This window comes from Phascolarctos cinereus, unplaced genomic scaffold (assembly GCF_003287225.1).
Source record: "Phascolarctos cinereus isolate Bilbo 61053 unplaced genomic scaffold, phaCin_HiC Scaffold_3;HRSCAF=262, whole genome shotgun sequence".
In the NCBI taxonomy this organism is placed as follows: Eukaryota; Metazoa; Chordata; class Mammalia; order Diprotodontia; family Phascolarctidae; genus Phascolarctos; species Phascolarctos cinereus.
The window spans coordinates 174,599,577-174,743,755 of record NW_027555736.1 but is presented as its reverse complement, the minus strand read 5'-3'; the positions used below and the strand labels follow the sequence as shown (position 1 = coordinate 174,743,755).

At 37.4% G+C, this 144,179-nt stretch overlaps 10 protein-coding genes and 1 pseudogene across 10 annotated transcripts; all 11 read left to right on the top strand.

Annotated features, from left to right (window-relative positions):
• The first annotated feature begins 2,305 nt into the window (after positions 1 to 2,305).
• Positions 2,306 to 3,268, top strand: LOC110205205 (olfactory receptor 11G2-like). Its single transcript, XM_020981592.1, has one exon. The coding sequence runs from the start codon at positions 2,318 to 2,320 to the stop codon at positions 3,266 to 3,268; it is 951 nt and encodes a 316-aa protein (XP_020837251.1). The 5' UTR covers positions 2,306 to 2,317.
• Positions 3,269 to 16,360: 13,092 nt separating this feature from the next.
• LOC110205494 (olfactory receptor 11H6-like) lies at positions 16,361 to 17,304 on the top strand. Its single transcript, XM_020982114.1, is given in 2 exon segments — positions 16,361 to 16,415; positions 16,418 to 17,304. Coding segments are annotated over 2 exon segments (942 nt in total).
• A 15,842-nt stretch (positions 17,305 to 33,146) lies between these two features.
• On the top strand, positions 33,147 to 34,127 carry LOC110204936 (olfactory receptor 11G2-like). The gene has a single exon (XM_020981223.1). It carries the CDS (start codon positions 33,147 to 33,149, stop codon positions 34,125 to 34,127), a length of 981 nt encoding a protein of 326 aa, XP_020836882.1.
• A 691-nt stretch (positions 34,128 to 34,818) lies between these two features.
• Positions 34,819 to 35,847, top strand: LOC110205654 (olfactory receptor 11G2-like; annotated as a pseudogene).
• Positions 35,848 to 44,268: 8,421 nt separating this feature from the next.
• LOC110204998 (olfactory receptor 11G2-like) lies at positions 44,269 to 45,249 on the top strand. Its single transcript, XM_020981339.1, has one exon. It carries the CDS (start codon positions 44,269 to 44,271, stop codon positions 45,247 to 45,249), a length of 981 nt encoding a protein of 326 aa, XP_020836998.1.
• Positions 45,250 to 63,202: 17,953 nt separating this feature from the next.
• On the top strand, positions 63,203 to 64,183 carry LOC110205083 (olfactory receptor 11G2-like). The gene has a single exon (XM_020981406.1). The coding sequence runs from the start codon at positions 63,203 to 63,205 to the stop codon at positions 64,181 to 64,183; it is 981 nt and encodes a 326-aa protein (XP_020837065.1).
• An 11,066-nt stretch (positions 64,184 to 75,249) lies between these two features.
• On the top strand, positions 75,250 to 76,250 carry LOC110206102 (olfactory receptor 11G2-like). The gene is given in 2 exon segments (XM_020983164.1): positions 75,250 to 75,400; positions 75,403 to 76,250. Coding segments are annotated over 2 exon segments (999 nt in total).
• An 11,271-nt stretch (positions 76,251 to 87,521) lies between these two features.
• On the top strand, positions 87,522 to 88,457 carry LOC110206551 (olfactory receptor 11G2-like). The gene has a single exon (XM_020984023.1). It carries the CDS (start codon positions 87,522 to 87,524, stop codon positions 88,455 to 88,457), a length of 936 nt encoding a protein of 311 aa, XP_020839682.1.
• Positions 88,458 to 97,842: 9,385 nt separating this feature from the next.
• LOC110205160 (olfactory receptor 11G2-like) lies at positions 97,843 to 98,782 on the top strand. The gene is given in 2 exon segments (XM_020981523.1): positions 97,843 to 97,938; positions 97,940 to 98,782. Coding segments are annotated over 2 exon segments (936 nt in total). The 5' UTR covers positions 97,843 to 97,845.
• Positions 98,783 to 115,966: 17,184 nt separating this feature from the next.
• LOC110206560 (olfactory receptor 11H4-like) lies at positions 115,967 to 116,926 on the top strand. The gene has a single exon (XM_020984034.1). It carries the CDS (start codon positions 115,967 to 115,969, stop codon positions 116,924 to 116,926), a length of 960 nt encoding a protein of 319 aa, XP_020839693.1.
• Positions 116,927 to 136,174: 19,248 nt separating this feature from the next.
• Positions 136,175 to 137,104, top strand: LOC110206563 (olfactory receptor 11H4-like). Its single transcript, XM_020984049.2, is given in 3 exon segments — positions 136,175 to 136,188; positions 136,190 to 136,545; positions 136,548 to 137,104. Coding segments are annotated over 3 exon segments (927 nt in total).
• Positions 137,105 to 144,179: the final 7,075 nt, after the last annotated feature.

The following is a 144,179-nucleotide window of genomic DNA, read 5'->3' as shown; positions in this document are numbered from 1 at the left end:
GTGTCTCTAGGGTTATGCTTTTCAAAGCAAAAGCATCTTTCCACATATTTGACAGCAGGATCTCAGGAGGTAAGTGATAGCAATCCTCGAATGGAGATTGCTCTCAGAACACCATTCTGATGATGGTATGAAACATTCTGGAATCCTTTTCTCTGCCTCAGAAAGAAATAAAGGCTTGCTTTGAGGGTGCACAGAGTAATAGGATCACAAATTTGAAGCTGGAAAGGATCTTAAACATCAATGAGTCAGATCTTCTCATTTTACAGATGAAGAAAATGAAACAGAAAGATTTAAGGTTCTTGTCCAAAATTACACATTAAATGTCTGAGGTGGGATCTGTCTCCAAATTAAGTGCTCTTTCTCTTTACTATATTTCTATATTAACCAACAAAAACCGCATGCATAATGTATTTAGGAAATTTGTCAAAAAAACGTGATAAAACAACTCAACTCTTACTGAATCTGGCTGGTTCTGTTTGTTCTTCTCAGGTAATAACAACAATGGCTGACAACAAAAATAACTTGCATTCGTATGACATTTCTAGGTTTGCAAAGCACTTTATACATTTTATCTCATTTGATCCCTACAATATCCCTGTGAGGTAGGTGTTATCATTATTCCCATTTCAGAAAGGAAGAAACTGAGGCCTATTGTGTATATATGGTAACAGATGCAAAACTGAAACTCAAGATTCTACTTACTCTGTCTTACATTCTTTCCTGCATTTGAAGGTCCTTGTACTTGTCTCACTCAGAAAAATCACCTTTATATAAAAGATTTTTAGACAAAGAGAATGTAAAATGGCCCAAGAATGTGGAAAACATCAGTTTAATAAGAAGTATAAGGTCCTGTATATCATGAAGGTAGAAAAGAGCATAGGATGCATCTTGCACTGGCCACAAAAGGTTCCCTTGGAACTCTAGAGTAAGAGAAGTACTTCTAATTGGTATTTAAAGAAGGCAAATTATGGGAAGAGACCTAACATATCTAGTACCTAGTACCCAGATATAGGACCTTTAAAGGGTCCATATCTGGCAGTGATATATGTAGTAAGAGTAAGATGAATAATTGCAGGGCAAGAAATATTTGAGGTGAGAAAGTGTAGCATAATTGCATTGGCCCCTCACACTTGGCCTTTTTGTGCAATTGCTGGATACATAGGGAGGTTCACAGGTGACTGTGCTGAGCTGAGTTCTTGGTTCCTGCTGTTCCGGAGCACATACCCAGCATGCATCAGAATGGTGGGATGAATGAAAGTTTGATCACATACAGACTACCATTGCATGTCTGAATTACGCCAGCTCAGCATTCTCCATATCTGCCATCAGTCAATTAGCATGAATTAAGCGCCTAATATGTGCCAAGACCTGTGCTAAATTCTGTACCTGAGGGCACTGGGACTTCGTTTCAGTAAACATGGTTTTATTCCATCAGAACAGTCCAAATTAAGTGAATATAGAGGTGAAGTAAAATTATGTTGCCACTGCTTTTGATTTTGGGAAAATCTGCAGCTTATAACAAGAAGAGAGTTAAATTTATAATAATAACAATTCAATGTAAAGATTAGGAAGAGGAGTCATTGAAATGTCACTTATGTCATTATGTCAAATCAAATGTCAAATGTCATAATATGTCACAATAGTATCACTGGTGATGCTATTCAAATAAAAAAAAAAGAGTTTAGGCAAACTTTTCCCCCAACTTTCAGGAGATGGAGCTCTATAGCTTCTCATATAAAATCAATAACTGATGTTCATACAGGTTGTCCTGAAAGTCTTAGTGCTGTTTTAAGCTTTAATGCTTGAAAATTGCATTGAGTTTGGGGCATCCTGTTTAGAATTTGAAGCTTGAAAAGTACTTCAGGGGCAGCTAGGTGGCACAGTGGATAGAGCACTGGCCCTGAAGTCAGGAAGACCTGAGTTCAAATCTGGCCTCAGACCAAACACTTGACACTTACTAGCTGTGTGACCCTGGGCAAGTCACTTAACCCCAACTACCTTAAAAAAAAAAGTACTCCATATGTATTATTTCATTGGACCTCCCAACAACCCTGAGACTAAAGTTATTATTATCCCCATCTTACCAATGAGTGTACTGAGGCTCAGAAAAGCTAAATGATTTGCCCATGGCCACACAGCTAGCAAGTGTCAGAGGAGGAATCCAAATCCGTATCTTCTAATATGCTACAGACTATAACACATTGCCTCTATAGAGATTGAAACTTCCCTCCCAATCTACTAATCTATTTATCAGTAAACCCTTTTACTTATCAATAAAACAAATTTTGTGTCTTGTTTTGTTTTAGTTTATGGGCAAATGAATATTTATAGCATCCACAACACCTCCAAAAACATTGCTGGTTTCATCCTCCTTGGGTTCCCTTGTCACAGAGAGAACCAGCTCCTCTTCTTCTCACTGTTATTAATCATCTATATTCTAACTCTTTTGGGAAATGGAGCCATCATCTGTGCAGTAGTCTGGGATCAGAAACTCCAAACACCAATGTATATACTCCTGGCCAACTTCTCATTCTTGGAGATTTGGTATGTTACTACCATCATCCCTAACATGTTGGTCAACTTCCTCTCTGAGACCAAGGTCATCTCCTTCTCTGGCTGCTTCCTCCAATTCTACTTTTTCTTCTCTTTGGGTATCACAGAATGCTTTTTTCTAGCAATTATGGCCTTGGACAGATACTTAGCCATCTGCTGGCCTCTGCATTATCCAACCATCATGACAAGACGTCTCTACATCAACCTGATGATCAGTTGCTGGGTGCTTGGCTTCCTCTGGTATCTGGTTCCCATCATTATCATTTCTCAGATGTCCTTCTGTGATCCTAAGATTATTGACCACTTTGTCTGTGACTCTGGGCCACTGTTAGCTCTCACATGCACCCGACTCCCTATGATGGAACTCACTTGTTCCACCTTGAGTTCTTTGAACCTCTTTGTCCCTTTTGGGTTCATCATGGGGACTTATGCCCTTGTCCTGAGAGCTGTACTGAGAGTCCCTTCTGTAGCAGGTCGGCAAAAAGCCTTCTCCACCTGTGGTTCCCACTTAGCTGTGGTGTCACTGTTCTACGGATCTGTGATGATGATGTATGTGAAGCCAGCTTCAGGGCATGATTCTGGGACCCAGAAGATTGTGACCCTCTTTTATTCTGTTGTCACCCCATTCTTAAACCCTATGATCTACAGCCTTAGGAATAGGGAAATGAAGGAAGCCCTGAGGAAAGTTCTGGGAAAAGGAGAATTCAAATCTTAATGTAAGAGACCCTTCAGGGACAACCTATGTCTTTAACATTCTCCTCAAGTGAAAGAGCAAGAACAATTGATTTCTTTGCATACCCAGTTACTAATCTCATTACTTTTCTAACCATGATATAACTTGCCCAGGATTACATAATAAGTCTATCTCAGAAGAGGGACATGAATCCAGGTCTTCATGGCCTTGAGGCCAGGTCATTGTCCATTAAACCATCTTTTCTCTCAGTCTTCTGACTACAGCAGTCAATTGTGTTTCTGGGGCTAAAGAAGACATAAAACACTAAGTATTTTCAGCAAAAGTATAGTGTGTCCAAATCAGTATGTAATGTGTAATTGTGCTCTCCATAATTTAAAAAATTGTATAATATCTGAGAATATAATGTAAAATGATCCAAAATGATTAAGGGAAAGAAATGATGAGAGGGGAGAAGGAGTTGCTAAATGGGGACAAATTTAATATTCAAATTATAGTCATAAAAGACAAAGTTTAAGAGACATATATCTAAATAAGTTAAAATGTACTTTTTAAAATAAATTTTATGCCAATTTACATCAACCAAAGCAGATATGTAAAATTAAAAAGACAAGGAAAGAAAATAAGAAAAATAAGCATATTCGATCAATGAAAACAAAAATCAAAAGATTACAAATTGTGTACAAATAAATTCTCTAAATCATGTTATTTTCCCACATACTAACCCTGCCCTAAAATATACAAATACTGAGGGGCTGACCTTTGAATTCTAACGTATAAGAACTAAAGACTGAAAGGACAGAATTATAGTCAACGCAGTAACCAATGATGACTTCAGAACACTGGTGGTTAAGTATATCTCTCATCAGAAAGATGCAAAATGAGACATAAATTATCTAATTTAGATGGGCCACTAATTATTCATTATGTCAAACAGCTAGTAAATATCTAAAACGAGATTTGAAAACCAGTCCTCCTGACTATAAGTCCAGGACCCTATCCACTACACAAGGCTACTTCTCACAAAGGAGCCACAGAAAAACAGGCCAGCTATGTGATTAATGGAGAAGCCCAACCAAGCCCATGAACAGAGGGAACCTTAGAGACCAAAGTAATCCTAATGGCAAGCGGAGTGGGGAATCACCTATGTTGGTTGACATGGGATATGCTCAATAGTCTCTCCAGCTAAAATATGTCCCTAATCCAAATGTTGCAATATATTAAATTCTAGAAGTAGAGTTTTATTCTTTTGGAACAATTCTTACCCTTAAAGTCCTCTTTAAAAATGTGAATATTTCTAGAAAGGTTACCATGTTATAGTAATTCACACTTAGGTGCCAGTGGTGGAGATCAGGGAGCAAAATATAATGGAAAGATCTCCAAAGTCCAGAAGATCTGGGTTTGAGATCAAGCTCTGAAACTTAGGCAAGTCATCTTATCTCTCTGGGCTTTGGTTTCCTCATCCATAAGAAGAAAAGAATGAATTAGATGGTCTCTAATGTGCTTTGCAGTTGCAAATTTTATGATCTTATAAAAAATAATAAAAAACAAGAGATTTTATGTAGCAATGTGCTTTTAAAATCTCTCATTCAATTCTCACAACAACCGCAGGAGGTAGATGTTATTGTTGTTCCCATTTTACAGATAAGGAAACTGAGGCAGACAGAGATGAAGTGATCTGCTTAGCTGGGAAGTCTCAGGATTTGAGCTCAGGTCTTTCTAACTCCAGATCTAGCATTCTATCTACTGTGGCACCTAGCTTATGATAGAGTAGCTTCAGAGCCTCCCCTCAGCAAAATGAACAGTATATCAATCAATTAACTTGCATGTAACATCATTAATTGTGATTATGTAATCTGCACTCTATCCCCTATATGATCTGAACTTCATCTTCTACATGTTCTCATTCCATGCAATTCTCAATCCTAGACATTACATAAACCCCTCACAGGAGCTATCCAGCACTCTGAAGCCTCCCTCTACTCAATATTTGCTGCATAGTAGCATAGCACACAAGCAGTTCCCGTATTATCAGTTACTTTTACTATATGACCATCAGTCATGGAGTTTTAGAGTGAGTTCTGGACCTAGAGCCAGAGAGATCAGCTTCAAAGTGTACCTCTGATACATACTAGCTGTGTGGCCATAGACAAATCACTTTATTTCCATGAGCCTTATTTTCTTCATCTATAAAATGGAGGTAATAATACTGGAGAACCTACTTCACAGAGTTATTGTGAAACTCAAATGAGATTACACATGTTTTCTGCAAAAAAACCTCTAAGCACTTACTAAATGTCAATTATCATCTTCCTTTTCTAAGCATATATGTGCATGATGACATCTTTTATGTCACTCCTCCCCCCAAGTAATCACTAGTAATAATCTCTCTTCTGCCTTCATCCACCAAGTGTCTTTCCACAGCCCTGGAGTCACTTACAATCTTCTTTCCTTTGAAAGTTATAGTGTTCTGTGATTCACAGGAATATAGTAATACAGAGAAAAAATGACATCAAAGAAGTAAACTTTAGTAGCATCAAGCAGATTGGGACTGTTGAAAGTACTATTCAGTTGACCAATTCCATGACAGTGATTGGATTAAGCTCCCTTTCACACAGGACCCTAAGAAAATTGGGCAGGCAAGGAAGGAGAGGTTGGCTTGTTTGGGAGGGGAAAGGAGTTGGGGAAAGCAGGGTGAAATAATAATAGTTCACATTCATTTAACACTTTAAAGTCTATAAAGCACCTTTTTCCTACCTCCCATCGGCAAACCCCCACTCCCACCCCCACTCCACACCAATAACAACTCTGTGAGCTAGGTAACAAAAGTATTATTAATTCTATCTTATAAGTCTCAGAAATTTGCCAAGGATTAAAGAGCTACTAAACATAACAGCTGATATAAAATGCCAACTTTTTCTGAAGACCTTTTCTGAAATGACTTTCTGGGCATTTCTTCAAATGACATTGTGACTATGCATCTGGAAGCTGAGTTTGAATTCACCTCAGAATTATGAATTTGCAAGGAACAAACATAAATTTTCATCATTTTGTCCTCATAACAGCCCTATCATGTGCTGTTATTATCCCAGTTTAATAGTTTCTGACAATTAAAGAGCCATACAACTAGTATCTGAGGCAGAATTCAAATTCAAGTCTTTCTAACTCCAAGCCCAGCACACTATTTTTTTTTTAGTCAGTCAATGGGGTTAAGTGACTTACCCTGTGTCACACAGCTAGTAAGTGTTATGTGCCTGAGGTCAGATTTGAACTCAGGTCCTCCTGAATCCAGGGCAGTATTCTATCTATTGTGCCACCTAGCTACCCCACCAGCACCCTATTCTTGATGACTCCTAACTACTGTAATGTGAACCAGTCTATGGGATCCAAAGTTTGACAAATCAGTCCACTACACTGTTAGAGGGTGAGCACCCTGGAAAGATGCTGGCAAACTAGGGTCAGTAGAAAAAGGGAAACAAAAGAGAGAGGCAGTTGAGACAGCAGTGATGGTGCCTCATTACCTAGTATTTTCTCTTACACAGAAGGAAATGAAAAGATTAGCATTTTCCAGATAAGGCTCTGGGGGAACTTGCAGACTAAAATAGAGGGGAAAAGATACAATTTTCCTCTAGCCACTGTAAATCAATTCATGTTCTAATTTTGACCCATTTCATGAAAGTGTTAAGAACTGCACAAATGAATGGAGACTCTTACCAATTTTTTTCTGGGCCCATTTCTGAACTAACATAAAAGATGTTCCTTGAAATGATAGGAGAAATGTCATTACCATGTGGGTAAAGTGCTAAAAATGAATACTGAGTTCTGCTTTAGATATGTACTAGTTGTGTGGTCTAGGCAAGTCACTTAACCTCTCTCAGCCCCAGTTTCCTCATCTGTGAAACTGGAACAATAATAGAGTTTTAATTACAGAATTTTTCTCAGGATCAGATTAAATAATGTGTCTAAAGTTCTTTGTAACCCTTAAAACTCTAAAACATTTGCACAAACTAATTAATACATTTAAGATAAGAAGAGAAACAATTGAATAGGAAGAAATCTTCGCATCAAAGTTATCGGATGAAGGTTGGTATCTAACAGCAATAATAGAAATATATGATCTAAAGTCATTTTCCAATAAATACATAAGTGGTCAGAACACATAAACAAATAGTTCTCAAAAGAAGAATCCCAAGCTATTAACAACCATATGGAAGAATGCTCCAAATCATGAAACGTAAGAGAAATACAAATCAAACAACCCTGAGGTATCACCTCACACCCAGCAAATTACAAAGATAAGAAAAAATGGGAATAGACAACGCTGGTAAGGCTAAAGGCAAGCATAATGATACAGTGTGGGGGTTAGTGAATTAGTACAGCTATTTTGGGAAACAATTTTGGCAATATGTAAATAAACATAACTCAAACATAACATTACTACCTTAATCCAGAGATTCCATGACTAGGCAAATACCAGAAAGAACATCATTGATTTAACAAAATGTCCCATATACACCAAAATACTTACAGCAGCATTTTTGTGCAAGCAAAGAATTGAACAAAAGCAGATAACTATTAATTGGAGAAGGGGAAGCAATATAATGAGTAGGAAGAGAATTGCCTAGTAATATTAGAGAGTATTCATTTAAAAAAATGGTTTATTGCTATGTTAAATATTAAAAGCTCCTAGAACAACACCATTTATCCAACTAATAGTTAATATATGTTTTGTTCATTATTGTGATTATATCATTACTTCTCTCCTAATTATTTCTTATTGACACATAGTTGTTTATCCTCTCTTTTCAATTTCAGTTCAATTGAAGAATCTATTACACAAATACTGTAGTCAAGAGCACTATACTGTGTCTTGGAAGAGATACAAAGTATAGCTACAATATAGCCCCTACTACTATGGAATTTGTAGACTAGTAGAGTTATATAGTATATATACAAATAAACATTTTTAGCAATGAAAGAGATGTTACATCCTCAGAATTTAAAGATATCTCCAAAGTCATCTGACCCAATCCAAGCTTGAATAGAAATATATTCAATAAGAAATAATTCACTTCAATATCTTCAGTTATTAGGAATTCATTACCTCCAATGGCAACCCATTCCATTTTATTTGGTCTAATTTTAGTAATATTCCCTTATTACACTATTGCCCCTTTTATGAACCTGTTTATATAAATATGTGTGTGTATGTGTGTACATATGTACATATGTGTATATACATATATATATGAACAGGTTGCTAAAAGTGGAAGAAAAAGATTTAAGTAAGGAAAAATGATAAAATCATCTGGGAAGAAACTCTGGTATTTTCACAAGGGAAGCAGCTAGCTGGGAAGTAGTTTTACCCTTTGCAGATTATTCCTAAAATGATGAAGAACATCAGAGCCTGTAGCCCAGAGTTATGAGCTGCTCTGGTCACATGGGTTTCCCCACCCTATACCTCTCTGATAAGTTTCAGCAAGTATGTGCCCACCCTCACCATGGACACTGCATGCATTGGTAGGAGAGTGAGACCCAAGTTTGGATTTGTACAAGCAGATTGTGTTTTTGCTTATTTCTGCTTTTTTTCCCCCTCCTATTGAGTAACTGTAATGTTTAATTATTCTTGCTTTTTCCTTTTGTTGAGCAAATTTTGTAATGATTTTTAATTTTGCATAATTTCATAAACTTTATATTTGAGAATTATTGGTATTGTAAATGCAAACACAATGGTGGTGACTCAGGAACAACATTCACAAGCAGCAAGACTGTATCACAATATCACACTATACCACACACGCACATACACACATGCACACGCACACACGTGCGCTAGAGTTACTCCTCAGCCCCTGAGAGAAAGTTTATGAATTGTAGCTGTGTGGTTGTGGCCATGGCTGGTCCCCCTCTAGGAAAAACACCAAACCTCCCGGTGTGAGGGGAAGTAGGGTGCATGAGCTAACCCAGAGGGAAAGAAGAATGTGACATCATCTCCATGTGCTGGTGCTGCATCAAACACCACATCCATGAATACTATTGCCCTAGAAGAAGCGCAATTCCACGCTCAGACTATACATATATGAAGCAAATTTCCACTTATCACTCCTGGTTCTGCACTCCTTGTTCAAATAAAAGAGGTAGATTTCTACCAGTAGGAAAGAGTCAAGGCATAGGGAATAGCTAAAGCAAAGTGAAGAAATCAGAGAAGCAATATTGGAGAGTCCAGTGTGATTGGATTACATTTTGTTTAAAAAAAGATGGAAAGGTAGAATAACACTGGATTATGAGGTACCTGCAAATCAAGCTATTATGTCTGACTTTCACTTATTAGTGAATAGGGAACCATAAAAGCATTTTAACAGAAAAGTGACATGCAATACACCTAAGGTATGAATGAAGATAGTTAGCCTTAAAGTGTTATTGAGCAGTTTGGAGGAGAAAGCAAGAACATGGAAACTGATTTTTTTCAGACTCTGAAAATCATGAAGAACGTCTACTGAGGTACACAGAAGTTGTGGTTTTTATCAATGGAAGAAGTAGCCACAATGCGGAAATCACAGATCTTGGGAAGATTTTGTGTCTAAATAAAGATTCACATCTTTGCATTTCATTTAGTTTCCTGATCCACAAAAAATAAACATGAGGTAGAGTGGTAGGGGATAGTTTGGTGAAATGGCAAGTCTCATAGTGGAATATTCACCAACATTGGTAATGTTCCTAATGAAAACTCCATTAACCTTATGAACTATTAAATCCTCAGGTTCTCAAATCATTAAGGGGGCTATTAACAATAAAAAGTTCCTCAGGATAAATTCCACTAATATAGAAGATGTGATCTAGGTGGTAAAGAGCTTGGGTAAGTGTTGGATTAGATACAATGACTCACTCAACATTTATTGCTTCCCATTGTGAGTGACAATTGTGAGTGAATTATGCCTTTGATTTCTCTTTGGTATCAAGTGATCATTTTTCACAATTCAGGATATTTTCTTTAAAATCCTCACATCATCTCCATAATTAAAGGTACACAAATTATCCCAGCACCGCTAGGGGGGGACAGGGATAATGGCACTAAATTGGTAACTAGGAAACTTGGGTCTAGTACTGTCTCCATCATTAACTATCTATGTGACCTAATTTGTAATTCATTTAACTTCCATGGGCCTCAATATTTTTCAGTGATAAAATAAGATAGTTGAGCTGTATAATTTTTAATTCTAACATATCCAAAGAGGTAATTATTATAAGGGAATACTTCTCAATTGTAATCTTCTCCAAACCTCACCATTTCAAATAAGATATTTTCAACAATTTACTCTCCTGTAGTTATGATGTTGTCTTCTTTCTGTGTCTATAAGAGGACTGTGCATCTCTGCATAAAGATTGCCATTGATTGAGAATGGTGTTGTATAGAATAAATAATAAGAAATATTATTTAACACAGCTCACAGTTGGCTTTTGGAACTCAATTGAGGAAGTGCTCTAGGCTGAAAATATAATTAGCATCAAAATGAGTCTAGATACATTCATAATCAAGACATATAAAGGGGTTATAAATTGGATATTTTGGGATTTTTTTTAGGATATTCCTAACTTTTTAGGATGATATGATAAAGCTCAAATTGTGACCATTTTCCTTATTTTAAAATTTTCCTTATAGACTCATGATGGAAAATGCTATCCATATCTAGAGAAAAAAACAAGGGAGCCTAAATGCATATCAAAGCATACTATTTTTATTTTCTTTATTTTTTTCTTTCACAAAGTGTAATTTTTTGCAAACTGTTTCTTCTCTCACAACATGACTAATGTGGAAATAGGTTTTACATGATTGCACATATATAAGCTATATAAAATTGCTTACAGTCTTAGGGAAAAAGGGAAGAAGGGAAGAAATTTGGAACTTAAAATTTTATTAAAAATGAATGTTAAAGTTGCCTTTATGATGAACTTAACAAATATCAACAAACATGGATATTTCTATATACAAAAAAGAAAAATAGAATTATATATGAAACCATAAGTCTCTATTACATATAGTTTTTAAGCTGAATATTAAACTTAACACAATAATACCAACACTATTTTGCTTGTCTATGTCTCCTTCTGAACTTCCTTCTGCTCTCATGTACTTTTAATTGTTTCATTGTCACTTTTTTATTTCTTTTCTCCTTCCTTTTTTTCTTTTTTTTTTTTATATTGCTATCATTACCCACTGGCTTCCTCTACCACCAAAAGGTGAAACAGTCCCTTGTAACAAATAAGTACAGTCAAGCAAACCAAATTCATATATATTGACCATGTCCAAAAATAGAAGTCTCATTCTTTCTATGTAGACCATCATCCCTCTGACAAGAACTGAACAGTACGTCTCATCTTTAGTCCTTTGGAACCCATGATCAGCCATTGAATTGATCACAGTGATTAAGTCTCACACAGTTAGAATTCTTTCCATTACCAATAAATTGTTCTGTTGGTTTTGCTCATATCATTCAATCCAGTTCATACACAGCTTTCCTGGTGTGTGTGAATCTGTCCTTTTCATTGTTCCTTTAATTATATTACATTACATCAACATAGCATGACTTGTTCAACCATTCCCTAACTGGTGGGCACCTGCTTTGTTTCCAGTCCTTTATTACAACAAAAAGTGCTAATATAAACATTTTGTACCCTCCAGTGAAGGTATAATTTGCATGCCATTTGTGATACCTGCTCTAAATACAGAAATGCCTAATAAGACTCCTCCTATCTGCCTTATTAAGAACCATGAACTACTTTTTCAGATACTTTTTTTTAATTCCAAGAATAGTATGAGAATACTTGCACTAATCATTCAAGACACTAGGTCCTAAAAGTCAGTTGGTTCCTGAAGAAAGGAAATAACTGAATATGATTTACATTCTCTAACTTTCAGATGAAGTGAGAGAAGTCAAGTTCTTTCCCATGATTCTTCCAGATAACACATCTTAAGTTTCAGTCTTGTAGCAAACCCTCCAGTGACTCCAGATGATCTCTTCAGCTCCTGCTACCAGTTGCCCAGGACATCATATGCTCTCACATTCAATGAGTTTCTCAATCCAGACCCCTGGGAGTCTGGAGGCCTGCCTTTTCCAAGTGTAAGAGATGGCTTCAAAACACATAAGGGACCCAGAGCATGTCAAAGTGTGGGTCCCAATTTCATCTCTTCTTTCTGCATCCTTCTCTCTGTGGAAGTGAAAAAAAAATGTGTGAGCAGTGACTTACCCTTTGGTGATTCCAAAGAGACTAACCTTGCAGAGCAAAGTGAAAAGGCTTGTGAGAGTTAGGAGGAAGGGGTGAGTAAGTTAAAAGACCAAGAGCCTATACATTTTATTTATTTAGAGATTCCTCCAAGTAGAAGAAATGGTCCTTTATTGAAGGAAACAAATGATAAAGATATGGCCTCTGAGAAAGACTTAAGAAAACTGTTATAAGGACTGAAATTCTAAGGAACTGTAAGCCAGGCTACTTCTTAGGGACAACTGCCTCCATGACTGAAGAGTGGGCAAATCACACAATAAGAACAGTATCCAAATCATCAAAGACCACAACTTGGTGAGTACCACCTACTTAATTAAAAAAAAACTAGTCTGTTTTCTTAGCATTTAATATTGCTTACATAGAGGGAGAGACGGGAGGACCTGGCTCATATGTGTAATTTTATCAGTGTAGGAAACTTCCATTGAGAAAACTCCCTCTACCTCTGTTTCACTTCATAGGGGACACTGAGAGCTGATAAAAACCTGCTCAGGATAACACAATTAGTAAATGGAACTCAAACCCAGGTGTTCCTGGTTCCAAGAGCAGCTCTCTATCCACTATATCGATACATCATCACTATCTCCCTCATTTATAATTTTTTTCTCCATCTCTCTTCATTCTTCCTTTGGATTTTTCTTTCCTTTCAGGAGCCCCGAGCCCCATTTACCTGTCTCTTGTTGTTCAGTCATTTCAGTCATGTCTGACTCTTCATGACCCCATTTGGGGTTTTCTTGGCAAAGATACTGGAGTGGTTTGCAATTTCCTTCTCCAGTTCACTTTACAGAGAAGAAAATGAGGCAAATAGGGTGATGTGATTTGCCCAGGGTCACACAGCCAGTAAGTGAGGCAGCATTTGAACTCAGGCCCAGCATACTATCCATGGCACCAGCTAACTGCCCTAGTCTATCTCTATCAACCCCCCAAATTCCTACAGATTATTGTAGAGGTCTGAGTTGACACTGCCTATACAATTTAAAAGTAACCTAGTAATTAGAGGGATTTGAGAAGCCCTATATGCCCTCCTAAGTCCCCAAATAACCAGAACCAATCCTGGTTGTCAGGATTTCCCAGCACTGAATACCATTCATATAATGTAATAATGTATATGAATTGGGCGTTATGCAGGGGCAGAGGGAGGTGGGAAGGCTAGAAAAGATAGATGGGGGCAGTTTATGAAAGATTCAACATGCCAAACAGAGAGGTGTATATTTTATGCTCTGTATCACCAGCTGCCTCTGGGACATTTCAAACCTATGCCCTGGAGATATCTAAAATTTAGAATCTCCAAAATACAACTCATTAATAACTTCACCCCAAATTTCCTCTCTAAACTTCCTGATTTCTGTTGAGACATCACTATGTTTTTTTTTCCTGTTACTCAAGTTCACAACTTCAGTGTCATCCTCAATTCCCTCACTCTCACTCATACAACTCTTATCATTTCTGTCTCACAACATCCCACTCATCTGTCCTCTTGCCTCCATTCACACAGCCACCACCCTCTGTCAGTACCTTATCATCTCTCATTTGGACTATTGGAATGACTTTCTAAATAGTGTCTCCACCTTAAGCATCTCCTCACTTTCATTGATCCTCCATTCAGGTGCCAAAGTGATTTTCCTAAAGCACAAGTCTGATTATATCTGTCCTGTAATAATAAATGAAATCTAGTTTCTAATAGTTAATAATTTTGTTTATAATATAGTTTATAATAAATTCTATTTTATAATAATACATAAATTATATTCCTCTAGTACAAAATAAACTCTGGCATTATCTCATTTGACCCAGACAGTCTTCTGATACTAAAGGGACTATAGATATATACCCATTTTGCAGGTGAGAAACAATAGTCATTCAACTTATCAATATCAGTGATAGGATCCAAAATCATGCTGCTGGAAGTAGGGCAAGGAGTATTCCAACTCCAACAACATGACCAATGAATGGGGGACTGTAGGGTGGGATATGAGGGAAGGTAAAACCAGAATTGGAAAGGGTGGCCAGGAATGTTGTATCATCAGGAGGGAACCAGGTCTCAGCAAGTTTCAGAAGATAGAAAGATTGAGAGAGGAAAAGATTTAGGATGAGAAGAAGTTTTTTAACTATAGAGCAGAGTGGAAAGGGTCAGTAGATCTAGATTAGGACATTGTAGGGGGAGGGACCTGGTTGAGAGGAATGAAAGTTAAGGGAGCAGTCAGGGGAAGGGGAAACAGATTGTACATTGGCAGCTGGAGTATCAGAATCACTGGAATGGGGATAGTACAGTGTGGAACATGATAATCAATGACAATTGAGTCCAGGTAGAATACCAAGACAAGTTAAGAACTTATTAAGTATTATGTTCCAGGCACTGTGCTAAACTCTGTATTGTCTGGGAAAAGATCTTTCTGAGGTAAGGTTATTAGATTGTTTGAGTCAAAATCCAGACTTATGGCAGTATGTAATTTTGTGTCTGAGGTCCAGTGAGATCTGACTCACAGTAGACAAAAAGAGGGGAATGTATGGCCTGGGGGCATACGGTCAGTGGCAGTTTTGTCAGGGCCACCTGAAGAAATTGGGATAGGGGAGGCAGAATTTTATGACAGGATGGCTTCCAAAGCCCCAGAGAATGCCTTAAGATGAAAACAGAAGCCAAGAGACTGATGCCTGGAATGTGGAACACAGAATTTGAACAATTTGCCCAAGATCATTCAGTTAGAAAGGTCAGATATGTTGTTTGAACTCAGTTCTTCCTGACACAAAGCCCAGCACTCTACTGGCTATTCGCATTTCCTTCCTTATTGTCAATTAATCAACAAGAATATATTAAATGGCTACTATGTGCCAACCTCTGCTCTCACAGTCTCTGCCTTCTAGGAACGTATATTCTATCAAAGAAGACAACACGTACAAGTAAGATTAGATAAAAAAATAAATATCATGTAATTTCGGGGAGGGAGGCACTAGGAAATCAGGGAGATCAGGAGAGATCTCAGGTAAGAGGTAGGATTTCAGTTAAACTTTGAAGTAAGCTAGCAATTCTGAAGGGTGAATATGAAGAGGGAATGTATGCCAGGCACAGAGGACAGCCACTGTAAAGATAAGGAGAAAAAAATGGAATATTATATGTGAGCAACAGCACAAATGTCTCTTATTATTAGAGATACATCATGGCATGGTGGATATTGAGTAAGACATGTAGTCATTGAGGCTTGAGTTCAAATCTTACATCAGACATTTACTTGCTATGTGACCCTGGAAAACTCACATGGTGGTTATATATATTGCCCTAAAAATAAGACAATGTATGTAAAGCACTTTGCAAACCTTTTAAGTGAAATATAAATTTGAATAATGCTGTACTCTTCCCTATCAAAAACAGGATGTTTCATGTCAGAATTTGTTAACATTTTTGGCTATTGATGTTAATTTTATAATAAAAACATTAACAAAAAGAAACAATGGAAGGAAATTTCAGTTGGAGGTACTGACAGAGATTTGAGGAAAGAAGTGGAATAACATAATACTTCGTTTGGGGATAAAGTAGAGTCTACTTTGATAGTACCGTCAGCATGAGATTCGACTGGAATGGGAAACAGAAGCTAGGTTGTGGAAATCAATTATCTCAGTTCTCTATAATAACTGATTGTACATCTGAATAATTGAAAAATGTTCCCATAGAATTTTTTTTAATCAAAACATCTGCATTCAACTATATGAAACCATAGTCATAAGAGTTTTAGAAATGAGAGAGGCCTTAGTAATTCTTCAAAATTGGGGGATCCGTGAGAGACAAGGAATAAGGCAATCTATGTCATGGTCGTTTCTGTCTTTTCAATAGGGTCAGGAGCCATGAACATATCACGAGGAAACAGAGTGACTGAGTTCATCCTCCTGAGTTTTCCCTGCCCCAAGAGATGCAGATCCTCCTCTTTGCAGTCTTCTCTTTGACCTATGTCCTGACCCTGATGGGGAATGGGTCCATCATCTGGGCAACGAGATTGGATTACCAGCTCTACACCCCGATGTACATCCTGCTGGCCAACTTCTCCTTCTTGGAAATCTGCTACATTAACACCACAGTTCCTAACATGTTGGCCAACTTCCTCTCTGAGTCCAAGACCATCTCCTTCACTGCCTGCTTTCTCCAGTTCTACTTCTTCTTTTCCACAGGTGCCACTGAGACCTTCTTCCTATCCCTCATGGCTTTTGATAGGTACCTGGCCATTTGTCAGCCTCTACACTACCCCACAATCATGACAGGACATTTTTGCATCAAACTAGTGTTCCTCTGCTGGGTGAGTGGCTTCCTCTACTTTTCAGTCCCTATTTGCTTCATGACTCAATTACCTTTCTGTGGTCCAAACATTATTGATCACTTTGTCTGTGACCCAGGACCCCTGCTGGCTCTGTCTTGTGCCCCTACCCAAGGGATTGAACTTTCCTATTCTATCCTCAATTGTCTTCTCATCTTTGTCACCTTCCCTTTTATCCTTGGATCCTACACTCTAGTATTCAGAGCTGTCCTCAAAGTTCCTTCAGCAGCTGGCCGGAAGAAGGCTTTCTCTACATGTGGCTCCCACCTGATTGTGGTCTCTCTGTTCTATGGGACCCTCATGGTCATGTACATCAGCCCCAATTCTGGAAACACAGCTGGTTCACAGAAAATTTTCACTTTATTTTACTCAGTAGTGACTCCACTGGTGAATCCCTTAATCTACAGCCTACGTAATAAGAAAATGAAGACTGCTCTAAGAAAAGTCCAGATGAGAGTACAAACCATCCATAGAAATTAACAGATCTTTAGTCGATTTCTCTAGAGTCGTTACTTGACCTCTTGTCCTGTCCTCAATCACCTGCTACCATTTCATTCCACACAGCTGTGAACTCAAGATTTAGTCCTCCATAGGATCTGTCTCTGTCCCATGAGGTTAGGGAGTATAGTGGATAAATGGATAGTGGATAATGAACTGGACTTAAGAGTAAGGAATACCTAAATTTAAATCATACTTCTAAAACTTACTAGCTATGGGACCCTTGGAAAGTCTTTTAACTTTCCTGGACCTCAGGTTCTTCATATGTAAAAATGAATGACACCCTTTATGACACCTAAGTTCCCTTCCAATTCAAAATCAATTATCCTAAGTCAAGGCAGACTGGGTCAGAATTAGATTCATGTTATTGTACTGCGACTATTATCTCTATTCTTAGCTATCTCTCTGACTTTATTTACCTGCCCTGACTTCTGATAATTTGCTGTTGTTTAGTTGTTTTTCAGTTATGTGTGACTCTTTGTGACCCCTTTTGGAGTTTTTTTTTCAAGGATACTAGAATGATTTGCTATTTCCTTCTCCAGATTATTTTACAGATAAGGAAACTGAGTCAAACAGGACTAAGTGACTTTCCCAGGGTCCCACAGCTAGTAAGTATCTGAGGCGAGATCTGAACTCAAGAAAATGAGACTTCCTGATTGCAGGCCTAGCACTCCGTCCACTATGCCACCTAGTTACCTGTACCTTAAGCTGTTCCTGGACTTTCTGAATTACTACCCCCACCTGCTCCTGATGTCCTTTTTTTTTTTGAAGTCAAGTACAAAAGTACAAGTACAAAAAACTGGAGTTGCATTGCACACCAAAATTCAATGGTTCTGTATTATTCCCTTCCTCTCAGTGTTTAATGTTGACAGATTCCCAAAGGGTCAAATCAAGAATACACAAGCAAAGCATTGCATTGCATCTCTAGGCACTGGCTTGAGGCTAAGTTCTATGTGTGAAAAATGTTGGCACACTGCCAATGTAAAAAAATCATACTTGTGCCATTCCAAGGTTCCACCACACTGTTCTCTCTCTTAAGTTAACAATAATTGACCCAATGCCTGAATCTCCTTAATGTAAGTTGTAATTAATAAGATTGATTGATATAAAGGTATTATGGCATAGTGGACAGAGAGTTGGTCTTGAAGGCAGGAAGACCTGGGTTCTAGTCCTGCCTCTGATTCATACTGTCTGCAAGACCCTGGGCAAGTCATTTAATCTCCCAGTGACCTAGGAAACTCTCTATGACTATAAGTGGCAGAAAAGGTGCCAACCTGCAACTGCAGAAAGTTTCCTCACCAAAAGTTCCCTATACCAATGAAATCACAGATCTAGGATGTATACCTACATTAGATAAGCTTCTAGATCATATATAGTATGCTTATAGTCTGTCCAGAATCCAGAAGGCCACATTTTTGTTTCTTCCCTGGCTGATTACATACATATACATATACATATATATATATATATATACATATATATATAAATATATATATATACATATATATATTATATATACACATATGTATACATATTATATATTATACGTTATATATATATTATACGTATATATTATATATATATATATGTATATTTCAAATAGCAATCCAATTTTCTCCCTTCCATCTTCTCCTCATGAGAAATGAAAAAAAGAAAACCAAAACCTTTAAGATAAATACACGCATTCAAGCAAAACTAATTCCCACTTTGGTCATATCAAAAAAATTAGATATTTGATTTTGTACCCTCCATCCATCACCCCTCTGTTAGGAGGTAGGTAGAATACCTCATCATTGGTCCTCCGAAATTTTAGATAATCAATAAGAGTCTTTAAGTCTTTCAAATTTGTTTGTTGCTACCACGTTCTGTTATTAATTGCTATACTGTTTCTTCTCACTTCACTCTGAATCAGCTCATATAAGTCTTCTGAAGTTTCTCTAAAACCATGTCATTCATCATTTCTTACAACACCATGTATTCCATTACATGAATATACCACAATTTATTCAGCCATTCCCTAATAATGGGCACCAACAACTTTTCAAAAAGAGCTACTATAAATATTTTGTGCATGTGGATCTTTTCCCCTCTTTGTTTGATAGGATGTATACAGCTTAGTTACCTCTTGGGCATAGTTCCAAATTTTGTGGATTTGGTGATTTGCAATGTTGCACTATGATTTAATGAAAGCTATTTCTTTGCTTGGGAGTCTGAAATCGTGATTTTAGTAGGGAGAAGGTAGAGAACTCCAGTTGAGAAGAAAACTGGGGGAGAGCGTTAAATTCAAAAGAGATGAAGTGCACCAAAAATAAACTTCATCCGCTTTACAGTTTCTCAGAAGGCACCCAGAGTAAACTCTTCCTTTGTTTTGTCATTACTATTCAAGCCTGATATAAGATAAAACAATCTTATAAAAGAATCATAGATTCATATAGAACCAAGTCAGTACTTGCCTTTACCTACTCAATAAAACAGAATCATCATCATCATCATCATCATCACCACCGCCACCACCACCAGATATTTATTAGAGGTCATGAGTATATGACTATAAAAATGGATTTAAAAACAAACATATATTCTACATTCTAGATAGCACACTCTAGAAAATAATAATGTCCAATATTCTCTCAGACAAACCGTAGTAGCAGTAAAACCTCTTCAATACATCCCTATCTTCCATGGAGCTCATGTAACGCAATGGTACAAAGGTAGTTTAGAAAATAGGGAACCATCACAATAGAAATCTTTAAATTGATATTTATGATTGTTAGGCTATTTAAAAGCCTTCCTTGATGGTCATTGCACCCCAGAACCACAAAGAAATTAGTCAGAATCTGGAAATCAAAAATTTTTTAAATTATTAAAATTGTTTTTTACATGTAGAGATAAGAAAAATATTAATGAAAAATAAAACCTTAAAACAACAACAACAACAACAAAGAAACTACTTAGATACTTCAGGGTACCTATGATATCTCTAATCAAATGAGGTATTTATAAAGTACTTAGCACAATGCCTGAAACATAGTACATGGATATAAATCTGTTTTCCCTTCACCTTCCCCTTTTCTTTATCTAGTGATGCAGATCATGACTTAGCCACGCCCTCTCCTCTTATGTGATTCTTATCCAAGTTCTCTGCAGGGGGTCTACTCAATAATCTAGGGACCTTCCTTAGTTTTCCTGACATGTCCCAGCATATAAGAAGTCCAATCTATGTTTTCATCATACATCACTCTGATGGCATACCTTACACTACTTCTTTGTGAAATGCTTATTTGGTAAAGGATTTTGTCTAACTTAATTGAAGTGACCCTCAATTTTTATTCTTCAGAGGTTATGATATTTCATGATTTATACCTATGTAGTACAGTCAGTCTAAAAGTATTTATTAAGCACTTAGTATGTGCTATGTACTATGTAAAGTGCTGGGAATATAAAGACAAAACAAAGTGCCTGTCTTCAAGCAACTTGCCCTCTAATGGGGAAACAACGTGTAAATAAATATAGATGATAACCTTAGTGGGGAGGCTCTAGCAACTGAAGAGACTAGAAGACATATACTTCCTGCAGAAGTTGCTCTTTTAGCTGAGTTTCAGAGGAAGTAGGAGATTCTGGCTTCAAACAAAAAGGTAACGAGTTAAGAGCATTTCTAATATGTGGCAAGGGCAGGAAGAGGGGGTCAGTCAGTGCAAACATATGAAGATAAGAGTTAGAGAATAATGTACTAGGAATGCCAAGTAGGTTGATGATTTTTAAGGGGGGGGGGACTTTGATTCCTATGAGAAGCTTGGAATCATTAAAAGCATTACACAATTTCCCAGAAGTTGTCCAGTTTTTTCTCTTTGGCCATTAAGTCCTTGATCTTGCTCATTGTCCGGTTAATATCTGCCCAAGTTATATGTCCCAATGAACCAATTCTATAGGGTTACTCATCCAACTGACCAAATATAAAAAAGAAAATATATCATCAGTGCTATCTGATGTCTTTTCTTTCTTCATCTTACTTCCATCATTAAATTACAAATCTTCATGTATGTTTTCAGTGACTTAGAAAGGAAAGAGGAAGGGCAGCTAGGTGGCACAGTGGACAGAGCACCGGCTCTGGATTCAGGAGGACAGGAGTGTTCAAATCCAGCCTCAGACACATAACACTTACTAGCTGTGTGACCCTGGGCAAGTCATTTAACCCCATTGCCTAGCTAAAACAAAACAAAACAAAACAAAACAAAACAAAAAGTAGAAGGAAAGAGGAGCTAATCGCAGAAGGAGGAGGAAGAACATGGCCTACCAGAGAATATGAACTCACAAACAATGGTTCAATTCATTTATTTAACTAGAGTACCTAAAACAACGCTTAGCTCCCAGTGAAAGCATATTTTACCTTCTTGATAATGATGTTGTTACTTCTATTTTTAACTCTTTCTTAATAATAAATAGCAATATATTCCTTCAATTTCAACAAAATTTACCAAGCACTTATTAAACACCTATTACGTGAACAAGAGAAGCATACAAGGTACTAATAGAGGGACAGATAAAATACAGTCCCTATTCCCACATAGCTTGTAGACTAGTAGGGAAGCATGATATATACAAAAATAAATGCTTATGATGGCATATTATCAGAGTTGAAAGGTATTCCAGAGGTAATTTACTCCAGTACACACTGAAATAGGAATAAACTTAATAGTATCCTTGACAGCCTTGGGATAAAACCATTCCACTTTTGTATAGTTCTAATTATTGGAAAGTTGATGTTTTTTTTTCCTTTAGGACTCAAGTCTAAAGGGAAGAAACTTCCCAACAATTAGAGCTGGAATGGGTTTCATTTTGAAACCTGTTGAATTAACCACTAGTGCCTCATCAAGGATAATGTAGAGAAGATTCCTTAGAGGGGATTCCTGCTCAATTTAATGAGTTACACAATAAATGTGATGGCATTGTATAGAGTATAAATCTTTGTTTGGAGACATCTGAGGGGCACTTCTCCATGGAAATTGTGGGCATGAATACACATTACAGCAATAGCTCCTTTGCTGAGAAGATAGAGAGTCATTGATTGTTTTTTCAATGCCCAGTACTCTCTCCAATACTACTGGCTTTCTGGGACTGAAAGAATTGACCTTTGTTCAAAGATCCATACCTTTCTGGTGTAAGTAAAAAGGAATTGCCAGATGAGTCTGGTTCTCTGTTGTATGTTCTTTTTGCCTACCCCCCTGCAGAAGACAGGCCAACATAGCAAACCGGACTGGTTTAGGAGACGAAGGCAAGAAAGTCTGTGCAGTCACAATCCCTTCCTTTCCAGAATTGAAAATGGCTGCTGCCTTGAGGCAATATGACATTTGTGCTTGCAAGTGAGCTGAGAAGAGAGGTTGTAAAAGTGAAATTTCCTAGCCTCAAAATGTCAGGAACACTGGCACTGATAGATTTTCTGCAAAACATGGCAGAGGCAAACATGTATATGCCTATTAAAACCAAAATGATAATTCATAGGCAATTTCATGAATCCCAAACCACTGTGGGTGTTTAAAAGGGTGGTATTTACAGTTCCTTAACTTAATATTATTCCAGAATCTAGTCTTTTAGAAAGACAAAGGAGATTTCCTGAGCAGCACCAGCTTTGCAGTTTACCTTATGGGTAACCCTAAGTTTGAGAGTTCCCAAACTTGAGAGTTTAGGGATCTGATATTTTAGAGAAAAAAATAATTTCATTATTCAGCATGCTTTTTGGAGACAGAAAAATATCATTCACATTATTCCTAAACAGTGATCTCATCCTAAAGATGCATCCACCCAGAAGTCATTCCTCTGAATTGTGTTTCAGACCAGCATCCAAGCCTAGATAATCCATGCTCTCTGATGGCTCCACTTCTGAATCTCTAGAACTTTTCCATTATGCTACCATGTGGATACCTAGAAATGTTTGTATAACTCATTAGAAAGTAGGCTTTTTGAGGACAGTCATTTTTTGCATATATTTCTATTCTCAGGGATTAGCAAGTACCTGATACACAGTACACATTTAAAAAAATTTTATCTATATGCCTACCAGGAGAGCAAAGCCAATAATCCTAATCAGTGGGATGTAAGGGGGAGAGTAGTGTTTCCATCAGGAAAAAAGTCACTTGAGACATTCTGCAAAAAAAAAAAAGTAGAAGTGAGCAGAATATTACACTTGGAAACACTTCAGAAAAAAGAAACACAAGTAAGGTAAATAAGTAAAATGATGAAGAAAAGATGAAGTAGAGAGAACATCAAAGTTGGGAAGAGAGAAAGCAAAGTCAGGTAAATATATGGGATTTTGGTTCCCTGGGGGAGAATTGTACATAGCCACATGATTTGGGAACCTTAAATAGTCAAGGAGTTGAATAACTAAGTAGGAGTGGGAGCAAAGGAGCAACAAGCAGTTATAATTTCCAGCAACAAACCAGGATTTTTCCCTTTACTAATTCTGTGATTCATGTATACCATGCAGATCTGGGGGGAGAGCTTAACTCTAGTAAAGCTAAGTGCTTTCCCTTTTAAATTTAAATAAGGAAGGTAGTATAATTCTGAAGTGCTACTTAGGTCCCTTGGACATGGAGTTCATCAAAAGGGTAGGTTACTTGATTTTCTAACATTCCTGAGCACTTTACCATTGCAAAAGAGCTTCAACCTCATATTATTACCGTTAAGTCTGAAGAATTATAGAAGTCCCTGGGGTAAATGGCCCTTATTGGAGGGAAGCTTTCTTGACTTCAAAAATCATGAGAATTTTCTGTTGTGGGATTTGGGATAGGACTTCAGATACAGAGAAATCTAAAATATTATGTAGGTCTTTAGGAGGCACAAGCCCACTAGCGAGGATATGTTCACTATTCATGTGCTCAGATGCAAGTTTTCTGTGATTTGTTTTTGTTGTTATTATTGCTGTTTTCTGGCCAAATAAAACCTATCTTATTTTTTAAAAAAAAAGTAATGAAATCAAATCTCTCGTGTTTATAGACTATTGTTTGAAATGAAATATTAAACTGAAGATTAAAATAATGCATACATACACACACACAAAAAAAAGAAGTGAAAGACCTGAATGGACTTCTGGAAAATTAGATTATCATGGATCTCTGGAGAATATTGGATGGGAATAGAAAGGAATAAGGTGAGTTTATCTCTTTCACAATCACTACTATGATTGTTAAATTGTATTTCCCTCCATCCTATACTTTCTCTTTTTTTCCCATCTTGTCTTTAAGTTTGTTTTGTTTCTGCCTAAACTGTCCTTTAATCAATCCTTTCTTTTATTTCCTCCCTTTCAGTTAGCCCCTTTCTCTCTTGTTTCCCCATTGATTGAAATGCATTTGTATAATGAACTGTAAGAGTGTGTGTGTGTGTGTGTATTTGTGCATGTGTGCTCTGTCATTTGACCAGTTTAGATAAGCATGAAGTCCTAGTGCTGCTTATTCCCCAACTCAATCCTCCCTGTTATATAGACTTACACAACTTATTTATATGAGATGATTTTCCCATTCTTCCTCTCCATTCTCCCCTTCTAGCATATTCATCTTTCTCTCACTTTCCATTCTTCTTTTAAAATCAGCAAATACAACAGAATCACTTCCAGGCCCTCTGTCTAATTAGACTCCCTCTATCAGCAGTGATGATGATAGAGTTCTAGGGGAATACACACACACACACACACACACACACACACACACACACATACATATATATATACATATATATATATATATATATAATCTCCCCCATATTAGAATGTAAACAATTTATCCTTGTTTAATCATTTATGGTTGCTTGCTCATGTTTACCTTCTTGTGATTCTCTTTACTCTTGTGTTTGTATGTCAAATTTTCTACTCAGCTCAGGTCTTTTCATCAGGAATGCTTAGAAGTTCTTCATTCATTAAAAATCCATTTCTTCCCCTCAAGGACAATATTAATTTTTTAGGTGTGTTGTTCTTTGCTGTAAATTCTATATCTTTTGACTTCTGGAATCTACTACAAGTTCTTTGCTTTTTTATGATAATGACTGCTAAATCTTACGTGATTGTGACTATGGTTCTTCAGTACTTGAATTCTTTGTGTTGGGCTGCTTACATTAATTTTCTTTGACTTGCCAGTTCTGGATTTTGGCTCTAATATTCCTGAGAATTTTCATTTGGGTTTTTTTTTCAAGAGGTGATTGATGGATTTTTCAATTTCTACTTTTCCCTTTGATTCTAAAAGATGCAGGCAGTTTTATTTTATGATTTCTTGAAATCATAATGTCTAAGCTTTTTGTGGTAATGGCTTTCAGGCAGTACAATGATTTTTAAATTATCTCTCCTGGATTTGTTTTGTAAGTCAGGTGTTTTTACTATGAGATACCTCATATTTTCTTCTATTATTTCTTTTTATTTTGTTTTAATATTTGTTAATGTCTCACAGTCATTAACTTCTATTTGGTCAATTCTAAATTCTAAATTAATGTTTGTATTATAAAATTAAAGGAAGTTGTTTTCTTGGGTAAAGTTTTTTACTCCTTGTTCCAAAGATGCTAATTCTTTTTTCATACATTTCTTTCAAAGCTCTCATTTCTTTGCCCATTTTGTCCCTCTACCATCCTCATTTGGTTTGTAAAATCATTTTTAGCTCTTTTTGTAAATCTTGCTGTGTCTCTTTTAGGAATTCTGGTTGTATTTGTACCCAAGCTGAGTTTTTTTTATAAGGTTTTGTTTGCCAATGTTTTGAAATTATTCTCTTCTTCTAGCCTTCTGTCTTAAGCTTCCCTGTCACATAACAGGCAACTAGATGGGGCAGTGAATAGAGGGCTGGGGTCAGGAAGACCTGAGTTCAAATTGTCTTTCAAGCCCTTACTAGTTGTGTGATCCTGGAAAAGTAATTTAACCTCTGTCTACCTCAGTTTCCTCAACTGTAAAATGAAGACGATAAAAGCACCTGCCTCCTAGGGTTACTGGGAGGATCAAATGAGATTATATTTGTAAAGTGCTTAGTACAGTGCCTGTAATATAATAGGCACTATATAATTGCTAGTTATAATAGCTCTTTATGGTGGTATTCTTTTATTTCTTCATTTGGGAATGTCTAGGGCAAGCTCTGTCATCCTTCTGCTGCTCTCACAGCTCAGGATGAGGACCCATAAGTTTTCAATGTCCCCAAATTGATGCTATCCAGGGCAAAATGTGCTTATTGGCCTCCTAGTCTGAGCTCTGCAATTTCTTGTGCCACTCTTGTGTCTGGTCGATTGTTCCTGGCTAGAAGTTTCAGTAGACTGCTCCTGGATTAAGCTGCTATTAACCTGCTAGATGACTTTACAATTTCAGAGCAACTGAACCTCAGTCTTCCCTTTTCTATGAGATTCCTGGCCTAGTTATTCCACTGAGGGCTTCCATGCTGATGGGCTAGAGGCTAGAATTGAGAATGTTTTCTGCTTCTGGAATCAGAGGCATGTATCTAATCTTTGTCTCTGAACTTATTCTTCACTCAATAAACAGCTAGGTTACATGGCAACCACCCCTCTCCTATACCCCTAGGTACAAGTGTTCTCTTCATTCTTCTTGGATCTCTGCCCCAAAACTGAGGAGTGGGTGACAGAGCTGACAGGTGGCATCGGTTCTATACCCCCACAGTTCCAGGATCCTTTGGGATCTCTTCCTGTCCAGGAGCTTCCTCACACACAGTGCTCACTTTCAGCCATCTTTCACTCTTGGGCACTACAATAGTCTTCCTGTGGCACACTCCTGGCCAGACTCCATCTCCAGGGTCAACAGAATTCTCTGTCTATCTTCCTAGATCAACTTGGGCTGGGGAAATGACCCACTGTAATTTTTTTTCTTGTATTTCCCAATCAAAATTCAGTCTGACATGTTTTCTAGATCTTTGTGGTGATACATGGCGATGGATCAAGTTTGTTCTTCTTCAGGCTACTCTGCCAACTTGACTCTGCCTTACACATCCTTATTGTACAATCCCAGGAGAATATACACTCCTTCAGTACATGAGACTGTTTCCTTTTATCTTTCCTTTTCCATATCTTATTGTTACCATAGTGACTTGCACCTGCTTTGTGCTTCTCAAGTGCTTCTTGAATTAGACTTGATGTGGGGAGAGTATAGGCATTATGCATGAATCCTAAAAGTTGAACTAGCCAAATAAACCTGTATCTAGAAACTAGACTTGAATTATGCTATAACAAATCACTTACATTTTCAAAACATTATTTGTTCCTTAGCTTAAAGGCTATAACTATGGCTTCCTTCTATTTGTCCCCAGTCAGCATTCTCTTGCCTAGGAATTATTTCCCTAGTTTTTTCAACTGATCCTCACATGGAATGAACTCAAGGTCCTTCACCATTCTGGGTGCTCTATTCTGGATGCTTTTCAGCTTATGAATGACTTTTCTAAAATGGTATGACAAATACTCCCAAAGTGGGCAGAACAGGTCAGAATACAATGACACTTGTCCCCTCTTTATTTCTCTAAATTATGCTTATCAGGGGCTTAAGGTGATTGGCAAGTTACCTGAATACAGAAAAGGAGACAATTCAATTCAATAAGCATTTATTGAGCAACTAATATATACCAGGTAAAGAGGGTGGGCTGGGAATACAAAGATAAAAATGAAACAGTCACTGCCTTCAAGGAGCTCACATTCTACTTTATACACCACACAGCTTTGTGAACTCCTCAGCTCAATACATGAAAAAGGCTCAAAATATAATCAGCACCAAAACAAATTCATATAAATTTATATGCAGGCAGAGTTACTTAGTGGAAAGATGACTGGATTTTAAATAAGAGAGTTTCAGGTAACACCCTATTTCTACTATTTATTACTAGATTACCATGGACAAATTTTTAAATATTGCTGGGCTTCAGTTTTTTTGGGTAAAAAATGAAGGGGTTGAACATGATCTCTAATGTCCATTTAATTCTAAATCTATGAATATAAAAAGATCCAAAATGGATGATGAAACTAGAACATTCAGTGGATATTCTCAACCTTGGAACACGAAGAAATAAAAGCAATCATGATGCTCCAGAGTATGCCAATGTCAGATCCTGGTCCACAGAGAAAGGAAGTGATTTTACCAAAGCCTCACAGGGAAATTATTCAAAAAAGAATAATATGGATACCAATAATAATGATAATGATACTAATAATAATAACTAGCATGTGGTTTCAAAAGCAATTTTCATATCATGTTTGATTTCATAAAATACCCCATATTCCAGGGGAGGAAACTGAGGGCCAGAGAAATTAAGCGCCTTGATAAGAGGAACATAGTGTCTGAGGCAAGATGTGAACTCAGTCAGAGATTCCTGATTTCAAGTCCAACCTTCTATCTACTATGCCATCTGCCTGCTAACAACTGGATTTTATAACCCTCAGAGGCACCTTTGTGGCACAATAGATCAAGCCCTAGACATAGATTCAGGAAGAACTGAGTTCAAATACAGCTTTGCACACTTAATAGAATAGTTGTCTGCTCCTGGATAAGTCACTTAATATCTGTCTGCCTCATTTTCCTTATTTTTTTAATATCTCTTGGTGTTTTATGGAGTTATTGGTTTCTATTTGGCCCATTCTATTTTTCAGGGAGTTTGTTGGTCAGACAAGGTTTTTTTTTCCTTTCTTTTTTGGCAAGGCAATTGGGGTTAATTGACTTGTCCAGAGTTACACAGCTAGTAAGTGTTATGTTTATGAGGCCAGATTTGAACTCAGGTCCTCCTGACTCCAGGGCCAGTGCACTGAGCCACCTAGCTGTCCCCATTTTCCTCATTTTTAAATGGGTATAATAATAGCATTTGAATTTCATGATTATTGAGAGTAAAAAATAAGATAATGTTTGCATCATTGTTGTTCAGTCACGATTCTCTGTGACCCTATGGATCATATCACTCCAATACCGTCCATGAAGTTTTCCTAGCAAAGATACTGGAGAGGTTTGCCATTTCCTTCTCCAAAGGATTAAGGCAGACAGAGGGTAAGTGACTTGCCCAGGGTCACATAGCTAGGAAATGTTTGAGGACAAATTTGAATTCAGGCCTTCCTGACTCCAGGCCCAGAATTCTATCCACTGAGCCACCTAGCTGCCTAATGCTTGCATAGTTCTTTGCAAATATTGAAGCCCTAAGCAGATGGTACGTATTTTTAACACTTTACAGACATTATTGCATTTAAGTTTCATGACAATCTTATGAGGTAGGTAATAATGCTATTATTATCCCCATTTCAAAAGTGAGAAAATGGGGCTGGAGAACATAAGTGACTCACTCATAGTCACAAAACTAACCAATAACAGTCAGAGGTGGGATTTCAATCCAAGTCACTGGTCTCATAGCTCAAAGAAAAGGGAAAAAAAAGCACAGGTTTTTACACAATTTTAAGTGTACAAAGTACTATATTAAAGTTATTTAATTTAAATTCAGTAACACTTCAAGGTAAAGTCACCTCACACTCCATCTTCAGAGATAAGGAAAATAAAGGCAGAGAGTAATAAGGTGGCTTGCCTAGTTTTATCTAACCCACAAGCCTCCAAGAGAGGATCAAAACCTTAGGTCTTCCTAATTACAAGAACTGCTCCATTCCTACTGTGACACAATGATTCTCACTTTCCAGGATATTATCATGGAGCCATAATGACGGATTCAAACCTAGAACCCTAGAGTCCAAAGAAAGAGAAGACATGTGAATGAGAGAAAAGAAGGGAAAGAAAAGATTGGGACTTCTCCTCAGCTGACCAAGCCAAACCACCTACATATTCTAAGAGCAGTAAGATGCATTTTCTACTAAGTCTGAACATATTTTGCTCTGAGATTTGCAAGAAAATCAGAGAATTTGGCTAATTAATTAGCTCCCAAGAGAAGGAAAAAAATGAATATAACTAATACAGTCAAGCTTGTAGACTTTAGGAGAGAATTTTAATGTTTCCCAGGGCTATTCTGCCCTTGCCTGACTTCCATAATAAGTCTTAGTCCTACGGCACTCAATTCAGTGACCCCTGAGACAATCACTGAATCTCTTACCATCCCTCTCCCTAACTGTTGGCTGCCTAGGACATCATATGCTCTCAGTCCCATCTGCCACTCAATACACACCCCAGAACATCTGCAGAGGTGCCTTCCCTACCTGGATCTGAGAAAAGAGGGACATAAAACACAGAAGACCTTAAGTGGGGTTGTAAGGTTTGTCTCTTGCCTCTACCTCTACCTCTCCACTGTGGTGAATCTAAAAAGTCTCATCTTTGCTATAAAAAAAAGTAAAAGGGACCATAGGAATTAGAGGGGGAGAAATGAATAATGTAGAATTTTTAGATTTCAGGGGTCTTGTTAACTAGACATCCTAAAGGCTCCCTCAGATAGGATAATTGATCAATTCTTTATTGAAAATACAGATTTAGAAAGTACCTATAAGAAAAAGTAATTAGATCTGGGGTTCTAAAGCAATGAAGCCCTACCGCTTATTTGGATCAACCAATTCCATGGCAGAAGAGTGGGTAAACCACTCCATCAGAGGAGGCTGCCCAGATCCTCAAAAACTATCTCTGGGTAAGTAAAACTGCAAGTTATTTTGGAAATCAGTCTCTGATATCAACAATTTTCATTGGTATTTTTCCCAACACCTTTTTTTTCTTTCTTTCTGCTTTGTTATTCGACCTCATGCTTGGTCTAACTCCTCTGGATCCCATTTACTCCCACTTCTGAGGTAAAAATTTTGACAACCTACCCATTCTACTTATCTGGGCCAACATTGCCCAGACATTAAAAGGAAAACCTAGTCAGTGGTAAGATTTAAGAGCCCCTGAAAATCTCCCCTAAGCAAAATTATCCTGAACCAGATACTGGGTTCTGAAATTTCCTGTAGATCACTGAGTGCACTGAGAGCACTCCTTACAGGTGATAATTTGATGTAGTCTGAAAGAATCATCGCACTGCCATGTGGTAGAAAAAAAGAACACTGGACTTGGAGTCAAAAGATGTGAGTTGAAATCCCAAATCTGACATTTACTTAATTATATGACATTGGACAAGTTACTTTACTTATCTAAGACTCAGTTTCTCATTGGTAAAAATGGATGAATACTTTCTGCTCTGACTCCCTTCTAGAGGAGTTCTGAGGAAAATACATTATAAAAATTAAGACCCAATAGAAATAAGAGACATTTTTACATTCAATACTTTAACAGAGATTCTTTGCATCACTAGTTGAAATTCCAAGAATATTTCCTAAAAATGATTTGTTAAAGTAGTGTCCTACGTATCATGGTATATATCTTAAGAATAATTATGAATAAAATAAACTTTCATGGGCTGGGATGAGAGCAGGCTCACATTTCCGAAAGTGTCTATGGGGAAATGCAAGTTTAGTTCTAAGCAACCATCATCATTATAATCATTATTGCACTGAGATAGTGCATTACAGTTTGCAAAGTGCTTTACACAATAACTTTTAATCCTAATAACAATTCTGTAAAGGAAGTGCTATTATTCTTTCCATTTTACTATGGAGGAAACTGAGGCTGAGAAAGGTTAAGTGACAGGATGACACAGCTCCTCAGTGTCTGAGTCAGGACTTGAACTTGGGTATTCCTGATTCTACATCCAGTGTTCTATGTACTATGCCACCTGGATGACCAAGAAAAAGTGTGACCTATTAGTTGTTGAGAAGTTAGGAATGTTTGTACTGCTACTGTTGGTTATCTTTTTCAGGTGTTTATGTCATAACATGCACAGTATTGTGAGATTCAAGGCTGTGAACGGGATTTATGTCTTAAACTGTGTTATATCCCCTTTCATAGCACATCTTCAATAATTACTTTTTTAACATTATCATTAAGAAGAAATGTATATATCAAGTTAACATTCACATGGAATGTTAAAATTTTCTGATGTGAATGTTTCTTCATTTGAGTCACTCAGATATCTTATGAAACACATTGAATGAATGAATGAATGAATGAAGAATTTATTAAGTGACTCCCATAAGCAAAAGAGTGTGCTAAGTGTTGGGGATACAAAGAGAAAAGTAAGTTTTTGCACTCCAGAGCTCACATTCTAATGGGAAGTCAACACATGCAAAAGAGGGATGAATTGTCTGATTTAACAGAGGAGAGAATAAAGCTGAGAGATTAAGTGATTTCTTCTTTCCTACCTGATTAAAAATAAAATCACTTCTTAAAGCACTTACACGTTTATAAAATTATAAATATGGATTTATATCTATTCCATATACATGTATCTAATTTGGTCCTCACAGCTAACCAGTGAGTCAAAAACTACAAATAAGGTTTAGAAAAGTTGAATGACTTAATTGTGATGTGACAGAAAGAAGACTTCATGGAATGACTGGAATATGAACTCGATATTGAAATAGGGAGAGATTATTATTATTCATAATATATAGGAATGATGTGAGCAAAGGCACAGAAATGGGACAATACAGTAATTATCTAACAATAGTGAGTGACTTACTTTGAGTGGAATATCTTCCACAATAGAATGTGAGATTCTTGATATCAAAAACTGTTTTTACCTTTCTTTGTATGCCAGGTGTTCAGCACACTGCTTGACACAAAAAAGCACCCAATAAATGTTTGTTGTTGATGATTATGAAAAGGCTGGACACTAGAGCCAAATTGCAAAACTGCATATTTCAGTTCTTATGTAATTAACAATTTAGAATCAGGAGAAGTTCTGTTGCTAACAGCTCTAAATTGGTATACACAAAACCACAGAATCAGAGAATTTTAGAGTAAAGAGTATCTTTAGAGATTCCTTAAATTGGAGAAAGATGAGAAATAGGAAATAAAGTAACCTATCATGGTCCCGTCTGTCCTCTCCACAGGTCTAGCAGTCTTGAACATATCAGAAGGAAACAGAGTGACTGAATTCATCCTCCTAAGCTTCCCATGCCCCAGAGAGATGCGGATCCTCCTCTTTGCAGTCTTCTCTCTGACCTATGTCCTGACCCTGATGGGGAATGGGTCCATCATCTGGGCAGTGAGGTTGGATCAGCGGCTCCACACCCCCATGTACATCCTGCTAGCCAACTTCTCCTTCTTGGAAATCTGCTACACTAACACCACAGTTCCTAACATGTTGGCCAACTTCCTCTCTGAGTCCAAGACCATCTCCTTCACTGCCTGCTTTCTCCAATTCTACTTCTTCTTTTCCACAGGTGGCACTGAGATATTCTTTCTATCCCTCATGGCTTTTGATAGGTACCTGGCCATTTGTCAACCTCTGCACTACCCCACAATCATGACTGGACGCTTCTGTATCAAGCTAGTCCTCTTATGCTGGGTGACAGGCTTTCTCTGCTTTCCAATCCCCATCTACTTTATGTCTCAATTGCCCTTCTGTGGCCCAAATGTCATTGATCACTTTATCTGTGATCCAGGACCCCTCATGGCTTTGACATGCATCCATGCATCAGGAATTGAGCTTTCTTTTTCTATTATACCCTCTCTTGCCATCTTCCTCACTTTCCCTTTCATTCTTGGATCCTATACCCTGGTGTTCAGAGCTGTATTAAGAGTCCCTTCAGCATCTGGCAGGAAGAAGGCTTTCTCCACTTGTGGGTCCCACCTGACTGTGGTCTCTCTGTTCTTTGGAAGTGTCTTGGTCATGTATATCACCCCAACATCAGGACATACAGCTACAACACAAAAGATTATCACCTTGTTTTATTCAGTGTTTACCCCACTTGTGAATCCCCTAATCTACAGCCTTAGGAACAAAGAGATGAAGAATGCCCTAAGAAAAGTACAGATGAGCATGAAAATTCTTCCAAATAAATGAGATATTTGGAGGCTTAAACTGCCTTCTTCTCTTGCCCCTAATCACTCCATTGTTAGATGCAGCCTACATCCTGACCCATACCCCCAAGGCATCATCCACTCCCTGAAATTATTCTCTTCCTCATCATGGAAAGGTGAAACCAGACTTTGGCTCCCAATCAGATTCACAAACTTGTATTCTGACTGCTGGCCCCTTGACTTGACATATATACCTGAGATGAAGAAAGCAAGATGAAGAGAAGCTAAATGATATTCCAATGGCAGTTCAATAGGAAGAATGCTGGATGTGAACACAAACACGTGGGTTTGAATCCTGACTTTAACATTTCCTGTGAAAACTTGGGAAATTCACCTCTCTGTCTCTCAGTTTCTTTATTTGTAAATTGAAGGACTTATAAAAAAAATCATGTGGTCTGAGATTTAGATGTGAAAAAGACTTCAGAGGTCATGTCCAAAACCTTATTTTATAGGTGATGAAACTGAGACCCACAGAGACTAAGTGATTAGCCTCAGGTGATACAAGTAGAACATATATGGCACAGAGAACATTTGAACTGAGGCCGTCTGACTCCATATTGCACTGTTGTAATATACCATATTGTAATATACCAAAGAATCAAGAGATTTTATGTTTGTTCAAATTTTCAAAGACCTTCCTCAATAACCAGTCCATGGTCAAGTAATAACGTTTGATGCTTTGTGTAGTTTACAGGCAAGTGAATTTCTCCAACCCCTACAACAGCTCCAATAGTGTTACTGGTTTCATCCTCCTAAGGTTCACCTATACTGGAGAGATTCAGAAACTTCTCTTCATGCTACTATTGACAATTTACATTCTGACCCTCATGGGGAATGGATCTATCATTTGCTCTGTAGGCTGAGATGAGCAAATTCATACCCCCATGTATGTATGTACATGTATGTATGGAGTATGCACATACTGGCCAACTTTTCCTTCCTGGAGATCTGCTATGTCACTACTACAGCACCCAGTATGTTGGCCAACTTCTTCTCTGAGACCAAGGTCATCTCCTGCTCTGGATACTTCCTCCAGTTCTATTTATTCTTCTCCTTAGGTGCACTAGAATTTTTTTTTCTGGCCATCATAACTTTTGATTGGTTATCTTGCCATCTGCCGGCCTCTGCACTACTACATCATCATGACAAGATGTCTCCAAACCACTCTGGTTGTCAATTGCTGGGTAATTAGCTCCCTCTGGTTCCCTGTTCCCATTATCATCATCTCCCTGTTGTCCTTTTGTGGCCCCAAGATCACTGATCACATTCTATGTGACCCATCCCCAATTCTAGTACTCGCCTGTACACCAGCGCCTATGATGGAATTTACTTGTTCCTTCTTGAGTTCTATGATTCTGGTTGTCTCCTTCATCTTTATCATAGGGACCTATGCTCTGGTCCTGAAAGCTGTACTGAAGATACCTTCAAGAAGAGATAGAAGAAAGGCCTTCTCTACCTGTGGTTGCCATCTTGTTGTAATATCCCTCTTTTATGGATCTGCAATGGTGATCTATATGAGGCCAAGATCTGGGCATGAAGCAGAGACCCAGAAGGTTGTGATTCTCTTTTATTCCATGGTGACCCCATTCTTGAACCCTGTCATCTGTAGCCTTAGGAATAAAGAGATGAAGGATGCCCTGAGGAAAGTGCTAGGACATGAAAATGAAAGTCTTTGTAAAAGATATCCTTTGAGATCCATCTAGACTTTTAACATTCTCCAGAGGTCAAGATCCAAGAACAACTATGTATATGTATGTGTATATATATGTGTGTGTATATATATATGTATATGTATATGTACATGTAGATGTAAATGTGTATGTATGTGTATATTGTATGTATGTGTATATGTACATGCATGTGTACATGTGTATGTGTATAGGTATATGTACATGTATGTGTATATGTATATGTATATGTATATGTATATGTATAAAGAAACTTGGTCATCCTATTACCCAACTCCACAGACCTATGGAGTCCTTTGGCTTTCCTCACATTGTCAATACTTATAAGTTCAAAACTTTTACTTATCAGTAGTTTTTTTGACATTCAAATAAAGGAAAATTGATAGAATCATCCTGAGAAGAAACTCTAGTAACTATCAGAAGGGAAGCAGCTAGCTGGGAAGTAGTTAAACACTTTGTAGATTATTCCTAAAATGATGAAGAACATCAGAGCCTGTAGCTCAGAGTTATGAGTTGCTCTGGTCACATGGGTTTCCTCACTCTATACCTCTTTGATAAATTTCTACAAGTATGTGCCCAACCCGCACCATAAACACTGCATGCGTTGGTGGGAGAGTGAGATCCAAGTTTGTGTTTGTACAAGCAGATTGTGTTTTTCCTTATTTCTGCTTTTTTTTCTCCTATCGAGTAACTGTTATGTTTGATTATCCCTGCTTTTTCCTTCTGTTGAGTAAATTTTATGATGATTATTAATTTGGCATGGTTTCATTAATTGTTTATACTTGAGAATTATTGGTATCTTGGTGACTGATTTTGTACAAATGCAAACATAATGGTGGTGACTCAGGAACTACATTCATAAGTAGCAAGACTGTGTCACAGTATCACATTATAACACACACACACACACACACACACACACACACACACACACACATGCACTAGAGTTACTCCTAGGCCCCTGAGAGAAAATTTATGAATTGTAGCTGTGTGGTTGTGGCCATGGTTGGTCCCCCTCTAGGAAAAACTCTAGACCTCCCTGTGTGAGGGAAGTAGGGTGCATGAGCTAACCCAGAGGGAAAGAAGAATGTGACATCATCTCCATGTGCTGGTGCTGCATCAGACACCACACCCATGAATAACACTGCCCTAGAAGGAGTGCAATTCCACACTCAGACTGTACATATATGAAGCAAATTTCCATTTATCACTCCAGGTTCTGCACTCCTTGTTCAAATAAAAGAGGAAGATTTCTACCAGTAGGAAAGAGTCAAGGCATAGGGAATAGCTAAAGCAAAGTGAAGAAATTAGAGAAGCAAAGGATCTATATTGGCAATATTGGAAAGTCCAGTGGGATTGAATTTTATTTTGGTTAAAAAAAAAGATGGAAAGGTAAAATAACACTGGACTAAGAGGTACCTACAAATCAAGCTATTATGTCTGACTTTCACTTATTAGTGAATAGGGAACCATAAAAGCATTTTAACAGAAAAGTGACATGAATACACCTAAGGTATGAATGAAGATGATTATTCTTAAAGTGTTATTGACCAGTTCAGAGGAGAAAGCAAGAACATGGAAACTGATTTTTTTTCAGACTCTGAAAATCATGAAGAACGTCTATTGAGGTATACAGAAGTTGTGGTTTTTATCAATGGAAGAAGTAGCCACAATGCGGAAATCACAGATCTTGGGAAGATTTTGTGTCTAAATAAAGATTCACATCTTTGCATTTCATTTAGTTTCCTGATCCACAAAAAATAAACATGAGGTAGAGTGGTAAGGGATAGTTTGGTGAAATGACAATCTCATACAGGAATATTCATCAACATTGGTAACGTTCCCAATTAAAACTCCACTAACCTTATGAACTATTAAATCCTCAGATTCTCAAATCATTAAGGGGGCTATTAACAATAAAAAGTTCCTCAGGATAAATTCCACTAATATAGAAGCTGTGATCTAGGTGGTAAAGAGCTTGGGTAAGTGTTAGATTAGATACAGTGACTCACTCAACATTTATTGCTTCCCATTGTGAGTGATACATAATGTTTGAACTACTTGATTTTCTTTTGATTTGATTTTCTTTGATTTTTCTTTGTTTGGTATCAAGTGATCATTTTTCACAACCAGGAAATTTTCTTTTAAAATCCTCACATCATCTTCATAATTAAGGGGACAAAAATTATCCCAGCACCACTAGAGATGGAAAGGGATAAGGGCACTAAACTGGTGAATAGGAAACTTGTGTCTAGTACTGCCTATATCATTAACTATCTATGTGAACTAATTTGTAATTCATTTCACTTCCATGGGCCTCAATACTTTTCAGTTATAAAATAAGGTAGTTAAACTGTATAATTTTTAATTCTAACATATCCAAAGAGGTAATTATTCTATGGGAATACTTCTCAATTATAATATTTTCCAAACTCCACCACTTCAAATGAGATATTATCAACAATTTCCTCTCCTGTAGTCATGGTGTTGTCTTCTTTGTGTGTCTATAAGAGGACTGTGAGTCTGTGGTTGATTGATCATGTTTACTGTCTTATGTTTCTCTTAACTCTTGTGTTTGTATGTCAAATTTTCTACTCGGCTCTGGGCTTTTCATCAGGAATGCTTAGAAGTCCTTTATTTCAATAAAAATCCATTTCCTCCCCTAGAGGACTATATTCAGTTTTGCTAGGTAAGTTGTTCTTAGCTGTAAACCTGTATCTTTTGACTTTTGGAATATACTACAAGCTCTTTGCTTTTTTTATTATAGTGAGTGCAAAATCCTGGGTGATTGTGACTATGGTTCTTCAGCACTTAAATCTTTATTTTTGGCTTCTTGTGGTATTTTTCTTTGACTTGGCAGTTTTGGATTTGGGCTCTAATATTCCTGAGAATTTTCATTTGGGGTTTTTGTCAAGAGGTGACTGATGGATTTTTTTCAATTTCTACTTTACCCTTTGATTCTAAAAGATGTAGGCAATTTTATTTTACGATTTCTTGAAACATAATGTCTAAGCTTTTTTTTTTGGTAATGACTTTCACGGAGTCCAATGATTTTTAAATTATCTCACCTTGATTTGTTTAATAGGTCAGGTGTTTTACTATGAGATACTCATATTTTCTTCAATTATTTCTTTTGATTTTATTTTAATATTTGTTAATGTCTCACAAAGTCATTAACTTCTACTTGATCAACTATAAATTCTAAATTAATGATTTTATTATAAAATAAAAGGAAGTTTTATAATATATAGACTTTCCTAAAATGGTGCGACTAATGCTCCCAAAGTGGGCAGAACAGGTCACAAACAATGATACCTGCCACCTCTTTATTTCTCTAAATTATGCTTATCAGGGGCTTAAGGTGATTGGCAAACTACCTAGAATAAATAAAAGGAGACAATTTAATACAATAAGTATTTATTGAGCACCTAATACATACCAGGTATAGAGGGTGGGGGGAATACAAAGATAAAAACGAAAGAGTCACTGCCTTCAAGGAGCTCACATTCTACTTTATACAACACATGGTTTTGTGGAATTCCTCAGCCGAATACAGGAGAAAGACTGAAAGCAAATTTATATGAATTTATATGCAGGCAGAGTAGTTTAGTGGCAAGATGGCTGGATTTTAAATAAAAGGGTCTCAGTTAACATCCTATTTCTACTACTAGGTTACCATGGACAAATTTTTAAATGTTGCTGGGCGTCAGTTTCTTCATGTGTAAAATGAAGGGGTTGAACATGACCTCTTTGTCCAATTTAACTCTAAATCTACGAATATAAAGAAATGCAAAATGGATGATGAAACTAGAATGATCAGTGGGTATTCCTAACATTGAAACACAGAGAAATAAAGAGCAATCATGATGCTCCACAGTATACCACTGTCAGACTCTGGCGCACAGAAAAAGGAAGTGATTGGTCCAAAGTCTCACGGGGAAATTCTTGAAAAGAGAATAATACGGATACTAATAATAATGACAATTATACTACTAATAATGACTAGCATGTGGTTTCAAAAGCAATTTTCCTATCACATTTGATGTCATAAAGTATCCCACATTCCAGGAGAGGAAACGAAATGCCTTGCTCAGGGGAACATCTTGAGGCAAGATGTGACTTCAGTCAGAGAGTCCCGGTTTCAAGTCCAGCCTGCTATGCACTATGCCATGTGCCTGCTAGCAACTGGGACTTCATAGCACTTAGAAGGACCTCAGTGACACAATAAATCAGCCCTAGCCCCAGATTCAGGAAGAACTGAGTTCACATACAGCCATGCCCACTTAATAACTACTCGTCTGCTCCTGGATAAGTCACTTAATATTTGTCTGCCTCATTTTCCTCATTTTTAAAATGGGTATAACAACACCATCTGCATTTCATGATTGTGAGTATAAAACAAGTTAATATTTGCATCATTGTCATTCAGTCACGATTCTCTGTGACCCTATGGACAATATCACTCCAATACTGTCCATGAAGTTTTCCGGGCAAAGATACTGAAGTGCTTTGCCACTTCCTTCTCCAGGGGATTAAGGCAGACAGAGGTTAAGTGCCTTGCCCAGGGTCATATAGTTAGGAAGTGTTTGAGGACAGATTTGAACTCAGGCCTTCCTGACTCCAGGCCCAGAATTCTATCCACTAGGCCACCTAGCAAACTAATGTTTGCATGGTTCTTTGCAAATATTGAAGCCATAGGTAGATGGTACATATTTTTAACATTTTACAGACATTATTGCACTTAAGCTTCATGACAATCCTCTGAGGTAGGTACTAATGTTATTATTATCGCCATTTGCCAGGTGAGGAAACGGGGTTGGAGAACCTAAGCAACTCACTCATAGTCACAAAACTAACCAATAACCATCAGAGGTGGGATTTTAACTAAAGTCATTGGTCTCATAGCTAAAATAAAAGAAAAAATAACACTTTTTTACACAATTTTAGGTGTACAAAGTGCTATATTAAAGTTATTTAATTTAAATTTAATAACACTGCAAGGTAAAGTCACCTCACATTCCCTTTTCAGAGATGAGGAAACCAAGGCAGAGAGCAATAAAGTGGCTTGCCTAGTTTCATCAAGCCCATAAGGGTCCAAGGGAGGGTCAAAAACCTAGCTCTTCCTAATTACAAGAACTGCTGCATTGCTACTGTGACACAATGCTTCTCACTTTCCATAATGATGGATCCAAACCTAGAACCCTGGAGTCCAGACAAAAAGATGACATGTGAGTGAGAGAAAAGAAGGGAAAGAAAAGATTGGGACTTCTCCTCAGCTGACCAAGCCAAACCACCTACATATTCTAAGAGCAGTAAGATGCATTTTCTACTAAGTCTAAACATATTCTGCTCTGAAAATTGCAAGAAAATCAGAGAATTTGGCTAATTAATTAGCTCCCAAGAGAAGGAAAAAATGAATATAACTAATACAGTCAAGCTTGTAGACTTTAGGAGAGAATTTTAATGTTTCCCAGGGCTATTCTGCCCTTGCCTGACTTCCATAATAAGTCTTAGTCCTACGGCACTCAATTCAGTGACCCCTGAGACAATCACTGAATCTCTTACCATCCCTCTCCCTAACTGCTGGTTGCCTAGGACATCATATGCTCTCAGGTCCCATCTGCCTCTCAATGCACACCCCAGAACATCTGCAGAGGTGCCTTCCCTACCTGGATCTGAGAATAGAGGGATATAAAACACAGAGGACCTTGAATGGGGTTATGAGGTTTGTCTCTTACCTCTACCTCTGCCTCTCTCCACTGTGTGACTGTGAATAACAATGATGAGAAATGACCCAAACTTTGGTGGATCTAAAAAGGCTTATCATTGCTATAAAGGAAAAGAAAAGGGACCACGGGAATTAGAGGGAGAGAAAGGGATAATGTAAAATGCTTAGATTTGATGGGTCTTCTTTCCCCTACACATTGTAAAGGCTCCTCCAGATAAGGTAATTGATAAATTCTTTATTGAAAAAACAGATTTAGAAAGTACATAATAAGAAAAAGTAATTAGATCTGGGGTTCTAAAGTGATGGATCCCTACCACTCACTTGGATCTACCAACTCCATGGCAGAGGAATGGGCAAACCACTCCATCAGAGGAGGCTGCCCAGATCCTCAAAAACTATCTCTGGGTAAGTAAAACTGCAAGTTATTTTGGAAATCAGTCTCTGATACGAACAGTTTTCATTGTTATTTTTCCCAATACCTTTTTTTTCTTTTTGCTTTGTTATTCGACGTCATGCTTGGTCTAACCTCTCTGGGTCCCATTTACTCACCTTTCTGAGGTAAAAATTTTTACAGCCTACCTATTCTACTTATCTGGGCCAACATTGCCCAGACATTAAAAGGAAAACCTTTTAATGGTAAAATTTAAGTGGTAAAATTTAAGAGCCCCTGAAAATCTCCCCTAAGCAAAATTATCCTGAACCAGATACTGGGTTCTGAAATTTCCTGTAGATCACTGAGTGCGCTGGGAGCACTCCTTAGAGGTGATAATTTGATGTAGTCTGAAAGAATCATCACACTGCCATGTGGTGTAGAAAAGAAGAACACTGGACTTGGAGTCAAAAGATGTGAGTTGAAATCCCAAATCTGACATTTACTTAATTATATGACATTGGACAAATTACTTTACTTATCTGAGACTCAGTTTCTCATTGGTGAAAACAGATGAATACTTTCTGCTCTGACTCCCTTCTAGAGGAGTTCTGAGGAAAATACATTATAAAAATTAACACCCAATACAAATGAGACATTTTTACATTCAATTCTTTAACAGAGATTTTCATCACTAGTTAAAATTCCAAGTATATTTCCTAATAAAGACATCAGTGATTAGTTGAAGTAGTGTCTTAAGTATCATGTTATTTATCTTAAGGATAATTATGAATAAAATAGGCCTTAATGGGCTGAGATGAGAGGAGATTCACATCTCCAAAAGTGTTTATGGGGAAATGCAAGTTTAATTCTAAGCAACATCATCATCATCATTGCATTGAGATAGGGCATTAAAGTTTGCAAAGTGCTTTACACAAAAATCACATAATCCTAATAACAATTCTGTAAAGGAAGTGCTATTATTCTTTCCATTTTACAAATGAGGAAACTGAGGCTGAGAAAGATTAAGTGATAGGATGACACAGCTCCTCAGTGTCTGAGTCAAGATTTGAACTTGGGTTTTCCTGATTCTACATCCAGTGTTCTATGTACTATGCCACCTGGATGACTAAGAAAAAATGTGAGAAGTTAGGAATGTTTGTACTGCTACTATTGGTTATGTTTTTTCAGGTGTTTCTGTCATATCATTCGTAATATTGTGAGATCCAAGGCTGTGAGTGGGTTTCATTCCTTAGACTATCTTGTACCCCCTCTCAAAGCATCAAGTACTGCACATAGCACACCTTCGATAATTACTTTTTTAATGTTATCATTAAGAATAAATTTATATATAAAGTTAACATTTATATAGAAGGTTAAAATCTTACGGACATGAATGTTTCCTCATTTGAGTCACTCTGATTTCTTATGAAACACACTGAATGAATGAATGAATGAAACATTAATTAAGTGATTACTGTAAACAAAACAGTGTGCTAAGTTCTGAGGATACAAATACAAACACATGTTTTTGCACTCCAGAGCTCACATTCTAATGGGAAGCCAACACATGCAAAAGCAGATGAATTATCTGATTCACAGAGGAGAGAATAAAGCTGAGAGACTAAATGATTTCTTCTTTCCTACATGATTAAAAATAACATGACTTTTTAAAGCACTTAAATGTTTATATAATTATAAATATATGTTTATATATATTCCCTATACATACATCTAATTTGGTTCTCACAGCTAACCAGTGAGTCAAAAACTACAGGCATCTTATCCCTATTTTACAAGTAAGGTTTAGAAAAGTTGAATGACTTAATTATGATGTGACAGAAAGAAGACTTCATGGAATGACTAGGAATATGAACTCGATATTGAAATAGGGAGAGATTATTATTATTCATAATATATAGGAATGATGTGAGCAAAGGCACAGAAATGGGACAATACAGTAGTTGTCTAACAATAGTGAGTGACTTACTTTGAGTGGAATATCTTCCACAACAGAATGTGAGATCCTTGATGTCAGAAACTGTTTGTACCTTTCTTTGTATGCCAGGTGTTCAGCACACTGCTTGACACAAAAAAGCACCCAATAAATGTTTGTTGTTGATGATTATGAAAAGGCTGGACACTAGAGCCAAATTGCAAAACTACATATTTCAGTTCTTATGTAATTAACAATTTAGAATCAGGAGAAGTTCTGTTGCTAACAGCTCTAAATTGGTATACACAAAACCACAGAATCAGAGAATTTTAGAGTAAAGATTATCTTTAGAGATTCCTTAAATTGGAGAAAGATGAGAAATAGGAAATAAAGCAGCCTATCATGGTCCCTTCTGTCCTCTCCACAGGTCTAGCAGTCTTGAACATATCAGAAGGAAACAGAGTGACTGAATTCATCCTCCTAAGCTTCCCATGCCCCAGAGAGATGCAGATCCTCCTCTTTGCAGTCTTCTCTCTGACCTATGTCCTGACCCTGATGGGGAATGGGTCCATCATCTGGGCAGTGAGGTTGGATCAGCGGCTCCACACCCCCATGTACATCCTGCTAGCCAACTTCTCCTTCTTGGAAATCTGCTACACTAACACCACAGTTCCTAACATGTTGGCCAACTTCCTCTCTGAGTCCAAGACCATCTCCTTCACTGCCTGCTTTCTCCAATTCTACTTCTTCTTTTCCACAGGTATCACTGAGCCATTCTTTCTATCTCTCATGGCTTTTGATAGATACCTGGCCATTTGTCAACCTCTGCACTACCCCACAATCATGACTGGACACTTCTGTATCAAGCTAGTCCTCTTATGCTGGGTGACAGGCTTTCTCTGCTTTCCAATCCCCATCTATTTTATGTCTCAATTGCCCTTCTGTGGCCCAAATGTCATTGATCACTTTATCTGTGATCCAGGACCCCTCATGGCTTTGACATGCATCCATGCACCAGGAATTGAGTTTTCTTTTTCTATTATACCCTCTCTTGCCATTTTCCTCACTTTCCCTTTCATTCTTGGATCCTATACCCTGGTGTTCAGAGCTGTATTAAGAGTCCCTTCAGCATCTGGCAGGAAGAAGGCTTTCTCCACTTGTGGGTCCCACCTGACTGTGGTCTCTCTGTTCTTTGGAAGTGTCTTGGTCATGTATATCACCCCAACATCAGGACATATAACTACAACACAAAAGATTATCACCTTGTTTTATTCAGTGTTTACCCCACTTGTGAATCCCCTAATCTACAGCCTTAGGAACAAAGAGATGAAGAATGCCCTAAGAAAAGTACAGATGAGCATGAAAATTCTTCCAAATAAATGAGATATTTGGAGGCTTAAACTGCCTTCTTCTCTTGCCCCTAATCACTCCATTGTTAGATGCAGCCTACATCCTGACCCATACCCCCAAGGCATCATCCATTTCCTGAAATTATTCTCTTCCTCATCATGGAAAGGTGAAACCAGACTTTGGCTCCCAATCAGATTCACAAACTTGTATTCTGACTGCTGGCCCTTGACTTGACATATATACCTGAGATGAAGAAAGCAAGATGAAGAGAAGCTAAATGATATTCCAATGGCAGTTCAATAGGAAGAATGCTGGATGTGAACACAAACACGTGGGTTTGAATCCTGACTTTAACATTTCCTGTGAAAACTTGGGAAATTCACCTCTCTGTCTCTCAGTTTCTTTATTTGTAAATTGAAGGACTTATAAAAAAAATCATGTGGTCTGAGATTTAGATGTGAAAAAGACTTCAGAGGTCATGTCCAAAAACCTCATTTTATAGATGATGAAACTGAGACCCACAGAGACAAAGTGATTTGCCAAGGTGGTACAGGTAGAATACATGGTACAGACATGAGTTGAACTGAGGCCGTCTGACTCCAAGACCAGAGCTTTTTCTACAAAGCATGCTGCCTCTAAATTATCTTCCAAATCTAAATTTATCATCCTTTGACCTTTATCTACTCCATGGCAGCTAAGTGACAGACACAGTGGTTAGAGCACTGGCCCTGGAGTCAAGAGGACCTGAGTTCAAATACAGCCTTAGTTACTAAACATGTGCCTCTGGGCAAGTCACTTAATCCCAATTGCTTAAAAAAAAAAAGACTTTACCTTCTTTCACTTTAGAAACATACCTATATCTAAGATTGAGATTTGTCTTCCTGAATTCTCCACTGTGTACCTCCTCTGATTATCTGGTAACCTCATGCTCCTTCACACTAATCTCAAGGACTTGTATTCCTTTGCTCCTAATAAAGACATGCCCCAATGATCATGATGTACTCCTTAATTCTATGACAATTTAACAGTATTTGAAATTTTGTTAAAGAATGCTATTAATTCGCTCTTTTTTTCTTCTGTTTTGTTTTCTTTCCTCTTTCTTGTTTTCCTTCTATTGGTTCTAATTCTTCCTTACAATATGACTAATGTGAAAATATGTTTAAAAAGAATGTATATGTATACCCTATGTCAGATTGCATGCTGTCTTGGGGAGGGAGGCACAGAGGGAGGGGGAGAGAAATTTAAAACTCAAAAGCTTATGGAAATGATTGTTGATAAATCAAAATCAATTAATTAATAAAAAAGCAGTTAGTTCTACTGGAACAATTTTTATGCCAATGCAATATGGTAACAGTCAGCAGACCAAAAGAAATGATTCCTCACTAGGACTCAAAGGTAAATTCAGATTATTGCCAACCACCTAGTTTTGATTTCTGATGATTGGTAACTGTAGAGTTGTATTAGAGTACAGGATAATAGGACATAAGACTGTAAATAGGAAAGCCCAATAATCTGTTGCAATCTTAATCTACATTACAAAGGTATCCAGTGTCCGGGACTATGAAGGTCATAAACCCACTATATTCTGCGCTGATCATACTCCATCTGGAGTATGAAGCTCAGATCTGGGTTCCACACTTTAGAAATACTAATAATATGCTAGAGAACATCCCTAAGAAAGGGTTTTATAAGAATAAATTGAAAAACTGAAGAAATTAATACCAGGTTTGGGGGGTGACAAGGAGATAAAAGCAATGCTTGGGAAAACATAGGAGAAAATCCTAACTTTCCTTGAGTTCTTGAAGCATGATGATGTAATAATGAGAGATTAGATTTGTTCTACATGCTTCCAGAGGGCAGAACTACAAGCAATAAATGAACAGTGCAAAAAGGCAGTTTAGACTCAGTAATAGGAAAAAAATCCTTAATGATTAAAATTTCCCAAATTAAAATATGCTATTTAAGGAAATAGAGGGTTTGATCTTATTAGAGTTCTTCAAGAAGAAGTTAAATAAACCCTTGTCAGGAACATGTCACTAGAGATCTTCCAAATCAAACAGCACCTTATTTGCTTCAGTTGGGTCTCACTGTTCAGCCAGTTCTGAATTGACCTAATTGTGCCATCATCAAACCAAATTTATCCATCTTCTGAAAAATAGCATGACAGTTTGCTAAATGTTTTGCTAAAAGCACCATTCCTATAAGGTACCAATTCAATAAGTCTTTTAGAAAGGGAAGTGATTTAGTCTAGAATTATCTGTCTTTGATAAGAAAGAGTTGGCATTATTTTGTTGATAAACATTGTACTTATTTCATTAACATTTCAATTTAATTAATGTTGTATAATAAATAATTTAATTGGGTAATAATAATTTAATGAATATTATAATTGTTGTAATGAATAAATCTCCTTTTTATTAAATAATAGCAGCTCAGAGAGGTTGTGTGACTTGACTGAGGTCACATAGAAGGTTATACGCTCTTTAGTGTCAGAACTAAAAATGTTAATAATTTTTGTGTAATTTTGATGTTTAAAACTTATTTTAGGTTTCATTACAGGTAAATAAATGCTTTTTCAAATGATACATGAAAGACACATGTGTGTGTATATATGTGTGTGAGTATGACTGGCTGCCTATTGTTCCATTTCTCTATTTTTTCCCTACATCAGATAGCTTTGATGATAACCACTTTGCAATGTTTTAAAGTATTGGAGAACAAGATCATCTTCACATGCTTTCTTATAGTTTTGCCTTTTCATTTCTCTTCCATATAGATTTCATTACAATTCTAACCAGTTTGTTTCATCTATTTTACCTTGGTAACTTTCATATTCATCCTTTCCTCTGCATTCACACAATCACTAGCTTCATTAACTTTTTCAAGTCAAATCAATAAATATTTATTACTCATCTTCCATGTGCCATGCCCTTTGCTAGCCACCTCCAGAGAGGGAGGTAATAGAATCAGAGTGCAAACTGAAGCACATTTTCTTTTCTTTCTTTCTTTTACGTTTTTCTTATCTTTTTTTCAGACATGGCTAATGCAGGGATTTGTTTTTGCATGACTACATACAATTGTAATAAGTTTTGTTTTTCTTACCTTCTCAGTGGTGGGAATGGATGGAGGGAACATAATTTTTGTCAAGAATTTGTTATTCATGTTTCCATTTCTAAAAGTTATTTGTATCCTTTGGTGATTTATACATTAAAGACCAGAGCTTACATTTTTAAACTTTTAACTGTTTCTTCTGTGTTTTAGTTGTCGAGGCCTTTATCACTTAGCCATAAATATTTTCTAAATATTGTATTTTGTTATCTGTATTTTATCTTCTTTATTTTTGTTTTAACATAATCAAGCATATCTACTGTTGCCTTAATTATCTATACCCTCTGTTTAGTAGAAAAACTCCCCTGGACAATGGAGGTAAACATGACATTTTCCTACCTTCTTTAAGGGTAGAGATTGTCTCATTTTTGTATTTGTATCCCCAATGTACACAACATGTGCTTAATAAATGCTGTTGACTGAGTTATAGGGTTTTTATTCATATTTAAATCTACCATCTAGGTGGAATTCAGAGAAGTATTATATACAAAATAAAAGTATAAATATATTTCTTGTCAAATTGCTACCTTCTTTCAAAAGAACACCTACTAAAAAATAAAATCTTCCTTCAGTTTAATTTCCCACTGATCTTATCAAACACTAAGCTTTTGCATGTTATTTGATTAGATGTCTAACATCTCTATTCTATCATTTTTCTATTGTTTGCCCACCAAACAAGTTTGATGATAATCACCTCCTACAGAAAACTTTCCTAATCCCCCTTGTTAGTGCTCTATCCTTCTTCAAATAATCATGTATATATTTGTCTTCTGTGCAACTAAAATATAAGTTCCTTGAGATCTGAGACTAACTTTTCTTTTATTTTTATACATTCAGTACCTAAAACATTGAATTACACATAGTAGGTCCCTAGTAAATGCTTGTTGGATTGAATTGGATGCCTGAGAGAGAGGGAGAAAACATGGGATCTCTGATCTAATACAAGCAGCAAAGTTTTGACTAGGGACCAAATCTTAATTATTTGGATAATTCACTGTAAAAATGGCTTCAATATCCTATCATGGACTATATATATATATATGTATGTATGTATAGTCATTGATATCTTTAAAAGACATTGAAAGAGAGGATTCTGGGAAGATGGCAGAGTAGGTCAGAAAATTCCAAGCTCTCCAGATTTCCCCCACAAACAAGACAAAACAATACCTCAGGGAGAACACAAAGAGGTAAAAATAAATAAGAATTGAGGCAGAACGTAGTCCTCTCAAGACAACTGGAGGAGAATGGAAGAAAAATCCTAGAGCTGAGGTTTGGTCAATGGGGAGTTAGGCATCTGGGCAGGGGAAAATTAAGGGAACCTCCACCAATAAGGGATGGCAAGCCCAGCTGTGCTGCTGAGACACAGCCCTGGGCGAGAAAGAACCAGCACATGCCGGGTGAGTGCAAAAGGAATGAGGCTAAGATGCTGCTGGCTGTGGACACTTACAAGAGGGCAGAGTTCTTGGTTTGGGGTCCAAGCCAGAGGGGAGAACTGAAGGAGGACCTGAGGCCAGAGGCACTATCCCCCAAACCCTAGGTAGAGGTGATCATATCAAATTGCTATAGCTAAAGGAAAAAAAATGAGCAGGCAAAGTAGAAAGAACCCAAACATAGAAAATTACTATAAGAATAGAGAAGACAAGGGCTCATCTTCAGAGTATACTGAAGCAAAAAAAAAAAAGCCTCTCCTACCACAAAGAGTAATGTTAAATGGTCACCTATCCAAAAAGAATTTATAGAAGAACTTTAAAAAGACTTCAAAAATCAAATGGGAGAAAATGATGGGGGAAAAATTTTTTTAAAAGAACTATCCAAGAAAAACAGGAATCAGGAATCAAATAGGAGCTTTATTTCAGAGTGAGGAAAACAGGTTTGCAAACTAAAGTTCTCCTGAGAAGGAGGGTTTGTGGCTTGTGGCAGGGGTAGGGCTTTGAAGTCTGAAAACCACAAAAAAAACCAATACAATCATTCTTAAGTCTGGAGTAAACAGCTGCCATGGCAAGCCAATGTGTGCAGGCATTTAGGGGGCAATACAAGCATTCTTGGGTCCTGTAGGAACAATCCCTAAGTTAGCAGAAGTGTTGAGCATTGTGATCAATTCTTTAGAGCCTTGTGATCATTCAGTGGGATACAGAACCAGAGCTAGCTTGGTGGGAACAGGAGTGCAGGAGCTGGTTCAGTTCACTTAGCAGTTGTAAGCACAGAAATTGTTCAGAGTGTCAGGAGGTCTGATTGATCGCTCTCTGTTGCACCATATTGGCAGTAGCTCTCAGGCCAGAATCTCCTGGGAAATAGGAGAGTTCCAATAAATTTTAAAAGTTATTGATTAATACGAAAATCATAAATCAGTGAACAAAGGAACACATTTTGCCAGAAGGTGAGCGCAAAGGATTATTGTTATGCTGAGATTGAGGCACAGCTTGCTTGTGCTAAGGTCTTAGCTCTGGAAAGTAGGATGTTTCCTAATATCCTGACACTGCATACTAATTCAACCATTCTGTAGAGTAATTTGAAACTATGCCCAAAGGGCTATTAAACCATGCATACTCTTTGACTAAGCAATACCACTATTAGGTCTGTATCCCAAAGAGATAAAAAACAAAAAGGAAAAGGACTTAGGTGTACAAAACTACTTATAGCAACTATTTTAGTGGTAGCAAAGAATTTGGGATTAAGGGGATACCCATCAATTGGGGAATGGCTGAACAAGTTCTTATTTATGATTGTGATAGAACATTATTGTGCTTTAAGAAGTGATGAGCAAGATGCTCTCAGAAAAAAATAAAAAACTTACATTAACTGATGCAAAGGGAAATCAGCAGAACCAGGAGAACTTTGTACACAGTAACAACAATGTTGTATGATGATCTACTATGAATAATTTAGCTATTCTCAGTAATACAATGATTAAGACAATTCTATAGAACTTTTGATGAAAGGCTCTGTCCATCTCCAGAGAAGGAACTGGTAGAGCCCAAATGTAGATCAAAGATACTTTTACTTTCCTTTCTTTATTTTTCCTACTTTTTTTTCTTTTACACAATGGTTTACATGGAAATATGTTTTGCATGACTACACATGTATAACCTATGTTAAATTGCTTGCCTTCTCAATGAAGGGAGAGGAAGTAGGGAGAGAATTCAGAATACATTTTTTGGGGAAAAAAAGAACGTTTAAAAATGTTTTTACGTGTAATTCAGAAAAATAAAATATCAAATAAGATTTTTAAAAGAAAATCAAGGAACTCTTCCCTCTGGTTACTTGAGATCTGATCACTACTGTGTGGGACCGTTGAATTTCTAAAGCCACTAGCAACATCCAGTATAGAAAAAGGGACTTTGTGAAAGTAAATGCAACTGATGAAATATTAGAGCATAACCTCAACCACACAGATCCATTTATTTTGGGGCAAGGAGGAAAGATGATCAAAATAAGACTTGTGATTTTTTTTAAATTACCCACTAGATTAAATGTGGTTTCTTTTTTATTGGAATAATTACAATCCCTGGGAGAGATGCCCTACTGGCAAGACTAGCTCATAGGGATAACTAGAGCAATTTCTTATTTTGACTCACCATAGTTACATGTGGGCAGTCATGACAAGTCTTACCATGTTCTCATCCCCAGCCTCCAACCAGGACCTTCCTGAGCCAAAATAAATAGGAGGTATTTTGGCTAATGTGGTAGAAAAACATGGAATGATCTGAAACAGTTAGTAAAAGAGAAGATAGACCATCAGTCTACCACTTGCAGTCATGTGTCATGATCCCTAAGGAGATAGTGTGTAGAACAGGTAAGCAGCTACATGTAGCAGGGGTTTGGAAAGGAGAAGAAACTGGCTACTGCTTGCTTGTTGAGGTAGTCTGGTTTTGCCTCTTGGTCTTGTCTTGGGCTTCCACAGCTTCCATGACTTGGCACACAGTCTCTCCACAGGTATCATAAGTTTCAAATTCTTATCCAATTCATACATAATAGGAACACCAGAGGACAGATTCAACACCATAAGGGCTTCTTCAGACAGATCCTGAAGATGTTTGAAAATTCCACAAAGGCTACTGCCATGAGCAACAATCAGGATACATTTTTCCCTTGATATGAGGGACTATTTCCTCATTCCAAAAGAGTATAAACCAGTCAATGGTTTCTTTTAGGCTTTCATGAGAGGGCAGCTATAAGATCTGTTTAGTGAAAGTCTTTACTGATGTGGCTGTAAAAGGAGTGGTTAGCCTCCATGGAAGGGAATAGGATAACACAGGAGAAGACAGGTATAAAAATAGCTGTGATTGGACTTCCAGAAACCAAGATGGTGGAGGAAGCAGTAAATCGCTGTTGTTCTCCCAAATTCACCTCCAGATAAATAGCACCCCATAACAAATCCTATGAATACCAAAGACAGAAGAAACATAGAATGGAGTAGTCTTTTAGCCCAGGAGACTTGGAGGATAATCAAGAAACATATGTCTAACTTGGGTAAAAAAGGATGTGTTCTATGACAAAAAGTATCCCAACAAGGCAGCAGCAAGCCCCATATCTGCAAACCAGCAGGAGATCCTGAGCTTTCAGTGTGGTGGAAAAATAAACACCAACACCAGGGCTCCCTCCACCACGTGCCTTAGCATAACCAGGGGAACTGGCAGACTCCAGCTCCAAGAACCACTATGTGCTTCAATACAACATGGGCCAGGGGTAGGGAGTAGGCATCTTCCAGGGGCTGGAACTCTGCATGCTTCAGTGCAGCTTGGGACAAACAAGCATCCCCCAGGGGCCAGACCTCTAAGTGCTTCAGTGTAGCCCTGGGTAATTGCAGCAAAACCCCACCTGACCTCAGCACACACCATTAGGACCCCAGTTCAGCACCAGTAAGCTACCATATCCCTACAACCTCCAGTTGCCAGCACCTGAAGACCCAGCACACAAAGCCAGTGACCAGGCCTCTGGTCCCCAGCACAAGTAGCTTGGGATAGTGCCACCTGTGCTCCAGCAGAAGACATCAACTTTAAAAGCCATGAAATCGGCCAAAAAATTATCAAGAAGCAAAAATGAACATTGACCATAGAAATTTGCTATGGTGACAGAGAAGATCAAAACACAAGCTCAGAAGAGGACAACACTGTTAATATACCTACATCTGAAACCTCCAAGGGGAATATGAATTGTTCTCAAGCCCAAAAAGCCTTCTTGGAAGAGCTCAAGAAGGATTTTAAAAGTCAAATAAGAGAGTCAGAACAAAAACAAGAAAAGAAATGAGAGGTGTGCAAGACAGAGTCAACAGTTTGGAAAAGGAAGGACAAAAATTGAAGAAAACAATTCCTTAAAAAATACAATTGGCAGAGCAGGTACATGGCGCAGTGGATAGAGCCCTGGTCCTGGATTCAGGAGAACCTGAGTTCAAATCCAGCCTCAGACACATAACACTAGCTGTGTGACCCTGGACAAGTCACTTAACCCCATTGCCTAGCCCCCCCCAAAAAATGGCCAAATGGAAAAAAAAATCTATGCAGATCTGGGAGAGAGGCTTAACATTCTAGTTAACTAAGTGCTTTCCTTTTGGAGAGGAAATTAAATAAGGAAGATGGTATAATTCTGAAGTGTTACTTAGGTCCCTTGGACGTGGAGTTCATCAAAAGGATAGGTTACTTGATTTTCTAACATTCCTGAGTACTTTACCTTTGTAGAAGAGCCTCAACCACATACTATTGTCATAAGTCTGAAGAATTATAGAAGTCCCTGGGGTAAATGACCCTTATTGGAGGGAAGCTTTCTTGACTTCAAAAATCATGAGAATTTTCTGTTGTGGGATTTGGAATGGGACTTCAGATACAGAGAAATCTAAAATATTATGTAGGTCTCTAGGAGGCAGAAGCCCACTAGAGAGGATATGTTCACTATTCATGTGCTCAGATGCAAGTTCTCTGTGATTTGTTTTTGTTGTTATCATTGCTGTTTTCTGTCCAAACAAAACCTTATTTTAAAAAAACAAAGCAAGTAATTAAATCAATTCTCTCATGTTTATAGACTACTGTTTGAAGTAAAATATTGATCTGAAGGTTAAAATAATGCATACATATACAAAAAAAAGTGAAACACCTGAATGGATTTTTCAGAAAATTAGATTATCACAGATTTCTGGAGGAATGGGAATAGAAATGAATAAGGTGAGTTTCTCTCTTTCACAGTCACTACTATGATTGTTAATTTTGTATTTCCCTCCATCCTATACTTTCTCTTTGTTTCCCATCTTCTCTTTAAATATTTGTTTTGTTTCTGCCTAATCCTTCCCTTAATCTACCCTTTCTTTTATTTCCTCCCTTTCAGTTAGCCCTTTTATTTTCTGTTTCCCCATTGAATGAAATGCATTTGTGTAATGAACGGTAAGTATGTGTGTGTATTTGTGTGTGTGTACTTGTATGTGTATATTTGTGGATGTGTGTACTTGTGTGTGTGTGTTCTGTCCTTTGACCAGTTTAGATGAGAATGAGTTTTAGTGTTGCTTACTCCCCCAACTCAATCCTCCTTGTTGTATAGACTTACACAACTCATTTATATGAGATGATTTTCCCATTCTTCCTCTCTCTTCTCCCCTTCTAGCATATTCTTCTTTCCCTCACTTTCCATTCTTCTTTTAAAATCAGCAAGATACAACAGAATCACTTCCAGGCCCTCTGTGTAAGCAGATTCCCGCTATCACCAGTGATGATGATAGTGTTCTAAGGGAACATACACATATACATACATACATTCTATGTGTGTGTGTATATATATATATATATATATATATATATATATATATATATATATATATGTATATGTATATCATAACCCCATATTAGAATGTAAACAATTTATCCTTGTTTAATCATTTATGGTTGCTTGCTCATGTTTACCTTCTTATGGTTCTCTTTACTCTTGTGTTTGTATGTCAAATTTTCTACTCAGCTCTGGTCTTTTCATCAGGAATGCTTAGAAGTCCTTTATTTCATTAAAAATCCATTACCTCCCCTGGAGGAGAATATTTAGTTTTGCTAGGTGAGCTGTTCTTTGCTGTAAACCTTTATCTTTCAACTTCTGGAACATACTACAAGCTCTTTGCTTTTTTATTATAATGACTGCTAAATGTTATGTGATTGTGACTATGGTTCTTCAGTACTTGAATTCTTTATGTTTGGCTGCTTACATTAATTTTCTTTGACTTGCCAGCTCTGGATTTGGACTCTAATAGTCCTGAGAATTTTCATGTAGGTTTTTTTCAAGAGGTGACTGAAGGCTTTTTTCCATTTATACTTGTCCCTTTGATTCTAAAAGATGTAGGCAGTTTTATTTTATGATTTCTTGAAATATAATGTCTAAGCTTTTTTGTGGTAATGGCTTTCAGGCAGTACAATGATTTTTAAATTATCTCTCCTTGATTTATTTTATAGGTAAGTTGTTTTTACTATGAGATACCTCATATTTTCTTCTATTATTTCTTTTGATTTTATTTTAATATTTGTTAATGTCACACAGAGTCATTAACTTCTATTTGGTCAATTCTAAATTCTATATTAATGTTTTTAATATATAATAAAAAGAAGTTGTTTTCTTGGGTAAAGATTTTTACTCCTTGTTCCAAAGATGCTAATTCATTTTTCATACATTTCTTCCACAGCTATCATCTCTTTGAGCATTTTTTCCTCTACCATCCTCATTTAATTCATAAAATCATTTTTAGCTCTTTTTTTAACTCTTATTGTTTCTCTATTAGGAATTCTGGTTGGATTTGTACCCAAGCTGAGCTTTTCTTTGAGGTTTTGCTTACCAATGTTTTGAAGTCATTCTCTTCTCCTAGCCTTCTGTCTTAAGCTTCCCTGTCACATAACAGGCAACTGGGGGGGGGGGAGGGCAGTGAATAGAATACTGGAATCAGGAAGACATGAGTTCAAATCTCCTTTCAGGCCCTTACCAGCTATGTGATCCTGGAAAAGTAATTCAACTTCTGACTACCTTGGTTTCCTCAATGTAAAATGAAGGTGGTGACAGGACCTACCTCCCAGGGTTACTGAAAGAATCAAATGAGATTATATTTGTAAAGTGTTTAGTATGGTGCCTGGCATATAATAGGTACTATATAAATGATAGTAATAATAGTTCTTTATGGCAGGATTCTTTTATTGTTTGTTCAGTTTTCTAGTCTGTTTCTTGATTTTTGACTTTATATAAAAGCTGGGCTCAGTATAACTCTGAGGAGAATGTCTAGGGAGAGCTCTTTCATCCTTCTGCTACTTTCACAACTTAAGATGGGGACCTGTAAGTTTTTGGTGTCCCCAAAGTAATGCTATCCAGGGCAAAATGTGCTTATTGGCCTTCTAGTCTGAGCTCTGCAATTTATTGTGCCACTCTTATGTCTGCTGGCTTGTTCCTGGCTAGAAGTTTCAGTGGACTACTCCGGAATAAGCCACAATTGACCTACTAGATGATTCTATGATTTCAGAGCAACGGAACCTCAGCCTTCCCTTTGCTATGAGAATCCTGGCCTAGTTATTTCACTGAAGGCTTCCATTCTGATGAGCTAGAGGCTAGAACTGAGACCTTTTTCTGCTTCTGGAATCAGAGTCACACATCTAGTCTTTCTCTCTGAACTTAATCTTCACTCAATAAACAGCTAGGACACATGGCTGTAACCACCCCTCTCCTTCACACCTAGATACAGGTATTCCCTTCATTCCTCTTGGATCTCTGCCTCAAAACTAGGTAGTGGCTGACAGAGCTGACAGGTGGCATCGGTTCTATACCCTGACATGTTCAGTGATCCCTTGGTATCTCTTCCTGTCCAGGAGCTTCCTCACACACAGTGCTCACTTTCAGCCATCTTTCACTCCTTGGGCACTGCAATAGTCTGCGTGTGGTATACTCCTGGCCAGACTCCATCTCCAGGGTTAATAGAACTCTCTGTCTATCTTCCTAGACCAACTTGGGCTGGGAAAATGACTCACTATGATTTTTTTAATTGTATTTCCCAATCAAGATTCAGTAAGGCATGTTTTCTAGATCTTTGTGGTGATACATGACCATGCAGCAAGCTTGTATTTCTTCAGCCTACTCTGCCAACTTGATTCTGCCTTACATATCTCTATTATACAATCCCAGGAGAATATACACTCCTTCAGTACATGAGAATGTTTCCTTTTATCTTTCTTTTTCCATATCTTATTGTTACCACAGTGCCTTCAACCTACTTGGTGCTTATCAAGGGCTTCTTGGATTAGACTTGATATGGTGGGAGTTTAGGCATTTGCAATAATCGTAAAAGTTGCACTAGCCAAATAAACCTGTATCTAGGGACAGACTTAAATTATGGTATGATAAATAGCTTGCATTTTCTAAACATCATTTATTCCTTTGCTTAAAGACAACAACTATGTCTTCCTTCTATTTGCCCTCAATTAGCACTCTCTCCCCTAGGAATAATTTCCCTAGTTTTTTCAACTGATCCTGACATGGAATGAACTCAAGGTTCTTCACCATCCTGGTTGCTCTATTGTGGATGTTTTTCAGCTTATGAGTGACTTTTCTAAAATGGTGTGACCAATACTTCCAAAGTGGGCAGAACAGGTCAGAATACAATGATACTTGCCACCTCTTTATTTCTCTAAATTATGCTTATCAGGGGCTTAAGGTGAGCTACCTGGAATACAGAAAAGGAGACAATTCAATTCAATAAGCATTTATTGAGCAACTAATATATATCAGGTACAGAGTGTGGGCTAGGAATACAAAGACAAAAATGAAAGAGTCACTGCCTTCAAGGACCTCACGTTCTACTTTTTACAACACATGGCTTTGTGGAACTCCTCAGTCCAATACATGAAAAAGGTTCAAAATATAATCAGCAACAAAGCAAATTTATATAAATATATGATGCAGTCAGAGTTGCTTAGTGGGAAAATGGCTGGATTTTAAATAAGAGGGTCTCAGTTAAGATCCTATTTCTATTATTCACTACTAGATTACCATGGACATATTATTAAATATTGCTGGGCATCAGTTTTTTCATATGTAAAATGAAGCAGTTGAACATGATCTGTAATATCCATTTTAACTATAAATCTGTGAATATAAACAGATGCAAAATGGATGATGAAACTAGAATGTTCAGGAGGTATTCCTAACCTTGGAACATGGAGAAATAAAGAGCAATCATTATGCTCCATAGTATACCACTGTCAGATTCTGATCCATAGAAAAAGGAAGTGATTGTTCCAAAGTCTCACGAGGAAATTATTGAAAAGAGAATAATATAGATACTAATACTAATGATAATGATGCTAATAATAAAAACTAGCAGGTGGTTTCAAAAGCAATTTTTGTGTCACATTTGATTTCATAAAATATTCCATATTCCACAGGAGGAAACTGAAGAACAGAGAAATTAAGTGTCTTGATAAGGAGAACATAGTGTCTGAGGCAAGATGTGAATTCAGTCAGAGAGTTTAAAGTTACCTACTATGCCATGTGCCTGCTAGCAACTGGGATTTTATAGCCCTTAGAGGCACCTTCATGGCACAATAGTTCAAGCCCTAGACCTAGATTCAGGAAGAACTGAGTTCAAATATAGCTTTGCACACTTAATATGATAGTTGTCTGCTCCTGGAAAAGTCACTTAACAGAGAGAGAGAGAGAGAGAGAGAGAGAGAGAGAGAGAGAGAGAGAGAGACATAGACATAGACATAGACATAGACATAGACATAGACAGACATAGACATAGATATAGATATAGATATAGATATACATATAGATATAGATATAGATATAGATATAGATATTGATATATAGATATAGACATAGATATCTGTCTAATTTTCCTCATTTTTAAAATGGGTATAGTAATAACATCTGTATTTCATGATTATTGTGAGTATAAAATAAGATAATATTTGCATCATTGTTGTTCAGTCACAATTCTCTGTGACCCTAGGGACCATATCACTCCAATACTACCCATGAGGTTTTCCTAGCAGAGATAGTAGAGGGGTTTGCCATTTCCTTCTCTAGGGGATTAAGGCAGACAGAGGTTAAGTGATTTGCCCAGGGTCACATAGCTAGGAAGTGTTTGAGGACAGATTTGAACTCAGGCCTTCCTACTCCAGGCCCAGCACTCTATCCACTGAGCCACCTAGCAGACTAATGTTTGCATAGTTCTTTAAAAATATTGAAGCCCTATGTAGATGCTACATATTATTAATATTTTATATACAATATTGCATTTAAGCTTCATGACAATCCTGTGAGGTAGGTACTAATGCTATTATTATCCCCATTTTACAGGTGAAGAAACGGGGTAGGAGAACCTGAATGATTCACTCATAGTCACAAAATTAACTAATAAGAGCTAGAGGTGGGATTTCAATTCAAGGCATTGGTCTCATAGCAAAGAAAAGAAAAAAAATAGCACACCTTTTTACACGATTTTAGGTGTACAAAGTGCTATATTAAAGTTATTTAACTTAGATTTAATAACACTTCAAGGTAAAGTCACCTCACACTCCATTTTCAGAGATGAGGAAACCAAGGCAGAGAGCAATAAAGAGGCTTACCTAGTTTCATCCAACCCACAAGGCCCCGAGGGAGGGTCAAAAACCTATCTCTTCCTAATTACAAGAACTGCTCCATTGCTACTATGACACAATGATTCTCACTTTCCATAATGACGGATCCAAACCTAGAACCCTGGAGTCCAGACAAAAAGACGACATGTGAGTGAGAGAAAAGAAGGGAAAGAAAAGATTGGGACTTCTCCTCAGCTGACCAAGCCAAACCACCTACATAATTCTAAGAGCAGTAAGATGCATTTTCAACTAAGTCTAAACACATTCTGCTCTGGGAATTGCAAGAAAATTATGGAATTTGGCTATTTGATCAGCTCCCAAGAGAAGGAAAAAGTTTAATATAATTAATACAGTCAAGCTTATAAACTTTATGAGAGAATTTCAACCTTTCTGCCCTTGCCTGACTTCCATAATAAGTCTCAGTCCTATGGCACTCAATTCAGTGACCTCTGAGACCATCACTGAATCTCTTACCATCCCTCTCCCTAACTGCTGGTTGCCTAGGACATCACATGCTCTCAGTCCCATCTGCCACTCAATGCACACCCCAGAACATCTGCAGAGGTGCCTTCCCTACCTGGATCTGAGAAAAGAGGGACATAAAACACAGAAGACCTTAAGTGGGGTTATAAGGTTTGTCTCTTGCCTCTACCTCTGCCTCTCCACTGTGTGGCTGTGAATAACAATAATGAGAAATGAGTCAAACTTTGGTAGATTTGAAAAAGCTCATCAATGCTATAAAGGAAAGGAAAAGGGACCATGGGTATTAGAGGGGGAGAAATGGATAATGTAGAATGCTTAGATTTAATGGGTCTTGTTTCACCTAGACATCCTAAAGCCTCCCCCAGATAGGATAATTGATCAATTCTTTTTTGAAAATACAGACTTAGAAAGTACCTATAAGAAAAATAATTAGATCTGGAGTTCTAAAGAGATGAAGTCTTATCATTTATTTGTATCAACCAACTTCATGGCAGAAGAGTGGGCAAACCACTCCATCAGGGGAGGCAATCCAGATGTTCAAAAACCGTCTTTTGGTAAGTAACCCTGCAAGCTATTTTGTAAATTAGTATCTGATAGGAACACTCTTCATTGGTATTTTTCCCAATACCTTTTTTTTGCTTTCCCTTTGCTTTGTTATTCTACCTCATGTTTGTTCTAATCTCTCTGGGTCCCATTTACTCACCCTTCTGCGGAAAAATTTCTACAACCTACCTGTTCTATTTATCTGGGCCAATATTGCCCAGATAGTAAAAGGAAAACCTAGTCAGTGGTAAAATTCAAGAGCCCCTGAAAATCTCTCCTGACCAAAATTATACTGAACCAGATGCTGGGGTCTGAAATTTCCTATAGATCACTGAGTGCACTGGGAGCACTCCTTAGAAATAATAATTTGATGTACTCTGAGAGAATCATCACACTACCATGTGGTGTAGAAAAAAAAGAACACTGGACTTGGAGTCAGAAGATGTGAGTTGAAATCCCAAATCTGATATTTACTTAATTATATGACAGTGGCCAAGTTACTTTACCTCTCTGAGACTCAGTTTCTCATAGGTTTCTCTGACTACCTTCTAGGGGAATTCTGAGGAAAATATGTTATTAAAGTTAAGACCCCATAGAAATAAGAAATATTTTTACATTCAACACTCTAACAGAGATTCTTAGCATCATTAGTTGAAATTCCAAGTACATTTCCTAATAAAGTCATCAGTGTTTAGTTAAAGTAGTTTCCTAAGTATCATGTTATGTATATTAAGAATAATTATGAATAAAATAGGCTTTAATGGGCTGAGATGAGAACAGGTTCACATCTCCAAAAGTGTCTATAGGCAAATGCAAGTTTATTTCTAAGCAATCATTACCATCATCATAATCATTTCATTGAGAAAGTGTATTAAAGTTGACAAAGTGCTTTATACAACAACTCATTTAATTCTAATAACAATTCTGTAAAGGAAGTACTATTATTATTTCCATTTTACAAATGAGGAAACTGAGGCTGAGAAAGGTTTAGTGACATGGTGACAGCTCCTCAGTGTCTGAGTCAAGATTTGAACTTGGGTTTTCCTGATTCTACATCCAGTATTCCATGTACTATGCCACCTGGATGACTGAGAAAAAGCGTGACCTATTAATTGCTGAGAAGTTAGAAATGTTTGTACTGCTACTGTCGTTTATGTTTTTTCAGGTGTTTCTGTCATATCACTCATAATATTGTGAGATCCAAGGCTGTGAGTGGGTTTTATTCCTTAGACTATCTTGTACCCCCTCTCAAAGCATCAAATGCTGCACATAGCACATCTTCAATAATTACTTTTTTAATGTTATCCTTAAGAATAAATTTATTTATAAAGTTAACATTTACATAGAATGTTAAAATTTACTGACATGAATGTTTCCTCATTTGAGTCACTCAGGAGTCTTATGAAACACATGAATAAATGAACGAAGCATTTATTAAGTGATTACTATAAGCAAAACAGTGTGCTAAGTGCTGGGGATACAAATAGGAACATATGTTTTTGCACTCCAGAGCTCACATTCTAATGGGAAGCCAATACATACAGAAGAGGATGAATTATCTGATTTACAGAGTAGAGAATAAACCTGAGAGATTAAATGATTTCTTCTTTCCTACCAGATTAAATATAAAATCACTTTTTAAAGCACTAAAATGTTTACAAATGTTTACTTTAAATGTTTACAAAATTATAAATATATGTTTATACATATTACATATACATACATCAAATTTGGTCCTCACAGCTAAACAGTGAATCAGAAACTACAGCCATCTTACCACTTTTACAGGTAAGGTTTGGAAAGTTAAATGACTTAATTATGATGTGACAGAAGACAGACTTCATGAAAAGACTGGAATGTGAACTAGATATTGAAATAGGAAGTAGAGATCATTATTATTCATGTGAGCAAAGGTACAAAAGAGGGATAATACAGTATTTATCTAACAATAGTGAGTGACTTAACTTTGAGTGGAATATCTTCCCCAATAGAAAGTGAGATCCTTGATGTCAGAAACTGTTTTTACATTTCTTGGTATGCCAGGTGTTCAGCACACTGCTTGACACATAAAAAACACCTAATAAATGCTTGACTCTGTGCATTTCTGTTTTTAGGTAATTAAAAACGTAGAATCAAGAGATGTTCTATTGCTAACAGCTCTGAATTGGTATACACAAAACCATGGAATCAGAGAATTTTAGAGTAAAGAGTATCTTTAGAGATTCCTTAAATTGGAGAAAGATGAGAAATAGGAAATAAAGCAGCCTATCATGGTCCCTTCTGTCCTCTCCACAGGTCTAGCAGTCTTGAACATATCAGAAGGAAACAGAGTGACTGAATTCATCCTCCTAAGCTTCCCATGCCCCAGAGAGATGCAGATCCTCCTCTTTGCAGTCTTCTCTCTGACCTATGTCCTGACCCTGATGGGGAATGGGTCCATCATCTGGGCAGTGAGGTTGGATCAGCAGCTCCACACCCCCATGTACATCCTGCTGGCCAACTTCTCCTTCTTGGAAATCTGCTACACTAACACCACGGTTCCTAACATGTTGGCCAACTTCCTCTCTGAGTCCAAGACCATCTCCTTCACTGCCTGCTTTCTCCAATTCTACTTCTTCTTTTCCACAGGTATCACTGAATCATTCTTGCTATCTCTCATGGCTTTTGATAGATACCTGGCCATTTGTCAACCTCTGCACTACCCCACAATCATGACTGGACACTTCTGTATCAAGCTAGTCCTCTTATGCTGGGTGACAGGTTTTCTCTGCTTTACCATCCCCATCTATTTTATGTCTCAATTGCCCTTCTGTGGCCCAAATGTCATTGATCACTTTATCTGTGATCCAGGACCCCTCATGGCTTTGACATGCATCCATGCATCAGGAATTGAGCTTTCTTTTTCTATTATACCCTCTCTTGCCATCTTCCTCACTTTCCCTTTCATTCTTGGATCCTATACCCTGGTGTTCAGAGCTGTATTAAGAGTCCCTTCAGCATCTGGCAGGAAGAAGGCTTTCTCCACTTGTGGGTCCCACCTGACTGTGGTCTCTCTGTTCTTTGGAAGTGTCTTGGTCATGTATATCACCCCAACATCAGGACATACAGCTACAACACAAAAGATTATCACCTTGTTTTATTCAGTGTTTACCCCACTTGTGAATCCCATAATCTACAGCCTTAGGAACAAAGAGATGAAGAATGCCCTAAGAAAAGTACAGATGAGCATGAAAATTCTTCCAAATAAATGAGATATTTGGAGGCTTAAACTGCCTTCTTTTCTTGCCCCTAATCACTCCCTTATTAGGTGCAACCTACATCCTGACCCATACCCCCAGGGCATCATCTTTTCCCTGAAATTATTCTCTGCCTCATCAGAGAAAAACGAAACCAGAATTTGGCTCACAATCAGGTTTACATACTTGTATTCTAACTGCTGGCCCCTTCACTTGACATACATTCCTGAAATGAAGAAAGCAAGATGAAGAGAAGTTTAATGATCTTTCCATGGCATATCAATGGGAGGAATGCTGGATGTGAACACAAAACACCTGGGTTTGAATCCTGACTCTAACATTTCCTGTGCAACCTTGGGAAATTCACCTCTGTCTCTCAGTTTCCTCATCCGCAAAATTGAAGGACTTGGAAAAAATCATGTGGTCAGAGATTTAGATGTGAAAAAGACTTCAGAATTCATGTCCAAAAAGCTCATTTTATAGGTGATGAAACTGAGACCCACAGAGAGACAAAGTGATTTGCCCAGGGTGGTACAGGTAGAAGGTACATGACCCAGACAAGATTTGGACTGAGGCCATCTGACTCCAAGACCAGAGTTTATTCCACACATCATGCTGCCTCTTAATTATCTTCCAAATCTAAAATGATCATCCTTTGACCTTAAGACTTTATCTACTCTAGGGCAGCTAAGTGACAGACACAGTGGTTAGAGCACTGGCCCTGGAGTCAGGAGGAACTGAGAACAAATATAGCTTCAGATAGTTACTAAGTATGTGACCCTGGGCAAGTCACTTAACCCCAATTGCCTCAAAGAAAATAATCTGTTGCAATCTTAATCTACATTACAAAGGTGTGCAGTGACCAGGACTATGAAGGTCATAATCCACTAAATTCTGCCCTGATCACACCTCATCTAGTTACTAAGTATGTGACCCTGGGCAAGTCACTTAACCCCAATTGCCTCAAAGAAAATAATCTGTTGCAATCTTAATCTACATTACAAAGGTGTGCAGTGACCAGGACTATGAAGGTCATAATCCACTAAATTCTGCCCTGATCACACCTCATCTAGAGTATGAAGTTCAGGTATGGGTTCCACACTTTAGAAATTATTCTAATATGCTAGAGAGCCTTTGTAGGAATGGGAAAGGCCTTTGTAAGAATAAATTGAAAGACTGGAGATATTAATATGGTGGGTGAGGGGTAAGAAGGGAGAAGTGATACCTGGGAAAACATAGGAGAAAATCCTAACTGTCTTTGAGTTCTTGAAGTATGATAATGTAATAATGAGGGATTCTACTTGTTCTATATGGTTACAGAGGGTAGAATTTGTAACAATAAGTAAACAGTGCAAAAAGGCAGTTTACACTTAGCAATAGGAAAAATGTTCCTAACAATTAAAATTTCCCAAATTAGAATAGACTATCTGAAGAAGTAGAGGGTTTGACTTCACTAGAGGTCTTCAAGAAAAAGTTAAATAAGCCCTTGTCAGGGATGTGTCACTAGAGACCTCCTTCCAAATCAAACAGCACCTTATTTACTTCATTTGGGTCTCACTGTTCAACCAGTTCTGAATTGACCTAATTGTGCCATCATCAAACCAAATTTATCCATCTTGTCAAAAATAGCCTGATAGTTTATCAAATGTTTTCCTAAAATCATCATTCCTCTAAGGTACCAATTTGATAACTCATTCATAAAGGGAAGTAATTTAGTCTAGAATTATCTGTCCTTTGATAAGAAAGAGTTGGCATTATTTTGTAATTATTTCATTAATTGTGATTATTTCATTAATATTTCAATGATTTAATTGATATTATATGAATAACAATTTAATTGTATAAGTAATAATTTAATTAACATTATAATTGTAATGAATAAATATCCTTTTTATTAAATAATAGCAGCTCAGAGAGGTTGTATGACTTGACTGAGGTCACATAGCAAGCTATACAATCTTTGGTGTCAGAGCTAAAAATGTTAATAATATTTGTGTAATGTTGATTTTTAAAATTTATTTTGAGGTCTCATTACAGATAGATAAATGCTTTTTCAAATGATACATGAAAGACACATGTGTGTGAGTATGATTGGTGGCATAGTAATCTATTTTTCCATTTCTCTATTTTTTCCCTATATCAGAGAGCTTTGATGATAACCGCCTTGCAATGTTTTAAAGTATTGAAGACCCAGATCATCTTTACATGATTTCTTATAATTTTGCCTGTTCATTTCTCTTCTGTATAGATTTCGTTACACTTTTAAACAGTTTGTTTCATCTGTTTTACCTTGGTAACTTTCACATTCATCCCTTCCTCTTCACTCATACAGTCTCTAGACTCATTAACTTTTTCAAGTCTAATCAATAAATATTTATTAATCATCTTCCATGTGCCAAGAAAGCCCTTTGCTAGCCACCTCTAGAAAGAAAGGTAACAGAATCAGAGTGTAAATTGAAGAACATTTTCTTTTCTTTCTTTCTTTTCCTTTTTTTCTTATCTTTTTTTTTTTTGGACCTGGCTAATGTAGGGATTTGCCTTGTATGACTATATACATTTGTAGTATGTCTGATTTTTCTTACCTTCTCAATAGTTGGGACAGGTGGGGGGAGAGAGAGAATCTAGAGCTGAAAATGAAATAAAATTTTTTTTTAAATAACATAAGATAGGAAACAACATTTAAACAACACAAGACATATACAAGAAAACTGGAGACTATCCCAAAGGGAAGACACTACCATTAAAACTGAAAGGTTTCTTGTAGAAGATGGGAATTCTTTGTTGTTGTTCAGTTGCATCCAACTCTTCTTGACGCCATTTGGGATTTTCTTGGCAAAGATACTTGTGTAGTTTGCCATTTCCTTCTCTAGCTCATTTTACAGATGAAGAAACTGAGGTAAACAGGGTTGAGTGACTTGCCCAGGGTCATGCTGCTAGTAAGTGTCTGAGGCTGGATTTGAACTCAGGAAGATGAAGCTTCCTTACCCTAGGCCCAGCACTCTATCTACTGTGCCACCTAACTCATCAGATTCTTACCAGCAGCCTTCTAGTAACTAATTCTTCTAGTATCAAAGATATTTTCTTCAGCTTGGCCTTTAAAATCATTCACTACCTTTCTCCAACCTACTTTTCTCGACAAGTTTTGCACTATTTCCCTTCACACACTCCAGAGTCCAGCCATTCTAGCATAAACTATTCCATCTCCCTCTTCCATTCTATGTAGCTAGATGGCTTAGTGGATAGAGTATTGGCAAGGAATCAAGAAGACTTGATTTCAAATCTAGCCTGAGACACTTAGCTGTATGACCCCAGGCAAGTCACTTAACCTCTGTTTGCCCTAATCCACTGGAGAAGGAAATGGCAGACCATGCCAGTGCCTTTGCCAAGAAAAGTCCATGGACAATATGGTCCATGGAGTTATGAAGAATCAGAGAACCTCTGTTCTTATAATGGACTGTCTTCTCATCTCTGCCTCTTAGAATGTCTCTCTTTCTTCCAGTCTTGACTCTTGTCTGAAGTCCTGCCCTTAGTCAAAACACTGTTCTTCCTCAAATAATCAGGTACATATACATGTATTGCACAATCCTAATAGAATATAAGCCCCTTCAGTTCATAGGATCCTGTTCTTTTCATTTTTCTATCCCTGGTTCCTAGCACACTGCCTTGAATATTTTTAAATTATTTTATTCTGAACTTAAGAAATAAAATAAGCATTTTTGTATCATAGCAAAATACAAAAAAAATGATTTCACATGAAACTGAAAATCTATTATATATAACTTTCTATTTCTTTTAAATATATAATAAAGTTATCTTCCTTTTTTAAGTTGTTTCTTTTTTCCTTTTTTTCTTCCCTTTACCCTGCCCTAGTGATGGCTACCATTAGATAGATAGATAGATAGATAGATAGATAGATAGATAGATAGATAGATAGAGATAGATGTGTATGTAAAATCATTCCATACATACTTCTAATTATCAGTCCTTTCTTTGGATGCAGATAGTAAATTCCTTCATAGGGCTGTTGTAGTTAATTGGGGTATATATAATAGTCAAAATGACATAGTCATTCAAAGTTGTTTTTAAATTAATATTGCTACTATTATATACAACATTCTCTTGATTATTCTCATTTCACTGTTCATTATTTCCTGTTAGTTTCTTCATTTTTTTTTAAATCAACCAGCTCATTATTTCTTATAGCACAGTAATATAAATCCCCAAATAGGGTGATGAAAAGTCAGACACAACTGAATAATAGCAGCCTCCTCCCCAGTAGATTATAAGTTTATAAGCTCCTTGAGGTCAGGAACTGTTTCAAACATACTATCTATACCTTTACCCAAGTAAGAGCATGAGATCGAGCACAGATCCCTGGGATATTGCACTGGGAATCCCATGAACACTAATGTGAACCATTAAGAATTAGTCTTCAAAAACGGGAAAACACTCCCAACCTACCCCTTTGAGGTGAGAGGGCCATAGGTGTTATACATTGTGCATGGTGTTTTTGGAATTTTTCAATGTATCAAACAGTTGTGCTGATTTTTTTTAAGTTGGCAGAGTCCTCCGCAAAGCTAACCACCACCTGTACCAGCCCCTCCCACTCTTCAATCCCGTGATGTTCTTAGCTGAGTCGTACACTTAATTCTATTGCCTTCCCTACATTATTTACTATTTATCAAATATATATATATATATATAGCTTTCTTTCTCTATACACATACACACACACACACACACACACACACACACACACACATATTTCTCCATAGAGATGGAGTTAGAGATATAGATGCAGATAGATATTTGCATGTTATCTATTAATTTATCATTATACGGTGTCTGAGAGATTGGTAGGCAATGGGTTGCAAATATTTACTCTATTTTACCGATTGGGAAGATGACTTAAAAGCAAGCTTTTCCTAACGCCCAGTTTAAAGCATAAAGAAACATTTTCTCAGATACAAAAGAAGAAATAAAGTACTCAAGTCTTTTGATTTCTAGTCCATGCCATTATCCATAAGGACATGATGTTTGCCAAAGCTAATGTCACCCTAGAGGTCACTTGAATCTATGCTCCAGGAAAAAAAAAAACTCAGTCCCTAGAGAGGCACCATACACTGATAGGGTTAATTTTTCTTCTGTCTCTCAGGACTTCTGAGAGGCAAAGAAGAGAAATCACAACATAGAGCATTGGACAGCCTATGTAGAGCTTTCCAAAATAACATTTAGAGGGTAGGTCCCCAGAGAAGACAGGATCTTGAGGGGAGGGAAATACCTGGCACTGAATTTTCCCCTGGCACTGTTCTCCATCTATAGACAACAATGTGATCGCTCAAAGAGTTGTGTTTGTGGACTCTACCAGGTTGTATTATAATCCTTCTTCCTTCTTCTAACTGTAGAGAGTTATTAACACCATAACCATGTCTCCACCCTTTCTCTAGGAGGAGAGATATCAGATAGGATACTACTCTGTCTCAGGCACCAGATAAGACACTAGGTTTTGTCTTTGGTAAAAATTAAAGAGGCAGAAGAAAAACTGATGAACAAAGATGACTTTGGGATTCCCTGCCCTGTCCCAAGAAAGTAGGCGACACAATGCTTACAACAAAAATCATAATGAAGGAACAAATGCCTGTGCTGAGCCTTGCTTGTTTCTATGTGGTAACTGGATAGACAGACAGATAGATAGACAGACATTTGTCAAAACTGGGAATACTGTCCTTACATTTGTGAGCTTTGGACACGAAGCATGTGACGCGGGTGAATGATGCAATTGTCATCTTGCTGAACCTTTCTTTCGATAACAAATAAGCAGACAAACAAATTGATAATTCAGATCTTGCCTCAGTTCTCTGGACTCAGTTCTTAGACAGTTCCAACTGAATGACCAGTTTCCAAACATGGACTTTGTTGTGGTTTTGGGGACTAATTTTAAAAAAAGAAGAAACATGAGGCAAAATCCTTCTCTGCCCTGCCACGGCTCTCTGGCTTACCCAGACTACTTTGTCTGATATCAAACTATCAAACCTAAAATTCAAAGTTGTCAAAGTTTGAAGTGTTCTATGAAACAAATAAACAAATATAGGGGTCCAAAATCAACCAATTTCCCTTTGTTTCGTAAAACAAGTTCTTTCAAAGCAGCTTGTTTATGTAGACTTAGCTCCAAGATCGTTTAACCTGCATCACACAAACTGCTGCAACACCTGCTGAAAACTAAAGGAAGCTGCCTGCTCTTCCTGGTCACTGCAGGTTGCATTTGGAGAAAACCCGTTGGACAGCAGCTCTCTGCAAAGCCAGGATGAAGAGCAGCAAAATGAGTACAGGTGAGTAACAGTGCATTCTCAGAAGCAATCTTTTGCCTCGGGCCAAAATGCTTTGGAGTTCATTGAATGGCATTGCACAAAGGAAGGATATTTGGAGCCATAACTATTAAGCATATCTCCCACTTTTTCATATTTTCTGGGCAGCAGTTGAGTCTCATTCTATAGCAAAAAGTCTTATTAGGGAAATAGGTGGCATATTGAGCAGAGTGCTGGACTTGGAATCAGAAAGAACTATGTTCAAATCCTGCCTCAGACACTAACTAGCTGTGTGACCCTGGACAAGTCCTACAATTAGCACAACGCCTGACACATAAGCACTCAATAAATGTGTGTTTACTGGCTTCAACTTTCCCTGCCTCGGTTTCCTTATCTATAAAATGAGGATAAATAATACCACAGAGTTTTTGTAAGGATCAAATGAGAATAAGAAGGAGGAGGAAAGAAGCACTTATACAGTGTCTATTATGTGCCAAGAACAGCACTAGGTGCTTTACAAATATTATCTCATTTGATCCTCACAAGAACCCTGTGAGGTAGGTATTGTTATTATCCTCATTTTTAACTTGAAGACGCTGAAGGAGAGGTTAGGTGACTTACCCAGGGTCACACAGCTAGTTAAGTGTTTGAAGCTGGATTTGAACTAGATGTAAAGTGTTTGGAAAGCCTTAAAGTTATAGTAAGTGCTACTTACTATTATTATTTTATCATCCAGAAATGAAGTTGCTTTGACTTCTGAAACTTTGTGTTTCAGTCACAAAATCCACAGCAGCAAGATTCCATGATATCTGGAGCTGAATGTCTTTACTAGATTTAAAGAATCTAAGTGGCTTATGTAGCAATACTCACCTCTTGCCCCTATTCAAAGGACACAGAATAGGCCTCTACACAGAATCAGAGCTAAAAGAACTATCAATCATTTACCCAAAGGCAACAAGAGATACAGGAAAGAGCACTGGTTTGCCAGACTATGCATTTTTGTTACCATAGGAGAGAAGAATTAATGGGTAGCAATAGAAATGTTCAAAAGAAAAGAGCATCAGTAAAGCATTAGAAAATACAGAAGAAAATGAAAAGAAATGGAGGCACAAATGATAACCAATTTTGTAATTATCTTGTTAAATTTTACACATTTTTCTAAAAATTATACAGAAGTTTGTGTTTTTAATACAATCTTAATCATCTTACTCTATTAAAACGTTTGTTTGTTGATATTTGTTACAGTCATATTTTTTTTTAAAAAAATTTAGAAAGGCATTGGGCTTAAAACTAAAAGAAACTTGGTCTCAAGTTCAAGCTCTAAAACTTCTTAGCTGTGTGATCATAGGAAAGTCACTTGACCTTTCTCAGTTTCCTAATCTGCGATAGTATTTGCATACCTACTTCATTGGGCTATTATGGAGAAAGTATTACATACAGCACTTCATAAATGAAAACTGCTTGTAACACAAGGATCCACAGTCACCCCCACCATTCTGTTGTATGAAAAGGCTCATCAAAGCCCAGGAAGGTTGACAACCTAAAACAGTATTTCAAAGATAAGTATCTAAATACCTGCATATTGTTATGCATGTGTGTATGTGTGTGCGTATCTATATGTGTGTACATATGTGTATATGTAGGGTGTACATGCACTGTATATGTGTGCATACATATGTATATTGTGTATATGTCTGTCTATAGGCAGCTAAGTAGCACAGGGGACAGAGTGCTAAGGCTGACTCAGAAATTAATACCTGTGTGACCCTGGGCAAGTCACACCTCTGTCTGCCTCAGTTTCCTTATCTGTGAAATAGAAATTTGAATACTATCCATATCCCAGGGTTATTGTGAGGATCAAATGATATGATATTTGCGAAGTATTTAGCCCAATGTCTGGGATGCTATATAAGTGTTGTAAGAAAGTTAGTTATTGTTGTTTTCATTGTTATTATATAGTCAGAAGAAGGCTTCTAAAGTGTAATAGAATATTCATTCAACACTGTTATTACATCTGTTACAGATGCGTAACATATAGAATGTGTAACTGAGATTATAATTAACTTTACTAGTAAATGAGTTACTAAAACAGACTGACACAGCCTCAGTGAACCAGCATATTCAGTCCCAGATGATGTTTTACCATGATTACACAGATATTTGTGCCTATATGCTCTTTCCTTTTGTCCAAGTAAACCTGGTTTATAAAGATATATTTGAATATTTCTTCCATCATTTTTTGACCATTCAAAATGGGACGTAAACTGAGAAGTCCCCTTAAAAATATGTGTAGCATCATACCCATAAAAACACATCAGTATGTAAAGAACAAATTTCTCCAACCTTTCAACTTCCCTAAAATACCAGGAAAAATAAAGACATGATAAGTTCAGAATGCATAAAATTCTCTCAAAAGAGAATGCCAAAATTTTCTAAGCCATCTATAACTAGAGTCACAACTGATCACAGTAGCTCACTTCTTAGAAAGTGAGCCTTGCAGAGAACCATGCAAAACCCCAAAGTGCCCCAATCACCTATCATGATGCCTGAAATTCTCCCATTAGAAATTCAGTCATTAAGTTCTTGGAATCTTTTCAATCTTATATACTCCACTATCAAAAGTTAAGTGAGAGAATAACATTATTTAGCATATATGGCCTTAGTTTAAAAGATAATTTTGAGCAAAGAAAACTGAAAGTATTAAGCAGAAATTAAATTGCTCATACACAGTTTTATATGATCCATAGTGATAAAATGAATGGCCACCTCACCACAGGTCCAATGAAGTACTGAAATAGAGAAGTCCCTCTCCATTTCATATATGTGAAATTGACTTTCTGAACTGGCTTTATTCATATTCAATTTCATCTTGATTCAGACACATGATCTTGTTTGTCAAGATCTTTTTGCATTCTGACTTAAACATCCAGTGTTTGCTATCCCTTCCAACTTTGTATAAACTGCAAATCTGATACATCTGCCATCCACAGTCATTGATAAAGATGTTACGCAGCATAGAGTCAAGCATAGATTCTTGGAGCACTCACTGGAGACCTCCTTACAAATTGGCATGGAACCATTAAGGACTCTTCTTTGAATCTAGGCAGTAAACCAGTTCCAAATGTATCTAATTGTAATATGGTCTAGTCCATCTATTTACCACCAGGACAGCAAAAACTTTGCTACAGTAAATTCTTTTTACAGAATACTCCTGCTTTACTAATTTAATAAGTCTCCATTATTTTAAAATATTTCATTGAGGCATCAGGAGAAGCTCTATCTACCTATTTTTGCTTTATAGAAAGACCAGAGCAGAGGGCAGAGAGGTGGCACAGTGGATAGAGCATGGGTCCTGGATTCAGGAGGACCCAAGTTCAAATCTGGCCTCAGACACATAACACTCACTAGCTGTGTGACCCTGGGCAAGTCACTTAACCCCATTGCCAGGAAGGAAGGAAAGAAGAAAGAAAGAAAGAAAGAAAGAAAGAAAGAAAGAAAGAAAGAAAGAAAGAAAGAAAGAAAGAAAGAAAGAAAGAAAGAAAGAAAGAAAGAAAGAAAGAAAGAAGAAAGAAAAAGAAAGAAAGAAAGAAAGAAGAAAGGAAGGAAGGAAAGGAAGAAAGAAGAAAGAAGAAAGAAAGAAAGAAAGAAAGAAAGAAAGAAAGAAAGAAAGAAAGAAAGAAAGAAAGAAAGAAAGAAAGAAAGAAAGAAAAAGAAAGATCAGAGCTGCAGAAGGACTTCTCAGCCATCCAGTTAAATAGGAAAATGAATTATCTGGATTCCTCTGTCACTACCTTAGACATATTTCCATCTTTCCAGGAAGCCACTGCATCTGCTATGGCTTGACTTAGGACTGCATCCACATACCCATGGGTATACACACACACAAACACACATACATATGCATGCACTAACATATATACACAGGCACACACGCAGACCCACTCATTCATTCACACTCACTTGCGTTATTCTTACTCTCTATTTTTTATTTCTTTTTTTATTTATTAATTTCCCATGTGCTACAGCAAACTCAAGACCTCTGTCTGAGAAGCCCCTGAACAACAGCTGCCTGCCAAACCAGACAGCTGGAAAAGCAGATAATGGAAATAAAGACAGGAAATGAAGATTTCTACAGCTAGAGAAGAACTATATAATCAGAGTCTCTATACAAGGGCTTCTGCAGAGTCATTTAATCCCTGTCTCAGTATTCCAATTTAGTCAGTTGGGTATTAATCTGGTTCTTGGGATCTGTGTATCTTCTCTCACCCCATGTTAACTATATTATTTTAACTGAAATGATCTATCAATTCAATCAGATAGTCCATTGGAATGATTTGTTCATAGAATTAACTAAGTTGACTAAATCAACCAATTATTTGTATGTTATATGACACCAAAAAAAAAAAAATCAGTAGAGAAGATGGTGATTCCAACATAGTGCTAGGTCTCCTTCTTCATTGCTTCACAGCCTAAGGATGTTTCTACTAAATGGAGATCTGTAGACAGTGACTTTAGTGCTTGAAAATAAGGTACATTTCAAAGTGAAAACTGTTTCTAAGTAATGAAAGTTATCTTTGAAAAAAAGATAAGTTGGGTGCCAAAGAGAATTCATATAATTAAGACATTTCCCAAAAAAATGGATAATAGATTGAGAGAAGCAGAAATTGGAATGTAGCGCCATATTTTAAAATACCAAAGAATCAAGAGATTCTATGTTTGTTCAAATTTTCAAAGACTTTCCTCAATAACCAGTCCACTGTCAAGTAATAACTTGTGATGCTTTGTGTAGTTTACAGGCAAGTGACTTTCTCCAGCACCTACAACAGCTCCAATGGTGTTACTGGTTTCATCCTCCTAGGATTCACCTACACTGGAGAGACTCAGAAACTTCTCTTCGTGCTACTATTGACAATTTACATTCTGACCCTCATGGGAATAGATCTATCATTTGCGCTGTGTGCTGGGATGAGCGAATTCATACCCCCATGTACATACTACTGGCCAACTTCTCCTTCCTGGAGATCTGCTATGTCACTACTACAGTACCCAATATGTTGGCCAACTTCTTCTCTGAGACCAAGGTCATCTCCTTCTCTGGATGCTTCCTCCAGTTCTATTTATTTTTCTCCTTAGGTGCAGTAGAATGTTTTTTTCTGGCCGTCATGGCTTTTGATCGGTATCTTGCCATCTGCCGGCCTCTACACTACCACATCATCATGACAAGACATCTCCGAACCACTCTGGTTGTCAATTGCTGGGTAATTGGCTTCCTCTGGTTCCCTGTTCCCATTATCATCATCTCCCAGTTGTCCTTTTGTGGCCCCAAGATCATTGATCACATTCTCTGTGACCCATCCCCAATTCTAGTACTCACCTGTGCACCAGCACCTATGATGGAATTTACTTGCTCCTTCTTGAGTTCTATGATTCTGGTTGTCCCCTTCTTCTCTATCATAGGGACCTATGCTCTGGTCCTGAAAGCTGTGCTGAGGATACCTTCAGGAAGAGGTAGAAGAAAGGCCTTCTCTACCTGTGGTTCCCATCTTGTTGTGGTATCCCTCTTCTATGGCTCTGCAATGGTAATCTATATGAGGCCAAGATCTGGGCATGAAGTAGAGACCCAGAAGGTTGTGACCCTGTTTTATTCCATGGTAACCCCATTCTTGAACCCTGTCATCTATAGCCTTAGGAATAAGGAGATGAAGGATGCCCTGAGGAAAGTGCTAGGACATGAAAATGAAAGTCTTTGTAAAAGATATCCTTTGAGATCCAGCTAGACTTTTAACATTCTCCAGAGGTCAAGATCCAAGAATAGTTATGTATATGTATATGTATATGTATATGTATATGTATATGTATATGTATATGTATATGTATATGTATATGTATATGTATATGTATATGTATATGTATATGTATATGTATGTGTGTGTGTATGTATATTGTACTGTACGTGTACATGTAAGTCACTTGGTCATCCTATTACCCAACCCCACTGACCTATGGAGTCCTTTAGCTGTCCTCACATTGTCAATACTTATAAGTTCAAAACTTTTACTTATCAGTAGTTTTTTGGTATTCAAATAAAGAACAGATTTCCCAACCATAGAGTTCCTACAAAAAAAAATTAAGTCTTCTGTTCACAAATAAATGGAAGATTTGCAAAACTATCTTTTTTTCATCTTAGCCTCTTTGTCTCTATAGACAAAAAAAAATGGAAATTATCTTGTTTCTTTGAGTACTTCTGAAAATAACTAGATCATAATAAATTTATATTTCTTTTACAGAATAATTTGTCACCATCCATCTCCTTGTCTATTTATAATTGTAGTTCATACAACTGAATGTATGTCATAGAACTATAGACCTAGAGCTGAAAGGAACCTGAGAGCTCCAACCCCCACATTTTATAGATATGTACACTAAGGCCCAGAGAGATTAAATGACAGGTACAAGAATAGGTAGGGCCATAATTCAAACTCAGGTCCCATGACTTGGAGTTCGTACTTCAAGTCCATTGCTCTTTCCACTGCATCATATTGCCTTCCCACAGGTCTTCTCATGTTTTACCTAGAAGTTGCCTTTTAAAAAGAACAATATTCCCATCTATCACAATAATGTAAATAAAATTAATATGGAGAAACAAAAGCCTGGTTAATTACCAGAGATTGTTTTATGTTTTTAAATCTCATACTGTCAGAGGCAAAGAACATATCCCTCCTTTTGGTTAATAAACCCAATTAACAGTTTTGTGTGAGTGTTTTCAGAGTATATTTTGTAATTAATTGAAAGAAGTGTTGGTTGGGAAATGTCTGTTGTGACAAAGAAAAATGTATTAATTATTTTAGAGTGTTAAGCAAATTTCTATGATTTCAATCATGTTTTTTAATTAATTACAAAATAATATTGTGTTTATATGTTGACTCATGCCCCCCCCACTGACACAACCTTATTAATGAAGCTATTCCCTTGTAAACTTTCCCTCCCCCTAAATTTTTTTTTCATATCTCTAGACTGTGGCTTGGTAAGATGATTTATGATGTTTATTTCAATATCAGAACATGTATGTTGTGGATTGGATCCCTTATCCTAAACCTCAGACAATTCGTGGTTACCCTATAAAGGTAATTTCCATAAAGCAAAGCTATCCTGGGTTATCTATACCTATATCTATATACATCTATATGTGTGTGTGTTTATTATAGAGAGATGATAAATAGATGTCAATATAGATGATGAAATAGAGAAAAGTGGAGATAGAAATAGAGATTATACATATAGAGAGAGAGATACATACATAGATGTGTATTTATGTGTTATAAGTGTGTAATGAGGACTGGCCACGCCCAACCCTTATGAGAATGTATAACACACAGAGTTAATGCAATCCTCACAAGGACTTTGTAGCATAAACAGACATTATGTGACTGGCTCTCAGTCTGATAATCACATGGTGAAGAGATAGATTTATGATTGGTTGTTGAGCTGTGCAAAAGTCTAAGTGAAGCCCCTACGGAAATTTTAGAGATGCGTTGAGGTATAGAAATGGGATGTACTCAAAAAGCATTCTTTGGCCTTCCCTGTTTGGCTCTGTTCAGATGAAGAGGTAAGGACTATATAATAAATCACTGTTGAGTAGAAAGTGGTCTGTTCATACCCTGATGCTGTTTCTGCCTTTGTTGTATCTATTCTTCTTGATTTCAGATTAAGAAATATTAGAGATATGTATGACCTTGTGAGCTCTAAAAGGTTAGAATAGCAGGCACCAGAATTCTGGGAGCTGAACTACAAGCTAGAATTTACAGGCCAAATACAGGCGAGTTAGGGGCCAAGGCCCTGAACAGCCACCTGCTAAACATAGCTCAGCAGTAACTATCCATTGTCCCATATCAAATTTGGAAGTGAGGTTAATGCGGGGAGGACTGGAGGAGGGTATTCTTTATACCACATGCTTTAAGTGTTGGTTCACCCTTCCCAAGGACTCAGGTAATATTTCAGAGTATGTGTGATCCCCAACCCAAGGTTAAAGGGATAGGGCAGAATTCTTCATGACTTCTATACTTGCTAAATATTTGCAATAAATGTCCCTTTGCAAAAGCTAACCAATGTTAATTGGATAAATGATAATAAGTTACTAATCACTATTGGTTAACATTGAGGAGAACACATCAGAATGAGGATTTGACCCAAAATAATCAGAAAAAAAGGCCCTTCAACCCATTAGCCCTTAAAATTCTCATAAGGAGATACAGCCTTAAAAAGGCACCATGATTATCCATAAGAGTGGGAGCTGGAATAAGGATCCAAGAGCTTATAAAGGACAAGAGAAAGAGAGAATGTGTGTGTATATGTATGCATATATATATATATATATATATATATATATATATACACATACTATGGATACATATTCATATATATACTATATATATGTAACTATACTACACACACACATATATACCTATATATTTATGCATATTCATGGCTTTCCACAATTCATGGCAACGAGCAATGGTTTCAGGAGTGTAGTTAAGAAATCAAGGTGAGCCCATTTTAACAAGAACTTCTAAACACAGAATGGATACAAGGTGATTAGGTTAATACTTAACTTGTAGACTATGGAACTCACCATCTGAGTGAAAGAAAAGAGGTCTCTTACCAAGTCCAACAGGTTTTGGGACAGTCCTCTCATGAAGAGGCTGTAGAAAACATTCATAACAGATCCAGTTTATTCATTTTTGCTGACATTTTTGCTGTTCATTGAATAAGCTTGAGACAGTTTGGAAAGCTTCCAAATCTCTCTGGTAGTAATAGACTTCAGGAACTGCAGTATCCAAGGTTAGCACAAGGGAAAACTAAATGGAAGCTACAGTTGTCATTTTTAAAAAAAGGCAGACTTTCAGTGGATCAGAGAGTGCCCAGTTCTTATAGCAAATTTCACTTTAAGAAATAGAGCAGCAGTCATCTTGATAGAAAGAAAATATACCATTCCAGAGCTTGGTTTGAAACTCTGTCCTTCAGAATGAGGGTGACAGTCCAATGAAACATAAATTCTTCACTACAGGACCATAATTAGTATAGTCCAAAAGTATTAGAAAAACTTGGAATCCAAATCAAAGGCGATGTGATAGGAACGATCCCAGAATCAGAAAATTTTCTAAAGTAATAGGCAGGTAGACTTGGCCAAATTTGGAAAGCTAATATGGGAAGAAATGAAAAACCTTAGCCAGCCCTCTGCCACCAGCATGACATCATTTCTTTGAAACTGAAATAGGCTCATGAACACCAATGTGATGGAAGGAATACTTTTATACCATTTACTGCATAGTGCCTTTTACCTCAGCCTAAAGAAAAGTAGAGAAGTGATTTTAAGACCTCTATTGCCAAAGATGATCATCCTATTGATCATCTGCATGGGGTTCATGAGCTAATGTACTCATTGTTGAAAACTATGCTGTACTAAAAGCTGATGATGAGCTCCAGTTAGGGGAATCACCAGCTTCTAGATGTCATTTTTGTTGGAAATTACCTTATTAAATTTTGAGACTTTAAATATGTTTAAATGGATAATTATGCATATGAATACATGAAATTTCAGTCAGAGGACTGTGAAGAAAAATGAAAAGAAAACTTCAACTGAAATTCTGGAGGACATTAACCAAGTTCAATGAAGGTCGCTTATTTTTTCCAATGAGATATTTCATATTTTCTTCTATTTTTTCATTCTTTTGATGTTTTACTGTTTCTTGATGTCTCATGGAGTCATTAGCTTCCATTTACCCAATTCCTATTTTTAAGGAATTACTTTCTTCAGTGATCTTTTGAACCTCCTTTTTGGCCAATTCTGCTTTTTAAGGAGTTCTTCTCTTCAGTGATTTTTTTGTATATCTTTTCCCATTTGGCCAATTCTGCTTTTTTTTTTTTGGCTAGGCAACAGGGTTAAGTGACTTGCCCAGGGTCACACTGCTAGTAAGTGTTATGTGTCTGAGGCTGGATTTGAACTCAGGTCCTCCTGAATCCACGGTCAGTGCTCCATCCACTGTGTCACCCAGCTGCCCCTTGCCAATTCTGCTTTTTAAGGAGTTCTTCTCTTCAGTGAATTTTTGTGCCTCTTTTACCATTTGGCGTATTCTGGTTTTTAAGGTGTTATTTACTTCAATATTTTTTGTGCCTCCTTTACCAAGCTGGTGACTCTTTTTCCACGTTTTCTTCATCACTCTCATTTATTTTACCATTTTTCCTCTGTCTCTCTTATTTGATTTTTAAAACCCTTTTTGAGCCCTTCTGGGACTTCTTTTTGGACTTAGACCAATTCACATTTTTCTTTGAGGTATTGGATGTAGCAGTTTTGACTTTTGGTCTTCTGAGTTTGTGTTCTGATCTTCCTTGTCACCATAATAACTTTCTATGGTCTTTTTTGTGGTTTGCTCATTTTTCCAGCTTATTTCTTAAGTTTCAGATTTCTTTGCAGCTGTATTTAGAAAAAGCACTTAGAACATACATTTAGAACAAATAATAGAAACAAAAATTTAGAATTAAAATAGTTAGAACAAATATTGGGGGTCTGTAAGTTTTCAGTTCTTCCAAGGTGGTATGATCTAAGAAGAGGTGTGTTTACTACTCTCCTGGCCTTGCTCTTGCCTGTGAGTGGCTGCAAGCGCTCTTTTTTACCCTCCAGCTATGACCAGGCTCCCTGCTCCCCTACAGCCATGTGCACTGGTATGCTAGTGCCCTAGAATTACAACTGAAGACTGTGACCTGGATCTGCATATGGGCAATGCAATGGAGTTCTACACCCAGTGGAGCAAAGGGACTCCTGTGATCCTTCTGACCAGTTATCTGATCGCCTTACCATCTATGGGCTAAGAGCTCCAGAAGCTGCTGCTCCTTATTCAGTTGCCCCCAAGGCCTGCTGCTGGCTTGAGCTCCTTAATTGACTTTTCTTAGAAAATAATAACTTAATTCATTGTAATGAATCAAGTTGAAATCAAGAGTAAGTCTAGCTGAACAGAGAAACAAATTAGAAGAAGAGAATCAGAAAAACCACTTAGTAGATAAATTAGTTCTCTTTATTAAATAGAAGTAATTTCTAGGTACAGGTCCTGAGATAGAAAGACGTCACTGAAATTTATAATTTCAGAGCTACAGCTATTCTAAGCACATGATTTCCCCTCATTCATGTGTCTTTAAGGCAGGTTTCTTTGTGTGCCCACTCTCCCCAACAGATAATGAGTGCATTGCTAAGATAGTAAAACCAAGGTTTATATATGTGGATTGTGATATGTTTACTATGTATGCGTTTGCTTTAATATATGAGTATTTGTGATGTTAGTATTATCTCTTTTGCTTTATCGTTAAGTAAATGGTTATGTTTAAGGTCTAAAAGTATAACCATGCCAGCTGTGTGATGCTAGGCATGTCACTTAACCCTAATTGCCTAAAAATAAAAAAATAAAAATTAAATAAAAATATAATATGAATGACTTTGTGTAAACAGAATTATATTTTTGAAGGGACAAGAGCAAGCATGGTGAGTAGGGGAAGCATAATCCCTCATAGTTGAAAAGAGAGGCATCATTAGGGTAGAAAATCTGGGAATAAGGTCATTGTCCCCTGCAAAGCTAAGGAAAAATCCTAAGTCTTTAGTGGATGTGAGGTCCCCCTACTGCAGTACAATCTCTGCTGTGCATGTAACAACAACAACAACAACTCACATTCATAATACACTATAAAGTTTGCAATAAATACATTCTCATTCGATAATAATAATGACAGCTAACATTTACTACTATTTAAGGTTTGCAAAGCACTTTATATACATTATATCATTTGATCCTAACAATCATGCTGTGAGGTAAATGCCATTATTTTCCCCATTTTATGGATGCAGAAATTGAACTGAGAAAGGTTGTGACAAGTCCACCATCACATAGCTAGTAAGTACCAAAGGTAGGATTCAAACCCAGATCTTTCTTTGTATTCTATCATGCTATCTCCACGCAAACTCTCCATTAGCCTGAGATATGCCTGCAGTAATTTATTTCAAATCAACAAACTTTCACACATTAACAGAGAGCTTTGGGTCTCCAATGGGGAAGGTAAAAGGCTCTTCTTAAAATTATTGTCTAAGAATTTCTAAAGTCAAAACTGTCTCTACCCTCAAAGAGCTTAAATTATGCTGGGGAAGAATATCACACAAATGAATACAAAGTAATAGTCAGGGGAGAGAATGTTCATTCCTGGGAACTGGGGTGGGGCAGGGGCGGTGTGGAAAGGGAAGTCCAATGGGGTCCATTTCACATCCAATAAGGGGTAGCCCTGAAGGCAAACATCCTTTTTAACTCACTAGTCCACTCTCCACAGTGTCCCTTCCACACCTTTTTTTCCCTCCTCAAATTTCCTATGGCTCCCTGAGGATGAGAAAGAGTAGATAATAGCCTGCACCAGTGGAAGAAATCACAGATTCATCCAAATATAAGTGCAGCTAAGTGGTTCAGTGGATAAAGTGATTGGCCTGGAGTCAGGAAGATCTGAGTTCAAATATAGCTTCATTTTACACATAAAGAAGCTGAAGCTGAGAGAGGTTAAATGATTTGTTCAGGATCACATGGCTAGTGAGCATCTGAGAGAGGATTCGAACCCATGTCCATAAGGAGTCTAAAATGTCTAAAATGGCCCTGGGCAAGTCACTTAACCAGTCTCAGTTTCCTCAATTATAAAATGCTACCATTATAAACCTATTGCCTAGAGTGGTTTTGAAGATCAAATGAGATAATATTTTTAAAGTGATAGACTGATTCTCATGCTATCTTGAAAAAATCAAAATGAAAGAACTGAGGCTGTTTCCCAAATGTTATAGATCTGAAAGCAGGAAGAAATCAAAGTTTTTGTTTCTGATTTTAATGTGATGATTCGGAGTCAGCAAGTTCTCAAGAGAAACAAAAAAAAATGGCAACAAAATTGTCCCTAGACACTATTCTCCTCCTGTACATAACTAATTGATCCCTCAAAGAGTAGAGATCAGGGACTTAGTACAAAGCAGTTTCTACTTATACTCCCTCCCTCCTCCAGCAAACACTGACATAACATCACACCAACCCCTTGGTCACTTTCTTTCTCTAGCCAGTTTGTTAGATCAGACACAAGTTTTGCACCAAGGAAAACAATCTTGGACTAATAGAATCTCAGAGTTATGAAGGACTCCTGAGTTCATCTAGTGTAACCTTCCTCCTTAAAGCATGAATCCTCTCAAACCATCCCTACAAGAGCTCACCCTTCCTTTGCTTAAAGACATCCAGTGATGAAATCTGAAGCTCTCCAGAAACAAGAAGAACAGGGAGTTCTTGACTTCAGGTTTCTGAGTAGTTCTCCAGCAAAGAAGGTGATGTAGCCTTGTTACAGCAAAAACAATTGTGTAAATATAGAGGTTTCCAGACTCAGTCTGAGGTTCCCTCCATCTATGTCTGCTAACTGGGCAGCTGAGTATATGGCATTTTTCTCCTCCAGGTGAATTTGCATTTATCACAATGGAGAATACAATCATTATTTGTAAGGGCTTTGGGCATAGATTGCATGAAATGGGAAATGAATTTTAGCTATATTCTGAAGCCCTCTGTATGCCAAAGGAATCAGGGCCATGATACTGTGCCACTTATCTGAACTGGACTGTCTGAGTCAGGCAAATGCAGGGTGTATGTGTGTGTGTGTGTGTTGGGGAGGGGGTATCTAGAGCTCTAGCAGTTCCATGACTGTCCTACTTATGGCAGAACCAGTCCATTCAACCCCTACTATAAATATATCCAAGCAATCAATAGTGTCTTCACCTCACTGGCTGCAGTGGAACAGTGCTTCCACAAACCTCCGAGCCTGCTTCTTGAGGTTCAGCCAGTTATTTCCCTTCCCTATCACCCTCTCCCAAATTGTGTGTAAGGCCCATGAGCCAGAAGAAGAGGGGTTTGCTCAGGTTTTTTCTACAAAATGGCAAACCAGCAAGGGGGCATTTTAGTCAGATAGGGTAGGTGGTGAGCAGGGAACTGGTTCTCACACTAATAATAATAATTGATGTTTATATAATACGTTAAGGTTTGCAAAAGCCCTTTGTATGCATTTTTTCATATGGGTCTCACAAAGACCCTGTGATGTAGATAGCCTTGTACTATTTCCATTTTACAAATGAGAAGCATAGAAGCACTGTGTTATACTGGACAGGGAGCTGGGCTAAGAATCAGGACGATCTGAGTTTAAATCTTGCTGAAAAGCCCTAGGCAAATCATTTAGTTTCTATGTACCTAAACTCCCTAGAACTCTTCAATAAATGATAGTGGGCTTGAGATTTGCCTTGATGTATTGCTGAAATCACAAATGTTTGCATACAGAGGAAACCGAGGTTGATAAAGATCAAGGGACTTACCCACAATATTAGTATTAGTCAGGATTTGAACCCCACTTTTCCTGACTCCACATTCCACAATATATCCTTCTATGCTGTGATATCAGACGCAATTACAATTTGTCTATTAAATTGCTTCAGTCTGAGTAATTTGTATGTATAGGCACAATTTCATAATAATTCTACCTCTGTCCCCACCAACTCCAACACCATGTCCTGTGTAAAACAAGTATTGAAAGAAACTGTGCTTCCAGGTCACTACAATTAAATTTGGGTCAGGCTAATGGGGCAGTGCTTCTTTGAAGAGCTGAGGAGTCACTGCAGTGTCAGACTTGGAATCAAGAAGACATGGGTTCGAATCCTCTCTCAGATGCTCACTAGCCATGTGATCCTGAACAAATCATTTAACCTCTCTCAGCTTCAGCTTCATTATGTGTAAAATGGAGATGATACCAAGACCTCCTTCCGAGGAAAAAAATGAGATAATATATGTAAAGTGCTTTGCAAACTGTGAAACTGTGTAGTCATGGGCAATTTACTTCATTTCTCTGTGCCCTAGACAATTCTCTCAAAATATAAATTAGAGAAGAGTTGCAAATCAGGATCAGTAAGAAGGGTTTCTGAATTAGAAGTTCTCAATGCTAATTAAATGAGAGGGAGGGTAAGAGAGAGAGAGGGAGAGAGAGCTGAGACAGAGATGATAAAGACATGAGAGTAGATACAAAGACAGTTAAAGAAATATAGGTGATATAGACATAGATGTAGATAAATACAGATATACTATAAATATATATTAGACATATGAACAAATATAGATGGGGAGAGGGAGAGAGAGAAAGAAAAAAGTTTTAGAGATCTTTTTTTTCACAAGGGATTGTTATCTTTGAAGAAATGTCAATCATATATTTCCATAGGATTTTCTTTTCATGGAAGCAGCAGAAGCATTATCATAAGGTGCCAGGACTCAGAGCTGGATAGGAGCTCTGAGTTCATCTAGTTCAGTCCTCTCATTTCCTCAGGGCAAGGAACCTGAGGCCCAAGAAGATGAAATGACCTGAGCCAAAGTCACACAGTTCATAAGGAGTAAATCTGGAGATCCATCCAAGCTCCTCTGACTACAGATCAAATGTTCTTTGCAGCAGACCCTAGGGCAGGAGTGGGAAATCTGCAGTCTTTTCATAAGGGGATTTGCTTTGGGAAGTTTAGATTCAGTCCAAGGGCAGCACTTGAGGACCTAAAGGGCCACATGTGCCCTTAAGGCTGGCTGCAGGTTCCCCACCCCTTGCCCTAGGGCCTCACCAACATGGTGGAGTGGGAGGATTGGGCTTTCTCTGAAGAACTGACAGCTTCTAAAAGCGAATCAACACATATATCACCATCCAAGACCAGAGTTCTGAGTGGCTGAAGTAGGCTGATGCCCATAGAATTATAGATTCAGAGCTTCAGGAAGTCAAGAAAACCAAACACATCTTCCCACCAATTTTCAGAGGGCCTGAAACCCCACTATTAGAAATTAATTCCCTTGTTTCTTCAAAACTTTTGGTCTTTGCAACTTCCATGTTAAAAAATGAAAGCAACCAGAGGAACATCTTAATGACATGCCATCTAACCCCTTCCCAGATTTATTATTACAGCAAACTAAAATCTAAGCTCTAAGGAGACTTGAGAAAGGATAGGGTCCTGGAAAACTCATAGATCAGAAAAGGTTCCTGAGAAGAAAGATGGTAGATCACTACAGACTAACTTTAAAAATTCCAAAATTTTGTACGCCTCTGTCCACAGCCTCATTTGTGAATCACTTACAGAAATTGCTGAGAGATGAGAAAAAAAGACATGTGCCCAGTCTTCCACCCTAAAAGCTTTATAATGTATTGGTTGAGAGTTAAACAAAATTTTAAATATACAAAGAGATTAAACATGAGGTCATCCCAAATATAACCTTGTACAGTTGTTCATAAGCACTGTTATGGAGAGTGTCTTCATAAATTAGAAAGAACTGAGTTAAATGAAGTTAATTCACATTGACAACAGATGTGGGGACCTGATTAGACACTGAATCACAGAACAGCAGATTTCAGAGAGACCTCAGAGATTTCTTAATAAAATATTGTCATTTTACAGATGAGGAAACTGAGTCCCTGAGAAGTTAAATGATTTGCCTAAGGATGCATAGCTAGTAAATAGCAGAGCTGGGATTGAAAATCCAGGGCTTTTGACTTCAAGTTCAGTACTTTTTCATTATAAATGCTGGGATTGGATGGTCTCAAAGTTCACTTCATCCCATCTGAGAGTCAGAAAGATCTCGGTTCAAGTTCTGACACATAATGACTGCGTAATTATAGGAAAACCATTTAACCTCTCTATGTCCCAGGCAGCTCTCTAACACATTTGCATAACAAATGCCAATCTACACTGGTACAAAAACTTCCCTATACCAATGAAAATCACAGGTCTGGTCAAAAAAAATCCTAAGAGCAGGAACCTTGTGTTATGGAGCCTTCATATTTTTGCAACCCCTAGTATTCTGAATTCGATAGTTGATTAAGAAATGTTTATTGTATGTAAATTTGTTATTGAGATCTTTAAAGGGCTTTTCCAAAACATTGACGATCATTTTTTCATTAAATCACCCCTATTTTTTTAAATCATATCCAGAAAAATGAATATCTCCAACACCTACAACAGCTCCAGTGAAACTACTGGCTTCATCCTCCTTGGATTCCCCTGTAGCAAAGAGATTCAGATCCTCCTCTTCATATTGTTCTTCATCATCTACATCCTGACCCTTATAGGAAATGGTTCCATCATCTATGCCGTGCACTGGGACCAGCATCTTCATAACCCCATGTACATCCTCTTGGCCAACTTCTCTTTCCTGGAAATCTGGTATGTCACATCTACTGTCCCCAATATGTTGGTCAACTTTCTCTCTGAGATCAAAACTATCTCCTTCTCTGGATGCTTCCTCCAGTTCTACTTCTTCTTCTCTTTAGGTACCACAGAATGCTTTTTTCTGGCCATTATGGCATTTGATCGATATCTGGCCATCTGCCAACCTCTGCATTATCCTACCATCATGACAGGACATCTTTGCACCTGTCTGGTGGTCAGCTGCTGGGTTTTTGGCTTCCTCTGGTTCCTGGTTCCCATCATCCTCATTTCCCAATTGTCCTTCTGTGGCTCCAAGGTCATTGACCACTTTCTATGTGACCCTGGCCCACTGCTAGCTCTCACCTGCACCAGGGCCCCTTTGATAGAGTTCACCTGTTCTACCTTGAGTTCTTTGCTCCTGTTTGTACCCTTCCTCTATATCATGGGAACATATGCCCTGGTGTTGAGAGCTGTTCTAAGGGTTCCTTCAGCAGCAGGTAGGCATAAAGCCTTCTCCACCTGTGGGTCCCATTTGGCTGTGGTGTCACTGTTCTATGGCTCTGTGATGGTGATGTATGTGAAACCAACATCAGGCCATGAAGCAGGAGCACAGAAGATTGTGACTCTCTTTTATTCTGTGGTGACTCCATTCTTAAATCCTTTGATCTACAGCCTTCGGAACAAGGACATGAAGGCTGCCCTGAGGAAATTTCTGAGTGCATAAGGATTCAAGTCTCAGCAAAAAAATACTTTAGAGAACCATATAAATTTTGAATCCCTTCCTAAGTGAAGTATCAAGAATAGCCAGCATATCTCTTGGCTCCACTCCTAGCTCTCCAACTACTTTCTACCTAGATATCTCAATAACACTTCAAGTTCAACCATCCAACACTGAACTTAACTTTTTCCCTCAAAAAGCTTCTCATTGCAAATTCTTCAATTGTATTGATGGTACACCCATTGTCACAGTACTTTGACTCAAATCTTGGTCCTCTTTTATTTTTTTTCTTTCCCTCAGCCTGTATTTCCTCCCCAAAGTTACATCTTTACAATATTTTTTCACATCAGTCCATGTCTACACCTATGTCACTGCAACCTTCATTATGTTTCCTTCAATGCCTTGTGCCTAGACTATTGTCATTGATTCCTAATTTTTTTTTTACTTGTCACTCCAATTCTCCAATCTTGAATAATGTCTAATACTCAAGCATCATCATCTTATTCTTCTGTTCAAAAGGATTCAGTGGTTCCCCATTCCTTCAGGCTAAAATACAGTCTGGGACTAGAGCTGTGCTTTTACTGGTTTAGGACAGGGCTTCTTAAACTCTTTCCACTCATGACCCCTTTTCCAGTTTTGGCAGTTACTTGGTGTTACATGGCCTGAGGGAACATGCATGCTGTGTGTTCAGAACCAAGGCTGCAGCAAAGTTGCATGATGTAACACAGGTAAGCACTGCCAGAAACACCTCAGATTCATTACACATTTTATTTTAAATTAATTTTTGGTCGCTAAGTGTTCAGAAACCTTTTACCATTGCCAAATTTTTCACAACCTCATGTGGAGTCGTGACCCACAGTTTAAGAAGTGCTGGTTTGGGAAACTTTTTCTAAAAAGAGCTTGCTGTTTAAAATCCTTCACAATCTGGCTGCAGTCTGGTTCCACAGTCTCATTGTGCCTGTTTCCACCTCTGTGTGGGTCACCATCACCCACTCCCACTCATTCCCGTAACACACTTCCTAGACATTTTCTCCTCTTGATATCCTTACATTTCTTCTGGGCTCAGATGCTTCCTCTAAAGGACCTTACATGGTGCCCCTAAAAAAAGCATGCTCTCTTCCTCAAAGTTCTGATAACATTTTACCCAGCACTCTCCTATACCTTTATCACATTATGCCTAATATTTATTTGGGTGCATATTTGTGTGCATATCAGTCACTTTCATATTTCAAGTTCCTTGAGGACATAGTATGTCACTTTTCATCTTTCTGCCCCTAATGCCTAAAAATGTTGTGCATGTGCATCTAAAGAACTGAATTGAATTCCGTTACTAAACTTCATCAACCTTAGAGTTTCTTATATTTCCCGGCTTTGCTCCTATTTGTAACTTTACAAAACATAATCTATAAGTTTTCTCAGAATTAGAATCAGAGAAGTCATCCATAACTTCCAGGATCTTTGGAGAACTACGAAATATGTTGCTCATTAACAGATAGAAATAGAAAAGTAGAGTTAGGAAGATCTTGCCTTATCTTACTTAACCTCTTTGGTATCATGGACAATGCTTAAAATTTCCTCTTCTGAACACTTATAAGAACAACTAAATCACTAAAGTAATGTTTTCCATTGGACCATGGATTTACAGCTGGAAAAGACCTTAGAGGTCTTTGAGTTCAACTCCCCAACTTTTTATAGATGAGGAAACTAAGGCACAGAACAGCTAAGTGACCTTCCAAGGGTCATATAGCTAGTAAGTTACTGAGGCAGGATTCAAATTCACATCTTCCTGACTCCAAATCCAGGGATCTATTCATTGCACCACCTCTTGTCCTGTTTCAAAGTTGTTGCATCATTATGTCATTATCTATTAATAAGTGTACCTCATTATTGAATCAACAACTTCAAAGAAAATTTGGCTCAAAGTGAAATCATCTTCTACAATACACTTCTACAAAATGATAATTGTAGAATAGAAACTCTTTGAAGGCAGGAACTGTTATAGTTTTATCTTTGTATCCCCATACCTAATAAAATTCCTGACACATAGCAAGTGCTTAATGCATGTAACCTGAATTGGATAGAAAAGAAATTAATTGAATCAAACTGAATTGATAAATACAATACAAAAGTAGAACAAGAGTCAGTAGGTGGTGCACTGGATAAAACTCCAGCCTTGGAGTCAGGAGGATGTGAGTTCAAATCTGGCCTCAGGCACATAACACAATTACTAGCTGTGTGACTCTGGGCAAGTCACTTAACCCTGATTGCCTCATCAAAAAGTCAAAAAAAAAAGTAGAACAAACATAGCCCCAAAATGTAATACAAATCATTAATTGAAGTACAGCAAACTCATTTAATTCAAATATTAAAGGAAATTTTTAAATTTTGTAATGAAACATGAAAAATAGTTTTTAAAAGATATCTCCTCATATTGAAACTTTTAAAAATACACCATATTGTTTTTCTTAGCAGTAGATTAATGAAATATGGGATAGATCCTTGATTTCACTGTCCCCTTTCAACTCAACATGTGTTTTTTCTTTCTATCCCAATGTGACATTCCTATTTAAAGTCTTATAGACTTGGATTGTCCTTTCTCATTTGGTTTATCTTTAGAAATAACTTTATTCCATGGTGCCATTTTCAGAAAAAGATATTACTAAAGCAGATTTTAAATTCTTTGTGAGTATAAATACAGTGTTTTATATTCCCCATGAGTTAGTGTAAGATTAATAAGTACTTTTTTATTGACCGAAGAAAAAATTATGCACTCATACAGAAATCAATCCAGAAAGAATCATATTTTGTAACACAATCTTCCTTTTCTTGTGCTGCTGTGAAGGATGCAGGGGGCAGAGAGAGAGAGGGAAACACGAAAGGTGTTTGGTGTTCTTTTCATTATTTTTCTTGATGATGCTATTTCTATAACATTGTTCCCATTAAATCCCAATGACATTAAAAATTTAGATTTCATTGAATAATTTTTAAAAGTCTTGAAAACAACACAATAAATACTGATTCCAAACACAACTTTCTGGTACATACATCTATCCATACATACATACATATGTTTACAGGTTGTACCTCCTCAGTTGAATAGGGGTTTGAAGAGGTCACTGTCTGTTTTTTTTTTTTAATTTTGTCTGTATGTCAGTGCTTAACACAGGTCCTTGCAAAATTTCCAAATCTATGATTTCTTCAGTGTAGGGACCTCTATATTTCCTCTGCCAATGCACAGCAGTACTTTCTCTACATATATGCAATTGGCAAGGAGCATGGAAAGGTTAGGTGACTAGCTAGTGTGTGTCAGAGACAAGGTTTGAACTTGGTTCTTCCTAACTTCCTAATTCCAAAACCAGTTCTCTCTTCACAATGACACTCTGACTCTGTGTCTTGTGCACAGTGGGTATCTAATAAATCCTTGCTGGATTGGGTTATATTACTAAAGTAGTATAGTTCTTTTCTTTCCAAGAATACAGATAAAACAATCTATGCTTTTTAAAATATCAAATAAACTTCTATTCAACAGTTAGTAAGTTGAAAGATCTCTAAAGATATGAAAGAGATTACTAAAATCTGTTTTTCTTTCAGACATATTTAAACCCTTTAAAATTGCATGGGAAAATGAACAATTTCAAAAATTGACTTGAAAACTTTTAAATAAAAACAGATGTAGCCCAGGTTCTGGAGCTACTCTCCCAACTCCCACTCACATTGGCAGATTGGGTCCCAGAAGGCAGCTGCTACATTTCTTCTCAAAGTCCTAGGAGTGTCTCTGAGGGAGGGGAGGAGGAAGGGATCTTTACACTGCTATAGTCTACAAGCCCCACCAGGGTTCTTCTCTCCAATGAAATCAATTAATCAGCCAGTCTTACTCAGCTTTTAGAAAGGAGCATTTTGGGGTAGCTAGGTGACTCAGTGGATAGAGCACCAGCCTTGGAATCAGGAGAACCTGAGTTAAAATCCAGCCTTAAACACTTGACACTTAGTAGCTGTGTGACTCTGGGCAACTAGCCCAAAAAAAATTTTTTTTAAATAAAAGAGCATTTTACTAAGATGGTAAAGTAAGGATGGGTGATACAAAATATCTCCTCAGAAATTAGTGATACACTCTCCCACCAACATGTACAGAATCCAGAGGAAGTGGGCTCAAGTACAGATGACAAAGGGGGTCACTTATAGTTCCTGGAGATGGTGTTAGAAATCCTTTTGTCCCCTTCATGGAACCCTCATGAAGCTCTCTTTAGGTATGATATAGCTTTCTACATTATTCTTTGTAGAATCTTGAATCTGCCTTTTATCAGTATATCTAGTTTTTCCTCATGCTCAATGTAGACACTGCTACCAGTCTCTACTGTCCCAGGGGTGCTAATAGGGTATAAATGAGAAGTCCAAATCCTCCAGAATTCACAAGATAGTCCTGTTTCAACTGTATAGAAATGGGAGGGTGGCAAAAGTAGAAGCTATAAATATATAGATCTGTAGATATAGATGTATCTATACCATTGTTCAGTCATTGTCATGTCTGACTCCTTGTGACCCCATGGACCATAACACACCAGGTCCTTCTATCCTCCACTATCTCTTGGAATTTGTCCAAGTTCATGTTCATTTTTTCCATGATACTATCTCTCCATCTCATCCTCTGCCCTCCCCTTTTCCTTTTGCCTTCAATCTATTCCAACATCAGAGTCTTTTCCAATGAGTCCCATATTCTCATTATGTGGCCAAAGTATTTAAGCTTCAGCTCCAGTGTTTGATCTTCCAGTGAATAGTCTGAATTAATTTCTTTAAGTGCTGACTGATTTGACTTCCTTGCTGTACAAATGACTCTCAAAAGTCTTCTCCAGCACAAAAATCCATAAGTGTCAATTGCAGGGCACTCAGCTTTCCTTATAGTCCAACTGTCACCATCTACACTGCTACTAGAAAAAGCATAGCTTTGACTATTGGACCTTCGTCAGCAAGATGATGCCTCTGTTTTTTAGTATGCTGTCCAGATGTGCCATAGCTTTCCTTCCAATGAGAAAGCATCTTTTAACTTCCTGGCTGCAGTTTCCATCTGCACTAATCTTTGAGCCCAATAATACAGAATCTGACACTGCTTCCATTTCTTCTCCCTCTATATTCCAGGAAGTGATAAGACCAATTGCCAAGATCTACTTTTTTGTTAAGCTTCAAGTCATCTTTTACACTCTTTTCTTTCACTCTCATCCAAAGGCTTCTTCATCCTCTTCACTTTCTTCCATCAGAGTGGTATCGTCTACATATCTGAGATGTTAATATTTCTCCCAGAAATTTTAATTCCAGCTTTTGATTCATCCAGCCTGGCATTTTGAATGATGTACTCTGCGTGTAAGTTAAATAAATAAGGTTACAATATACAGCCTTGTCATATTTATTTTCCAGTCTTAAACCAATCAATTGTTCCATGTTTGGTTCTCACTATTGGCCAGCATACAGGTTCCTCAGGAGACAAACAAGATGATCTAGGACTCCCATCTCTTTGAGGACTTGCCACATTTTTGTTGTGATCCACACAGTCGAAGGCTTTAGTGTAATCAAGGTAGCAGATGTAATTTTTTTTTCTCTGGAACTCCCTTGCTTTCTCCATGATCCAGCAAATGTTAGCAATTTAGTCTCTACTTCCTCTGCCTCTTCAGAAACCAGCCTGCTCTTCTGGTAATTCTCAGTTCACATATTGCTGAAACCAAGCTTGCAAAATTGGCATGTGGAATAAATGCAATTTTACAGTAATTTGAACATTTCTTGGCATTGCCCTTCTTTAGGACTGGGACATAAACCTATCTTTTCCAATATGGTACCCACTGTTGGGTTTTCCAAATTTGCTGGCATATTGAGTAAAGCATTTTAAAGGGCATTATCTTTTAGGGTTTTAAATAACTCAGCTAGAGTTCCATCACTTCTACTAGCTGTCTGGCTCTAGATCAGTAACCACACCAACATGGTTATTGGTGATATTAAGATCTTTCTTCTATAGTTCTTTTTTGTATTCTTGACACCTCGTCGTAATCTCTTTTGCTTCTGTTAAATGCCTACCATTCTATATCTCTACCACAATGGAACAAAAACCTCAATGAACTTAATGTGATATAAGGGTATTCTGAATCCCAGTCCAGATTTCTGTCCACCACATGCTGCCTGCCAAGACCAATATTCTCCTGATGCTCACCTCAAACCTACATTCCAAGCAAAAATACCAGGGCCCTAAGGGACTATTCTAGATTGACAGAATCAGTTTTTTCTCTGTCCCCTAAGAGATCTGAGAAAAAAAAAAACAGAAGAAACACAGCTAGAAGTGCCTTGAACATAACATAGATATTTTATAAGAATCACTGCTGAAACTGAGTCCTCAGAAGGAGCAGGTTCTTAAGAGGAGGAAAAAATAAGCACAAGTTGTCCCCAGACACTATTCTTCTGCAAATAACTAAGTGGTCCCTCAGAAAGCAGGCATCAGGGATTTACTCCAGAGTAGGTTTTACTTATAATCCCTCCCTTTTCTCTAAAATACCAAGAGTTGCACCAACCCCACATTCACATCCGTTTCTTATACTGATTGTTGGATAGGATACGTTTTTTCTATTACAAAGAAAATCATAGATTAATAGAATCTCAAAGTTGTAAGGGACCTCAGAGCTCATCTAGTCCAAAACTCCTCCATGAAACATGAATCCTCTTACCATCCCAACCAAGCCATTCCCACAAGAGCTTGTCCAGCCTTTGCTTGAAAATCTCCAGAAGGAAATCTGAAGCACTCATGAGAAAAGAAGAAAGGGGATCTTGACTTTGGGCTCCTTTTTCCTGCTCCAGGAAAGAAGGTGATATAGTACTTATGGAAAATACAATTATATAAATACAAAGGCTACCAGGCTCTTTCTGAAGCTTCTTGATGTGGGCTTACTGGATAGCTGAGTTGTGTCATCCCTCCAGGAGCCATTCTCTTTTATCACAATGGAGAACACTATTTTTATTTTCAAGGGCTTTGGGCACATAGTATAATGAAATGAGAGTGGGCCATGACTGATATCTTCATGTAACCTTCTGTCAGTTGCTCACTGGAAGTAAATTGAGGCCTGAGTTATCTGAACTGACTGCCAAGTCAGGCAAACAGGCTGAGTGGGTGGGAATCTATGGGACTGGTAAATGCTTTGATAGTTGGCACTGTAAAGACCCTATCCATATATCTCCTATAACATGCTGTGCACATACACACAGATATGCTAGGCAGCCACTCATATGATAGCAGGACTACCTACAATACAAGTCCCACTCCTCCTCATGCCCTTTATCCTTTCTTCAAGTTGGGGTTATCCTAGGATCTGTAGGACACTCCAAGTCTACCAAGCTGTCAACCGGAAGGGAAAGGATATCAGTACATAAAGCTTTAGTCAAACAGGGTGATCAGTCTTGTGTAGACCAGAGGAAGTGTCTTCAACCAAGTACAATCACTTTTTGGTTTTGTGTCTGTTGGCAAATATATTTGTCAAAGCAATTTGTAATGACACAACTCCAGGATCATTTTGCTTGTGTCCCCACAAAATGTCACAAACAAAAAGCCCTCTGTCCAAAAGAACTTCTGGGTTACTAGAAAAATGTCAGTGCCCTCAGCAGAAACTGTAAAGTTCAGAGTAAGGGTAGATAGTGGATTTGGGGGAAAAAGGTAAAGATTCCTATTGTGGTTATGTGAAAGTAACATGCCTGAGGTATATCTAGGTGTAAGTCCAGTAGCCAGTTGGCGATTGAAGGTCAGAAGAATGACTAGAACATATAGGTTTGGGAATTACTGCATAGAGCAAATAATTAAACCCACCCCAAGAGCTGATGAGATCACCAAGAGAGAGCCTAGAGAAAGAAGACGCATGATTCAGCAAAGATCCTTAAGGAATGCTCCTCGTTGATGATTGGGAGATGGAGCAACCAACAAACGAGACTCAGACAAATCTGTGAGGTGGGTAAGAGAAGATGAGGGAGTGTTCTAGAGTGTCAAAAGCAACAAAGATACCAAGGAGAATGAATACTGAGAAAAAGTTACTAGGATTTAACAGTTAAGAGATTAGTGGTAACCTTAGAGAAAATTATTTCAGTAGAGTGATAGGATCAGAGCCCAGATTTCAAGGGGTTGAGAAGTAAGTAAAGGTGAGGAAATGGAATCAGTGAGTGTAGATGACTCTAGAAATTCAGCTAGAGAGAAGAAATAAAGAACATCTTGGGGCAGGAGGATAAAGATGTTTTTAAGGAGATGATTGGGTTGCATATGTAGACATAAAGAAAGGAGACAATGGATATAGAGTTGTCGAAGATGAGAAAAAAAGAGGAAATAATCAAGGCAGCAATTTCCTGGAGAAGAAAAGAAGGAATTGGATCAAGGTCTCAAGTACAATTGTTGACCTTGTCAAAAAAGGGGCACCTCATCACCAGAGACTGAAGCGAAGGAGGAGAAAATGGTACATGATGTAGAAGGGTTTTGAGTTGTGGAGTAGGAAAGAATGGGGAGTTGATGTATAAGCTCATTTTTTTTCAGTAAAGTATCAGTGAAAGGTATTCAGAGTGTCCTAAAAAACTTAGTTCAGTTTTCAGCTTTAATAGTCTGAATAACTTAAAACTTCCCTAAGACTTTTGGTACACCCTGTATAATAATGTAGAGAAAGGGAAAGATTAGCAAAGTCGTTAGGAGGATAAATTACTACATTTTAACATTTAAGTGAAATAGGAGATTCCTAGGTCATGATAACTGAAGCTTTGAGCCTCCTATTCTTATCCTTTAAACACCAAATCCAATGCCAGCTAGTTAACAACTCCTTTTTTTAACCTCTTGATCCGTAATGACAAATGCCTTCCTATCTCAAAGACGATTTTGTTTTATAGGTCTCTGACACAGTCATCATGTACTATTTTGTATTATATCTAGCCTAGATTGGCAGGGTGGACTAATGGAAAATGCAGGGTTTTATTCTCATTTTTAAGGACTTCCTATTTCAAAGAACTGTAAGAAACATGACAGATGGGAGCTCATGGACTCAGGTCCAGAGAAGCCCAGATAGTTTTGGGCTAGGCTTCCCTGATCCAAAGAGTCTTTTATCTGCCATTATTCTTCAGCCTCTCCTTCCAGCTAGGAAGAGCCATACTTCGCATCAGTTCTTTGCCATTACAAGGCTACGTTAATGTTTTTTGGTATATAATTCCTTTGCTACACTATAATCCCTGTGGGCAGGGACCTTAATATAATGAAGCTTTATATTTCTCCAGTATTCTATACTCAGTATTGATTAAAAAATGTTTGTTGCATTTTTATTTGTTTTTAAGATCTTCATAGAGTGTAAAAATGGTCAGTTTTCAATCAATAACCTCTGATTGTTTTATAGCTTACAGGCAAATGAAAATTTCCAACACCAACCACAGCTCCAATAGTACTGCTGGTTTCATCCTCCTTGGATTCCCCTGCAGCAGAGACATTCAGATCCTCCTCTTTCATACTTTTCTTGATCATCTACATCCTGACCCTTCTAGGAAATGGTTCTATTATTAGTGCTGTATGTAGGAACAAGCAACTTCATACCCCCATGTACATCCTCTTGGCCAATTTCTCATTTCTAGAGATATGGTATGTCACCTCTACTGTCCCCAATATGTTGGCCAACTTTCTCTCTAATACCAAGATGATTTCATTCTCTGGATGCTTCCTCCAGTTCTACTTTTTCTTCTCCTTAGGTGGTACAGAATGTTTTTTTCTGGCCATTATGGCATTTGATCGCTATCTGGCCATCTGCTGGCCTTTGCAATATCCCACCATCATGACAGGACATCTCTGCATCAACCTGGTGGTCACCTGCTGGGTGTCTGGATTTCTCTGGTTCCTAGTTCCCATAATTCTCATCTCCCAACTGTCCTTCTGTGGCTCCAAAGTCATAGACCACTTTCTTTGTGACCCGGGCCCACTGTTAGCTCTCACTTGTACCAAAGCCCCTTTGGTAGAATTCACCTGCTCCATTGTGAATTCTTTGCCACTGTTTATTCCCTTCCTCTTCATCATGGGAACCTATGCCATGGTTCTCAGAGCTGTTCTGAGGGTTCCTTCAGCAGCAGGTCGACGTAAAGCCTTCTCCACCTGTGGGTCCCATTTGGCTGTGGTGTCACTGTTCTATGGCTCTGTGATGGTGATGTATGTGAAACCAACATCAGGCCATGAAGCAGGAGCACAAAAGATTGTGACCCTCTTTTATTCTGTGGTGACCCCATTCTTAAACCCTTTGATCTACAGCCTTAGGAACAAGGACATGAAGGATGCCCTAAGGAAAATCTCGAGCACTTGAACATTATCATCTTTAAAAAAGATATCCTTGGGGCCCAAGATAGATGTGCAATATCTATCTTAGACAAAAAAATCAAGAATGAAAAATATCAACATACAAGAAATATGTTCAATCCTTCATTTCCAGTAGTCTGTTGGACCTCTCTACCATGATATGCCACTTGCATTTCAAATCCAGCATGGCCAAATTTGAACTCATCATCTTTCCCTAAAAATGTGCCCTTCTTTCCAATTTCCATATTTTCATTGGTTACTCGATAATGGGAGAATGGTCATTTGTCCAATAATGAAGTTCAAGATATTGGAATCATATGTTATACATTCCTGTCTCTCAGCCTTCCCATCCAATCTGTTCTTAAACCCTTTCAGCTTTTTATTTGCAATATCATTCCCATGGGTTCCTTGATTTCCATTCACACTGCGATTATCCTCATTACCTCAACTATAATAATATAACAAGTTCCTAATTCATCTTCCTGAATCCTGTCTCCCCCTTCTCCAATCCACCCTATCTACTTGTCAAAATAATTTTCCAAATAAACAGAGAATCATGTCATTTACTCCCCTACTCAAAATATTTTAGCAGCTCTGGATAGCTTATCACAGAAAATAAATATTTTCATCTGAGACTTTATAGTCCTCAACAATCTCACTCCAACCTTCCTTTCCAATTTTTTTTCTATTTCCTTTTCTATATGCTATACTCTAGCCAAAGACCACTATCTCTTTCCTAGTCTCATCTTGCCAAGTTCAAATATAATCCCCTATGCCTAGAACATACTTTCTCTACATCTCTACCTTTTGTAACCCTTCTCTTCCTTAAAAGTCAAGATCAGAAATGCTTCTTTCATGCAGTTTTTCCTAATCCTTCCAACTTTAAGTGGTATCCTCCACTTCAATGTCTTCTAGGATCTTGTATAGACTTCTTTCAAAATTTTTTTAAATTTTTTTTGGTTTTGCATTACATTTACAGATTATTTTTGCTTTATGAAAAAAGTCTCAAAACTTAGAAAAACAATTTAAGTAAAATTAATAATACAGTGACCTCTTCTGAAAGTACTTAAAACATTTCACAACTGTAGCACCTCCCCCCTCTACCACCTCTCTATTTTTTTTAAATTAACACAAAGTTATTTCCTCTCCCCACCCCCAACTTCATTGAAGGAAAAAAGGAAGAAAAGCAAGGATCTTGTAACAGATATGTACAGTCAAGGGGGGAAAAGTCCGTTGGTGGATCTGTACACATATGTGTGTTTATAATTCTGTACGCTAAATCTATCACCTTGCTGTAATAGATAACATATTTCATCACTGGTCCTCTGGAATCACAAATGGTCCTTGTATTGATCATAGTTCTAACAGTTTTTAAAATAATTTTTCTTTACAATGTTATTATTACACAAATTATCCTCCTGGTTCTGCTCATTTCATTCATCATCAACTTATAAGTCTTCAAAAATGTTCATTTTTATAATATCAATGTTTTAGTATGCATTGTTTTTCTGGTTCTGTTCATTTTACTCTACACCAGTTCATAAAGAGACCAAAGAAAGAGGAAAAAGACCCATATGTACAAAGATAATTATAGCATCTCTTTTTGTAATAGCATAGAATTGGAAATGGAAGGGATGTCCATCAGTCAAGGAATGGCTAATTTGTGGTATATGAATATGATGGCATTCTATTGTGCTGTAAAAATTAGGAAATAGATTACTTTTAAAAGAAATAGATTTTTTTCTTCTATGTCTTTCTTCTACATCTTTTTTACACTCTGCTTTGTCTCAACTTAAATCTGTAAACATCCTATCTCATTATTCTATTCTAAGTTCCTTAATAGCAAGGATTGTGTTGGTTTTTGTCACTATATTCTCTAATGCAGTAATTCATATGTAGGAGGAAGACAATAAATTTTGTTCTGAATGGAATCCAATTATTAAATTTTACTGACTATTGGGTCCCTTACCTTTCCTGTCTTTGTTTATATTTGTAGTACAACAAGCTCTATTTTTACAAATTTTCTCAAAATCAAAACCATGCAGGAAGATTGAAGTTTCACAGCTCCTTTCACAACTGTGAAATATGGTGCTTGTGAATATATGAGGCATTGTGTTATAATGGAACAAGCATTAGTTCAGGAGTTAGAGGAATGAGAGTGAAATTTCAGCTTTGTTCTTTATTTGTTAGGGATCCTAAGCAAGTCATTTTACAACTCTGTGCTTCAATTACCTTGTCTACAATAGAAGGGATTGGGACCAGGTAATTTCTAAGGTCAATGGCCAGCTCTAAATCCTATGTGTATAAATAACTAACTCCTATGGACAGAGAAGAAAAACTTGTACTCTGTCAATCAACAAGAATTTTTTAGGCATAACCTGTGTGTAAGGCATGATGCTAGGTGCTAGGGATACAAATACAACAATAATACTAACTAGCATTTCCACTGTACTTTAAGTTTTGCAAAGTACTTTAGAAATATTGTTGAATTTTGTCCCTACAAGAACCCTGGGAGGTAGGTGCTATTATTATGCTCATTTTGCAGAATGGGGAAATGGAGACAGACAAAGGTTAAGTTATCTTCCCAGTCTTACACAGATAATCTGAGGCCAGATTTTAACTTAGGTCTTCCTGAGTCCAGACCCAGTGCTCTGTGTACTGTCCAACTCTTACCTACAAGCGCTATGCACAAAAGAATACAAGTTTTGAATGCTGAAACCTCACAAGTCATCTTGTGGGATTTACAGGCTAGATTTCTTTTTTAAGGTCCATACCCTAAAGCCAAATCACTGGTTCTAATTGATTGGCCAGCAATAGGTCCCAGCCCAAGCTTTAGTCAGTCATTGTTTGGGTTTTGATGGCTCAGAGTAAGTGTAAATAGCAATTGTTTCTGGTTGGCACATTTGATGGCTCAGAGTGAGTGCAAATAGCAATTGTTTCTGGTTGGCACAAAACTCTGAGGGTCTCCCCCTCCCACATTGATTTTTTTTTACTAGATAAAAGAGGAAATTCTTTGCCTCATTTCTTACCTAGCCTTAATCACTCATTAGACATTGCCTCTGACAAACTGAGACTTGGGAAAGACCTTAGCTTAAAAAGTTCAAGGTCTCCCACTGCATCCAGGACCACCTCCAATTGTCCCAATCTGTGTCTTGCCACTGGATCCAGATGGCTCTGGAGGAAAGAGTGAGGCTGGTGACTTTGCACAGCCCTGCCTCACTTAAATCCAATTCTCTAGCAAGTCATGACATCACCTTCCTGATGTCATGGTCGTCTTCAAGAATGAACAACAAACAACAACCTAGCTGCCTCTACAACAAATAAAAGAATCTCTACTCACAAGAAGTTTACATTCTAATAGGAGTCAGTCATTGCTTTATTTTATTCAATATCTTTCATACCACAGACAGAATGTGGCAAAGTTCTTTTCAATTTTGAGACCTTGAAAGAATGAATAAATTACATGAACCTGTATTTAATATATTTCAGAAGGGTTATTATCATCATTCTAATCATTATGTATTTATAAGTGTATCTCATTTTACTGAATAAACAGTATCCTAGAAAAGATTACGTAAAAGCAAATTTCTGTAAATTCAATAATGTCATATAACTGACTTCTATAAAATTATAAATAGGCTGCAATAGCAAAACAAACAAAGCCTCAAAACATAATAAAAATCAACATTCAGAATGCAACAATTTTATTTAAACCAAATGTTTGAAAAAGAAATAGTGTTATACTGGTAAAAGATGAAAATGTTTATCAAAAAAAATCACAAAGTACAAACCTTATACTGAAACTTAAGCTATAACCAATCCTACTTTCCCTTTGCAGTTCCTCATATGAGCTGGAAACATGTCTGGGACTGTACATAGCCCTTTAAATCATGAAGCGGTTTCTTTTCCTTTCCCAAAATGAATGTTCCTAATTGATGTTTTTAACTATTCCTTCTCCTTGGTTTCATCACGTGAAATAAGACATTGCAAAGGATAGAGTGTTAGACTCAGGGTTAAAAAGACCTAAATTCAAATCCTGTCTGAACGCAATTTTCAGTTGGGTCAGTCAGTCAATAATCATTTATTAAGTGCCTAAAATATGCCAGACACTGTGCTGATTTCTGGGAATCCAAAGAAATACAAAAGACAGTCCTTGCCCTGGCAGAGTTCACTATCTAAGGAGGAAGGCAACAGGCCTATAATTATGTATAAACAAGCTATATACAAGATAAATTGGAATTAATAAAAGGAAGACACTAGAATTAAGGGGCATTGGGCTTTGTGAAAGAGTCTGGATTTTAGGTGGAACTTGGAAAAGTCAGAGAAGCCAAAAGTCAAAGATGAGAGAGGACAGTATTCCAGGAATGGAGGACAGCCAGTGAAAATGCCCAGAACTAAGAGATGGGATGTCTTATTTGAGAGACAACAAGGAAGCCAGTATAGCCAACAGGCTATTGCAACTGTCCAGTCATGAGGAGATGAGGGCCTGCACCAAAGTGGTGGCAGTATCAGAAAGGGTCATATTTCAAGAGATGTTACAAAGGTGAAATCAATAGGCCTTGGCAATAGCTTGAACATGGGTCGGGAGGATGAGAGATAATGAGGAGTCAAGGATGATACTTAGGTTGTGAACACAGGGAACTGGGAAGATGGTGGAACTCTGAACATTAACAGGGAATTTTGGAAGGGAGGAGGGTTTGGAGGAAATAAATGAATCATTTTAGAAAAGCTGAGATTAAAATGTCTACAGCAGTTCAAGATGTCCAATATCTGGTTGGGGATTCAAGACTGGAGGTCAGCAGAAAGGTTAGGGCTGGATAAGTATATTTGGAAATCATCAGCATAGAGATGATAATTAAATATGTGGGAAGTGATGAGATCATTAAATTAAACAGTATAAAGGGAAAAAAAGAAGGCCTATATCAGAGCCCTATGGCATACTCATTGTTAGCAAGCATAACCTGGACAAAGATCCAGCCTAGGAGACTGAGAAGAAGAACCAGGAGAGAATAGTGTTTAAAACCTAGATTGAAGGAACTTTCAAGGAGAAGAGGGTGATCAACCACGTCAAAGGCTGCCAACAGGTCAAGAAACTTAAGAAATGAGAAGAGGCCCTTGGATTTAGCAAATAAGAGATCATTAGTCACTTTGGAGATAGAAGTTTCAGTTAAATGATGAGGTTAGAAGCAGGAATATAGTGAGTTAAGAAAAGGGCAAGAGGAAAGGAAGTGGAGACACTGTTATAGACAGCCTTCTCAAGGATTTTAGTCATAGAATGCAGGAGAGATGTGGGGATGGAAGGATTTAAGGATGGAAACCATGGGTATGTTTGCAGGCAATAGAGAAGCTGCAAGTAGACAGAGAAAGAATGAAGGTAAGAGTGAGAATGATATAAGAGATAATCTGCTGAAGAAAATGGGATGGAATGGAGTCATTTGTGTAGGTGGAGAGGGCTTTGGCTTGGCAAGCAGAAGGGTCATCTCTTCTGGTGAGTCAGGGATAAAAGTGGAGATAGTGGTAGAAGATCTCTGGGTCATATAAGATGAGCAGAGAAGAAGGAGCTCTCAGCAAATGGCCTCCACTTTTCAACAAAATAAGAAACAAACTTCTCAGCTGGGAAAGTGGAGGGAGAGGGAGCTTTGGGAGGTTTGACAAAGGATATTATAGTGGAATAGCCACTCTAATAAGTAGGATAGCAAGTTAACTTGGAAGATGCAAGAAAAATTATCTAACAGTGAGAGCCCAGTTGAAGCTACGTAATACAAATTTGGAGTGTATTCTGTCTAAACATTTACATGATTTTCTCTACCTTTATTCAGCAGCACATTTGTAAGAATTAAGGCATCAGATTATTGGAGTGATCCAAGGCTGAGGCAATCCACAATATGACAACAGGGCCAGGGATTCAAGAGAAGATTAGTGTAAACTTGGACTGATTTGCCAATGGGTCAGTATTGGGAAATGAGGAGAGTGTGGCTAGGGTATGGAATGGTGGCTTGGGAGAGAAATGAAGGGTCAAAGGATCAGAAGTTATGGAGTAGAGTTTGTTATTGGAAAGCAGAGGGAGAGATAGATAGCCAATAGAGAGTGATCAGATAAGGGAATTTAAAAGTTTAGGAATGTGGAGATGATACATTTGCGGGTGATGGCAAAATCAACATTATGACCATCTTTGTGTGTGGCTGAGGTGGGGTAAAAGAGTAGGTCATGGCAAATGAGTAAGTTGAAGAACTGGGAGGTTAGAGAATTTGCGGGAGTATCTACATATGTTGAAGTCCCCTAGTATGAGAGCAGAAGTTGGGAGAAAGAGAAAAATTGTGACCCAGGTAGTCATTGAGGCCTGGAGGTTTATAGACAGTAGCTACCAGGCTTTTGACTGGATGGCAGATAACAGTTGTGCAAACCTCACAAAAAGAGAGGTTACTGAATGATGGTGGTAGGGGGAGAATCTGGAAGTGGCAGTGGGGAGCAATCTGTTTGACTCTGAGCCAGTCACTATGCCTCTCCTGGCATCAATTACCTCATCTATAAAATGAGAGGGTTGAACCTGATGGCCTCCTAGGTGTCCCTTCTAGTTCAAGGATCCCGGGTCCTTTTTTTTTCCAGGAAACAGTGCTAAAGCAGATTATAAATTCCTTTCAGATAACACCAGTGTTTTCTATTTATATCTTCAAGGAATAATAATAATAACTAGTATTTACATAGTGCCTACTACGTGCCAGATATTGTGCTAAATACTTTACCAATAATATCTCATTTGATGCTTACAACAACCTTGAGAGATAGGCGCTATTATTATCCCCATATTATAGCTGAGGAAACTGAAGTAACTAGAGGTTAATTGATTTGCTCAGAGTAATACAACTAGTAAGTGTCTGAGGCTGGATTTAAATTCAGGTTTTAGTGAGTCCAGACCCAGTGCTCTATACACTGTGCTGCCTAGCTGCCTCTAAATTGAACCTAAGCCAGTGCTAGATCACCACATAATAAGGATCCCACTCAACTTTGGAACTCATCCTGCTCAAGTCCCAATAAAGATGTGTTAAGTAAACACAATTATGCAATACAGCAGACTAAATAGGATTGTTGTTCATCCTTCCTTCTTGAAGAGGACCAATGACAGACCAAGTAGGAAGCATAAATCAAAGAGCATAGTGCTTAATGAAGACAGAATGACGCAATACATAACAATAGCAAATTGTTAAAATCATTCTGCACACACACACACACACACACACACACACACACACACACACACCCCAATCTCCCACAAACCTCTACTTCGATGGGAGACAAAACACTCCCCAAACAATTTACACTGCTGGAAAGAAAAAATGTGTCATAGAACATCTCTCATAGCTCTGTCTCCCAACAATCATCATTATTTTACTGCTCCTTCATCTCTGCCTTCATATCTGCCCTTCATTTCTACTTTTGAACTGCTTCTGTTCATCTGTTGATGCAGCTTTTCTTCCTCAAAGTTGACAACATGCCTTGGGGCTAATCAGCATTCTCAATTCTTTTATTCAGGCATAGGGATTGTACCTGACAGGTAGTCAGAAAGCAACCAAAATCTATTCTTAACTTGACTTGTTCATCAGCAACAGAGTAGTTTCAGTCTTCCCTCTTTCTTGGATTCAGGTCAGTGAATTCTTTTTGATTTCTGACATTTTCCTAGCACCTAATTTCTGGGCTATGCAAATACCTTGAAGCTTTTACAAACAATGGAGAAGCACTTATTTACACTGAAAGTAGAGGGGCAGAACTGGTGATATTTGCCTAGCATTTCAGCCAACATGCAAAAGTTGGCCTTCTGGCACATAGTAGATGTAAGAGGAATTATGACATCAGGCTGAAATAAACACATAAAGAACTGAGTTTTACAGCACAACATCCCTAGCTGTGCTGCTTACATTGATTCATCGGGCAAACATTTATTAAGTAAAAGTATGTACCAGGTACTATATTAGGCAATGAACTAAAAAAATCCACTAAAAGTACTTGTGGGTTTTTTCACCTTTTTGGTGTTTGTTTATGATGACGATGTTTCTATAATATTAGCCCCACTAAGATACAACTAGACAAAAAAAAAAAGTAGAATTTCATTGGATAATATATTTTACATATATGTTAGACATATATACATAATGTGTGTATATGCATACTTATATATGTAAAGTAATAAAATAAGTACTGATTCCAAATGTAAGCTAGAGGCATCATAAAAACTTTACTCGTTCCATTTTTTAAAATGTTAAATGAATCTTCACTCAATACTTAGTAAACTGACAGATACCACCCAGGATGCAAAGTAGATTCCTAAAAATGTAAGTGATTCCTTTACGCATACTCAACAAAATTCTATGGGAAAAAAATGATGAACTTCAAAAATGAGCTTGGGAGCTTTACAAATTATACAATTAGAAAATTGAGGTAAGACCCATAAACCTCAAAAAAAAGTGTCAATTTAGCAAAGGAGGTATTTTTTTTTTGAAAATTTTGTTTCTGCAAGAAAGAGAAAAATAGATTTTCTGGTCATCAACCTGAATATACGCAGTGGCAAACATTAATCTGAGTAACTATTCTAGAATAGCTAAGAAAAACACACAAAAATGTTAAGGAGAGACTTCAAATATTATACCATTTGCCTGCTAATGCTGATAGTGAGCAGGAAAAAAGAGATGTGTCAATACAATCTTGTGTTCACTCCTAAATTCAATGGATACAAATATGTAAAAAGGGAAACACTATATAAATAAAATAAATTTAAAATAAAATTCAATAGTTACATATGGTATTTAGGGATTATTAATATGTTCATATGCTATCTTCTATTAATTTTTATGACCACAAATTACCTTTTCACAAAGTATAATTTATCGGGTATAGATAAAAGTTATCATTACCATAAGTAGTTCATAACTTATGAATGCTGTCAATTAATTCCAAGATAAGATTTGTTAAATTGTTGTAAATTTCAAATGTATGTTCCTGTAAAAAAAATTTAATGAGAAATGGCTAAACAAATTTTGATATGTGAACATTATGGAATATTACAGCACAATGAGAAATGATAAAAAGGATAGATTCAGAGACAGAAGTGAAAACTTATATGAACTGATACAGAGTGAAATGAGCAGAATCAGATCAATTTATACAGACTACTGTAATGCGAAGGAAAACAACTTTGAAAGTCTTATGAATTCGGAACAATGCAATAACTGATTTTGACTGCAAAAGACTGATGATGAGGCATGCTACTACCTTCCAACTGAAAAGGTGACATACATTTTTCAGACAAAGCCATGGGCCAATGAGTGCTTTTGCTTTGATTGACTATGTTTATTTGTTACAAAGGAGGGCTTTTATTTGTTTTTGTCTGGGGAGGAGAGTTGTGCAGAGGAAGAAGCAGGTAGTGATAGTGATATGAGAAAAGAGACAGAGAGAAACAAAAATCATTAATGAACCACTGTTAAAGATTCAGAAGAGAGCATAAAGATGTTCAAAAGAGAACACAACCAGGCCAGCTTTGTAATCATCATGCTAAAGTTAATATACCTCTCACAAAAATACTACATAAGAGAAATTCATAGTTTCATATACAATGCCCCTTTTCTGGTCTTTTTTGTATATTAAATAGTATACATTTGTTGTTAGTAAATAATTTTTAAAAGCAAAAAATGTTTAAATAACTAAATCTGTCTCTGTGTGTGTCTCTGTAACTCTCTGTTTCTATTTGTCTCTGTGTGTGTCTTTCTCCCCACCCCCAAAAACCAACTTCCATTACCTCACAAGCAAACTTGTCTTCCCAAAGTCTCCCAGTAGGCTATTAATTAGTATACAAAAAATTGGCTTTGGAAAAGTTGTGGGGTAGGAAAAATGGACTTTTGTCACCATTTCGATTCAATGCAAACTAATTTAACATTTATTAAATGCTGACTATGGGCCTAGCTGTGCTAGACATAGTTCATACTGTGCTGCAGGCTGAAGATAGACAAAAGGGAAAACAGTCATGATATTCAAGGAACAATGAACCTTGGGAATAAGGAATAAACCCAATCACAATGTAGCACATTGTTATGCTCACCTAACATGATTCCACAGAATCCCAGGATTTTAGAGTTGAATGGAACCCAGCAGACATGTAGTCCAACTCATAACAAAAAGAAATCCCCTCTATAACATACTCAACTGCAAGTTGTCTTCACCCTTCTGTTGATTCGAGATTGACCTCCAATGACAGAAGCTACCGCCTCCCAATGTGGCTCCTCTTCCGTCTGACAGTTGTTCAAGTACTTAAAGTTATATTTCCCCTCAAACTTCTCTCCTTCAGGCAAAATGTCCTCAATTTCTTCTGTTGATCACTATATGGCACTGGATCAAGGCCTTTCCCATCTTGCTTTCCCTATAATATAAACTCTTCAGCCAATCTTTCCTAAATCTGGTGCCTAGAACTAATCACAATACTCCAGATTTGGTCTAACCAGGGCATAATGCAGGAGGACTATGACTTCTATAGTTCTGGAAGCGATGCCTTTCCTAAGGTGGTGAGGTGAATAGAGCACTCATCTTACTGAGTTCAAATCCAGCCTCAGACACTTACTAGCTGTGTGACCCTGGGCAAGTCACTTAACCCCATTTACCTAAGTTTTCTCATATGTAAAATGAGCTGGGGAAGGAAATGGCAAACAATTCCATTATCTTTGAACTAAGCAAACCGCAAATGGGGTCATGAAAGAGTGGGATACAACTGAACAACTGTTTTTTGGATTCAGATGAATCGTATGTGAGTAACTGAGAATCATTTGAAAACCAGTCTAGTATCTTTGCCAAGAAAACCCCAAATGGGGTCACAAAGAGTTGGACATGACTAAAATAACTGAATAACAAAATGCAACCCAAAACCCTATTATCTTTTTTTTCACTGTCAGAGCACACTGCTGCCTCATATTGAGTTTATATTTCCCCTAAAATACCTGACCTTTTATTCAGACAAACTGCTATCTAACAATTCCTTCCTTCACCATCCACCAGATTCAATGTGCTATCTGGTACCAATCAAATCAGTAAATAATCAGTTAATGAAAGAAACCTTTGAATTAAGAACTGGAACACTGAGTTGTGAGGTGATACTAACTGTTTAGTTGGAATGATAACTATTACATAGATTATATTTAACCCAATTTAAGTGAATACATTTTAATAGACTATCCAAGGCAGGCATGGTGGCCTAAACTTGTAATCTCTGCTACTAGGGACAGTTAAGGCCAGTGAATCATGTAAGTTTAAGAATTCTGAGCTACAGTAGGGCTAGAGCTGATCTGATGACCACATCTGGTCTGATAGCAATATGCTGAACCCCTGGGGAATAAGAGACCATTCTGCTGCTTAAGGAGTGGCAAACCAGCCCAAGTCAAAAATTAAATAAGTCAAAGCTTCTATGTCAATCAACAGTGGGATCTAGGCCACAAGTGGACAAGTTCCTTCCAACATGAACAAGATAAAAAGACCCAGTCTCAAAAAAATTAAATAAATAAATAAATAAATGAAATCATTCAACTGATTATAGTTTGTTGGAAAATAAAAATATCAAAGGAATAGGGTAAAAACTAAAGAAAGTCTAAACTTCTATAGCTTGAATTGTATTGAGGTTAATCGTGCAAATTGCCGCTTGATAGACCGCAAAAGTAAATTCAATGACAAAATGAGGACATCGGAAGGTCAAAGTGTGTGAGACAAACATTTCATCACAAAGCAAGGACCCCAATGTATTACAAACCCCTCCCTCATTCCCAAAAGAAAATGACTTCTCAGTGGTCCCGCTTAAACAAACAATAGTTCCCCTGGGATCATCCTAGATACTTCCCCAGATATTTTCTTACTTTACTCTCTCTAGTTATACCTTCAAGAGAAATCTACCCCAAATTGATGAAGAGTAGGGATGATGGAGAAAGAAGTGGTGGATGAGAGATACAAAGCAGCCAACAAAGATGCCTGAGAAGAGAACTGGGACTTCAGATCAATCATTTACATTAAAAAACAGTTGTGTCCATTGGGAGTCTCAACAATACTCCCTTTAGCTTCTCCCTACCCATTTCAAAATGTCTCCCACAGGGATCAGATCCACAAGAAAAGCATTTTTTCCCCAAGAGTTTTCAGCTCTTCATTGGGAAAAAAAAAAAAACAGAACATAAAGTCATAATAGGGGACACATTATTAAAATGCTTACCTACTTAATTATATCATTTACTGAATGCATAAAGTAAGTGAAGTGATCTAGGAAGGCTCCAGAGTTAATGCCATGGTTGGTACAGAGCTTTGGAAGATATTGGGTGACAACTAACTGTGGACCAGAGATTAGAAGAAAGACCTAGTTCAGATTCTTTGGGCTAAGATTCCAGGTGAGGGAATGAGTAGTGTGGATGAGGAAGGCCAAACTCAGGGCTTCTCTTCTCAGTTCATGACTATGTGATGTAGGGATACATAGTACATATGTATTTTCTCTCCCAATGTGATACATCACACAATTCTTCCTAGGAAACCAGATTTGAAGCACAGCTATGACAGATCCCCTTTGTATATTGGCCTGTTTTGAGGCATACAGTGTTTATGTTTCAGGGGACAATAATTCAAAGTGTCAATCTATGAAATAATAGACTATGTTAAAATATGGTGTTGATCCAATTAGAAATTGGCTTTATTAGCACAACTCCTCCCAACACTGAACTCCAACAAGAAATTGTTGATATTGATTATTCATTCCCAAGGTCCATGAGTGATCTTCAACTTTAAAATCCACTCTTCTTGCATGAAGTCATAAGGTATGCCTCATAATAGAGAAATTTGACATACAAAAATTTGTTGCTATTCAATCATTTCAGACTCTTCATGCCCATTTGGGTTTTTTTTCTGGCAACAATATTGGAGTCATTTGTTATTTCCCTCTCCAGCTTATTTTACAGATGAGGAAACTGAGGCAAACAAGGTTAAGTGAGTTGCCTGTGATCACCCAGCTAAGTGTCTGAGGCCAGATTTGAGTTCAGGAAGATGGGTCTTCCTGACTTCCTATGCCAACAAGTTGCCCCATACAGAAAGCAACTGTTTTGTAATGTAGCATGTATCAGGACATGATAGAAAGTAAATGTAAATAATCATTATCATATAACACCATGTTGACCACTGTCTTTCACATCAGCTTACTGATCTGGAAATTTTTATATTTTATGAAACATTGTCTCTTAATTTGTTATTATGAAAAATCTCTCCCAGGCTTCCTACTTTAAATATTTAAACCTAGATGTTAAAAAGATAGTTGTTGTGCATGGTAATAAAAATATGTTGATCTGCAAAATTTTTATATGCATTAGCTATATTAGGCAGCATGGTATGGTGGAAAGAACAGCAGATTCAGAGGCCAGAGAACTAGACTGAAATCCCACCAACAATGCTGACTGCCCATGTAGTCATACATCTGTTATCTAACCTCTCAGCTTTAGTTTCCTCATCTGCTAAGTTAGGATAATGATAGCTATGACACCTACCTCTCAGCCTTATTGTGAATAACAAAGGAGATATGTTGTGCTATAAACAATTCAGCTATTTTTAGGGCAAAGATTGGTTCATTTTGTCTTTGCGTCCCTAGAAACTATCGCAGTGCATGCACATAACTGGAACTCAATCAATGTCGGTAGATTGATTGATTGATTCTCAGATTTGTAAAAGTATTTGGAAATGTTTGTTATTAAAAAGTATGCTTTATGCACCACCAAGATGAGATGCTCCATGAGAACTTCTGACCATCTGCAATATTTGGCTGTCATCGCCAGAAAAGATATTATGAGTTTGAAGGATTGACTATATATTATTACCCGATCCTCATCATTCTGAGCTCCTTGCAGGTTAAGCATCACTCACAAATGTAGGGATTTGACTATCCATAAATTCTGGACAACAAAACAATGCATCTTGGTAAGTTGTTGAACAACATAGTATAATGTTCATTCTTTAGTCCCAGATTTACATGTATATAATTAAATCTTTGAAAAAACTGCTAGAAAAGTTTGGGTTAAAAGCAGTCAAGATACCCCAAGGAGCTACTTACAAAGAGTTCAAAAAATAAAATTAATTGCAATCTTATGCAAACTCATTTCTAACCTCAAAATAATTAACTCTGACATCTCCTCTTGGTTCTATCTCTGGTCTAAGAAAAGACATGATCATTACACCATTGGATGGGAATTATATTGGTAGAAACAGCTCGAGGAAACAAACAAACCCAGGATCTCCAGGCAGGGTTTCACCTGGCAGAAGCCATCAAGCTATTAACAGTCACCCCATTTCTCAGCTGAGATCTCTTAGTCAATTTCTGCAATTAGACAATAAACTGGTTATCAGCAAGTACAGAACAGCTTATCTGGCATCAGAAGAAATCTAAAGGAAGGACTATTTTTCTGCTTGAGGAAGCCCATAATGAGAGACTTTTATCCTGTCAAAGAAGTAACTGATTCATTGATGAAGTTCAGGTGGTTTATCAGTTTGGGGACTCTTCTTTAGTGAACTAATTCTAGCTGAGATCGAGTGTCATTCTGATTATTAAAAGTTAATACTCAAGGTTTGGGAACAGTTAGCTTTGGGAACCAGAAGAGGAAGAGTAATTTCTTTCTGGAAATGTGTAGGAGAGCCAGGATAGGCTTTTCTTAGCCATGGCCAGTGAGCCAGAGATAGATCCCAAGAGGACCAAACTAGGAGTAGATATAAGTCCTACTTGAAACCCAGCCTTTAATAGGAAGAACAATGAAATAAAATGCCAAATGACTGGGAAAATCAGGTTGGGCCAGAAAATCCCAATGGATCCAGACCTATCAAGGTATAGATTAACAAGAACTTTGGGCAAAAGGGAGATGTGGAAGGAAAATTCAGGGCTCCATTTTTGGCATAAGCCTGTTGCTTAGAAAAAGAGAACAAAAGGGTAGAGTTTCCTTATCTTTCTTGGCATTCTCCCTGCTACAACCAATGCCTTCTTGCATTTTATATTAATCAGAAAAAAAAGAATTCCACAATGAAGATTTTTTTAAAGGACACAAAATTCATGTTAAAGTTTATTTTGGTTGCTCCCACAGAACTTTTAAAAAATTAATTTTGAGGATGCACCCTTTTTAAAAAATTTAGTTTTAACATTTTTTTATTTTGAGTTCCAAATTCTCTCTTCGCCCCTTTCCCCACCCACTGAGAAGGCAAAAAATATATCAATTATTCATGTGAAGTCATGCAAACCATATTTCCATATTGATCATGTTGCAAAAAATGCAAGAAAAATAAAAAGATTTTAAAATTATGTTTCATCAGTTTTCCCTTTGGAGCTGGACAGCATTTTTCATCATGAGTCCTTCAGAGTTGTCTTGGATTGTTGTATTGATCACCGTAGCTAAGTCTTTCACAGCTGATCATCATTACATTATTCCTGTTACTGTATATAACTTTCGCCTGGTTCTCCTCACTTTACTCTATATTAGTTCATATATAAGTTTCCCAGGTTTACTGTTTGTCATTCCTTATAGCACAATAATATTCCATCACAGTCACATCACAACTTCTTCAACCTTTCCTTATTTGCTGGGAATGCCTCAGTTTCCAATTTTGCTACCACAAAAAGAACTACTATAAATAGTCCTTTTCCTTTTTTCTTTAAGCTCGTTGGAATACAGATGTAGTAGTAGTAATGCTGAGTCAAAGGCTATGCACAGTTCTGTAAACCTTTCAGCATAGTTCCAAATTATTCTCCAGAATGGTTAGAGCAGTTCACAGCTCCACCAACAGTGCACTAGTGTCCATATTTATCCACATTCCCTCCATATCTGTAGGGGAGATTTTCCTTTTCTGTCATGTTAGCTGATCTGATAGACATGAGGTGGTATCTCAGAGTTGTTTTAATTTGTATCTCTCTAATTTAGAAAATTAGAGCATTTTTTCGTGTGACTATTGTCAGCTTTGGTTCTTTGAACCAATTCTCATGAGAGTGAGGTTCAAGCATTGCCTGCCACCATCACCTCATTTTCCTCTCCACTGTAAAAGCTCCTTCTTGCATGTCTTTTTTACATGAGGAGAGATGTACCCCTGAAGATGATCTGTCTTCCTAGAAAACTCAGATCAGGTCTAAGGTATAACAAAAGGTCACATCCCTTGATTTAGTTCATAATAAAACTAAGAGCTCCTTTGGTTAACAAAGGGACATTCCCTCTTTAAACATATCCCATAATGATATGTCTTTCAATCTGGTCAAAGGTAAGCTCAAGAGGTATTTCTTTTAATTTAAATATTCAAAAAACAAAGTTCCTACAATCAGTCTGATAACCAACCAAATCTGAGTAAGGATTCCTTCCTAACCTTAATTAAGTCAAGGACCTTAATAAGAATGAAATCAAGGACTTTAGAATAGAACATTGTTTTCTTGGTATAGATAGTTGAAGAAAGCTATTTCATTCAGATTAGACCAAACACTTCAAAATACAATATTGTTAATATTTCAGAAAATGACAAGAGTACTTGGTGTTATGTGCTACCACAGAAATAAGGAAAGTAAGCAAACATTTCATAGTAGAAAAAGAATCACAACTAACCTAGAAGACGTTTTGTAAATCAAATTTTTCACCTATCTAGCTTTTACTGTACCATATACCCATTAAAAGTTTCCCTTATGGGTCAGCTAGGTGGTGCAATGGATAGGGCACAAGCCCTGGAGTCAGGAGGACCTGAGTTCAAATTTGGCCTCACATACATAACACTTAATAGATGTGTGACTCTGGGCAAGTCACTTAACCCCAATTGCCTCACCAAAAAAAAAAAAATTTCCCTTAAGTAGTAAATCCTCCTTAACCACCTAAGAGGTGGACACAATCTTATTGAGCAGGTGGAAGGATAACCTTGCGGTCTTTCTCTTTACAGGGACCTAAGTCTTAAGTATCCAAATAAGCAAGAAAGGATGGCAAGTTGAAGTCTAAAAGGTGGTACAAAAAAGTTGAGATATAGGCTAGCTAGGACAAAAACATAGATTATAGACTGGAAGGAAGCTGAGATTATTAAGGCTGGTTTCCATATGGCTAAGTTATTAACCCTATAAATTCTACAAAGGCCTCATTAAAATCCTTGTCCTACAAATGCCCAAGATGCAAAGCAATTGATATAATTGTGTGTTATGTCTTTTTTCACAGCTCAAGGGCCAATGAACAAGTCAGCAGCACACACTGTGACCAAATTTGTCCTCCTGGGCTTCCCTGGTCACTGGGAGATACAAATCTTACTCTTTTCTTTGTTCTTGATCATCTATATCCTGACCTTGATGGGGAATGGGGCCATTGTCTGTGCAGTGAGGTGGGACCAGAGGCTCCATACACCCATGTACATCCTACTGGGGAATTTTGCCTTTCTAGAGATCTGGTACATCACCTCCACTGTGCCCAGCATGTTAGACAACTTCCTCTCAGAGACCAAAACCATCTCTTTTGCTGGCTGCTTCCTTCAGTTCTATTTCTTCTCCTCCCTTGGTACAACCGAAGCCTATTTCTTGTGCACCATGGCTTACGATCGTTATCTTGACATCTGCCTCCCACTGCACTACCCAACCAAAATGACCTTAAAGCGCTGTTACACCTTAATGTCTATGTGCTGGGTGCTTGGCTTCTTAAGTTATTCTCTGTCTACTGTACAGCTCTCCCAGCTGACATTCTGTGGTCCCAACATTATTGACCACTTTGTTTGTGACTTGGATCCACTGATGGCTCTATCATGTGCCCCTGCTCCTGCCACTGAAATTCTGTTCTATATTCTAAGCTCCCTCATCATCATCCTCACCACGTTGTACATCATTGGCTCTTACATCCTCCTACTAAGAGCCGTGCTAAAAGTTCCTTCAGCCACTGGCCAGCGTAAGGCCTTCTCCACATGTGGATCCCATCTGGCTGTAGTCTGCCTCTTCTTTGGGAGCCTTATGATCATGTATGTGAGCCCAACATCTGAGAACTCAGGAGAAATGCAGAAGGTAATAACCTTGTTCTATTCAGTTGTGACACCATTTTTAAACCCCCTGATCTACAGTCTCAGAAATAAGGAAATAAAGGCTGCTTTGAGAAAAGTCATCAGGATTGCTTCAGAATAAACAAAGCCACACATACGAATTTTACATATGGTTCTCTACTCTAATGCAATTCAACAAACATTGATTACATGCTTACTGTGGGCAAAACACTGGAGGAAATACAAAGATAAATGAACAGTCTCCTACTGCTGCTGAAGGTTATAGCTCAGGGGGGGAGTTGAGAACTTCTCAGGATGAATCCTCATCCTTTCACGTACAACATGTTCTGGTCCATCTGAACCTCAACTCAATAACAGTAAGAATCAGGTAGACATTTACTCTTAATCCACTGAGTCAGCCTCCGCTCCAAATTCTACATTGAGTATTAAAACAGCTTCATCTGTGTGGGTTATGATCTACTGAACTAACTAAGCTTGTGTCTCATGAGCTCTTCTTGTTATTTGTGGGATCAGAACAGGTTTTCCTATGATCTGCCAAAGGCCTTTTCAAGGTTTCTAGAGGACAGGAGCAAGTGCCTCCCATCTGTATCATGAAGCAGCTTACCTCTGTAATTAGCACTCCCATCACCATCCTCCTCTTCTCTGCCTCCTTCTACATAACTTGCTTAGCGGAGATGCACAACAACTCCTCAACTGTTCCTCCTTCTAACTCAGACTTGGCATTCTCAGCACAGTGCCCTAATCCAGATTTCTGTTCTCAGGCTTCCCAGTGCTGCAAAGTGTGAAATGAATGAAGACAGATTGCAATAAGTGTCAGCTGGAGTCTCTGGTGTCTCACTCTCATTTTGCTGGGAAGGGTGTAAATTCAGAAAGATAACATGAGATAAATCCAAGCACACGCAAGCTTGAAATTTGGGACGCCAGAGGCAAGACTGTCAAACTCCTCAAGTTTCTTAAATGAAAGGAATGATACAGTTTTGAAATAAGATTCAATTTGCTTTTTATAAGGAGGTAAAGGGGAAAATCTCTAATTTCAGCAAAGATAATTGTGATTTTACACTTAACTTCAAAAGGTTATTACTTAGCCCTGACAGTTTTTTTCCTTCTCATTGTTCATTAACATCAAATTGTTTCAATAAATATTTCCTGAATTGAACCAACAGGAAGAATTTATGGAATACCAGTTGTATTCGCAGTACTACCTTATCCCTTGAGGATACAAAAAAAGTATCACCAAGAGCCATTCCTCAATAGATAAATGATCAAACAATATGAACACTTTTTTAAAGAATTGCAAATTATAAATTGCACTAATTGCTATTTGGAAATATGCTTCAAATCAATAATAATACAAGAAATGCAAATTAAAAGATCCCTGAGGTTTTGCCTTTCACCCAGACCAAGATAACAAAAATGGAAATAGTCAATGTTTGAGGAATTGTGGGAAGAAAGGAACACTAATATATTGCTGGTTGAGCTATGAATAGGTCCAACCATTCTAGCCAACCATTTGGAATTATTTAAAAAATTTAACTTAGTTGATCATATTTTTTGGCCAAATAAATTCTTTTACTAGACATATGCCAGCAAGGAGTTCAAAGATAGAAACAAGAATCTCAACAGGACTCTCTGAGGCAGCAAAATGCTGGAAACAACACGAATGCTTATCAGATGGAGAATAACTGAGTAAACTGTGATATATAAACATAATTAATATTATTTTGTAGTATAAGAGGAATTTAGGGAAAAATAGGAAGATTTACATGAACTAATGCGGATTAAAATAAGCAAACCAGTACAATATGCACAATGACAACTAAAATAGAAAGGAAAACATCTCAAGAAGGAACTTGAGCTCTGAATGATTGAGAAAGGGGAAAAAATTAGCCTAGAGAACAGATAAGGGAACATACCTATCTCCTTACAACAGAAGTTGGGGGGAAGGGGCATAGCAGGGTAGAATATTGTATATATTATTAAATACGGTGACTATGAGGTAGTTTTGATAATTGTTTTCCTTTGTTACAAAGGAGGGTTGGATTGGGGGGAGGGAGAAGCAAAAGTATAAATCTAGAAATAACTGAAGTAAAAATCAAATGCTTCAATAAAACATTTTTGAAGCATAAAAAAAAAGTACCAGGTAGAACTATTACCTCGCAAACATCTCTGATCTTATAGGTATCATTATAGTATCACTGATTCTATGCTGTTAGAACTATCCCATTTTGTTTTTCTATAGGCTTCAGGAAATAGACAACATTTTTATATAATCTACTCACTTTATTTATGCCTGAGGCCATTTACTGAGACAATATGATTTTACAAGCTAAAATGAAAAATCTACTGGGGGAAAAACTATATAGATTGAGTTTTCAATTTAGTAGAACTACTGACTCCCTTGCCTCCATTTTTTTAATATTTTATTTTTTTCCAATTACATGTAAAAAAATTTTAACATTCTTTTTTAAAATTTTAAGTTCCAAATTCTCTCCCTTCCTCCCTTCCCTCACCCTCCCTCCTTTCCCTCACACTCTCCTGAGATGGCAAACAATTTTATATAGGTTATACGTATGCAGTCACGCAAAACGTATTTCCATATTAGGCATGTTGTGAAGAAAACACAGACCAAGAAAAAAAAAAAAGAAAGTGTTTTAAAAAGTGTACTTTGATCTACATTCAGATTCCATTGGTCTTTTCTCTGGAGGTGGATAGAATATTTCATCATGAGTTATTTAGAATTGTCTTGGTTCATTTCCTTTCTTTTAAAGAATTTTTATTATAAATTTTCTTCTTCAATATTAATTAAACATCATTAAATAAACATTCAGAATAAAAAGGAAAACTGTTTATGCAACTAAAAATGTGTACACAAAACAATTCAACACAATTCAATGCCATTTTGTTTTAAGTAAGGCTCAATGACTATTTTTCAAGCTGGAGACAAAATGAAAAACTCATACGTATACAATTCATTTCAATTCAAAAAATATTTAAGTGTCTACTGCGTACAAGAAGCTTGGCTTCCTAAGGTATCCTCTACCTACAGTCCAGCTATCTTAGTAGTCATTCTGTGGTCCCAACATTATTAAACATTTTATTTGTGATGTAGACCACTAACGGCCCCATTATATTTTCCTCCTCCCACCACTGAAATTCTGTTCTATATCTTAAGCTCCCTCATCATCTTCCTCCCCATACTGTACATCCATGGCTCCTACATCCTCCTACTAAGAGCAGTGCTGCAAGTTAGCTGCTGGCCGGCATAAGGCCTTCTCTATACATCTATGCCATCTGTCTGCAGCCTGTCTCTTCTTTGGGAGCCTATGATCATATATGTGAACCCAACATCTGAAAGCTCAGGAGAAGTGTAGAAGATAACCTTGTTCTATTCAACAGAGATTCTCTTCTTAAACCCTCTGATCTATATAGCCTTCAAAATAAGACAAAGGCTACTCTGAGAAAAGTCATGGGCATAGCTTCAGAATAAACAGTCACATATGTGAATTTTACATATGGTTCCACATTCTAATGACTTCAACAAACATTAATCACATGTTTGTTATTAGCAAAATATTGGAGGAGATACAAATATAAACAAAAGATCACTGAGAAAAGAACCTTCTCCTACTAGCCTGAAGATCATAATTCAATGAATTCCTGGGAATCAGCACAGGAAGGTTTTTCTTCCTTTATCCATTCATGTACTGCCTGTCCTGGTCCAGCTGAACTTCAACTGAATGACATTAAGAATAAAGCAGAACCATTAACTGTCAAACATAGATGATCTCATATGTGTCAAAATGATATTATTGATTCTGTCCTATTTGAATTATCCCATTCTGTTTTGACATTGGCTTCTGGCAAAAGATACATTTTTATACAATCAACCCATTCTGTTTGTTCCTACCACCATTCACTGAAGCAATATGGTTTTGGAAGCCAAAATAAAGAAACAGAGATTTTAGTGTGAGATGCTAAGCCTCTCTTCTTCATTAGAAAAAAGCCAGAGGTGTGCTGGAGGCTGTAAAATTTTTAGCATGAGCATTTACAACTTCAAAGTCAGCAAAAGCTACAAAGCAGGGATCGTTTTATTATTTTGTTGATTGTCTAGACTTAAGAAAGATAGGGAGAAAATTTTAATAATGCAGACTAAATTTAAATGTGTGTCAGCCATGTGTTATTCCAAGAGACAGTTTTTAAATATTTGCCAGCATACCTCTGCTAACACCCTATCTTTTCTGTTTTCTTCTTCTTGGACTCACAAAATGTAAGCAATAGTCAGTCTGTCCTTGTGTTGAACCTTCTGCTCTTTGGTCCAAGATCTTCAGGACTGTTGCAAGTTATTTGTCTTGAGATTGAAAGATAGCTTTTGGCTGCTCTGAGAAATTATTTTTTACTTTGATGGATTAGTGATCCCAGCAACATGGACATTCCCCCTAGTGATACAGAATGCAACCTTTTACATCCTCTCTGTCTACTCAGTTCTTATCCATGTCATTCCATGAATCCTCCTTAAGCAATCTATAGAATATTCTGGTGGCCTTCCTCTCTGTCTTTGAATTCTGAATGGGTACATTTTGTAAGGTTTCAGTAATCTAAAATACACAATGAAGCAGCAACAATAACATAAACTACAAAAACAATGAAACAAAAATTAACTTGGACCTGGAGAGAAAATGAGGAAATGCACCTTCCTCCTTTTCTTGGAGAGATGAGGTATTATAGGAAACAAAAAAAAATTTTATATGGTTACTGTGCTAACAAGTTACACTTAACTCTTTTTCTTTGTGATAAAGGAATATTTGTTGGATTGGTATGGGATAGGGGTTTTTAGAAATGTCTGTGGTATAAAAACAAAAAGCATCAATAAAACATTAATTAAAAATATTAAATATACAAAAGATTCACACTGAAGCTACTGAATACTTATGTATAATTTACTCTGAAATTCTTTATGAGCAAAAAGTGAAAATCTAAACATTATTACTCAAAAAATTGAGTAGAACCCTCTCTTATCCTTTATTCTCACTAAAAGGTAAGTCCATCTTTGGTACTTATCTAAGATACATAAAGAAATATAAACATAAATAGGCTAAATCAATGAGCTTTCCAATCTAAGAAATTTATATTCTAAATCCACCTGTTTTGGACACTGTGGACTATTAGCTCAATTGATTTTGGCCACAAGATGGCCGTGTTCTCTGCTGTGACTCAATAAGAACAATATTATTTACAAAAAAAAGAGCTTCTGTAGGACCCTGCAATCCAGTGGGGATCTCATTCTCATTTCCCATTTCCAACTCTGCAAAAGACATACTCCAGGATGTCGGCAAACACCTTTAGCAGCATTGATTTTATTTTCTACACATTTTAGTCAACTGTATGACTATAAAGATTCACTCCCTATAAAAAATCATTTTCAAAGGCCTCAGTAGTCTTTTCTTACATTTTCATCAAGACTGCCTTCAAGATGCATTTAACATATTGTCATAATTTATGTAAATGAGAAATTAGGTATATGAGTTAGCAGCACTGTCACCATTTTTGGTAATGTAGCAGGCATGCACCAAAAAGGAATTAGATAAACCATCCCCTTTCCTAGGACACCCACACAAGGGAGGAAACTGTTGCCATATAAGAAGGATTATGCAGCCCAGAGCAAAACATACATATGCAAGTTTTGAAAACTAGATAGAAATACCCAGCATCACATGAATATAAAGTGAGTCCGATACTAAAGTTTTATGACCTCTGGAGGGAAGGAGCCACTGCCAGATGGGTAAGCAAAATCAACAGCATATCAAAAGAAGCGGGCTTAGATTCTTAAAATTTAGCCAATAGTTTATTAATGTTCAGAATCCTTAAGTTTGCCCACTATGACGGATGTTCTAATAAACCTTGTCTTTGGCTGAAAGAAGGCTTGGGTTGAATTCTTTTGGACAGGATCTGTGTGTTGTGATTTTGGGGTCCCAGCACCCCTAAACCCCTAAACCTCATCATGACCATTGGCAATTCATTCAGCCCTTCAGAGATTTTCTTGGCAACCCATTCATCCACTGCCTTTCGTTTGTGACAGATTATCTTGTCACTCTCTTCAGCATTTCTACCTGTAGAAAACACTACAAGCATGTTAATGACACACTCCCCACACTACCAGGGCTGCTGACTTCCTTTCCTTTACAAGGAGGAGCTGGACCGGTTCCTTCACAACTCATCCTTCTAGCCTTGCAGCTCATTCTTCAGCTATGTGCTCCAGCCCTGCCAGCTATGGACCCCAACTGTGACTGCTCAAATGGTTGCTCTTGCACCTGCGGTGACTCCTGCAAATGCAAATCATGCTATTGTACCTCTTGTAAGAAAAGCTGCTGCTCCTGCTGCCCAGCAGGATGTGCCAAGTGTGCCCAGAACTGTGTCTGCAAAGTCCCCTAAACCGAGAGCTGCAGCTGCTGTCACTGATGCTCCTGCCTCCCTGTGCCTGTAGAATAGAGGAATCTGTATATTTTCATGCACCATGAATGTTTTTCTACTTTTTCCATACGAAATATGTAAATGAAAATAAACTAACAATGCTTTTCTATAAAAAAAAAAGGGGGCAGAATAGGGGCAGCTAGGTGGTGCAGTGGATAGAGCACTGGCCCTGGAGTCAGGAGGACCTAAGTTCAAATCCAGCCCAGCACTGATACTACTAGCTGTGTGACTCTGGGCAAGTCACTTAACCCCATTGCCTAGCCAAAAAAAAAAAAAGAAAAGAAAAAGAATACTAATAGAAAGTGATCAGAACAATTGGGGAGCACAGAGCCAACGAGCAGTCAACCATAAAATCATGATATGCGGGAGGAAACTTGGACCAGTCATTGTACTTTGAATTTTATGGGTTGAATATCCAATAACCATGAATGGAGTATAATTTTTCTTACTCTCCATTGGATCAGGTATGAGTCCTCTGTGTACTATTGCATAAATAAAACTTGTCTGTGTTTACTACAGTGTATCTCAACAGTTGTCTTGCTGCCTCATGCATACCTTCTGCATAACCTTTTCTCCCTCTACTCAACCCCCATCTCAGTCCTGGAACCATAATCAACTCAATACTTATATTGTTCCTGGAAAGAGCTTGTCAATCTACTCCCCTACATCTCTACTCTTCTCAATACCCCTCTAACATTCCAAAACAAAATACTCGTCTCTCTAGCCACCACTCCCTTTTATTTTGTCTTCACCTATTAAAATATAAGCTCCTTCAAGACACAGATTGCCTTTATTTTATGTTTAAGTCCCCAGTACATAACAGTGCTTGGGACATGCTAGATATTTAATATATGCTTTTGAATTCATGTTCTTACAAGAGTAAGTGCTTAAAAGGTATCTGAGGAACTTTTTGAGAAAGAAATTAAACTAGATATTGATATATAATTTCTTTGGTTTCCTTGAGTAGGGGCATAAACCAGACAGATTTTGTGCAAGATATCCCCCTCACCTAAATTACAGCTGAGCGTTCACATCATGAGGTACATTGACACAAAGAGGATGTTTGGAGATGGTGTTCTCATCTGGAATTGTCACTGGGAATGATTTTGGAGGAGAAGTTAGACAATCAACTGAGGTATGGGCCACCAAGACCAAGTCAGAGGAAGGCCAAACCAGACCAGACAGACCATAACAAAGAAGTCTACCATCACTTCTATAGTATGTTTCTATGTGAGATATGTAATTTATTTTCTTAATACTTCATCTAGTTCTTCTTCCCTACTAACTAGTCTAGCATTTTCATCTTCACACAAATGAACTCTACCATATTTCCCTGCTTTGATTATTAGATTTCCTCACCTGTATATATTTTCTTAATATACAATTAGATTCTTCCTCCCTTTTTTCCTAGCCATATCTGTTTTTTTCTTTTTCATGTTTTTTTTATTTTGTTTAATTTACTTTGAACTTAAATACTAAAATTTAAATACACAATAAGAAAAGAAAAAGAAACATATTATAAGCTTGAATACTAAAACTTAAATGCAAAATAAGCAACAGAACATGAGAGGATTCAAAATATACAGCAATTAATTTCCATTTCAAGAAAACCTATATGGTAAATACTACACATTGTGTTCAGAGCTGTCCATCTTTTCTTTGCTTCTTTGTGTTCTATATCTTTTAGCTAAGTTATTCTAATATAGACATATAACCAAAGTTTATAATCTCAACAAGCCTCAGTGATAAATACAAGATCAAATTTATCTCCTTCCTTTACAATCTCTAGTTCATGTTGCTCGTTAGCCATTCTCTATGCATTCATTTGTAGATACCTGAAACCAGGTAATTATTTTCTTCTTTGTCTTCTGTGAACCTCAGATTGTCTCAATTGCCATTCTTCTTCTAACATTGAAGCTACTCTATCTTATCTACCTTGGAATATATAGGTAGGTAGTTTTCTCAAGCTTTCTTACCAGTTTAAAACTACTTTGATTAAATTTGAAAAATTATGTCAATAATAAGATATGCCACTATTGTATTTTAAGCTATATTCCAGAGGTCCAAGTCCAATTTTCAAATATTATCTTCACAGCCAACTCTTGATTTCCCAAATTGGCCTTTCCCTTTTGAATCCTTTGTGTTCAATAGACAGCAGCAATGAAATTATGACCTGTGCCACTAAACTCTTCAGGGATTATTTCTTTGTTTTGCCCAAGTCCTTATAATCATTAGAAATGCTTCCTAGGTTCTTTCTGGCATTATCATTTGTAGACACATGAATTACCATGAGTAATAGTTAGCTTGTCTGACAAGTCTTGTGAGATTTTCTGACACTTCTTGGCTATATGACTAGGGAAAACAACAGACATCTCTATTGGTATTGGATGAAAAATAGCATCCTCTCTACCTCCTCAAAAGAGAGCCACCTACCACGTCTTCTTCCTGTGCCACTGTGGGGTGTATGAGGTGTAAAGGGAGGACTAGCACCTCTGCTGTGAGAGCTTGCTGAGCCCTTTTCAGAGCTGCTCATCACCTTTGGTGTCCAAATAGTCACCCAGCTCTCACCTGTAGCATGCACAGTAGCCACATCCTGATAAACCATTTCAACAGACAGGCTAAACCAAGTTAAGAGTAAGTAATAGACCTCTAATTAGTCGGTGAGTTAGGGGGATGTCTACTCCAAGCATGTGAAGACTTCCTTCCAGCAGAAAGGGGAGATGAAAACAATTTGTTCCAATGTCCATGAAGCAAGTGCTGTGCAGAACTTAGAGTTTGGTCAGACATCAAAAACACCAAAATCATCCACTGAATCCCCTGCCATCCCCATTCATATTGACTTTTGTCTTGCCCCCTAGACTTAGATGACTCTGGAAGGAATAGTGAGGCTAACAACTTGGTAAAACTCTGCCTCACTTAAATCCAGTTCACATATAAGTCAAGATATCACCCTGTGATGTTACTGGTCCTCTTTGAAAATGAAGGTGGAATAACAAAAAAAAAAAACAACTAGAGACTCATTCTTCTGGCAGCTCCCATAGATCTATAGCCTCACTCCTTAGAAAACAAGCAGCTACTTCTTTTTCAGAAGTTCCAGCCCCACTCTACCAAGATGATCTTCATATCTCTTTCTTAATTCCATGTATCTAATGGTTTCTCTTCTTCATTTTTTCCTCTATGTGAATCTATTCTACTTGCCAACCTGAATCTTCAGAAAACTTTTTTTGTTGGCAAAGTAAAGCCCTTCTTCCATGTTTTTAAGGAATACTTCATTCTCCCTGATAACCTAGAGAGTGGAGAAATAGCCCTCTAGTCTCTTTACCTTCTCTTCTAGGAGGAAGACTAATCTGCTTATTAAACCTAGATAGCAATCATTTGGCTATTGCAGAAATATTTGTATTTCACACTAAATGCAGGCCATTCAAAACTGCCCCTACCAGCCATACTCACTGGAAGTGAGATCCTTAGTCTTTGCCTTGGTCAGTGCCAGCTGCCACCTCCCCAGGTCTTTACCTATGATTGATTGCTGGTACCCATCCAGACCACCATAATCTTGCGAGCAAGTGTGTCCTGAATCCACATCTTCCAACTACCACAGCAAGAGAATTCTAAGTGCTATGCTCACTAATCCTGAAGTTGAGTACATCCAGAGGTTGTTATTATCTCCCCTAAACAAATATTATGGCAAATTATTTGTGAGTGGCTTCAGATCTGGAATTATCACTCTCCTTGTCTTTCTAGAGGCTAATTAGCATGTTGAAAAACATAGCTGATTTCTTTTCCTTTCCGTCACTAATGCCTTTGCTTGTATTACTTGTCTTTCCAACTACCTCGTCATTCTATGAGTTCTTTTTCTTCTCCATCTCTTCCTCCTTTCCTTCTTTCTCTTCAAATGAGTCTCCTCCTTCTGCTTCACCTTTTCCTTCTTTAGTCCTTCACTTTTTCTCTCTTCCTAAAGTCCTCTCAAGTCAATTCCTTATGTTGAATCTCTAGCTTTCCATCTTCTTTAGCACAAATCTTTCTCCTTAACTTCTCCTCAAGTCTTCCCAAACTTGTTTTACTCAAATTTAATCTTTGGCCTTTTTCACAACTCCATTGCCCTTCAAATCACCTTCACAATTCCTTCTTTTTCTTCTCTTGCTCCTTCTTAAGCTCAAGCTATCCTCTTGGTCCTCCTTTCACAACCTTCTGCCACAGAAATTGGAAAGGGGATTATACTAGATTGCCTCAAGGTGATCAGGGAAAAAGGAACTGAACCTATATGTTCTAAAATATTTCTAGAAGCTCTCTTTGTGTTGGCAAAGAACTGGAAATTTTGGGGATGCCCATCAATTGGGGAATGGCTGAAGAAATTGTGGCATATGCTTGCAATGGAATACTCCTGTGCTATAAAAAATGATGAGCTGGTTAATTTTAGAAAAACATGGAAAGACTTGCATGACATAAAGAAAAGTGAAATGAACAGAACCAAGAGAACGTTGTATACACTAACAGTAATATTGTTTGAAGGATAATGGTGAACAACCAAGTTATTCTGAATATTACAAATACTTAAATCAACTACAAAGGATCTATGAAATAAGGTGCTATACGCTTCCAGAGAAAGAACCAATAAATAGAAGTATGCATGATATGGTTTTACATATATTTATAAATCTGTGTCAAATGGTGGTCCTCTCTAGTGCAGTGTGGTGAAGGAGGGAGGAGGACAGTTCAAAACTTAAAATGTAACCAAAAATTAAGTTAAAAATCTTTTAAAAGACATTGATGATAGATGTGAAGAAATAATCAGACCACGGCCAGATAGTCTCTGTTCCTATTTTCCACAACCATACCAACTTTCACAACAGAGAGGGAGAGAAAAGTACTAATCAGGTACCTACTTTGTGCCAGACACGTGCTAAATACTTTACAAATATTATCTCATTTGACCATCACAACAACCTTGTGAGGTAGTTGTTTATTATCATCCCCATTTGGCAGTTAAGGGAACTGAGACAGAGCTTAAGTGACTTACCCACACCTGGTGTCTGAAGCTGGATTTGACCTCAGGTCTTCCTGACTTTAGACCCAGAATTCTTTTCCAGTGAGCTACCTAGCTACTAACCAAGAAATAACTATTACCAGATATAACTCAGATTATGGATCTAATGAATCCCTAGGAGTATGAGACTATCCTGGCTCTCAATGAAGGTACAATCTATTATACACAGAAATGAGATACAGTGGTATAATGGAAAGAGCCCTAGGTTAGGGAAACACAGGACACCTAGATACCAGTCCTGGTTCTGTCATTATTTCTTTGGTCTTGGCAAGTCATCTAAAATCTCTGAGCCTCTCTAAAATGAGAGGTCAGACTAGTTGATATCTAGGGTCACTTCAGCTCAAATTACTATGATTTCACTTTTGGACATGGCCTGGAGAAGTGGTATCCAACTCAAATAGAACTATCACTGGAGGCCACTTGCTGATTTAAAAAACCAAAAACTAACATTTTCTATGTTGTATTTTTGTTGATTTTATTAAACATTTTCCAATTATGTTTAAACCTGATTTGGGCTGCTGCACTCCAAAGTTTAGCAGACCATGAGCTTGATACCTCTGCCTAAAGAATTCTTATGGTTACATTCAGCTCAAAATTGTATAATTTTAAGACAGGTATGGGCCTGGGTATAAACTTTTAATAATTATGGCCATGGAAACTCAACTCATACATTGGAATTGCACACACGCAAAGTTGTAAGATGACAGGCTACTAAAATCACAATGGGACAGGGCACCTCTCTCTGTAGGCAAAAACAGGCACATTAACTAAGAGTTCACAAACATAACCAGAGTCTAGTCTGATATCAAGTTGTTAAGTGGTCCAGAAAGAACATCAGAATTAAATTTTCCACATATCCTAGCCATCATCTAAAATGCAAAGGAAGTATTGGAGATATATGTGTATCTTTGCAAGGAGTCCCCAGCCCTAGGCCTCCTAACATTCGAGTTTTGATTACAGTGCTGGCCTTCACCCACTCATCAAGACAATTATTCAGATACGTCATGACTACTGTGTATCAATAATAAGCAAATTAGTATATGGTGCTTAACTGACAATTCCATCCTGGAGCTAATTATTTGAGTATGTAACTTTCTTCATTAGTAGTTCTTAATTCATCACAATGATATGTGGCAAAAGAGAAGCAAAGAACAATAAGCCTTGTCAATCAAGGAATCAATACAATCACAAGATAGCATGTTGTTGGGATCAACATGACTTCACAGAAGCACAAAACTTAGAGTTACAAGGAACCTTAAATGCAATTTCTGATAAGTGTTCATTGAGCTTCATTCAGACTTCTAATGACAAACTTCTAATGGCAGCTCTGTCTCACCCAACATCTCTTCAGATATTTAAAGACAGCTATTAAGACTCCTTTCTTTTGGGGCAGCTAGGTGGCCCAGTGGATAGAGCACCAGCCCTGGATTCAAGAGGACCTGAGTTCAAATCTGACCTCAGATACATAATACTTACTAGCTGTGTGACCCTGGGCAAGTCACTTAAACCCATTGCCAAACCATAAATAAATATCTAAAAAAAAGAGAGAGAAAAGACTTCTCTTTTCCAGGTGAAACATCCCCAATTTCTTCAACCAGTTATCATATAACATGGTCCAAGGCCTTTCAGCACCCTGGTGACCAGGGCAGAGTAGAGAAGAATTATCTTCATTCCTGGCAATTCTGCCTCTCCTAATACTGCCAAAGATCCCATTACTTTGTTTTCTTGCTGAATCTTGTCTGATTTATAAAGACCTTGCAAATCCTGAAACCCAAGAATTTTTTTTCAAACAAACTGCTACTTAATCATTCCTCCTCTATTTCAATGTACTATTTGATCTTAATAAAATCAACAACAGATGCAAAATTTTTTAAAAATTGCTGGAGTGAGAACAGAAATGTTATGTTAAGCAGGGTGCCATAAGGCAATTGTTGTTCAATCATTATTCAGTCATATCTGACATTTTGTGAACCCATTTAGGGATTTTTTTGACAAACGGCATTGGAATGGTTTACCAATTCCCTCTCCAACTCATTTTACACATGAGGAAACTGAGGCAAGCAGGCTTAAGTGACTTGCCCTGGGTAGCACAGCTAGTAAGTATCTAAGGCCAGATTTGAATTCACAAAGATGAGTTTTCCGACTCCAGGCCCAGCACTTTATCCAATACACCACTTAGCTGCCCCTCTATAAGATGATACTAGGTATTTGATTAGGGAAATGACCATGACATAGATTAGGATTAACTCAATTTTCTTGAAAAAGGGTTTTAAAAATTATAGGATCAACTGTTTGGCAGAAATAAAAACAAATCACAGAAATAAAGAAGTGAAGAAAATATATATAGGGTATATAACTTGAATTTTGTGGAATACAATTAATAATGTAAATTTGCACTTGAAAAGTCACTAAAAAATTCTGTCAGAGATTTATGTTATTTAGAAGGCAGAAATGTGTGAAACAAACATTTCATCAGGTAGCAAAGATACCTGGGGATCATTAACCTTTTCCTCATTCCCAAGAGATGGTTTCTCAGCAGACTGCCCCTCTTTTTAAAAAAATGGAAGCTCTCCTGAGACCCACCAAGAAAGCTCCCCAAACTTTTATCTACTTCACTATATCTAGTTATACCAAAGGAGCCAATGTACATCCAAATTAATGAGGGAGGAGGTGCTAATGCAGGAGGGATGTTTAAGGCAGCAACAATGCCTGAGAAGAAACCTGGGACTTCAAAGAAATAATTTACATGAAACATAAATCATATCCTGTGGGAGAGTGCTTCTGCCATCTCCACACCCCCTTTTAAATCTCCGTCAGGGATAAGATTCCAAGAGTTTCTAGCTATTAATTGGTTTAAATAAACACCATATATCACTCACCTAACAACTTCATCTCTTTGACCAATGAGGGAAGTGGTCCAGGAAGGTTGTTCAGGTTTTCCAGCGGTTTCTTCTTCAACCCAGACTAGAAATGTCAACTATCAAGTAAAGACAGCATGTCTTCTGTTCACTAACTACTGGAAAGAACTCAGAATACCGTACTACCTATTCTATCCTCTATCAGAGCTAAAAAATGAAAAGTTCCAAAGTTAATGCCATGGTTAGTATAGAGCTTTCTAAGATGCTGGGTGGCAATTAAGTGTGGATAAGAGGTCAAAAGAAAGACCTACAGACTGCAGAATCCAGAGTGCTTAGTTCCAGGTGAGTGAATGAATCATTTGAATGGAAAGCCCAAACTTAGTGTTTTTCTTCTCAGTTCTTGCCATGACTACTTGATGAGAAGACCATAGTGGGTAGCTATCTTCTCTTTCCATGCCTATGCATTGCACAATTCTTCCTAGGAAAATCTGAGTTATAGCTACCATGAATCTCTGTAATGCTGGCAAGCTTTGAGACCTACCATTTTTATGTACACTTACATTTATATAAATACACTGTACATTTATACAAATACAGGCTGTGTTAGAGTAGGGCTTTACTCCATTTGGAAATTGGCATTCTCAGTACTCCTCCAACATTGAGCTCCAACAATCTATTGCTGATATTGAATATTCATTCAATAGTCTATAAGTGATACTTGGCTTTAGAATCCCCTCTTCTTCCTGCATGAAGTCATAAGATATACTTCATGATATATAAACAAAATGTACAGAATTTATCATTGAGAGACTGTTGATTTGCAGTACCCGTTAATTGGCTTTGCAGGATTCTATGATGCCTTCGACTTATGTTTTAGTAACATTCCTTCCATTATGACTTCCTGTCCTATTTTATAGTTTCAAGTACAGATGATCTTCCCCTTTGCCCACTTACTCCTCCATACTGATTTGTTGCCTTTGCTGGGTGTCTATTTTTCCTCTTGCCTTTACCCCAGATTAAATTGTTCCTAAATTATACCAACTCCAGAAAGACAATCCAGGCAGCCCATTCAGTTTTCCTATGAGAAATCATGTGATATATGGATTTATAAAAAAAAAATACACTTAACTCTGAGCACCCAATTGGAAAGACACCTTTTATATTTCTATATAAAATGATAAGAAAGACAACTTCACCAATAGCTTTGGGAAGGAATGACTACATCAATGAAAGAAAGTAGCATGCCTCAAAGCACCAAGCTGAATAAAAGGGCTAGGCATGGGGCAGCTGGATGGCACAGTGGATAGCACACTGGCCCTGGTGTCAGGAGGCCCCGAGTTCAAATCCGGCCTCAGAGACTTGAGACTCACTAGCTGTGTGACCCCGGGCAAGTCATTTAACCCTGATTGCCTTGCAAAAAAAAAGTGCTAAGCATGTTCAAAGAGGGGTAGTAATGAGTTTGATTCAAGAATAAATTATATGTAAGAGAGCAGGTGTGCTCAGAAATGTTTACAAATTGATTGGGGGCAGGGAAAACACAGGCACGATACTTAAACAACGTTGTTAACATTTTCTCCAAGAGTATTTTAAATCTAGACAATCAAAGAAACAATAAATCAAGGCCTGATTGGTACTGTTTCCCAATTCCTAAGGTATAAATGCTCACACTAAAATTTTAACTGTCCTCTGATCTGGTTCCAGCACAACACTGTGAGTAGGAGATAAACTGTTGCTAGAACAACGAAAAGGCAAACCTTCTGATCTTGTGAGCATGAACCCAGCTCATATAGTCACAGGATCAGGAGAATGTCTTGGTATCTCTGCTAGGTTATAGCCTGATTAACAAGCAACTTTCAATAGTAAGTCATAACTGACCAGTTAATGGTGTAATTTCTACTGGCCTTCACAGTACTACAAATGCATAGGAAGCAAATATGAGGAGAGAGGGGAAAAGATTTCAGACTTGTATTGAGATGAGACAACACATCTCTGGTGCTTTGGGTCCTAAAGTCGATTCCCTTTTGTATATGTTTGCATGTCTATCCTGCAGCATGATTTCCTTGCAGAGAAGGGAATGAGCATTTACATAGCATTTACTATGTGTCAGGAACTTGGCTAAGCTCTTCTTACAAATATCATCTCATTTGATCCTCACAACAACCCTGTAAGTTGGGTGCTATCAATACCAATGGGGTACTATTATTATCACCATTTTACAATTGAAGAAACTGAAGCAAACAGCCATTGAGTGACTTGCCCACAGTCACACAGCTAATAAATGCCTCAGGCCAAATTTGAACTCAGATCTTCTTCTTCGCTCTAGGCCTACCACTATATTCATTGCCTAAATTGTTTCCTGAATTATGACTTTTTTGGCAAACTGTGCTGATATGGACAGAGTTAACATTTTAGGTAGTTACCTTTCAATAGCTGTGTCTTCAGGCTCTTCAGAAGCCTGATAAGTACATCCTTAGACCTTTTCTTTCTTTCTAGGTGTGCCAGTCATCCAGAAAGGTAGGGTGAGAGTTGAATACCAACAAGGATAAGGAATTCAGAAGTGTAGCATGTAAGAATTGGAAAGGACTTTGGTTATCAAGTCACTTGGACTTTATTCAATAGGTAACAGGAAGTCATTAAAGATCTAGTAGCATGACACAATCTCTGTAGGACTGATGGGGGCTAAGAAAGATAATAGATAGGTAGACAAGTTAAGAAGCAATTATGGTCTAAGCAAGATGTAATGGAAGCCTGTAGTACTAAGGTGATGGTGGAAACAGAAAGGAGAGGACAGAAATTATGAGGGAGAACAGTATTTGTTACATAAATATTCCATCCAAAAATCATCTTGAAGTTTTAGTGAATTGCGACCTCAATGAATTAATAGTGTGATAATCAAGTTACTCATTCAATATGGAATTGCATCAAGAGACACATAGTATACAGAAATTATTGTCTAAAATGAAGCCTTCCCCTGATCAGATCATTTCTGAAATAGCAGGGTTAGTTCTTGGTGCCACATATTAGAAAGAACATTGGATAACCTGCAGAGCACACAGAGGAAGGATAATGACCATGATGCTGAAGGACCTCAAGATAATACCCTGTGGTTAAAGATCTTGCCAAGAATTATTTAATGGAACCAAGGATGCTAAGTCAGAAGGAAAAAAAAGCATTTGAAGGATTATCACAGGTAAAAGGGATTAGACTTATTGTATTTGGACGCAGAGGGTAAAATAAGAAGCACAGGCAAAGTCCCTAAGAAGGGACTTAAGTTTGACATTCATCGGGAATTGATGTTGTCCATAAAGTAGGCTGGACAGTCTCAGGAGGAAACAGGGATACCCTTTATTGCAGGTCTTAAATCAAAGTGTGGATGACCACTTGTGGGATACATTGTGGTGGGAATTCATGTTCACATGTGGTTTAGACCAGTAGTGTCAAATTCAAATAGAAATGGGGCCACTAAATCATACAGAAGGATCCCTGTGCTGCATACTGACTGGGGGAGGGGGGACATAAATTAACATTATCTGTGTTCTATTGTATTTTTCTTTATCTGTTCAATGTCTTCCAATTACATTTTAATCTGGTTCCTGCCACATTGAAGAGGGTTGTGAGCCCATGAGCTGTGTGTTTGACACCTCTGGATTAGATCATACTAGATGACCTCTGTGGTCTCTTCCAACCCTGAGATTCTGTGATTCGGTGACATTTACTTCACAGACAACATTTCAGAAATAATTGTTCTGCAAAGTATTATACATTTTCTCAACCATCAGGACACAGCAGAGGATACATTTAATCATCAGCAGAAAACCATGCTAAGCATTGTGTTTCATATCTGCTTAGTGATATGGAAAATGTATACACTGTGTAATGTAACTCATTGTCTTTTGATTTATTAGCATTAAAAGCCTCTGTTAGATTTCCTAATGTAAATACCCAAGGCTAGACATTATAAGTATGTGTTTTATTATAATGAAAATGAATTGTTTTGCAGTATCTTTAACATGCATTAGCTACATTAAGCAGCATGACTTGTTAGAAAGAATGCTGAATTCAGAGTAGAGAATGGAATTCAAATCCTGCCACCAGTATTACTAGGTCTGTAATAGTGACAAGTAAATTTACTGTTCACAGCCTCAGTTTACTCACCTGCAAATTCAAGATAATATTATCTATGGCACCAAACTCTAAGCACTATTTTGCATATCAAATAAGATATATTTAAAGTGCTATGGTACAATTCAGCTATTGTTTTGAAATTAAATAAAGATCCTGATAAAATACAAAGTCCTTAAGGTCAAGAATTAGTTCATTTTTGTCTTTTGTCTTTCCATTCAGATTACACCAATCACTGCAGACTAAAATATTGTCAAACTATTACTGCTATTTCAGAAAAGAGGCCTTAATGTTGTTGCCTAAGCTAATGAAAGAAAGCAAATGTTTCACAGTATATACAAAGAACCTACTAACCTAGATGAAACTCTGAAAACTGGGCTGTTAACCTTTCTGTTACTGAACTCTACCGTACCTAAAAGTTTCCCTTAAACTATGAATCTTCCTTAAATACTTGAGAAGTTTCAATAACTTTGTTGGACAAGTGAAAAGGAAATCCTGAAGTCTTTTCTCTGCAGCACCTGACTCTTGGGTACCATGCTAAATAAGAAGGGATGGCCACTTGAAGTCTGAATTTCAGGATCAAATGAGCTATGCTTAGCCCAGGCCTACCACAAAGTAGTCACTTCAGTAAATACTTATTCCTTTCTCTTCTTCCTTGAACGAAGCAGCAGAAGAACTGAGGCCTGAGTTTGCTGGAAAAATAGGGAGGTTGTGGGCTGAGAGGAAGATGGGATTATTATAAATTGATTTGCATATGACAAGATATGTATTCTATAAATCCTACAAAGTCCTCATTAAGATCCTTTTCCTAGTAATGTCTAAAATGCAATCCATTGATGTGATGATCTTTTCTGCCTTTTCCACAGCTCGGAGTTCAATGAACAAGTCAGGACCACACTGTGACTGAATTTGTCCTCTTGGGTTTCTCTGGTCGCTGGGAGACACGAATCTTACTCTTTTCTCTTTTCTTCATAGTCTATATCCTGACCATGGTAGGGAATGGAGCCATCATGTGTGCAGTGAGATGGGACCAGAGACTCCACACACCCATGTATATCCTACTGGGGAACTTTGCCTTTCTGGAGTTCTGGTACATAAACTCCACTGTGCCCAGCATGTTAGAAAACTTCCTCTCAGAAACCAAAACTATCTCTTTTGTTGGCTGCTTCCTCCAGTTCTATTTTTTCTCTTCCTTGGGTACAACTGAAATCTATTTCCTGTGCATCATGGCTTACGATCGTTATCTTGCCATTGCCACCCACTACACTACCCAAACATCATGACCCTAAAGCGCTGTTGCACCTTGATGTCTCTGTGCTGGGTGCTTGGCTTCTTAAGCTATTTTCTATCTACTATCCAGCTCTCTCAGCTATCATTCTGTGGTCCCAACGTCATTGACCACATTATTTGTGACATAGATCCACTAATGGCTCTATCATGTGTCCCTGCTCCAGCCACTGAAATTCTGTTCTATATCCTAAGCTCCCTCATCCTCTTCCTCCCCATACTCTACATCCTTGGCTCTTACATCCTCCTACTAAGAGCCGTGCTAAAAGTTCCTTCAGCCGCTGGCCGGCGTAAGGCCTTCTCCACATGTGGATCCCATCTGGCCATAGTCTGCCTCTTCTTTGGGAGCCTTATGATCATGTATGTCAGCCCAACATCTGAGAACTCAGGTGAAGTACAAAAGATCATAAGCTTATTCTACTTAGTGGTGACACCATTCTTGAACCCTCTGATTTATAGTCTCAGAAATAAGGAAATGAAGGCTGCTCTGAGAAAAGTCATGGGGATAACTTCAGAATAAACAAAATTGCATACATGAACTTTACATGTGGTTCTGTGTTCTAATGACAGACAATTCAATTTAACACACAATGATTAAGTGCTTGCCATCAACAAAAAAAATGGAAGAAACATAAAGATGAATGAAAGACCATTGAGAAAGGCATATTCTTCTCCTACTACTCCTGAGGGTTAAGAGCTAAGATAAGACATCTTCTCAGAAAGATCCCTCATCTTTACCTTCTGTGCTATTTGGATTGCCTCATTCTGTTCTGCTATTGACTGCTGGAAATAGACACATTTTTATATAATCTACTCCCTCTTTTTGTGACTGAAGCCATCCACTGAGACAATAGGATTTTAGAAGCTAAAATTAAAAATTATCTGGAAAAAAAACATGAATTGAGGCTTTGATCTAACAGAACTACAAGTTGACTCCTTTGCCTGATTTCTTTAGACATATTATTATAAATTGTCTCAGTGAATTCAAGTTTCTTTATCAACAAGGGAACATTTCAGTGTACAAAGAACAAAAAGGGATTATTTATGAAATCATGAATTACTTTAAGGAACAATTTAGTGGTTTGCTTTTTTTCAAGTGATCTTAATTACATACATACCATCCATCTGAATCCAAAAAGCAGCTGTTCAATTGCATCCCACTCGTTCATGACCCCATTTGGGGTTTGCTTAGTTCAAAGATAATGGAGTGGTTTGCCATTTCCTTCTCCAGCTCGTTTTACAAATGAGCAAACTAAGGCAAACAGGGTTAAGGGACTTGCCCAGGGTCACGCAGCTGGTAAGTGTCTGAGGCCAGATTTGAACTCAGGAAGATAAAGTCTTCCTAATGTCAATCCCAGAGCTCTTTCCACTGCAACATCTAGCTGTGGGACCAAATTTAAAACAAAATGGTCCCTGCCATCAAGGACCTTACATTTTACTGATGCAACAAATATGTAAACAGATAATTAAAAACAAAGAATCCACAAAATTATATAAAGTAATTTCAAGGGAGAGAAAGCCTTAACAACTGAGAGGGGAAAGGACACTAGAACTCTATCTTGAAGCCATGACTTTCAGGAGGCAGAAATGAGGATATAGTGTTTCCCAGATGTGAAAGACCACTTATGCAATTAGTCCTTGTGGCCACTCTCTGTACATCTGGCACTAGAGATTTTGGTGTGGGACACATAGTTTCCCTTTGTTTTACTGGGTAACCATCCGGGGATGCTGGAAGTCGTTAAATTTTCAGTGTAAGCATTTACACATTGATTTATTGTTTTGTTGATTTCTGGACTTTAGAAAGAGATAGAGAAAATGTGAATCATGCAAATTCAATTTAAAAGTGTATCCTAAATAAAATTGTCTTCAAAGAGTCTTTGGTTAAACTTTTACCAGCACACCCCTGCTAACAAATTAACTTCTCTTTTCTTATTCTTGGATTCACAGAATGTAAGCAACACTAAGCCTAGGAAACAAAAGGTATGCCTTAGCTGCTTTGGGAACCAAGAACTGACTTTTTATTTTAATGGATAAGAAATCCCACCAACACATAGAGAAGACTTTCCAAGTCTTCTCATTCTATGCAGTTCTTATCCGTGTCATCTAATAGATCCTCCATAAACAAGCTATGGAACATGCTTATGACCTTCCTCTTTGTCTTTGAATTCCAAATGGGTGCATTTTGTAAGATTTCAGTAAGATGAAGTACTCAATCCTGTAATCACAATAGCATAAACCAAAATGATAATATAACAAAAATGAAACCAGACCTGTAGAATAGATAAGGAAATGTACCTTCTTCCTTTCCTTGGAGAGCTGGGAGACTACAGAAAATGGGAAATGGAAAATGGTTACTGTGTTAATAAGTTACACTTATCTCTTCTTCTTTATGATAAATGAATACTTATTGGACTGGTGAGATATAGGGGTTTTGGAAAGGATTGTGATGGAAAAAGAAAAGTTGTAAAGCATTGATTTTTTAAAAATTAAAAATACAAGAAATTCAGATTGAGCACATAGTTTTATTTTCAAAAAATTCTGAAATTCTTTAAGAATAATTAAAAAAAATATTTAAACATCATGCTCAAAAACTAAGTCCAACTCACTCTTATCCTTTATTCTCACTAAATGGGGAGCCCTCCTTTTCCAAGCAAATATTTTTTTGGCTAGGCAATGGGGTTAAGTGACTTGCCCAGGGTCACACAGTTAGTGAGTATCATGTGTCTGAGTCTGGATTTGAACTCAGGTGCTCCTGACTCCAGGGCTGGGCTCTATCCACTACTCCATCTAGCTGCCCCCAAATATTTTCTTGATGATGCATTTTATGACACTTCATGTAGGCAATTCATCATTGGTAATATACTGCAGCCTACTTACACTTAACATGCCTCTCTCTGTTGTCCTTTGGGTCATACACAATTGTGATTCATTGTAGGTTCTATTGTTCCTTCATTTCCAGACAGATGGTAACCATCCTTGAAGATTATTGGTGTTAAAAGGAATGGTATTTGTGTCAGGGAAAAGCTTGGGACTGTTAAAAGTACCACATGATAGTCCACATGAAATACAACCCACTTTCCTATTCAATTTGTGGACCAGATCATTGTCCATCTACAATGTCCAGCTACAAGACACATAGAGACAGAGACAAAGACAGAGACATAGAGACAGGCTAAATCAATGAGCGGACTTTTGAACTGCGTAACATGATCTGTGGACTATTAACTCAATTCTTTGTAAGAGACCATGAATCTCCAGTATTCTGGGCCTTGACACAAACAGTACAATATTATTTACAAATTAGAACTCCTGGGAAACCTCACAATCCATAGATCTTACCTATTTCCATTTCAGCTCTGCAAAGAAATACATGATATTGGCAAAAACCATTGCCATGATAGTGGCAAAAACCTTTAGCACCATTCATTGTATTCTCTCCACATTTCATCAGTGTTGTGACTCTGAAAATGTGATCTCTGTGAAAAAATAAATCATTTTCAAATGCTTCATTGTTCTCTCATTTTCATCAAGGCTGTCTTGAAAACATATTTAATATGCTGTCATAACTTATATAGATAAGAAAATAGGCATATGAGTTAACAGCTCTGTCACCATTTTTTGGTAAGGTAGGAGGCATGGAAGACAAAAGAATTGGGTAAACTCCTCCCCTTTCATAAATGGACTGCTTCCAAGGCACCTACTCAACTGCTTCAACATGAGAAGGATTATACAGGCCAGAGAGGGAGAAATGTATGGGAACTGTCACAACTAGAGAAATACTCAGTGTCACATCAATGTGAAGTAAGGTCATTGCTAATGTTGCATGGCCCCTGGAGAAAAGGGGCCACTGCCAGATGGGAGTCATCAGAACAACTGGGGAACACAAAGCCAAGGAACAACAAGCCATAGAACCACGATATGAGGAGCAAACATGAACCAGTCATTTGATTGTACTGTGAATCATGTGGATTGCATAGGTTACAGGTTGGATATGTAACTTGCCAGCAACTCAGAATAAAGTAAACTTCGCTTGAAATTCCAGGAGCTCACATGTGAGCCCTTTCAAGTATTTGAAGACAGCTATTAAGTCTACTATTTTCCAGTTGAAATATCTCCAATTTCTTCATCATTGTAAAACGTGATCTCAAGACTTTTCACTACCCTAATGACCAGAGCATCACAGAGCATGACTATCACTTCCTTATTCCTAATGCTGTCCAAGATCTTAGTACCTTCTTTTCCTGCTGAATCTCAGCTCTGACTCATACAGAGCTTTTGCAAACTTCTGAAACCTATGGAAATTTTTCCAGACAAATTTGCTACCTAATCATTCTTCCTCTCTTTCAATGTGCTACTAAGTACATTACTCCTAATAAGATCTGCAGAAATGAGTTTTTAAAATAGTAAAACAAAAAAAGAAAGAAAGAAATGACTGGAATGAGAATGGAAGTATTGAGTGCATATTAGGAGATACTAGCTATATAATTAGGGGAATGACCATGGAATAGACTAGGTTTATATCAATATATGTGAAAAGGTGTTTAATAAATTACATGCTCATCGTGGTTTTTTGCAGAAAGGAAGAAAATCACAGCAATAGAATAAAAAGAAAAGAAAATTTTTAAAAAATATTTATAGCTTGAATTTAATGATATAAAGTTGCATTAGATAAGCCAAGTAAAAGGATTCTGTTACAGATAAAGATCATTAGAAGGAAGATGTGTGTGTGTGGCAAATATTTCATCAGGGGGTGAAAAGAATTATCAATCATTAAACTTTTACTCATTACAAAGAGAAGATAATTTCTCAGTGGACTTCTCCCTCCTTTTTAAACTAATGGATGTTCTCCTGAGATCCATCTAGATATATCCCCAAACATGGATTTATTTCATTGTACCTCACTAAGCCTAGAAGCCAGACTACTAGGAATGAGGGAGAAGATGCTAGTGTAGAAGGGACACTTAAGGCAGAAACCAGGGATTCTTGGAAAACACCTGGGACAGCAGGGAAATCATTTATTTAAAAAAAAAATCTGTCCCGTAGGAATCTTAACTCCCTTTGCCATCTCCCCATCCCTTTCAAAGCCCCTTTATCAGGGATCAGACCCCAAAAGTTTCTAGCTATTGGCTGCTAAATAGAAATATCTACCCAACTAGTAAGGAAAGTGATCCAGGTTTTTCTGAGTCTTCTTCTTCAATTCAGGCTGGATATACCAATCTCCAAGTAAAGAGAGCACCACAGCTGTTCTGCTTTCCTCTATGCACTAACTAATCCAAAATACTCTGTTCATGTACAATCTACTCTGTATTCTTCCAGAGCTATTAAAAAAAAGAAAGAAAGAAAAGGTCCAGGTTTAGTGCTATTGTTATAGAGCTTTGTAAGATGTTGGGTAACAATTAAGTGTGGACCAGAGTCAGAGGAAAGACTTACAGAACAAAGACTCCTGGGCTTAGATTCTAGATGAGAGAATATGAAGTTTGAATGGGAAAGTCCAAATTCAAAGTTTCTCTTCTCAGCTTTCTCCATGAATATTTGATGGGAAGATGATAGTGGATAAGCCATCTTCTCTTTCCATGCTTTTATGTCACACAATTCTTGCTCAGAAAAATTGAATTGATTCATACCTACAGTGCATCCCCTTTTTCATGCTGGCATGCTTTGAGAAATATAATTTTAAGTTTTAGGGAACAATAATTCACAATACATATTAATCCACATAATAATATGCTCTGTGATCAAACAAGATAACATTTGTAAAATGTTTAACACAGAGCCTGGCATAGAGTAGGTGTTATATAAATGCTTACTCTCTTCTTTCCCCTGTTGGACTGGGGTTTTCTCCAATTAAAAATTGGCATTCTCAATACAACTTCTCCTGACACTGAGTTTCAACAAGAAATTGTTGATATTTCTATTCATTCCCTAAGTCCATGAGTTATCCTTAACTTTAGAATCCACTATTTTTCCTGCATGAACTCATAAGTTATGTCCCATGAGAGTGAAACTTGACATACAGAAATTTATTATACTGAATTTGCCACTAAGGGATTGTGTCTATATGCAATATCCTGTAATAAGCTATGCAGAATTCTATTATGCCTTCACCTTTATGTTTCAATAACATATCCCCCATTATGACTTTCTGTTTTATTTTAGGGTTTCAAGTAATGATCTTATACTTCAGCCATTTGCTTCTGCATACCAACTTGCTGCCTCTGCAAGGATTCTATGTCTCCTCTTGCCTTCAACCCAAACTAAACTATCCCTAAATCCTCTAAATTATAAGAAAGAGAATCTAGGCAGACCTTCCTATGAGAAATCATGTGTTATATGGGTATGTCGACAGAACATGCCTAACTCTGAGTGCCCAGTTGGAAAGCTACATTTTATATTGCTATATAAAATGATGAAAAAGAATAGAACTTCACCAGTAAGATTGGGAAGGAAAGACTATATGAAGGCAAGGAAGCAGCAGGACTTAGGGCACCAAGGTGGAAAAAATATACATCATATTTAAGAAAAGGTGGTAATCAATTCAACTGTAGAATAGGTTACATATAAGAGATAAATAGTAGATAAAACTGGTTCTAGAAAAATGAAAAGGTAACCCACCTAAGTTGAATGTAAACAAAAACCTATATTACTGTGCTATAAGAAATGATGAACTTAATGACTTTAGAAAAACATGTATAGAATTGCATGAAATAACAAAGCAAAATGAGCAGAACCAAAAGAATATTGCATAAAGTAACAGCCATATTGTTTTAAGAATACCTTTGAATGACTGTCATTTTAACTATTATAAATACCCAAATTAACTACAAAAGACATATGAAGCAAGACATTTGCATCCAGATAAAGAACTGATAAATAAAAATGTGTATAAAATGATTTATATACATATATATACATACATATATATTTATAGGCATTTTATATATATATATATATATATATATATATATATATATATATATTTGTCTCTAATGATAGCATTTTGGGGGGAGAAGGGGAAGGGAAGAAAAAAGAAAATTACATGATAAAATTATTATATATTTAAAAGGAATAGTAAGTTGTACATAATAGATTTGCAGTTTCATATACAAGCATCTTTTTTCTATTCTACAATGCTATAGAAATGTTTGTTTTATTTCATAAGTTTGGAATAAAATAAATAAAATTTTAAAATAAAGAAGGAAGCCTAGCTAGGATAGCTTCAGGATCAGAAGGATGTCCTGACATCTCTGCTAGACTATAGGCTGTGATTAGCCAGAAAAATTCAGTACCTAGCCATAATTGACCAATTGCTGATATATTTTAAACTGGTCCTCACCGTATTGAAGATGCATAGCAAGCAAATACAAGGGGATAGAGGGAAGGTGCTCAGGCTTGAATTGGGGTGAAGCAACACATTTCTGGTGCTTTGGGTCCCAAAAGGTTTTCCTCTTCTGGTATATCCTGCAAGCATGACTGCCTTCCTTTAAAGGGAGGTGTCCAGTGGGGCTTATTCTGTGGATTTCCATAATTGTTTTCTGAATCTATGACCTTTCAGTCAAAATGTGCTGATCTGGACACAGTAGCTCTGGTTAAGGCTC

Coding starts and splice junctions, on each gene's coding strand:
- LOC110204998 (XM_020981339.1), top strand. CDS start 44,269: ATGGTCCCTTCTGTCCTCTCCACAGGTCTAGCAGTCTTGAACATATCA.
- LOC110206560 (XM_020984034.1), top strand. CDS start 115,967: ATGTCTTTTTTCACAGCTCAAGGGCCAATGAACAAGTCAGCAGCACAC.
- LOC110204936 (XM_020981223.1), top strand. CDS start 33,147: ATGGTCCCGTCTGTCCTCTCCACAGGTCTAGCAGTCTTGAACATATCA.
- LOC110206551 (XM_020984023.1), top strand. CDS start 87,522: ATGAATATCTCCAACACCTACAACAGCTCCAGTGAAACTACTGGCTTC.
- LOC110205205 (XM_020981592.1), top strand. CDS start 2,318: ATGAATATTTATAGCATCCACAACACCTCCAAAAACATTGCTGGTTTC.
- LOC110205083 (XM_020981406.1), top strand. CDS start 63,203: ATGGTCCCTTCTGTCCTCTCCACAGGTCTAGCAGTCTTGAACATATCA.